Raw genomic sequence first — 144,179 nt, forward strand, 5'->3', positions numbered from 1 at the left:
TCACATTCAGTAGCTTAGCAGGGTGTGGTTGCCCGGGTTGGTAAATTAGTGTTCTATGTGTGCACAGTCCTATTAGGAAAAGAACCTGGCACTTCAGCAAAAGGTTTTGTGAAATCACTGATAAAACCCAAAAAGTAGTAATTAAGATTTCAAGCCAACTCATGTAATAAAACACACACTTGTTTCATGGTATTCCTCACAGAGTGTCTTGGTTATGTACAACCAATCTACAAACATACAAATAGTTCTTCCTTTCTATTATTCCTTTAGTCGGAAGACCACCCTTTTCACATCATTCTTGGTTAAGAGGAGAGGGTTATTACACACTTTGCATTCCATTTTCTTCTTTCTTCCCTCTTTTCCTGACCAATTTCCTCAGGAAAAAGAGTCCCTCATTCCTCTGTGCTTCAATCTTGAGGGGAAAAAAATTGATTCTCTTGTTAAAGAACAAGAAGCCACTCAAATATCTGTATCCAAGAAAAGGCAACATTTGAGCTTTGAAGTAAAATCGGATGTTAACAGAATCAGCATCCTCAATTTCAAATGCCAATTTCTTAATTTTCTGGAATATCTACAGAGGTCTCTACTCTCCCATCCTCTTCCAGAACCACACAGAGATAATAAACATTCTCAGTTAATGTCACTATTACATTTACACGCCCCAATAGTACTGTACCTTATTTCCATATTTCAAACGCAAAGCATTCCAGTTAACTACCAGGTTGGCCTGGAAACCTATTATAATATTGGTCCTATGAGAAAATATATACCAAGTTCAAAATGGCTGTACCCACTGATTAACTTAGAATTAAATGTTAGGAATAAATCTGGGCTGCAAGAATCATTATCACGGTCAACAATTACTGACCTCTTACTATGCATAAAGGTATTTACTGTGGGGGACACAGAGGGATGTCATAACATTTACCGTATCAGTACATGAATGCGGAGGTCAAAGTAGCAATGAATGTCAAGCGGGCAGAAAACACAGCAAGTGCAAAGAAAAGGTGCAGTTTGGAAGGGTTGGAAGGGTCTCATAATCTTGACCCTTGAAAGTTAAACTTAAGTAGAGAGATGAGAAATGAGATGGACAAAAGTACATTAATGGGAATGTGGAAAATATCTACACATTGAGGAAGGATCACAGGAATTCTCGTGTTTTCATATTACACAGTGTTTTTCAAAGTATCACACTTTAAAAAGATATTCGCTTGTAAGAACATGTAATAACTTCAAAATGCAACGGGTATTTAACGTTAAGGTATGCCTTTAACATTTATGTAGAATGTTTTTTGTACTCGTTCAATAGAAACTTACCTGGCCCCTGAGTAAAGTTAGCAATAAAACTACTGGTCCGCAATGTGTTAAGGGAAGTGACTAGGCCAGGTTAATACAAGAGTATTCTGTTGGAAAGTAACAAACCATCTAGAAGAGGGAGGTAAGGACAGACTACAGAACCTTACAGATTTCTGAGCAGCAGCGTGCGGACTCCCTTGGTGTTCTCTTTATTCTAGCTGCAGTGTGCCGAGGTGTAAGAGCCGGAGGCAGGGGACTAATTAGATCAGACTGTGAAAAGGCACTAAGTCTACTAGAACTGATGAGTGGGATTTAAAGTCTTTTTCTTTTTTTTTAATCTCTGGGAAGCACTTCCATGGTGAAGATGCTACAGTATTTGTCCACTGTGCTATGAGGATTACAAAGTTTCAGAATGCAGATCTGTAAGTTGTAATGGTTCTACTATGTAGTTGAGACCAGAGGAAGAATGTGTCCCTGCCCTCAGAAAAGGAGGAGGTAAAGATGATCTGTGAAGAAAGAAACTAGAATGAAGTGTACGTTGGGTCAATTTTAGGCTTAAAAGAAATATGCAGTTGTGCAAACATTGGAGTCCTTTGAAGAGTTTATTATCCCGGAGAAATAATTTGTTATGCTCCATAAAATGCACATTCTTTAGATAGCTGGACAAGTAACAGAAATACGAACACACTTGATCTTTAGGTCAGCATAATTTTATCTTTGCAAAGCAACCAAACTTTTGATAAAGCAAAGAATTCAACCACAGTGACTGAAATATTAAATTCCGAGCCCCCGATATATATCTAGAGCCCAGTGGTTCTCAACCTGTGGGTCGAGACCCCTTTGGCGGTCGAACGACCCTTTCACAGGTGTCGCCTAAGACCATCCTGCATATCAGATATTTACATTACAATTCATAACAGTAGCAACATTACAGTTATGAAGTAGCAACAAAAATAATTTTATGGTTGGGTCTCAACATGAGGAACTGTATTTAAAGGGCCATAAGGTTGAGAACCACTGCGTCTAGACCAGTGGTTCCCAAACTTATTTGGCCTACCGCCCCCTTTCCAGAAAAAATATTACTCAGTGCCCCCTGGAAATTAATTTTTAAAAAATTTTAATAGCAATTAAACAGAAAGATATATGCCCCCAAATGCACCTGTGGCCATCACCGACCCCCCTGGATCGCTGCAGCGCCCACCAGGGGGCGGTAGCGCCCACTTTGGGAATCACTAGACGATTCAGAGAAGTAGCAAACTTACCACTTGGTTCATTAACACTGTGGAGAAAAATGCCTTAAAACTCATTTGTACAAGAACATGGCCTATTACTTTAGGATAATCCAGTTCCTAGTGAGAGAAGGGATTGGTTCAGGAAGTTTCACATAAGTCCCCTAACATCTTCTGAGGTGGGTTTAACGTGAATATAAAAAACAAGGAAGTATCCCAAGGTTACGGAGTGGATCTGGGGAGATGGCACAGTTTAACTGTCTTGAATCTTGAGATCTGCGAGGTCGACCTGGGGAACAACCATGTGTCCGTGTTAAAATGCAGTTGCTTTCATAATTTTCCAAGCAACTAGGTAAATCAATAAATTATTATACTACACAGCAATTCTATTTTTGAACCAATATAGGGAATTCATAGTTACAAACATAATGCATTATCAAACATTTTTGGATGATCAACTACACTCCCTTAAAAAAGAAATCCAAACAGCTTGCTACATAGAGGGGAAAAACCCAACCCGAGAAATAAAAAGCTACAAAATTTTGTTTTCTTTAGAAAAAGTTCTTTCTTTTCTCTGTTGCCTGATTATATTTTCAGATGAAAGCAATAAAAATTAAAATGCAGCCCAGGGCGATTTTATCTCCAAGTAAAATGGATCTAATTGTAGCTTCTGAAAACTGAAGCCAGAAATGTGTTCACTTGTCATAGAGAAATAGAAGTATTTTGTAATACTATATGGAAAACTATGCTAACACCCAGCAGGCAGATATTAAATCTGGAATGTCCTTTGTTGTCACTACGGATTTATATTTTCTAAGGCAATGCAGCCAACTTTAATTACTCATGGACTGAATATTGTATCTTACACTATTCACTTCTATCATTGCTCACTAAAAACTTCCCATCAACATTAAATTGGGGCAGAGGAAACTTTGAAATGGAAGTTAACTTTGCTATTTATGAATGCTTTGATTAAAATATGTTTAAAGTTAACAGCTAAGCCCTGGCCAGAGCAGCTCCATTGGCTGGATCTTCGGTTTGATTCCTTGGTCAGGGCCCGCACTGGAGGCAGCCCATCAATGTTTTTTGATTTTTTTTTTCCTCTTTCCCTGCCTCTTTAAAATCAGTAAACATATCCTCTGGCGAGGATTAAAAAAAAAGTTAATAGCTAATATTGGACTATGGTTTTCTGCATAAGACAATAGATTGATCCAGGTTATTTTAAAAAATAAAAAATTTAACAGCAAAATAAATTTTTATTTTCCCCCATACAAATTTGTAATACAACACCCATCTCCATATAATGTATTTATGACAGTAGATACTGGTCAACATTTTGTTAATATAAAAGTCTTCCTGAGAAGTCCAGTTTACATGCACTGCTTGCTATCCACCTCCCCTTAAAATATAGAGAATGTCAGCACCCAGAGATAGTGACGAGAAACAGAAGTCCATCTTCCCATTTGAGGTTCTTAGTGCGATGAGTCCTGGAAGGTGGTCTCCAGACCTGGTAGAGAATATTTCTGTCCCACCAGGTTTAAAAGACCAATCAAGGCAAGGCAGAGTTTTCTATAGTTCACAAGGGGATCAGTAAGTGCTACTTTGCTCTTTTCAAGTTCAGAAAAACTGAGTCATAAGTTGTTGAAAACTCTTAATACAAAGGTGCTCTTCAAGAGAAACACCATTCTCAGCACCGACACATTATTCGAGAGCAAACATTAACTAAATGACTCCTCAGGCTAAATGACCCAAGAAATCACAGTTTCAACAATGGGGTAAACTTAAAAAAAAAACCCAAAAGAAAGGAAAGGAAAAGCTCTAACTATGAAAAAAGAAGCTATATTCATTTTTCTTGCTCAGCTGAAAAACCTGGTTTCTCTCATCAGTTAAAAAGCCTGGGGAAATTAGAGGTCGACCAAGATGGCGGCGTAGGTAAACACCGGAGACCGCTGCCGCAAACAACCATTTCAAAAATACAACTAAAAGACTGAACGGACATCACCCAGAACCACAGGAAGGCTGGCTGAAGAGAGACTCTACAACTAGAAGGAAAGAGAACAGCAAATCGAGGCTCAGAGGCGGCGCAGTGTGGAAAATACAAAGGTACCGAGGTGCGCGCGAAAGCGGGCTGGTGGCTGAGGGCGCGGTTGTCGTTTTCTGCCGGGAGTGAGTCTCAGACTCTGGGCTCCAGATCCGGGCGAGTCTCTAGGGACCCAGACTCAAACGGGAGAAGCGGGATTACCCGGCATCAGTTGGAACCTGAGGGCAGCTTTCTCTCCGAGGTTTGCAGCGGCTGCCGGGGTTCTGAGAAGCAGAGCCTCTGGGAACGGGACTGAGCGTGGCCATAACTGCTCCCTCCGCCCGCCCTGTTGAGCCCGCCCCGCCCAAAGCCTGCGCACAGCCATTTGCCGATCGCCTCAGGCAAAGGCTGGATTAGCGCCTCCCCAGAAGACAGACGTTTTCCGCACAGCTGATTCCTATAGCCAGTCGGCCTGAGGGTCAAATCCCCCTAGTGTTAACTACAACAATTAAGGCTTGGCTAGAACAAGACTGCGCACAGAGACCACAAGGGGGTGCACCAAGAAAGCATAAAAGATGCGGAGACAAAAAAACATGACAGAAATGGAGGATATGGAGCTAAGAATCGCAATTTTGAGGGCTTGCCATAAATTTGTGCAGAACCTCACGAAAACTAATGAGACCCTCGATGCTACGATAAAGAAATTAGAAAGTAAGCATACACGGACTGAAATAAAGAATATTATACCCAATAGCAGACCAGAGGAGTACAATAATCAAACCAAAGATTCGACAAAAAGCACCCAATTGGAAAAGCAAAATGAAAAAAGAATCCGAAAGTGTGAAGATAGTGTAAGGAGCCTCTGGGACAGCTTTAAGCGGTCTAATATCAGAGTCATTGGAGTGCCAGAAGATGAGAGACAGCAAGATATTGAAAACCTATTTCAAGAAATAATGGCAGAAAACTTCCCTCACCTGGTGAAAGAAATGGACTTACAGGTCCAAGAAGCGCAGAGAACCCCAAACAAAAGGAATCCAAAGAGGACCACACCAAGACACATCATCATTAAAATGCCAAGAGCAAAAGACAAAGAGAAAATCTTAAAAGCAGCAAGAGAAAGAGGCTCAATTACCTACAAGGGAATACCCATACGACTGTCAGCTGATTTCTCAACAGAAACTTTGCAGGCCAGAAGGGAATGGCAAGAAATTTTCAAAGTGCTGAATACCAAGAACCTACAACCAAGATTACTTTATCCAGCAAAGCTATCATTCAGAATTGAAGGTCAGATAAAGAGCTTCACAGATAAGGAAAAGCTAAAGGAGTTCATCACCACCAAACCAGTATTATATGAAATGCTGAAAGGTATCCTTTAAGAAGAGGAAGAAGAAGAAAAAGGTAAAGATACAAATTATGAACAACAAACATGCATCTATCAACAAATGAATCTAAGAATCAAGTGAATAAATAACCTGATGTACAGAATGAACTGGTGATTATAATAGAATCAGGGACATAGAAAGGGAATAGACTGACTATTCTTGGGGGAAAAAGGGGTGTGGGAGATGCGGGAAGTGACTGGACAAAAATCATGCACCTATGGATGAACACAGTGGGTGGGGAGTGAGGGTGGAGGGTGGGGTGGGAGCTGGAAGGAGGGGAGTTATGGGGGGAAAAAAGAGGAACAAATGTAATAATCTGAACAATAAAGATTTAATTTAAAAAAAAAAAAAAAAAAAAAGCCTGGGGAAATTAATAAAAATAATCCAAGAAATGTAGTTGAATGCCATGATGTCATGAGAAGACTCCAGACAATGAGTTTCTCTGGTTTCAATTAACTATAAATTATCTCCTGTCCCACAAACTTTAAAAACAAGTCACAAAATCCACATTAGAATATAAGTTTTTTAATTTTTATAAATAACTTATCTGTTACAAAGATAGTTTACCCAGCTAAATCACAAAACCATCAACTCAAGATATCCAAATTACATTTTATTAATAAAACAAGTAAAAACTGATTTATCAATCTTCACATAGAACTGCAGAGGAAGCTGAAAAACAAGGCCTATTTTTAAAGCAAAATGCATCAAATGTAAGGGCTGTGGGTCTACTGTCTAACTAGGATTGTCATATTTCTTCACATATACACAGTGCAAAACCTGGAATTCAAGGCTTTGACATTCATATAGATCACCTGTAATAATCCTGTTTATTTAAAAAATATCCATTTGCAAACATTTACAATGGGTGACAGTCTACATTATCTCCTATCTTTTGCTACATTTCAGCACTTCCATTAGCCCCATTCTAAGCACTGTTATATAATTTCATAATTCTTTTTAAATGCATACTGTTATTTCTTTTCTTGATTTTATTTAGTTATATACATTCCTGATCATCTGACTATTTATTTTCCTTATAAAAATATATCATGAAAATAAAGAGATGCTTGAGGTTGCTTCAGTGTTCAAGTTTGCTTTTCTTTTTTCCAGCTTTTCTTCAGTTGTCCTAAATATGACTAGCCTTGTTTTATAAATACACATGATACTGCCACCAAGTCAGGTTTAGAAACAAATTGCCCCAACAGTAAAGCATTTAAACTTCTCTTTCTCTCTCTCTCTCTAAAAAAAAAGAAAGGGGCTGCTGTAGGTACTGCTGCTGTTGCTGGTTTTGAAACTGTACTTTCCCAATAGTAATCTCTTGTGGAAGTTCTGTGGGACACCAGGCAGATGAAGCAAGTTTAACCTTGTTGCTCTTTCAGTGGGTTAAAAATATCTTGTTTTAAGCTTCCCTGTGGAAGACAAAACACTGTTGTTTCACCCACCACTAGTCCGTATATAATGTGACCTATAGACAAAGGTCTTGTAATATCTTTTGCAATTCATTGTGCAGCATCTGTATGTCTTCACAGAATATCGGCACTCATGAGGGTAAAAGCACAGAATAAGTAGAGGAAAGTTATTTTGTGCATAGTTTCATTTCATTAATGCTTTTTTATTTTAAGGCATTGCTTCTTTTGGGTAAGGCTTAAAAAGGGACATGATCGTGCTTAATCACTAAAAGGAAAAAAGAAAATTAGTTAACAAAAGACTATTACACTATACATATAGAAATATAAGGAAATAATAAAGGAGAAAAGAAATCACTTAAAGCAGACTTGAGAGATCTGTACAGTAGGAAAGCTTTGGGGTACTTCACTGCATGTTTGTACAGACAAAGCATGCTGCTTTCCTTTACATCTTTAGACCCTAGATGCTGGCTTCAGAGTGGAGACGTTTTCAGGGAAGACAAAGACAAGGCCAAGAGTACCACAGATTTGTGAAGTTCTTCCCCTATCCGTGGGCACTATGCGGCAGCAGTTTTTAAATAGTTAAACCTTGTTCTTTTTCTTCACGTTTGTAGTGTTTCACTGAAAGCTTAAAAAAAAAAGCCATCATTTTATTCCTTCCTCCTGTCAAAATTCAGTAGTGACATGAGGGGAAAAAGGTATTGGGAACACGCAGGCATCAACATATCGAGAATTATCCATAATGGGCTACTGGTAACACTGTACATGGTTAGGCAGCGGGCAACCAAGTCTTTCAGCAGATTACCTTTCATGTGATGAATTTCAACTGCCCATGATATTAGACTGAGGTATTATTAGCTCCGTGGGCTGACATTTAACATTAGCAAAACACCATCTTGTCACACCTTCAATTTGACAAAATCCTACGTAGCAGTGAAACTTTCCCCCTGATGACAGACTAGTTCTTGAACTTCAGATGTGGTTTTGGAGAAGAAGTAAGGCCTACTGGCTCAGAAATGCCTTGGCATCTCACACTGTTCACAGCGGATTAAGGCTGGATGGTTCAAAAAAGTACAGGCAGTGCAATTCCACTGAGCCCCCTCATCATCTTCTGTATCTTGAGTCTTTGGTGTTTTGATGGTGGACCTTTGATCTGTAAGGAAGCAAAATAATTATTTTAGAAGGGAAAATCACCAAGTCATAAACTACTGGCAATCTTAAGCACTATTTGTACCGCACAGCACGAAGCCAGTTGTTAACCAGATGAAGCATCTAAACTGACACACAAGCTTGGTCCTTACCAATCTCTATCAAGTTGTTACTTCTCCATTGGGGAATAGCTACATGGACATTATGTAGTCAGTCACCTCAATATCTTCTAAAAGGGGAAGCCAGCATCATTTTCCCCAATTTATAGCAGGAGAAAAGGGAAATCAAATCATATAGTGACTGATAGCAAAGATTCCCATAATGTCACCTAAGATTGTGGAAAGGTGTCCTACTATAACACAATACTTACAGTGAATTTATATTAAAGTTAGAGTTTCATTTCCCACTGAGCAGTATTTATATTTCTGTTTTCTACCAGGAATTAAGTTTTTGTTAAATGTTCTCTATCTGCTGAAAATGTAAGCTTTGAACACAAACAAAATATAAAGATAAAATAATTTCTATAATCTTATATAACTAATAAGAGGCCTGGAGAAGTTAACAGGGTAAAAATTTTTACCATTTTTCATTTTATTTTTAAATCAAATTTATTATGAAGCAGTAGAAAGAACACTAGATTGAAGGTTGTGAGAATGGAGTTCTACATCTGGCTTTGCTACTAATTCCTGATTTCTTTCCTCTGTGATCTTAGATAAATCATATATCCTTTAGGTCTAATCTTTCTTACTGATAGTATAAAGTCACTGCAGCTTTAAGAGGCCAATGTTCTAGAGTGTTTGAATGAATAGAGGTATCTTAAATATGAGAAATTATTATATTTCTCCAAAGTTGTGACTAAAATGAAACTATACTTAATGGATCTTTTTTAGGGGGATCCCATTATAAATTTGGAATAGTATTCCTTCAAATTATTTTGGGAAAGTTTAAAGTAAAAGTTATTAGAGCTCTCCTGTCAGGTTTTTAATTTAATGATTTAAACTATTAAATCAGTGTGTATTTAATGATTTAAACTATTAAAACAGTGTGTATTAATTTGCAAATTCTCCCTACTATCATTCAGTTACTGAGACAGTAACTGAATGATATATTTTCTATTTTAAAAGACAAACTATTGTATTATTAGATGAAAATATAGTAAGTTTTTATAATAATTTAAAAATAATTAAGTGGTGTTTAGTACTCCATGCCCCTTTAGCAGTACCTTATTTACTGATTAGTTTTCAGGAGCACTTTATTGCAAAACTCCCAACTTCAGGCATTGGTCACAATATTTAGGCACATGCATGAGCAACTTGAAAATACTTGAAAAATCCAGGATCTGACAATACTAGTTAGTATCCCCTAAAACACCTTAAAATAAATACAGTTGAAAAAGTTTGACTTTTTACCATCTAAATTTATTTCATATTCCATACTTGGGAAACATGTTATAGAATGATTATTTTAATCTGGGGATCCATCCTAGTTACTAGAATTTGTTTTACTCTGGTGTTAGAAAACATTCTTGGCACATTTTTGAAATTGTCTACCCTTTTTGTTTAACTACAAAGGATTTTTAGGTAGGAGGGGCCACTCAATCTATAATAACATTTCAATTTATTATTAAATACCAGCGTCTTCTTAATTAGTAATATCTAAGGTAATTAATAGAGGAGCTATACCTTTTTATTTTTATTTTATTTTATTTTTAAACATATTTTATTGATTTTTTAAAGAGAGGAAGGGAGAGAGATAGAGAGTTAGAAACATCGATGAGAGAGAAACATCGATCAGCTGCCTCCTGCACATCTCCCACTAGGGATGTGCCCGCAACCCAGGTACATGCCCTTGACCGGAATCGAACCTGGGACCTTTCAGTCCGCAGGCCGACGCTCTATCCACTGAGCCAAACCGGTTTCGGCAGGAGCTATACCTTTTTAAATGAACAATCTCTACTGCTTTTCTTACATCTGCATAATCTCACTTAGAACTTAGAATTACAAATCTTTTTATTAAAGGTACTTGGAAACTAAACCATCAGAATTGAAAAAAGAAGTTACTTTGCAAAAGATGACCTGCAATTTCAGCTATTTAAAGAACTGCATTGTGAAGCAGATCTAATATTAAGAATGAAATAAATCCGTGAAACTACTAACTTCTCATTTTAGCCTCAAGGCAAAAATGATTGATTTGTTATTTCTTAAAAAATAACCAGCTACAAGTTTCTATATTTTGTGAAAAAGCTTTTAAGTAATCAATTAAAAAAAAAATTTTACCATGCAAATTTTCAAACATATATACGAAAGTAGAGATAATAGTAAAACAAACCCTCATGCACTTATCCTGCTTCAATAATTGTCAAAACCAGTCTTATTTTATATATAGTCCACCTCTCTCCTACCCTCAACACACAAGTACTTTATGTTGAAGCAAAAGAGAAAATTTTTCTTAGAAAGATTCTGATTTTTGAAAGAGTAAAAAGATTAGAGGCAACTCATTCAGAATCTGAAATACCTACTTTGCTTTTTTTAAGGAAATAGGCTATGCCACCATTTTCTTTATTCCTTCCTTAACATCAAATAGCATCCAGTGTCTGAATACTTGTGTACTGTGCCAAATACCCTAATCTCACTTTTGCTCTGCTATAGTAACAGTTCATTACATTTCAGCTCAAAACATTTAAGTCACAAAATATCAAGATTAGGTAGGCCTAATTAAATTACACTTAAATTAATGCCTGGAGTAAAAATTCCACAAACATATTTTGACATTTCCTAGTTTGTAGAGCATATACTCTATGAATATCAATGATGTAAAATGACAGTAGGTCATAGTTTTCAAAAATCACTTATCTGAAATTCACAGTATTTGATTATACAAAATTATGCATAAATTTAATAAAACAGGCTACTAATGAAAAATAAACTTTCCTATTATATCTTCCTCATCATTTGTCAAAAATTATAAAGAATACAAATTTTTACACCTGATGATTTTTTTTTTTTGGCCAAGATTGATATTTTGGGAGTGTGTAATGAATCCTAAGGAAACCTACTACTTTTTAAGAGCTAAATACATTACACTTTTGCATCCTCTCCAACTCTGAGCACATAAATAAAAATCAACAAATATGTTCCTAATGAATCCATCCAAGAATGTCTAGGTTTGAAGCACTTCTAGAGAGGAAGGTTGCTAAAGTTTTCGGAAATCTTGCTTTCAATATGTAACAGTTTTCACACTTAATGGATACACTAACCTTTGGGTTTTGGAGGCACAGGACCTACAAATCCAATATTGTCATAAAAGTTATGAATAGCGCTGGGATTAAAATGTGGTCCTGAAATATATAAAAAGTAAATATTTCAATGTTTATAGCTCCAGATATTTTATTTTTTAAAAACCAAATATTTTATTTCTAAAAAATAGTCACAGAAATGCTTTTCATTTATTTTGTACCTCTAATCTCAAATTATATGTAAGGATTTCAAAACAGCTGAGCTAGGCATAGTACAGTACTTGTAAGAGAGGTTATAAGTGGTAAATTGGGGAAGAAGTCAAATTAATGCTAGTAATACAGTGACATAATTAGAACCAGACCCCTGTTCTATGGGACAAAATACCTAAAAATTTAACAATTTAAAATTTAATTTTAAGTGACCAAACATGGCCTTTAGCAACTAAACAGCGTGGCCTCCAATAAGTATAAAAACCTTGCACTGATGTAATATAATGGTTCAGATTTTAAACAAAAGGAACAAGTTCAGAATTATAGTTTCTAGACCAGCCCTTTCTTTTTCTCTCCAAAGTTATATTATGGCATTTGCTATGAATGTTTCAAGATAAACAGCTTACTAATGTTTTAAAAGAAAATAGAATGAATCATCTTTCAGTTTTAATGGATTCTGGCACACACTCAAAAGTATTATTAAGGACTTCTTTTTTTGTTGGCTTCCTTCCCTTTCCTATCTTTTCCATTTTACTAGTATATATTTCTATTATTTCCCAACCTCAGAATTAGGTTTAAGTTATAAAATTTCATTCTAATTGTCTATGAAAGTGAATTAAATTGTCAACTTTTTAAAACTACAATAAGCATCGATTACTTGTCAATAATAGTTCAAGCATAATAAACTATCATTGTTCTAAAAATGTACAAGCAATATTTTTATTCTCTTCTCTATTTGTCAATTAAGATAGTGTCATTAGGTGGGGATGCTTTAAATTATGTTTTGAAAAGCATAATTCTTGAAAGGTAAAAGGGCAAAGGGAAATACAAAAAAGGTGCCTGAGCACATACATTTTAATGTTAATAAATGTGATTGTAACACATTTCTCTAATACATAATAGCTAATAACACATTTCACTTAATACATAATGGCTAATACTTTTGACAATGCAGCCAGAGATACTAATCCTTGTCTTCCCTTAACACATGACTGAAGCAGATTTGAAGAATATAAATGTATCAAATTATTCCTCAATCAAATATATAATATTTTTTGGGGGTAGAGAAGAGAACATAAAAACCCAATAGTTCTTTAGCACTATCTGGATCCAAAGTCAAATCTGAAACAATAAGACTGTGATTGATAAATCTGTTTTCAGCCACAGGAAAAGAGTTGGTATATTTATACATTGAATTTCTGCTGAATATGCACTGAACTTTACCTCGGGCTTGAAAAAGATCAATTTCTTTGGTTAAGCAGTCAATGTCAATCTGGAGTTGTCTATTACAACTTCTCAACTGCTGCATTTCTTCCAGCTGAAAGATAATTCCATGTGAGAAGGATCTACATTGAATTCTCGTGTAATTAGTTAGAAAAAGTTGAGTTTGGCAGGGGAAGGTAAGAACAGAAGAACAAGTATGAATTAAGAGCTTTTAAAACTAGATCAAGCTTTTATACTTATGACAGATTGCCTATTCACACATTCAAGCACAGAGATCACAACAGTTATAGAAAGACTTACTGAAGGTATTTGGGATATGGAATTCGATCTTTTCAGGCGCCTTCGAGTTAGATTATTTTCCATTTCATTGACCTCAGATTTTAGTTTATCCAGCTTTTTCTTCTGAATCTCAAGTTCTCTTTGAAGTCGTTCCATTCTGGCCTTCTGGTGTACCAATAGAGCTGCAATACATATTAGTAAACATGAGAACTCACCCACTTTAGTCAATTAACCTTTCAGCAGCATTGGCAAAAAAAATAAATGAATATTTCTGTGACAAGAGTTTGCCAAGAGTGCCAAAGATACATTAAAACAAAATATTGTGAGTTTAAACATTTGAAATTTCAAAACTTCTTAACTTGAAAATTACCTTAATTATTTAAGTGGACAAATGTCACTCTTTAAAAAAAATTTTTTAAGGGTTTGGATAAACCCACTTTCTGGCCAAAGATAACATTTTTAGGCTATTACTTCTCTAAAGGCTCTAGTCTAGTCAATTAACCAACTTACTACTACTTAATCTATATCTGACCTCTTGAAAGCCCTTTTACTCCAAAAAGTCTGATATGTCTGAACTATGCAGAGGTATTCTAATAGAAACATTTTATAAATATTTTAGAAGGGGTGGATTAGGTTTAATTTATTTTGATGACTCAACAAATAAAATGGATTGATTTTAATCCACATAAATGTTAACATTAAGTTGTTGAAATTGCAGAGTAAAAACTATATATTGAGAGAAATCAAAAACATATTTTCTTATATTCCAATCACATTTTATAAAAATATTTTCCTAAGATATTTTTAAAAAGCACACAAGTAATTTTGTAGCATGAATGATGAACTGCTTGGGAAACCTATTAAGCCATAAAAATTGATATATGTTCTTGTGAGCCATCCCTGGACAATATGAGGCTCATGTTTTTTAGGATACTGGACTGAAAGTGAAGATACCTGAATCCACTTCTATAAAAAGGCAGCTTGGGATGATTCTACCATGAGAAAACAGGCAGATTTGGAAAAGCACAATAAATGACCTTTAAAAATGAAAAACAGTAATTAAAATAAAAAGACAAGCAGATTAAACAGATTAGATTAATGCTGAACAGTCATCTTCAACTAAACTCAAACTTCCATAAATCTAAAAAATAAGGGAAAGGCTATGGCATATTAACATACATTCAGGTCACTTAATCTAGTGTATTCTAGAACCAGAATTAGGGTGTGGATTGGGGAAGGCTGTTAGTCTCAAGTACTTCAAAATGAACTTTAAACAGTTGACAATTTTCCCCAACAAAAATATGACACTAATACAATCCACAGATGTTTCCCTCCGTAATTTTCCTTTCTTATTTACTGGAAGAAACAAATACAGGGCATTATGTTTCAGTTTTAAAAACCATGGTTAGTTCTGATAAGCACGAAAATCCTGGTATCTTCCCTGCCATTTTAATATACTAGTACATTGCGTAACACAGGGAGGTGTTTTTGAAGGTAAACATATTCCTGGTTGAAACCTGTCTATCCCAGCTTGTTTTGTCAAGCTTGTATTATTAATTTGATTTTATTTGAACTGCACAGTTTTATCCCTCTATTACCAAAATATAGGAATTCTGCATCAGGGTTTATTTATTGTCCTAAAAGACGAGGAGGACATGGATTTTAGTTTTTGAGTGGGCAACAAGAAAAGATGGAGGCAGGGAGTGGAATGTAGGGAAAGGCAAAGGCAAAGCAGAAGTAATATACTTTCCTTCATTTCTAAACTCCAGCCACCAACCAACATGTCTTAAGTGGCATCAATTAACAATTTGTTCAAATTAATAATTATTTAAAAGTAGCATTTCTTAAAATGCTGAAGATTTTCTCCCAAAAAGTTGTTATATTTTTTTCTAAATGTGTAAAAGAATAATGAAAGACATTTACTTAGTGGTTCTAATGACTAAATGATGGTTTGTTTATGCTGAAATTAGAAAATAAGATATGCATTTGTGATTTCATTCAATATTATCTATGGAGAGGGGGGATGAGAAAAGATTTAAAATTAAGATTCAGTTTATAACACACTTGAGTGGTCACAATTTAAACCACAGGGCAGACAGAGACTCCAGGGTTTGAAATTATTATAACCTTTAGCCCCAGGCTGGTGATTTTCTTGGGGTGCCTGGGAGAAGCAAATGCAAACTGCTCCAGCAACCCACTTCCACCACCAGGGAGCTACTACAATGGGATCCATAGAGGAAAAATACTCAATGAAGAGAAGGTCTCAATAGAAAAATTATGACCAAATATGAATATATCTATGCTTAAACTGAAGCCCTAAAATAATACTATGAACCCACTGTCTTAGAATTTAAGAGGTATTTCTTTCTTGTAAAAATAAAATCTTAGAATGACTATGTTACTTAGAAATGACAAACCTAGTTTGTAGGCTACTCAGGATCTCTTAAGTATGTCTATTAATTACAAACAAACTATAAATGCTCTGAAAACAATAGGAAAGAGATATGATCTCTATTTCTTAGCAATTCTTTCTTCTATGTGCCCAGATTTTTATGTGTCTAGTTCCCTTTTCATTTGTGGTCTGGGATTTTTACATAGAAATCTGAGAATAATAAATTACAAAGAAAAGTGTCAAGGTAAATTTCTAAAAGTTGCTATAAAAATTCAGCTAAAATGAAACTTTTTTCTAGTTGTAGTTTTTGCAATTTTAACCTGCATTGTATAAAATATTACAGTACATACCATTAAGAAACAATATCAGACTCATAATGAAGAAAAATATTTATTGTTTATTTATAGACATTTTCACTCTGATCAGCTTCCACTAAGTGAAAAAGGGTTGGGTGTTGATTGGGAAGAAAGAATCATGACAATTATATTTCTAGGGTCTAAAAAAAAGGGAAAAGCTTGGAAAGAGACTCAGGAAAGCTTACAAAAATGAGGGCTACAGTTATGGGAAAAGGCTAGAAAATTCTACCTCATCTATGGGAAATGATTGAATAGGGATTTAAGGAATCCCTTAGACTGGCTTTTTATGTTTTTCTTTCTCTTAGCATAATGAAATAACTGTTATCTAACAAAATTATACCAACCACACATACACATGAATTAATAAGCTCATGCACATCCAGTAACATGTACTTACATAGGAGGGGTGATTTGTTACAGACTGCAGTGGGTAAGCTGAAGGAAATCTCTCCATTTCTATTATTTACATACTAGAGGCCCAGTACACAAATTTGTGCATGGGTGGGGTCCGGCTGCCCCCCCACCCCACCATGGGTCAGGCCAGTGGAGCAGGGGGCGAGGAGGGGACACAGGAGGTCCCCTTTGCCTTTGCCTACATTCCACTCCCTGCCTCCATCTTTTCTTGTTGTCCACTCAAAAACTAATTGGAGTAGGGGGGCCTGATCGGGGGCAAGGCCAGCCAGGGGGAGGGGACACAGGAGGTTTGGGGGGCCAATTGGGGCCTACATCAGGCCAGTTGGCCATCACAGTGCATGTCATAGTGACTGGTTGTTCCGCCGTTCTGATCACTTGGCTTTTATATACTAGAGGCCTGGTGCACAAATTCGTGCAACTGCGGGGTCCCTTGGCCTGGCTGGTGATCATCAGGGCCGATTGGGACCAATGGGGGCCAGCTGGCCAGGGGGAGGGACTGCAGGAGGTTGGCTGACCGTGGGAGGTTTACTGTGGAAGGGCACTCCTGTGTTGAGCGTCTGCCCCTGGTGGTCAGGGCACGTCATAGTTATCGTCTGGTTGTAATAGTCGCTTAGGCTTTTATATAGATAGATAGATAGACCCGTGGTCGGCAAACCATGGCTCGCGAGCCACATGCGGCTCTTTGGCCCCTTGAGTGTGGCTCTTCCACAAAATACCACGTGGGGGCATGTACATACAGTGCAATTGAAACTTTGTGGCCCATGCGCAGAAGTTGGTATTTTGTGGAAGAGCCACACTCAAAGAGCCAAAGAGCTGCATGTGGCTCGCGAGCTGCGGTTTGCCAAGCCGCAGTTTGCCGACCACCGAGATAGACTAATATGGACTTAAAATGCCAAGCTATTAAGAATAAATTATATTAGTTAAGATTTTTGTTTAAGGATAATTTGAGCATTATATTTATATATATTCTACTGCCTCTTAAAACACCATGAAAATGATATGAATAAAACTGGTACAATCCAGTGGTACCACAGAAAGTAGGCAATTAATGGACAAGAGATTTCAGCCAGTTTCTGGAAGACTGAATGAGAGCAGATGAAATGGCATAGACTTATGACGGAGGGTGAAGAAAGCTACAGTCTCATAGATAAGGAGAGCACTTAACACAAAGAGGCAGAACTTGCCCTGCAGAAATCTAGAGTCTCTAGACTTTGGAGAATACAGGTAACAACAGGAGACAGAAGTAAGGAATGAGCCAGAAATCAGGAGCTTAATTGGATGTCTGTTTATAGAACAGTCAACCTCTCCCCACCCCACTGAAGGGTAAGTACCTGTAAGCTTATTTGTAAGGCTCCCAAACATATTTCTCAAGCTGGTCCACAAATGTAGAGAATGCTAGGTGGTGATGATGGAGTGTTCTCTTGTAGCAGCTGGCTCCTGACTTATTCAACACAAAGCAGTCTGCCAAGTAACTAATCTCACTTTTTACACAAGATTTTCAATTAGCCTTCATAGTCCTTTATTTTAAAAAAATATGAACCAATAGACAAGGACCACAACACATCTGAGGAACATTTGATAAGAAAAAGATCTAGATAAACAATGGGAAAGACTAAATCTAGGTTAAGTAGAGATAACTGAGGAGAGAGCTGAGAACTTAAATTCTAATAAATATCATTAACAGATTTGAGACAATAATGTACCCATAAAACACAAATCTGCTATGAAAAAGGAGCTAGAGAATTAGGTATTAGAAATTTAAAAACATCACTGCTGAAATGAAAATTTCATACATAGACTGGAACAAAAATTGTAGAATGGAAAGACAAGGTGGAATATATGAGGATATAACAATGCAAAATAAATAAAAAGTTGGTCCAGAATGTTAAATAGCTGAATAAGTGAAGTTCTATAAAGAAAACAACAGAGAAACTGGGAATCAGAATGGCTGAAGGGAGTTACCAGTTTTTAAACTGAGGGGGTCCACTGAAAGTGGGACAAGGGATTAAAAAAAAAAAAGACTTCACCCAGACGCATTGTGTCTATGTACAGAAGCAATGTATATAATGTGCATACAGAACATATATAAATGTATGCATACAAATATGTATAACTTGATAAAATGAAATATCCAATTATATACAAATATTTAAACCATAATGTCTCGGTAAAGACTATACTGCAGTTTCATTTGTGGTATTTGCATTGAACCACTATTTCAAGAGTTTATAGATCATTACACTGTATTTATAAATCATCATCACACAAAAAAATGGCAGCAGAGTAGGAGGATGCTGCACGGACATGCTCCTAGGAACAAGCTGGAATTACAACTGAAATACTGAAAGCCTTCCCAAATAATCAAAGAAAACTCACAGGAGAGAAACCTGATACCCAAGGCCCGAAAGGGCTGGCCAGGCACCCACAGATGGCAAATGAAGTCCCGGAGAGATATCTCAGCTGTATGGGTGCCACTGAGAACTCTGGGATCTAATCCCGAAGCTGGGCTCCCCATTAGATAGCACCAAGCTGAAGAGGGTACCCACATAATATCTAGCTGTGAAAAGCAGTGGGGTGCTGTCTGCCAGGGAGTGGCAGCTGAAAGTTCAGGCATCCTGTTAAAGGGCCAATGCACAAAAATTCCCTGTGGAGCCACCCACCTTGTGCTCTGGCAAAGAGAGGGTGAAATGGACTGGAGCTGTGAGAGCAGAACCCAGGACTGGGGACTCAGGGGATAGAGTTTAGAAGGCAGACGCCCCGTTTCCATCTGCCTTGCCTGGGGGGAAGACAGACAGTTGACACATCCTACTGGAAAACACCTTGCCCTGAGGCCACTTCAGAGAATAAAAGTAACAATTAGGCTCCAGGCAGAAGCAACTGCCCCACCCTGTTGAAAAAAAACTCTCGCCATACCTGGGGGCAATTCAAGTTGGAATCCTATTAGTCAGTAGACAGAGGCAGTCTCTGGAGGCTTTGTCTGATCCAATTAGTCAGAAACAGCCTTTAACACCGCCCTGCACTAGAGATTGAGAAGTATACAGGACCTACCTAAAACAGTCACAAACCCAGACAGACAACCAAAATGAGGAGACAAAGAACAACCCCAAATGAAAGAACTAGCGAATTCTCCAGAAGAGAAATGAAGCAGAGATAAGAAATTTATCTGAGACAGAGTTCAGAATAAAGTTCATTTCATTTCACATTTGGAAAAATTCAGCACTTTAGATTTTTCATTATCAAGTATATTTCTCAATTAAACTTCAAGTTCCTTGAGGATAAAAATTGAATTTTTATATTAAACCTTGAAAATTATAGTCACTTGATGGGTATCTATTATATGTAAAATAATGAAACAATTTGACTTTTAATGGATAATAGAGTAAAATTCTAATATTAAGTCCAAGAAATAGAAATATTAACAGAAAAGTTGAGAGTTATATTAAAGTCTCCTATATTTAGTCTTAATATTTTTCACTTAGTAAGACAATACATTTTTGAGATATGGCAAGACTTTTAGGTTGCTGACACTGCAGAACAGTGGCTTTTTATATGCTTGTTCTAACAAGGAAATAAGTGACCTATTTAACATCTATTATACATTGCCTTCTTTGGTTTTCTAAACTTACCTACCTATTTTGTCCTCTGAAATAGACCAAAAAAAAAGGAGAAATAACAGTAAAAAAATATTTAGTACCTTTTAGATCATCTTTCAGTCAAAACTAAAATTTAATAAAGATAATTTAAGCATGCAACTCCCTCTTGTGGTTGGTAAGTTAAAAAACTAGGGCTCTCAAAGAACTCCAATAAGTTTGCTAGATGTTTTATATAGCAATTTTAGAAAACTTAGCCTTTACTAAACTTTTGTCAGTTCCTGATGAGCAATGAAGATAAATTTTTATTTAACTTTATTTGTAATTAGAGAAACACACCTGAAGCTCTGAGTCTAGATGGTGTAAGCTTTACTAATTTTAGGCATTTAATAGTTTAAATAATGTCTAATTTCTCCAGAAGCTAAAAAAAGAAAATGAAATGTGCATATTAACAAAATACCTTTGCCACTGGAAAATGTACTAGCTATTTATGGATACAAAGACCTTAGGCCTTTTTTATTTTTATTGATTTCAGGAAGGGAGAAGGGAGAGAGAAACATCAATGATGAGAGAGAATCATGGATCAGCTGCCTCCTGCATGCCCCTTACTGGGGATTGAACCCACAACCTGGGCATGTGCCCCTGACCAGAATTGAACCACAGGCCAATGCTCTATGCACTGAGCAAAACTGGTTAGGGCTTAGACCTTTTTTTTTTTTTTTTTAAATTTGCCATTGGAAATGTAATAGGTACTTACTTCTTTTAGGTTTTTGCCAGTCATGGTAAGTTTTATATGCTTAAGTCAGGTACATGTCTAAGTCATTGTAGCTAAAGAGGTACAATGTCAGCTTCTAAAATAAACCAAGATTTTTCTAGAGTGTAACTGTTGACAGCAGGAATATCTGTTTTATACGCCACTAATTACAGTCACTTGGTGACTGAGTTGCAAAGAATGTAGAGATGGCAATTATTCTAAAATAAAGCATTATGATGTTTCATCTATTTTGCCATTTTTAAAAAAATATATTTTATTGATTTTTTTACAGAGAGGAAGGGAGAGAGATAGAGAGTTAGAAATACCGATGAGAGAGAAACATGGATCAGCCGCCTCCTGCATATCTCCTACTGGGGATGTGCCTGCAACCCAGGTACATGCCCTTGACCGGAATCGAACCCGGGACCCTTCAGTCCGCAGGCCGACGCTCTATCCACTGAGCCAAACCGATTTTGGCAATTTTGCCATTTTTAAGGTCAGTTTAAAAATCAGATCTTGTAACAGTTCTGCAAGTAGGCCCATAATTTGGGCAACAAACATAGAAGACTATGAGAAATGATGTTTAACCTCTATAATTATTTTTGAGAAATTTCAATTATTTGTACAGCATTATTAATAACAGGTGAACATAAGGCCTCTGATTGATAATACTTTGTTGGCATTCATTTGAATATCATTAAGAGCTGGAAGCAATCTTATAGCGTTAAGATACACTGTCCAAAACTTTTGTTTTAGAGAAAAAGAAAAATGGGGTCTAGACACACCAAAGCTCAGAGCCTCAAAGATGAACTGGATGGACCACTATAGGAACTGGGGATGTTTATAGTTTAGAAAGGTTTATACTTTAAAAGGGAATATAGTGGCTATTTCAAGTTTTTGAAGAGATGCCATATGAAAGAGAAAAAGGCCAGTTCAAGGTTTTAAAGAAGTATTATAATTAAAGAAAATATATACATAAGATTTTTGTTCTTTTTTTTTCACAATCTTGGAATGGAGAAGAGCTTTGTAAATAAGACATAAAACTAAACCCAGAAACCAGAAGAAAAAAAGGTTGATAAGCATAAATATATAAAAGTAAAAAAATTATAAAACAAAAAAATTTATTGACCAAGTTAAAATAACATTAGAAAAAATAGACTAGACATTCTACCAAAAAAAAAAAAAAAAAGGCAAGTTCACAAAATAAGAAATACAAATGGCCTAAAAAATTAATACTTGAAAAAAGATGCTCAATCTTAATCATATTTACATTTTTTGTAATCTGCACTGGAGAACATGCTTGTATTGAGACTTTAGAGAGAGGAAGGGAGAGGGAAAGAGAGAGAAAAACATCGATGTGAAAAGTGAAACATCAATTGGCCACCTCCTGCACACACCCAAACCAGGAATCAAACCTGGGTATATGTCCACTGGGAATCGAACTCTCGACCCTTTGGTGCATGGGATGATACTCCAACCAACTGACCTACACCAACCAGGGCTTACTCATATTTAAAGATGTAAATGAAAAATAACAAAACAGGACATTTTAACCTACAGAATGATAAAAATGTATTTTTTTTCAATCACTTACATAATATGGGTGGGAGAGGGATGAAAGAAAAGTACCTTCTTAAAAATGATGCCAAATGTTCCCCATTTATAAATATGGGAAAAATAAATATTGTACCAGTTCATACTCTAGTAGAAGAATCTCTTTAGAGAGTCTCAAAATTAAAATTGGCAACATGTTCTGTGGTAGTCATGCCCTTCACCAAATATTTTTGGGTCTCTGCCTTCTAGGTATAGTAATTCCCCCTAATATGCAGTTTCACTTTCAGTTATCCTTGGTCAACAATGGCCTGAAAATATTAAATCACAAATTCCAGAAGTGAACAATTCATAAGTTTTAAATTGCACACTGTTCTGAGTAGCATGATGAAATCTTGCGCCATACATGCCATGACCTCCCCACTCCCAACCTTGTGAATCACTTCTTGGTTATCAGATAAACTGTAGTATCTCAGTGCTTGTGTTCAAATAACCCTCATTTTACTTACTAATTCCCATAGCACAGGAGTGGTGATGCTGGCCATTCAGATACATTCATATGTTCCAAAGAGAAGCCATAATTGAAAAGGTGAGTACAGTAAATAAGATACTGAGAGAGAGAGGAAGAGAGACCAAGACCACATTCATATAATTTTCATTACAGTATGTTCCTAACATTTCTCATCTATAATAATAAAAGCATAATATGCTAATTAGATCAGACAGCTGAACGACCTCCCGGACGTAGCCGTGGCTGCGAGGGCCAAACCCCTTGCACGAATTTTGTGCATTGGGCCTCTAGTTTTATTGTAAATGTTGTTAATCACTTATTCTGCCTAACTTACAAGTTTAACTTTATTACAGATATGTATGTGTAAGTAAAACATATATATGGTTTGGTAATACCTGCAGTTTCAGGCATTCACTGGGGGTTTTAGAACATATTCTCCACGGAAAAGAGGGCACTACTGTATATAGAATTGAACCTCTCCATTCTGTCTGAATTAATGTGGCTATGTGACATGTCTTAGCTAAAGAGTAACATGTGTTTGGGCAGAAGCTTAAGGAGTCAGTGTAGATTTGCTGTATTTCCTTTGTCTTGGAAACCTAGAGACTGAGTTTCCCTCATACTAGGTCCCTGAGTGAGGATGATATAGAACAGAGCCCACCAGCTAATCTATAATGGCAAGTGAGCTAGAAATAAACCTTTGTTGTTTTGAAGACACAGTTTGTCAATGCAGCATAACCAAGCCTAAATGATACATCAAAATAAAAAATACATATATCCTGTGACATAGCAGTTCCACTATGAGTAATATCTTCTGCCAACATACTTGGACAAGGACACAAATATGTATATACGGAATTTTTACTGCAGTAGTTTGTAAAAGCAAGATTTTAAGGTCTATCAAGAAAGGACTGGTTAGAGATTATGTACAAAATACTATGTGGCCATTTTTAAAGAAAGCAGATCTACACTTGTTGACCTGGAATAGACAAAGAAAAAAAAAGATAAAGAAAAAGAGCAAAATACTATGTTCCATTTTTTAAAAGAGATGTTAATATACATATGCTTGATACATAATTTCAATTTCCAGCAGAACAGAAAATCAACTATTTGTGAATAGCTATTAGTTGTCTCTGGTGAGGGTAACTTTTCATTATAGAACCTTTTGTTCCTACATATACTTAATTAAAAATAAAAAAAGCCCACAAGTATATGTAGAAAAAAATATCTGAGTGTAATAAAATTAAAATTGATTAATTCTAAAATTTATATGGAATAGTCAGAGATCCCAAACAGCCAAAATAATTTTGAAAAGGAACAAAGCACGACTTACACATCCCAATTTCAAAACTTACAAAGTAAGTAACAATAATCAAGACAGTGTAGTACCGACATGGACATAAGAATAGACATATAGATCAAAAATGAAATGAAAAAGTATTAAAATATCATTAAAAATGTTTATATATTTATATACTAGTAAGTAATTAAAAAAAACATTGTAGTTTACCGTTAGATCAATACCACAGGTGGATTTCTGTACAGGTATTAGAGAATAAGAAAACAGTTTTGGCAGCAACGTCAGTTTTATAAGAGCCTCTGGATATTATAACGAAACACAGGAAGCAGGCCTTTCCACCCCCTCCAAGAAAACTGGTTTGAATGAGTTGCCAATATTACAAAAAGCATATTCTATGAATGGGAGAAAACACCAGAAAGTCTCAGAATACAGTGAATGATAAAGTATTTATTGGTACTTTCCAGAAATTAAGTAGAGACAGGTGGTATGAGTGAAACAGAAAAGTGTAGATAGGTATCTGGCCAGTATCCTTATTACTGGTGAGCAGTTTGCATTTCAATATTTGTTCTTAATAGGTAAAATAAGACTCTTCTTCATATCTATAGATTTTAAGCTAAAATTTCTCTGTAAATTTTTTTTTTTTTCCTATTCAGCACTCATTTTTGTCTCTGATTCCTGTAGTACTTTAAGGACTCCAAAGTAATTTTATTCCTTTGAGCTGGTGGTGGTAATGGAGGCAGACTTGGTGATGAGATGAGCAGGTTCCTGGTAAAAGTTTCATTAATTTACCTCTTTTTCTTCTGCTCATTCTATAGCAGAGCGCATATCAAACAATGTATTTCTTATGAAACATAAATTAATGTATATATTTAATTTAGTACTATGCCAATATCAACTAATCTATTTCAGAAAAGGATACTAAAGTGAGATAGATTTAAAACTAACATTCTTATTGACAATTCCAAATAACAGGAAAGGTTGCATTAACTTATTTTTTAAAGTGAGGCTGAAAGAGACAAATATTAAGAACAGAATTCAAATTTTTCTTTAAATTATTCTAGGACTCACAGCAATATAGACTTTGATATAAAATAAGATGAAGAACATGTATTAGAGAAATGAAGAGAATTCTGATCAAAGAAGACAGACTTACTATAGTCCACTAACTCTTATTAAAATGTTTTTATGAACTTTTATTTGCAGTAATTTTAAAGGGAAAGTAAGCATCACCATAGGTAAAACAGTAACTGAAAAAGTGTTATAAACATTAAAAAAATAAGAGTTGATTATTCTAAACATTTCACAACTCGATCATTCAAACTTCAAGTTATATACAATAACAAAATTGAAATTTAAAATTTATATGAATACTTGCAAAGGCTCTTAAAAGATGAAGTAAAAATGCTGATGCTCAATTTCTGCAGTGAAATCAAATGTACAGCACTAAGCCCGGAATGGAAAATGATCCCCCTTCAGTATTATTATTATTATTATTATAATTATTACCTTGTGTGTAGGCAGCATCATCAGATCCCATACTCAACTTCCGTGCTTCACTTATTCTATCCACATGTGCTAAAGTAGGGTCCGTGAGGTGTTGTATATTCTCTGTTTCTACATAATGATCTGGATGATTTAGAAGATTTGTAAGTTCAAAGGTAGGGGATACAACCCCTGGTGAAACTGCAGGGGGTTTATTGGGAGAAACTGTAATTTTGAAAGTATATTTTGTATTGGGCTGAGTGACCACCACTCGAGGAGAAGTTGCAGAGTTATTGCCTATTGCTCGACTTTTGGGAGGGTGGTGATGAATAAAGGCAGGACCCATGCTCACTTGCCCAGACATATTCCTGGAGGCGGCAGATGCTCCGGAGTTTGTGGATATGAAGAGGGTAGGCTGATTCCGGATGACCTGATCATCTCCTGTGGTGGCATTGGCTGAAATATAGACCTTAGGTTGACTACGGGACATCACCTCATCAGTATTTGGGGGACTGGCAGCTATGTAAACAGTGGGCTGATTTCTATTTAAGGTCTGACTGTTGACAGAAGAGGAACTGCTGGAAGTTCGAGGTCCAGAAGAACGCAATTTTGAAGAGCTGTTTCTTTGTGGAGGTTCAAGTTTGATTTCAATCTGGTTTTTTCGAGGTCCTGTTGAAATATTCTGAATGTTATATTGGCTATGGGCAGAAGACTGTGAGCTACCAGATGAATGAATTGTTGGTGGTTGTGGGGTGGTAGGTGAACTGATGGGCATGTAGACATGAGAGGTCTGGTGGCCTTGCTGATTTGGCTGCTGGGCTGAGGTATGTGACAAAGGATTAGATGCAGGATAAGTAGTCCAGGGACCAGGTTGTGAAGGTTGATAGACTTGTTGCGAGTTCATGGGATTAAACTGAGATACCCAGCCAGAATGCTGTGTCTGTCGAGTTGTACCACTAGGAGTTGTAATGTAAGGCCTAATATAGATAGAATTTCCCTGTGGACTGTTAAGTACAGGTGGAGGTACACCATGTATGTGCAAAGATGTAGGAGTATTACGACCAGTCTGGATATTTGGGGCTAAAGTTACCATGATGGGATTAAATCTGGTAGTTGGTTGAGAAAAGTTAGATGTTCCTTTGCTGCCTAAGTGAAATCCAAGATGTGGTGCTGAATTTGAAGCACCAGATGTATTGGATATTCCAAAAACGTTAAAGCCTTGAGGAACGTGAGCTGGTGCTGTCTGTGGCTCCTGCTGAAATAGTTCATTATTGGACTGACCACCTTGAAGTTGTCCATCACTAATGCTGTGCGTTAGAGTCCTACTTCCATTCATTCTATTTCCTTCTCTTCCATGGTGGTAAACATTCTGTGACTGCAAGTCCAAGTTGAGAGAAGTCATGTGATTGCGTAGACCAGAAATTCCAGAATCATCTGAAAAATTCAAGTCTCCTTCACCATAAAGATACCGTGTACTCTCCTGAGAGAGAACTGCACAGCAGGCATCCAGGTTATTATTATTCTATAAAATAAAATAAAAACAGCTTGATGTTAAGAACCATAAGCTAATGTTTATGCTCATTATTACTAAAATATTACATAATCAACAAATGTTAGTTAATAAAATTGTAAGATATATTTGAAACTAATTTGAGAAGAAATATTTTGATGCAAAGAGTTGAATTAAAAATCCTTATTACCAATATAATGGAAACGTTCTCTAACTAGCAATAGCTAAGTGAACCAAGTCATTATTTTATTTTGAAGCTATTTTATAGTAAAATGAACTCATGCAAATAAAACGACAACCTAATTAAAAATACAATTTGAGTGCTGATCATTCAACTTAAGCATATACTACTGTATGATTAAATATTTTACATCTTTAAGTGCTATAGAAATCCTTTTAAAATTACCTTTCAAAAAATTTGTAGTACTTAAATAAATAAAAAACAACCCCAAAACACATATATAAGTGAAATGTCAGCTCCAGATTGCCTCCAGAGTAACTGAGTTTATTATCTGTCTTTAGGTAGCACCATAGGAAAATACACTCCAGAGAAATAAGAAACAAAGCAAAACAAAAAACCAACCAGATTTTTTCTAAAGAATCCTCAGAAGAGACTAATCACTCTTCATAAATTATCCATAAATGTATTTATTAAACACCCACAATACGCACAGAACCCTGTCTGAGATTGCAGAAGATTCAATGACATATAAAACCCAACTTTTCCCTAGAAGAGTTTGCAACCAGATTAGAGAGACAAACCAAGCATGGGCTTTTGAAAAGGTAACATTAAAATGTTGAGTATTTGCCAAATAATAAGTGGTACTGAAATTCAACAGAGAGTAAAATTGTAGGCTACTGCAGAATATGTAGGCATGGTTAGAATGTAGGCATGGTTAGTTTTTGCACAAAAGAGGCAGGATAAATAAATAATTTCTCTGTACTGGTTTGTAGAGTAATGAATTAGTACCCTTGCAACCTCCAAAGGTGACTAAGATTTTTTTGTATCATTATAAACTCCTGTGTCTTTAACATTCTGATGTGTGTAACTGGTTGTTTTCATTATACCCTATTTCCAGGCTAGCAGGAATAACTTCAAATTGCTTCCCATGTACATTCACATGAACCCAGTAGTTTTCAAAGCTCCCTTGCTTTCCAACATGAAAAAAATGTTCAGCTCACCTTGTACATTCCATACCCTAGACCTGGAATCAACTATTTCTCAAGTAAGCCCTTACTACTTTTACTGGGAAACTGTAGAGGATTCCTTTTAAGTGTATCAAAACAGCTGGGATGAGTTTTTTAAAGGTTGAGCATCATTACTTTTTTGTATACATACAAATCTGCAATCTCTTCAAAGCTACGAAAGAACCGGAATTACAATTCCAGTTCCTCTTTCGTTCTTCCCCAAGCTTCTTGTACAGATATGGAGATTATAGATAGTAATCAAAGTATACATTATGATCATCCTTCTCAAACTCTTATTCATTCACTCTTTCAACCAGTATCTACTGAGCACCCATTAGGCAAGTAGAAAGGAATAGAATCACTACTCTTAAAGATCTCACAGTCCAGTGGAGGAGATTAATGTGTACACAAATATAATACAGAATGGTAGGTGTTTTAACAGAAATATGGATAAAGACTACAGGTGGAGGTCATTTAAGAAGGCATCAACTAAGGATACTAAGTTTTACAAAAAAAGAATGAACACCACTTAATGCATTACTTTGAAAAGAAATAGCAATTTTAAACTTACATATTCAATCATATTAAGAGAATAGTGAAAAATTCAGTTAAAAAAATCAAAGTACCAACTATGCTATATTTTCATACTATTCTAAGATTTATCACCAAACATCAATCAATTTCAAAGATATGAACTACACCTACTGATAATATAGCTATCTTAGAGACTCCAGAGCACAAGGAAGTGATGTGAGTAGTTCCAGAAACAGGGATCTGAGCAGTAAATAAAGTTCAGAAGAGAACAGAGGATAGAGCCCTATGTTCTCCTAAGAAGCATGATGTTTAAGAAGAAAAGTGCCAGTGGGGCATGATCCTGTAACTACTTATTTCTTATATTTTGTATACTATGTGTTTTTTTTTTTCCATCTAGAAAAGTTCTAAACCAGTACATTATAAAGAGGATCTCTCCAGAGAAAGGACAGATACCAACACAATTGAGAAAGGGAGAGCAGCTTCCAAAGAAAGGCTGTCACTAAATAGATGTATACTACATTTAGATGTAGCTTAATTTACCTTTACAATTTAAAATTATTTCTCCAAATTTGGGAAGACTTACACTCTAGTTGTATCCCCCGAGTTGCCCTCCCTGTTCCTTTCTTATTAAATTTCTTGTCCCATCAGCTAAACAGCACATTACTGGGATGCTCAGAATGATTAATAACTGAATATGAAAGAGTATATGGTCTGCCTCATGGGTATCTGGCAAGCAAAACAGAGTTCATGTTGTAGGAAGGTTTGATTTGTAAAATCAGATTAACACAGGGAAGGTGATATCTGACTCGTTTCCTCTTGCCCACTATCGGTAACAGTTTTTTTTATTAATTGTGTTTTTAACCCTACCAGCATTTCTTCATGCAAACATGGGCAAATATATAAACATGTATATATTTATTCCCCCTGCTCTCATCTATATATACTGATCTATTTTGTTTTCTTAGCTTAATACACCCTCCTGAAGATTATACTGTAAGAGTAATACAGTTCTTTATTTTTTGAAAATATTTTAAATAGAATGTCAACTGTAATTGAAAATTAAAAACAGAAAATATTTTAAATAATTTTACAAAAGGTTCTATGCTTTAGTCCCAGTTAAGGTACTTCAAAATCTCTATAGCTGTGCTATTGGGAAACTGTTCTAAACAGTCCTTTCAATATTAACTCTTACAAAATTTTACTGCAGATCCTATAGTATTTTTCTGTGACTCATGGAACATTCTCAGCATAGTCTTATTTTATCACAAAATTCTATTTGAAAAATTAGGAAGAGGTACCTGGGTTCTAGGGGAGACACGTTCCCCCACTATCTCTGCTCCTGCTTATACTTTCTTTGATCTCTGACTCCATTCTTAATACGCCCCCTACTAATTGCTTTACCTGTAGTATATTTAATACTCTGTGAAGTTTTTTTATTCCCATTGTACAGTTGAGAAAAATGAGAATCAGAGAAGTTAAATACTCCTAGTAACTGTCAAAACTTGAACTCAAACCTGTTTATCACCAAAACATATGCTATTTATTGTTTTTAAATTTTATTTTTACTTATTTCCTCACAGCTTTGCTGACGTATGATTAACAAATAAAAATTTTACATATTCAGGTTGTACAATATGATTTTTTAAAGATATACTATGCAATGATTTCATGTATTTACATATTGTGAAAGTACCACAATCAATTTAATTAACACATCCATCACTTCAGAGAGTCAACTTTTTTTGTGTGTGTGGTGAGATCTACTCTTTGGGCATTATAGTATTAAAACATTTTCAACACTATATTATTTAAAGAGCTAGGCATATTCAGAGAATTCCAACAGAGGATGACTACAGCATAGGATGTAAGGAGGAAAGACTGGGCTAGAGATCACGCTGCAGAAGGCGGCAAATTCCAGATCACAGACCTAGTTATTCCCCAGTCAAGATGTGAACTTTATTCTGAAGATACGAGGAACAATAACAAGGTTTAAGCAGGTAAATATGTGCTAAAATCAGCATTTAGAAAGACACTTTGGCAAAAGTGAGGAGGATGGATGGGAGATACCAAACAAGGTTAGAGTAAAGGCAGGCACACACCAATTACATGTACGAATAAAAGGTAATAAGGGTGGCCCGGCTGGTTGTGGCTCAGCAGTTGAGCATCGACCTATGAACCAGGAGGTCATAGTCAAATTCCTGGTCAGGGCACATGCCTGGGTTTCTGGTTCAATCCCCAATGTGGGGGGTGCAGGAGGTAGCTGATCAATGATTCTCTCTCATCATTGGTATTTCTCTCTCTCTACCTCTTCTCCCCCTCTTCCTCTCTGAAATCACTAAAAATATTAAAAAAGAAGGCAATAAGGGTGTGAACAAAATGAAGTCACTTAATATCAAATGGTCTTTAAAATTTTCATACAAATTCAAACTTTAAAAATAATTTGTCAAGAGTAAATATGTTTAAATCCAAATTACTCTTTTATCTCTATTTGAACTAAAAAATAGTTTTGACAGATTTCCAGTTTAATCAAATGAGAAGGCACAATATCACTAAATATTTAGAAGTATGGATTTCTGAAATTGTGCATACTAATAAAATATAAAAATTTATTAGCTGTTTAGTGATATTAATTGGAAAACTTACAGATTAATTTAAAAATATAAAGACAAACTTTTTTCTTTAGAATTGGGTTGTTAGAGTTTGTCAAGTCAATTCCTTCATTTTTATAGATAACAAAACTCAAGTACAAAGAAGGCATAGTACTTGCCAAATATGCTTGGGGTACCTAGTTAGAACCCAAGAGTGAGTCTCGACTCCTATTTAATGATTTTTCTCATTTTCACGTTTCGACCTGGTAAAATAGGAGGGGAAAGAGTAAAGCAAGCTCATAGTAAGTATAAGCCATGTATACCAATGCTTACTGGGATCTCATTTCATCCTCACAACTACTTTACAAGGTAGGTATTGTCCATTTTACAGATGGGATAGAGACTAAATAACTAGTTAAAGGCCACATAACTATAAGACACCAAAGCTCATCTCTTTTCATCATAGCACATTAATGCCAACAAGAAGATAAGAGTTTTCTTCCAATGTTTAACAAAATAGCAGGTTTGTATTAATAGATTCAGAAATCATTGAACACTGACCTGTAACATGCACCTGGATACAACAACTTCAGGTACTTCAGGGAATTTTTGTCGCAGGTCATGTAAAACCTGAAAATCAATTTGGTGGCTTCCTTGGGCCATTCGTATATTGCCCGATCAGGACTACTTATACAGTAGGCAGTTCTAGGCCTTAGTGGAAATAGTACTCATCTCTTCTGTCCAAGCATTTTCTGTGAAAGAAAGAAAGAAAAAATTTAATGAGAACTGATTATAGAATGAATATTGTTGTGGATTTAAAATTTCAATACAAAAGGGTATTGTGCTCTAGTACTTATTTAATATAAATTATAAAAATATTATTGAGTCCTACAATGCTTTCCACCTAAGTTATACTATCTTTTCAGTTTTTTAACTCCTAATGGCAAGCTGCTGTGCCCATAGGTATTTAAAAAAGAAATTATTGTCCAGGTAGTCTCCCTCATTCTTTTAAAAGGGGAAAGTGACTAACTTTACTTATTTTAAAAATATATATATTTTATTGATTTTTTACAGAGAGGAAGGGAGAGGGATAGAGAATTAGAAACATCGATGATGAGAGAGAAACATCGATCAGTTGCCTCCTGCACACCCTCTACTGGGGATGTGCTCGCAACCAAGGTACATGCCCTTGACTGGAATCGAACCTGGGACCCTTTAGTCCGCAGGCCGATGATGCTCTATCCACTGAGTCAAACCAGTTAGGGCTGATTTTTTTTCTTAATGATTAGAGGATGGCCTGAGGAGAGTAATTCTCATTTATTCTACATAAAATTAAGAACCTGAAAAACTTTGGTCCTACAAATAACTTTGCATGTTTTGTTTAAAAAAGTACCTATAACCCAATACATTTGACATTTTCTGTTAATTTTCAGATAGACTTAAGCCTCAAGTGTAATCAACTCATTCTCAGGTGCTTAGAAGCACTTTATTCTGTGTTTCCATTAAATCAGTATTTAAAAAATAGTAATGCTTGGCCTCAACTCCAGAGATTCTGATTTAATTGGTTGGGGAGGAGCCGTGCATGTAAGTTTTTTAAAGTTCCTCAAGTGATTCTAATGTGTGGCCAAAGTTGACAACTGTCTACCTTATTTTTATTCCTAATGTAAACCACGTTGATTCTTATTTAAGCCTCTCTGGGATATAAATAGTATATAAGTATATTAAACTAAAATAGCATAATAAAATATTTATAATTATGGCATTTGCTTAATAATTAAAATACATTTCATTTTAGGATAAATTTAACAGAAAGACAGTCTCTTTAAAACAAATTTCTTATATGTAGTATTTCTTTTAACCTCATTAACATAACCTTAAAAAATACAGGTCTGTAAACTCCACGAATATAGAAATTAGGTCTCTTTGATTCATTATTGTAAATCTAGCACTTTGTAGACAGTTTTCAGTGTTAACAGTTGATATTAAACTATTTTTTAGTAAATTTAGTTATGACAGAATTCCTGAGTATACAACAGAATAAGTCACTTAGAGAGCATGCACAGTACAGCCCTTTAGATTTCTATTATCATCTGATTAAATTTTACTTAATTCTATGTGACTAGCTTGGTTACATATTAGGTGAAAGCACTATCAAACCAAGTTACTTGCAATATAAATTTCCAAAATCTAGTTCTATGTAAGACACATACACACACAATTTCAGCACTGAAAGTGTTTCTACAAAAGGGCTGCAGGAGAAAAGCACTGAAAGTTAGTAAATGATATTTAAAAATAATTTAAGGGGTGCTGCTCATCTTGAGAAAGCTACCCTTGACTTTACTCTGCCCCTTCCCGCCTCTGGACTAAAACTCCTGGAAAGGGTTGTTTATACTTAATCATCTTCATTTCCTTCCTCCTAATCTCTTATAAATCTATCCCAATCAGGGTTTCATAGCCTTTCCTGCACTGAAACTATACTTATCAAAGCTGTCACAGACCTTCGGATTTTCAAACTAAAGGTCAGTCCTCAGTCTTCATCTTACAGACCTCTCCTCAGTCACTCCCTCATTCTTTAAACAATTTCTTTACTTGACTTCCAAGATTTATACTCTTCTGGTTTTCGTCCTACTCAATGGCAGCTCCTTCTCAGTTTTTTTCAGAGTCTCTTCCTTTTCTTGACATCTAAATGTTGGTGGGCTAGGGAGTTCAGGTATAGGGTTTCTTTTCAACTATACCTACACTCCTCCTCTTCAAGGTAACCTCATCCAAACACACTGCTTTAAACAGAGGCTTTGCAAATTTGTATCTCCAACTCCAAGGGAGCTCTCACCCTGGAGTCCCAGACTAATACGGCCTGCTGCCTGCCTGACATATCTCCTTCTGTATATCCAAAATTCTTAGTGTGCCCAAAATCAAATTCTTAATGTCCCCCATCTAAACCAATCCTTTCCCAGTCTTTTTCATCTAAGTAAATAGTACCATCATTCATACAGTTGCTCCTCCTCTAACATCCCATATCTAATCCATCATCAAATCATGTTAGACATATCTGCAAAAAAAATTCTGAATCTGAATTTCCCCATCTCTGTTACTGCTTTTGTCCAAGCCACCATCATAATTCACCTAGATCAGCGGTTCTCAACCTGTGGGTCGCAACCCCTTTCGGGGTCGAACAACCCTTTCACAGGGGTGGCCTAAGACCATCGGAAAACATATATATAATTACATATTGTTTTTGTGATTAATCACTATGCTTTAATTATGTTCAATTTGTAACAATGAAATTGGGGGTCACCACATGAGGAACTGTATTAAAGGGTCGTGGCATTAGGAAGGTTGAGAACCACTGACGTAGATTGAAAGCAAAGGTCTCCTAACTGCTATCTTCCCTGCTTCACTCTTTGTTCTACATGCATCCCCCACTCTACTGAGGGGTGTGATCTTTGTAAAAATTAAGTCAGTCATTCTCCCTGCTCAAAATCCTACAACACACAGCTCCTGGCTAACTACTTCATCTCCTACCATTCTCCGTGTTCCCTCAGTTCTGAACTGAGCCTTTGGTTCTTTGATTTCTCAAAGAAGCCAATCTCATTCCTCCCTTAGGCTTTTGGACTGGCTGTTCCTTGTGTCTGGGATACTTTCCCCTCGGATTGCTTGCATGGCTCCTTCTCTTACCTCATGAAGATCTCTAACCAAATGTCACTTTCTCAGAAACAGCTTCCCTGACCAATCTATCTAAAATAATGCCACACTTGTCTACCAACCCATCACATTCTTATACCATTTTTCTTCACAGCATTTATCGATACATGACATATACTTATTATCTATCTAGGTATCTCCAAAATGTTAGCTCCACAGGATTAAGAACTTTGAAGTTTACTGCTGTCTCCCCAGGATCTAGGTCAAAAAGCAACATTTCGATGAAATGAAGGTTTTACTGTTTGATTTCTTCAAATTCCTTTGTTTCACGACATTTCTAATGATCTAGATATTTGCTGCTCCCAGAAGCAAATATCTAGAGGGAGAAGCTTATCCAGAGGACGAAGCAAATACATTTTCAGTCTAATTCAGGAACACTTTATTATTTAAAAGAGGATAAATCATGAAAATAAATTTCAACTTATTTCATTATTAAAACATATACAGAAAGCTCTAAAATTCTTTAAAAAACTATCACACTTGCTTTTCTCATAAAGACTACCAAGTACACAAATGAAGAAACCGTTCAAATGTACAAATGTATTTGGGGGCTTTACTTTCTGTAATGGCTACGTAGCTCCTACTAGACCAACTCTCTCACCAAGAACAACTATAAACAATAGACAAAGTATAAAAAGCAACTACTTGAAGGCAGAAAGCAGAAACAGCAATGGGGTGGTGGTGGTGGTGCTACGGATGGGGAGAAGGGAGTCAGTACTTAGGAGAGAGTACAGCATAGGGTGACTTTCCATTTTTAAAAATAGCTTATAGCCAGAAAGCTGGCCCCAGTTGGTTTGGGTATATAAAACCTAGATAGAAAACCTGCAACCTTACTCGCTTACTGAAACAAAGGACAGACTTTGACATAACCACAACAGCTGAAACTAGTGAGTAAATCACAGAAAGAACAGAAGCACCAAATTCTACATATTCTATCTACACACATCTCTGATCCCCAAACTACACATATGTGAGTGATTCCAAGCAGCCAGGCTAAGGCTAAAATAACAAAACTGAGATTTCAGTCTATAGTTTGAGTTCAGCAAAGTTAACTAAAACAGACAAGCAAGCATACAAAACAACCAACCAAATATCAATACTAATTGGAGGAACACAATAGAATTCAGTCTTTACTATGTGTCATTCATAATGCCCTTGCTCTCCAGGCCACAGAAACCCATGGGTTAAATACATGTTCATATTTAGGTAACAATTTTAACTTGCCCACTATTTTATCTTTTGTCTGTCTCCTTCTGCTACCAGATCTGATGCCTGCCATCTCAGTTTATCTTGCTATCAGTCAATTTTTTCATCTTTTTCACATGATTCAAAAACAGAAATTAAAAGGTGGTATGGTACATTATGGAAAATTGTAGAGAATAGAGCAAGAAAAAGGTAGGGCCCAAATCATGAAGTGCTTTATAGGCCATTAAAATTTGGAGGTTTTACTTTCAGAGTAATGGGAAGCCACTTGAAGGATTTAAGCTCAGAAGTAGGGAAGGTGACATGATTGAGAAATAACGTATATTTGGAGAACGGCTGGCTATAACAGAGAAAAGGGCAAAAGAATATGTGAGAAGACCAGTTAGAAAACTGCTGTAGTCTAACCAGGAAATGTAACAGCTTGTAATTGCAGAGAAACCAATGGAGACCAAGTAGAAGGAAAAACTTAAAAGATATTTAGGAAGTATTTTGTTCTTTAGATTCCACATATGAGTAAGATCGTGTGATACTTGTCTTTCTCTGACTGGCTTATTTCACTTAGCATACTTTCCAGGTCCCTCCATGCTGTCTCAAAGGGTAAGAGATCCTTCTTTTTTACTGCTGCATAGTATTCCAGGGTGTAAATGTACCACTGTTGTTTTTTTTTAATCTACTCATCTACTGATGGGCACTTGGGATGTAAGCTCTGGAGATAATTTTTTTTTTCTGTGAATATAGGAATCTCGAGTTACACAGGATCTAGGTAATCTTGTAAAAGTATGTAATTTGAGAGGTTAGAGAAAAGCCTTGTTGCTCAGTAGACTCCTTGCTAGACTTCCTCTTTCACATATCTGTCCAATTTTACCTCTTAAAAACCAACTCTTGGCAACAAATTCTTTATAGTAACACTAGAGGCCTAATGCACAAAATCTGTGCAAGGGGCTCAGCCCTCGCAGCCCCTCACAGCCCCAGCTGGCCCTCTCAGCCTCGGTCGGCCCTTGCTGCCCTGGCTGTCTCGGTCGGCCCTCACAGCCCCGGCTTTGTTCGGAAGATTGTCTAGACAGTCATACTGCTGTTCAGTCTAATTAGCGTATTAGCTCTTTATTATATAGGAGTAGTTTCAAAGTGGAGAAAGTAACTTATTCACTGCTGTATCCTAAATATTTAGAAAGTGTATGGCAACTAGAAGATGCTTAGTAAATATCTGTTGCAAGGAATCTCTATGCATCAGAATACATATCTATTTTAAAGACTACTATAAAAAGTAGTAGTCTCTCCAAACTAAAGTGATTTCCTTACCCTCAGCTATAAGTCAGTGCTGCTATAATACCTTGCCTTGAAACTGCATATTTGTTCCAATATAATTGATATATTAGGGAACAATTTGAACATTAAGTAAATTTTGCTGTGATTTTGTCTGTGAGAAATACCAGATGAATACAGAAAATCATATTCACCTGAAACAAGTTAATGAATACACAAAATGTAAATATGAACACACCTCAAACATCTGCGAGCTCCCTCACTCACTGCATCTGTATGCAGTCAGTTGGTCACATCCATCCACATCTTGTGTTACAACTTTCCTTCTGATTTCAGAAAACCCTCCTTTGACCACTTCACAATAATAAGCTGCCACACTTACGTTCACTTCCATAAGCAAACTTCAGGCTTTTTCAAAGCAAAGAACAATATTTATTTGTATAAATGCTGTATAAATATTTATATATTTCTTAACCGCTTAACATTTATACATGCTTTTTTAAGGTTCCTATCTTTTTTTAATGTTCACTTAATGAAGTTTTTGAGTGTTGTACCCCAAATTCTATTTTTTTCCATAAACCCTGTTTGTTTGTTTTTTTGGTACAATTTGCAAAGCATGGTGATTTTTAGAAATAAATACCTATGTGAAATGTCAACAGAACGACTGCAAAGCCCCTCTGACCCCAACAACTATTAACACTAACTTCCCCAGGATGTCTACTGTGAAGGCAGAATGTTTCAACTTATCTTTGGTTGTCAATATGATGTTAGCAGTTTCTTATCACTAATTATAATGTGCCTTTTCTGTGGGTTGCCTGACATTACCACACTGCAGTTGAGTTATTCTTTAAAGAATAACTATGATAGAAAGAAGTAATGATATGCAATAAAAATAGCAGGATGATGCTATAATTTTTTAAATAAAAGTTAAAGCAAATTTTGAAACCTTTTGGAAGGTTTGTAAGATTTTAGGATTTAGCCAGAAAAATAATTCTATTACCTGCCTAGTTACATATACAATTTTAAGCACCTTTTACATTATTGATGTATTATGTACATATGTCATCAAGTGCCAGTTAGGTAATAACTGATGCACTTCACATTTTTTCCCCTTTTAATGTTTTATTACCTACCACATATAAATTACAACCACACAATATAATTCTCACTCAAGATGATGGTTTGAATCATAAAATTTCAAGTATGAAATGTATTGTTTATTTCAGAGGGAAAGTAAACAATACAACCAGTCTTCTTGTCTATTTTTGTGATTCAGTACTTTAAGAGATAAGCTTAAATTACATAGCACGTTCAGAGAATGCCTCATTCCCTGACGACGAGGGGGTCAATGAGGTGTTATAGTACATAAGAATTAAGATTCAAATTGCCTACAAGCCATGGACAGTTGTATTCCTCGTATGATGAGTGTGCACTTCACATTTTTTAACTTTAAAAGAATTCACAAATGTCATTAAACATGAAAAATTTCAAAATTATTTTTAACAGCAAATTAGTAGAATTATATTTCTTAGAACATGATGTTACAAATTTACGAGAGCAAAGCAAAATTCCCTCCCCCGCAAATCTATAATATCAAGCTATTTTTCTACAAGTTCAAGTATAATTATAGCTATGTAAAAAAAAAATCTAAAATTCAAATACTAACAACCATTCAAGATTAAAAACAAGATAATTATAATCTGTCTTTAGCATAAAACAGATGTCATGTTTAATAATTTTACATCGTTAACCAGTTATTTGCAAAAATAAAATAACAGCAACATACTAAATCAATCATATGAATGCTACTTAATTTAGGGTAACTATTATGTTTAGAGTTCTTTATAAGCTAAAAGGGAGCAATGAATCATGTTACCAAACTATAGATTTCTCAACTTTATAATCCTATACTAATTTACTTTCTAAAGAAAAATAATAAACATTAATAGATGAAGTAACATAATGATGTATACTACCTCTTCTTAAAAATAAAGCCTCCCAATTTTCTCTTTTAATACACTGCCTCAAGTCTATGAATGTTGACCATTTCTTATGGCTAAAAGGCTTACCAGTAATACGTTCTTCTAAAAGGAATGTGCAATTCAGCCACACTTGGCAATTTATGTACTGTGGTTTTGTGGTGAGTGCTACCATTTTCTAAGGATCAAAAAAAGTGCAATAAATCTAAGACAGAATGGTTATAATTCATCAAAACATATTATATAACGACCTTTTTGTGTATTTTCCAATTCACCTCATTATTTTCCAATACATTAGGGCTTTAAGATAAAAACAGAGTTACTGCCCTAGCCAGTTTGGCTCAGTGGCTAGAGCGTCAGCCTGTGGACTGAAGGGTCCCAGGTTCGATTCTGGTTAAGGGCACATGCTCAGGTTGCGGGCTCGATCCCCAATAGGGGGTGTGCAGGAGGCAGCCGATCGATGATTCTCTCTCATCATTGATGTTTCTCTCTCTCTCCCTTTCCCTTCCTCTCTGAAATCAATAAAAATATATATTAAACAAACAAACAAACAAAAAACCAGAGTTACTGTTTAGTGCCCCTCTTTTTACTTAATTTTTGGATAATCCATACTATGATTAAATATAATCTTTAAAAAAAGATGCTATAAATATGTGGTATGACAATAAGGTCCTATTTATGAGTAAAAAGGGGGGAAAAGGAGAAAGAAAATGAAAGCATTTGAAAGAACCAATTTCCATGTCACATTAACCATAAACATTTGTAATGAACCAGTTAACTTAATGATTTAATGTGGTAATTATAATAATTTGGTTAAAATATTAATCTAAAATGGCATCTTAGTATGAAGATTAAGAGAAAGTTATGAGAACTTTCACCAACTGATCCCCATGCAGTTTCAATCCTTTCTTGGCTCTGTTTTTCCTATTCTCATATCACTTTGCCCATCTTCTTTCTAACGTAATGGTTCTCGGTTGACTTTTCCCCAGAATGAACTGATACCCAGAAGCTAGATATGTGTTATGGCTCTGGGTTAACACTGGGAATGTGACTGGGAGTGTGACAACTAAGTTCACAAGTAAGACATAATGTAAATGGACAGTTATTATTGATGTCTTAAAACTTTTCATAACTAACCAAAAGTTAAATTGGCAAATTTTAAATTATACACATAAAACTGATTGGTAATCTGACAACTATGGTAAATTATGAGACCTCTAAGCCTGCTAACAAAGATAAAATCTATGTGCAAAGGAAAACATTTAAACAAGATTTCATCACTATAATAGTACTCAGATTCTTAAAAAGAAAGAGAATTCAACATGAGCAAAATTAAAACTAATAAAAAAATATTGAACTGAATCAAGTCTCTAAAATACAATTATGTACAATGCAATAATTTTCTTAAGTATGTGCCAGTCTTTCAAATCTAACACTTGATTGTATAGTTGGCTATTCATCTTATTATGGCTATGATAAAATGAATTTTTGTTAGATTTGTCAAGAATCATCTCAGAACTGTATAGAAACTCCTATCTCAGCAGATTTATTATATATAAATCTGTTTCATATTTTTCCAAATAATTATAGGTATCCTTAGAGAATACTCAATATTTTTAATTGTATAATTGAATAAAAAAGAATCAGAATCTCATCCTATAATATTTATCTGTAAGTATAGAAAGACTTCCCTACTGAAATATGAACTTTGAACTGTAAAATATATGCAAGTGATAATTTAATTAGCATCTTTATGAAATAACATTTTATAATGTGTTATTTTTCATATATTATATTTTTATATGTATCGTGTGTGTGCATAGCTTACTTAATAAACCTGTTGCATGCCTATAACTTAATACTATAATTGGTGCTAAAATATTAAAATTAATAAAAGCACAGCTGCCTATGTTTAACAAATTTTAGTAGGAAAAGACACACATCAAAGACATGTAATAACTGAGTAGTTACAGATAAAATGTGCAGTACACAAGGGAAAAGGAGGGATCAGTTAATTCTGATTTCAACGGATTCATTACAGAAAGTGACAGCTAAGCTGGACCTTGGAAGATGAAAATATGTTTACTAGGTGGATAGGTGAGAGGAATAGAATATTTCAGACATAAGTAGTTGCCTGAGGAAAGACTTCAAGGAGTAAAATAGCATGGAAAGTTTGGGAAACCATAAGTAGCTGGCTAATGTTGAAGTAAAGGGACTGAGACTAAGGAGAAAGTGGGATGAAAGATGAGGCTGAAGAAGAGGGTTAGGCAGGGTTACATTATAGAAGATCTAACTTCCCTTCTTTGCACCATGCATGCTACATCCCATAAGTCAGCAAAAACAGCATGCCTCTCACTTTCTTGATTCAGATAATTTATCTCTGAAGTTCCAGGACCTGCCTGGTTCTATGACATTCTACCAAGTCCCATAGGTAGGCATGCATTCATTCAGCAATATCCACTCTGTGCCATGAAGAGGTGTATAAGCTGCAATGAAGTCAAGAGAAGGAAATGCCTAAACTCAGGAATTAAAGACAGGCAGGAGAAACTTCACAAAGAATGCAGTACTTGAGCTTAACCACGAAAAATCTACATATATAAAAGCCTAAGTGACTGTTGCAACGGAAACAACCAAACGGACGATCTAACAGGCTGTGTGGGGCGACCAGGCCGGAAGGGGGGTTAGTGAGGGCCGACCAAACGACTGAGCAGCGGGCTGCGTGGGCGACCAGGCCAGCAGTAAGGGCAGTTGGGGGTGACCAGGCTGGCAGGGGGGTGGGCAGTAAGAGGTGACCAAGCCAGTGGGGGAGGGAGGGCAGTTAGGGGCGATCAGGTGATCAGGCGAGCAGGCGAGCCAGTGGTCCTGGATTGTGAGAGGGATGTCCGACTGCCAGTTTAGGCCTGATCTCCAGGCAGTCGGACAGCCCCCGAGGGGTCCCAGATTAGAGAGGGTGCAGGCTGGGCAGTCCCTGCCCCCCACCCCCACCCCCAAAATTTCATGCACTGGGCCTTTAGTAAATAATAAAAGTCTTGCAGGATATCACTGGTGACTGTATTGGGGGGAAAACCATGATAGAACATGATAAATTTGAGGAATTATGGCTGTAATGCAGCTGAGAAGTGAGATGAAGATGAAAAGGTGAGAAATTTTCAGTGAAAATATACAGTTTTCAGATAATGTAAAATATACATATAAGAAAATTCTACTAGTCTGGAACTTTCTCATAGATATGACCCACTTTTTAGTTCACCATTTCTGGGATCCATTCCACAAACATTGCCTACTATATGCTATGCAATGTGCTCTTATTATGCAAAAATGAATAAAATAGTCCATGCTTTTGAGAAGATTATAATCTAGATTTCAGATTTATACTGGACTTCTCACAGCACATCTGTTATATCATTTTATCCTCCCCACATATAGAGCAGAGAAGACAATTGTTATACCATAGCTTTTTAAACTGAAGAGAATCACGGAAAGACATATTAACAGATATATTTAGTTTCAACGGAGTCAGTAGCAGATCAACTGTGGTGTCACTACCCACTGTTACTACAATCAGTTGTGAGTTGAGTTGAATGAAATTAGTTGCTAGTAATAAAGTACCAGAGTTCTACCTCTCTATCTATATAAATTAAAGCATCTAATCTAGACAAACACAGGTATTCAAAGAGGAGCATACAAGGACGACCATCTCAGTGTGTATTAACAACCTGAATGTTCAATGAGGAATGAATAAGTAAATCATTGTATAGCAATACTAAGGAATACCATGCAACCGTTTTTAAAAAGTGGAGTAAGATATCCAGATAATTATATGGAAAGACTTGTAAGACATTACCAAATGAAAAAAAGATGCAAAACCCATGTATTATAGATTTGTGTGTTTTTTTTAAAAAGATACAAAAAAGAGAAATTTTAAACAGATATTTTATATGTATGTATAGGAAAGGTTCTGAAAGGATATCACTAATTATTTGGAAGAGAGAGCTGGGTAAAGGACTCATGATAGAAGATGGTCCAAGGAGGTTTAGTCATCTTTGCTATGTTTTCATTCTTCATAAGAATATATATGCATGTATTATTTGTATAATTAGTCATAAACAATTGAGATAATTAGAGAATATTTTCCTTATAAAATTATTTCCTATATATTTTCACATAACGTAACTTGTATTCTGATACATGGGTAGGAGACTAATAATGGAATGAGTTATTAGAAAGTACCTGTACTTAGCCAACTATATGTAATTTTAAATACTTAAAGGACTATGTTATCTATGTTGAAACTGTTACTGATATAGCTGTTAACAGCTGCAACAATTATCAATTTTTGGGATGCTTGACAGATGAGATCTACAGTTATGTTTTAATTAAATTAATGTAATTTATTCAAGACTACCTCTATGTTTAGTCTTGTACCTTATAATCAATCCACTGGTTAAAAAAAATAAAAAAGGCCTGGTTTATCTCTCTCTTTTTTTACCCTAAGGTTAACTCAACATGAACTAATATGCAGCCCTCAAACTAAGTAACAGGGGTGGGAAACATCCAGTTTTGCAAAATCATTTGGTCTGGCCCTGCCAAGACATTAGAGGTGAGTTAATTAAATGTTTGACCAAATATAAACGGCTAATTTTTAAGTAGACAATTTTATATAGCCTGCGAATGATGTTATAAATATCCACATGGCCCTCGGCAGAAAAAAGATCCCCCACCCTTAGTTTAAATGTTTAAAAGAAAGAGGTAAGGGGTAGTAGAAAAATAAGTTTATTGTTACTATCTTAAGAGTCTCCCAATAAACACAACTCTCATAGGATTTATCACACATAAATGTGGACAAGAACAATGTTCTGAGCTTATAATTACTAGTCCTGTGCTAAATGGTTAACACATATTATTCTTCACAATATTCCTGAAGTAAGATTAAATGAGAAACTGCACATAAAACTCTTCCACAATCCCTGACATATAATAATAAATGTTGCCCTTTATTAGGTATTACTACTGCCTAATCTTTAACTTTATCAAGCAACCCTTGCTCTGCCACATTCAGTTTTTCAAAAGAGTCATTGATTTAAATACACCAGGGCTAAAATATCTTGAATGGATTCCATTATCTACTGAATTAAATCAAACTCCTTCACTTGACTTTGGAAAGCATGTATAGCATAGCTCCATCTCCCATCATATCATCCTGTACCCCACTATTCTCTAGGCACAATGGATTGTTCACAATTTCTAGATCATAGTACTTACTTTCATTTCCATAAATTAGAAATACTCTTTCCACTCTCTCTGAAGAATTCTATCTATCCTTCAAGGCTCAGTAGAAACATTACCTTCCCTTTATAAAATATTGATTCTCTCTGGTACTTTCAAGTACATTGTTTATACCTCTATTATGATACTTAAAAAAAAATTACTCTCTATAAAATCAATGAAAGTAAGGTTTATTCATTTTGACATCTTTACTGTGTCTAGCACAGTGCTTTAAACACAACTTGCATTCAGTAATATAGATTTGTTTTACCATTACTGATAGCCCCAGTGATAACTAATAAGACTTGAAATTCAGATGCAATTCCCTCTACAATTTCTCCTTTAATTCATATAACAGTGGTAATGTTCCTATAATTCTAGTAGTAGCTCCCTTTCCAGTCTTAATTCAACACTCATATTAAATTTTTTTCGAAACAAATTTTACCAAACAAATAATATGGCACATAATCAGTGACCTAATGCTGACTAGATTGGCTAACATTAAATTAATTATACATTAACAACGTAGGAATATAAGGAAAGCACAAGCTAGAATATTAGTATCATCTCTTACGATAGCAATTGGAATATTCCTCTGTTCAATATTGGTAATCTCTAACCTATCTGAATTGACCTTTAAAATCAAAAGATATGTATGGTTATCTTTTTTTAGTAAATAAAATCACCTTTTATGGATTAATTCTGTTTCTAAATCTGTACAAATTGGTAAAAGCAATAAAGGTCCTTAAAAGCTAACTGACCTCAACCCTCAAAATATTCATAAATTTTCTCTTGGTTAAAATCTAAGGCAGCAGGAAACCTCAGTTTTAATTTTGTTGCTAAAATTCCAACTACTTTCTAGCCTGGTTTCTTTTGCACACTCAAGAAAAAAATATAGCAAATATTAGTTATATACTTACATTTAAAATAATTAACTTCTTCAGGTAATGGTTCTATAATACATTATTTGGTTGTATGTCCAGAAGTCTTACTTATGACTTCCAGTTACTGAAGAATATGTTTACTCTTTACCTAAAGATATTTTAGAAATGGTTGAGAAACGCAGGATGGAGAACTAGTTCATTTACTTAATTCCCTATATTACTTATACTATATGTGAACCCCTGAGAGGAAGACAGTTCTATTATGGTTAATGCTTACTCTTTAATGAAGACCAGATTACGTTCTGTACATTTATAGGGCTTAACTCAATAGTATTTCAAATTTATTTTTCTTAAATCATTTCTGGATTAGTTTGCTGCCACTAGCAAACAGTTCAATTAGGAATATTCAGGCAAAAGGTATGTTAAGGTCAATACTAGCTGCAAGTTACCTAGATGTTAGGGAGGCTACTATATTTTAAAGCAAGAAGACCACAAATTTTGAAAGTAAAGTTTTGGTTATTATAGATTTCATCGTAAGGCAGTTACATAGGCTAAGCTTGACTGGTGCCATTGACTTTAGCATACCTGGAAATAGAAAAATTCAAATTGTAGCTGTTCTTGGTTGGCTCACTGCCATTTTTGCAGCTTACAAATTTTTAATTAAGTAACTGCAGTGAGCTCATCTCTACTGGATACTTCTTTTCCAGGGCAGGTCCAGGAACGGGGTCTGGAGCCTTGAAAGCAGAAGAGAAACTAGAGTAAACTAGAGGTAGGCAGAACAAGAAACGTGACCAGATAACATTATGAGATCTAACAGCAGTGAGGTAGTTCCCAATGTCTCTCACATAAAATATTTCAAAGTGGAAAGAGGGTCTCTTAAATTACAAGTTATCAGAAGATGCTATTTACATTAGCTGTCATTATTTTTATCTACCCAATTCTATTCTGGACTCCCGATTCTAGAAATTGAAATAGTAGCTTTTATGAAATCTCTAGTGGCTTTCAGCAATAGACTGTCCAACATTAGACCACAGAGTATAACAGAAAGAGAAAAACAATAAACCCAATTTCAATGGTAAAACTTTCCAAAGTCCTCATTTTCAGGTCATTTTGTTTTTCTCTTTTGCTTGCTATCTTATTTACAATGGTCTTCTAACTGTTCCCCTAATTTCCTAAAATCAATTCTCAGAGGTTTCTTTAAAAAATGCTTTAGATACATCCAAGCAGTAAATTTAATTTCAAGTTCTAATAAAAAATAACAAACTTGGTAATTCTTAAAGAGGGAGGCAAAGAATAGCTTATAGTGACTCTGCATCATGTTGGAAATTCTTTTTTCCATAACCAAATTAGATTCAATTATTTTAAAAAGTTTTTGTTAGGTCCATATTAAAAAACAACAACCATACAACTACAAAGGTTACAGAAATGGTAGGATATGAAAAGTGGTAGATTGGTGTACTAATTAGATCACTAAGGCCTGCAAATAATGTCCTTATACTTGGCAGGCTAGCACCCTAAGGAGTTTTTCCAAGAAACCAATCCCACAGCAGTCAAAATAAATTGAATTCTCTGCTGCTGCCAAATGATGGCTGCTGGTGAGAATTGTAACAGGACCAAAAAAAAAAAAAAAAGTGAAGACAAGGATTCAAATAACTTTTTGCATTCTTGGTAACTAGCAATACAACAAAGCAAAATAGAGTAAAAGTAGTTTTTAAGAAAAATGCAAATTTTCCATCACTGTGATGGCATATTGTTGGTTAAAAAAAAAAAAAAAAAGTCTGGGAGGGATAGATCTAGCCTTGGACAAAAACTCTCTGCAGAAGATTCCTTTCTATGAAATGGGATACCACTGCCCACCTCACTGGATTGCCATGAGAATTCGCTAAAGTCTATAAAGCACCTAAAAACTTGGCATATATTAGGTATTCAATACATTTTTTGTTCTAAACATGGATATACTTAAGTGTTCATTTTCATAAATGCTAAAGCAACAGCTGTGTAACCAGCTTTAGTTTTAAATAAATCATCTGCATCACATCCTAAGAGATATAACTCATTTTTCATCATTGCTTGCAGAACTACAAGGTAAATTTGTGTGAGAGTTCAATTCTGAGAGTTAATGATGAATAAAAATATAAGAATTTACATCTAGGATATAAAGAGAATTAGTGGCAAACAAAAAGACATGCAATTCTTCTCCAAGTAAAGTAGAAAATACTTTTGTCAATACCCTTTTTAAGGTTACACAGTGCTTTTTAAAAAACAAAAGAATCAATAAATGATATAACTTAAGTCTTTAAGTCAGAAAATGCCTTAAGGGCGAAGAAAACCCTTACATTTGTGCAATAATTTTCCTCTTACTGACGGAACAGTGGTTTCCACACAAAATTATTATTTACCAAATATGGCTCAAAGATCAGATTACACCTTTCCTGGCATTACTAAGCAATAGAGCAAGTATCACAGCCACAGGAATAAAGAAAAACTTGAAAGTCCTTCTAAATGTATTTACTGCTGCAACTTTATTTCAAAATAGTTTTTCTTTATATATTTTAATTGATTTCAGAGAGGAAGGAAGAGGGAGAGAGAGAAACATCAATGTTGAGAGAGAATCATTGATTGGCTGCCTCTTGCACATCCCACACTGGCGATCGAGCTGCAACCCAGGCCTGTGCCCTGACCTCCAGCTAGGCTCAAAGTAGTTTGTAGAAGTTAACTTGAAAAGTGTCTTATTCAAAATAGACTGCAATTTACTTAGAGATAAGATTAAATAAGTCTGTGCATTCTCCAGAAGGCCAAAAAAAAAAAAAAGTATTTTAAGAACGAGAATCCCCATTAACCTATATGGATAGATGTTCACTTTAAAGGTCATAAAAGCAACAACAAAAAGAAACACACAAAAAACCCTCCCCTTTAGATTAATTAGGTTTCATACTGAAATCTCATTACAGTAATATTTCAGTTGATTCTTTTGGCTTTTCCACTCATATAATGTCACTTATAAATAATGAATTTGCCTCCTTCTTTTCAAATAATTACACCTATTTTGTTTTTTTTTGGTCTAATTACATTGGCCAGCGTTCCCAAGACAATGTTACATAATACTAATGCTGGCCACACCTTTTTTGATTCATGGCTTTTTAAAAGGAATTTTGTACTTCACTAAATAATAAAATAGGAATTCTAGTTTTTTACCATAAAAAATGCTGACTTCTGGTCTGAGATATATAAAATCTTAAGTACATTAATTTATTCTTGTTTCACTAAGGATTCCTATCAGAAGTAAACATTTATTTCTCCCTTTTTGGTTCCTTAGTCATCCCCCCCTCCTTCTCACCTAATAATATAATTTAATTTGATTTATTCTTATATTCCTAGGGTGAATCCGATTACAGTATTATTCTGCTAATGTAATGCTAAATTCCATTTGATAGTTTTATTAAGCATTTTTTTGCAACAACTTTTGTGAGATTGGTGTATAGTCTTTTGGGCTCATATTTTATAACTAGAGGCCTGGTGCACAAAAATCATGCACTCGGGGGGTGGGGGGAAGGATCCTCAGCCCGGACTGTGCCCTCTCACAGTCCGGGAGCCCACGTGGGGAGCGGGCCTAAGCTGTCAGTAGGACATCCTTAGTGCTGCCGCGGAGGCAGGAGAGGCTCCCACCACCACCGCTGCTGCGCTCACCAGCTGTGTACCCGACTTCTGGCTGAGTGGCACTCCCCCTGTGGGAGCACTCTTACCACCAGGGGTCAGCTCCTGTGTTGTGTGTCTGCCTCCTGGTGGCAAGTGTGCATCATAGCGACCTGTCGTTCTGCTGTTCGGTTGATTTGCATATTAGCCTTTTATTATAAAGGACTAGAGGCCCGGTGCACAAAAATTTGTGCACTCGGGGGCGGGGGTCCCCCCCAGCCCGGCCTGTGCCCTTTCGCAGTCTGGGACCCCTCAGGAGATAACGACCTGCTGGCTTAGGCCTGCTCCTGGGTGGCAGAGGGCACACCCAATCCCTAGGTGCAGCCCCTGGTCAGGCTCAGAGCAGGGCCGATTGGGGAGTTGGGGCGCCGCCCCGTCACACTCAAGGCAGGGTTGATGGGGAGGTTGCGGCGCCACCCCCTGTCACGCACAGGGCAGGGCCCATCAGGGGTGTTGGGGCTCTGTACCCTGTCACGCACAGAACAGGGCTGATCAGGGGGTTGAGGAGCTCCCCCTTGTCACACACAGAGCAGGGCAGATCAGGGGGTTGGGGCGCTGCACCCTGTCACACTCAGGGCAGGGCCAATGGAGAGGTTATGGCTCTACCCTGTCACACACAGAGCAAGGCCCGTGGAGGGGGGTTGGGGCGCCACCCTCTATCACCCACAGAGCAGGGCCGATCAGGGGGTTGGGGCGCTGCCACTGTCACACTCGGGGCAGGGCCGATGGAGAGGTTATGGCTCTACCTTGTCACACACAGAGCAGGGCCCATGGGGGGGGGGGAGGTTGGGGCGCCGCACCCTGTCAAACACAGAGCCGCAGGGCAATCAGGGGATTGGGGAGCTCCCCCCTATCAGGCACAGAGCAGGGCAGATAGGGAGGTTGTGGCCCCGCCCACTGTAACACACAGAGCTGCAGGGTGATCAGGGGGTTTGGGCGCTGCCCCGTCACGCTGATCCCGGTGCCGGGAGCCTCGCTGCTCCGCTGCTCCGGTGCCGGGAGGCATATTACCCTTTTACTATATAGAATAGAGGCATGGTGCATGGGTGGGGGCTGGCTGGTTTGCCCTGAAGGGTGTCCTGGATCAGGGTGGGGGTTCCCACTGGGGTGCCTGGCCAGTCTGGGTGAGGGGCTGAGGGCTGTTTTCCTGGTGGCGAGTGACTGAAGCTTCCAACCGCTCCTTCTTCTTTTTTTTTTTTTTTATTCTGGGCCAGCTTTAGCTCTGAGGCCTCGCCGCTGAAAACATGGATAAAATGTTGCTAAAGCCCGGCTGAATGAAAGCCGGTTTCTGGGGTTTTGTTTATCTTCTTATTTGCAACATAGTACATAGTTGCTTAGAGTTGTAGCTCAGAGGCCGGCAAGTGAGGCGGGGAACGTTGGAGTCCGCAGCAAGCAAGCCTCATGCTCGCTTCCAGCTGCCTGGCTGCCGGCCGCCATCTTGGCTGACAGTTAATTTGCATATACTCACTGATTAGCCAATGGAAAGGGTAGCGGTCGTACGCTAATTACCATGTTTCTCTTTTATTAGTGTAGATATATACAATATGTTAAAACTAAATATTTTGAATTCTAAAAAACAGCTGTCCTCTGGATTTTGGATATGGTATTGTGGATCTGTGCATTATTATTCCAACAATACTAATTTAGGCACCCTATTCCTTTCTGATAGTTTCCCTTACACTCCATGCATTTCAGCCCCACTATTTACCACCGAGTCCTGTAAGTCCTTCTTTCTAAACACCTCTTGGAATAGTCAAGTCTACTTCACCCCTACTGCTACCACCCTATCCCAGTCATCCAACATCTAAATGACCCGACCACAGCTTACCTCCCTGCCCGCAAGGACTTTCCACTTGACCTATCAAGTACTGTTTAGCAGAGTAAGAAATGCCCCTACATAACCGCTTTAAATATTTTACTCCTTTGAACAAGAAATTAATAAGCTGGAAGAGATACACAGTAAGAGGGTAACAAAAGTGATTGTGGGATTATAGACAATTTTTTTTTACCTTGAAATCTTAGCTTATCTATCGTTGTGAGCTAAAAAGAGGTCTTCCCTCTTTTTAAAAACTTAATAAAATTTAAAAATGTTCTAAATTAACATTTATTTCATAATTAAAACAAATGAAAAATTCACTAGGCTTCTCATCTGCTTAGCACTTCAACTAAAACTTACTGACATGTTTTCCTAACCATCCCCAGTTTGGTTCCATTAGATCTGGTGTCATGGACCCCTAAGCCAGTCTGGAGAAAGCTACATATTTCCACTCAGAATGATTTTAAATGCATAATATACAGAATATATGATTACAAAGAAAGATAATTTTAGTGAAATTCAGCAGAAGGTGGTGATATTGACCTTGGGAATATTGGAAAAGAGGCTAGGCAGGAAGAGAGTAGACATGCAGACCAAGAACTTACTAAAAAGGGGTCAGAAAGGTTAGATAAAACGCAGAAAAGAATGGGATCAAGAGAGACAAATGAAAAAAGGCTTAAAATAATTATTATATCCTTCAAAAAAATAAAAAGCTAGAACTGTCTTATGACCCAGCAATTCCACTTCTGGGCATTTATTTTTAAAATATATTTTTATTAATTTCAGAGAGGGAGAGAGAGAGAGAAATATCAATGATGAGCGAGATGCACTGATCAGCTGCCTCCTGCATACCCACACTGGGGATCAAGTCCGCAACCCGGGCATATGCCCTGACAGGGAATCAAATTGTGATCTCCTGGTTCATAGGTTGATGCTCAACCACTGAATCATGCCGGTCAGGCTCTGGGTATTTATCCAAAGAAACCTGAAACACTAATTCAAATGAGTATGTGTTCACTGCAGTGTTATTTACAATAGCCAAGATTTGGAAGCAGCCCAAGTGTCCATCAGTAGATGAGTGGATAAAACAGCTATGGTACATTTACATAATAAAATACTACTCGGCAGTAAAAGGAATAAAATTTTACCCTTTGTGACAGCATAGATCAGTGGTTCTCAACCTTGGCTGCACATTAGAATCACCTGGGAATCTTTTTAAAATCCTCATTTCTGGGCCTCATCCTCAGGAAATTCTGTTTCTTTGTTACTAATGTTGTGGCCCCACCCCACAACAAAGAAACAGAATGAAATCAGGATTTTAAAAAGATTCCCAGGTGATTCTAACGTGCAGCCAAGGTTGAGAACCACTGGCATAGATGGACCTGGGGAACGTTATGCTAAGTGAAATAAGCCAGTCAGAGAAAGACAAGTACCATATGATTTCACTCATATGTGGAATCTAATGAACAAAAGGAACTAACAAGCAAAATAGAAACAGACTCATAGACACAGAGAACAGATTCATAGTTTATTCCACAGGGAGCAGCCAGGATGAATCTTTAAAAAGAAAAGATACCATCAGTTAACAGTTTAAAGACGAAAAGCCATATGATCATCATATCAATTAAAGCAGAAAAGGCATTTGACAAAATTCAGTCCTCAGTCATGATATAAATTCTTAAGCTAGGAATAGCTTGTCAACCTAATAAAAAGAATCTGCAAAAAACCCTACAGCTAACATATATTTAATGGTGAAAGACTGAGTGCATTTCCTGTAAGATCAGGAACAAGACAAGCTCGTTTGATTTCACCACTCCTATGACACATAGTACTGGAAATACTAGCCAGAGAAGTAAGGCAAGAAAAGGAAATAAAAGGCACATAGAAGGGAAAACACTGTCTCTATTCACAGACACATTAGAAAATGTACGGAATCAATAAAAAAACCTCCTAGAATAGTTTAGTTTAGCAAGGTCTCAGGTTACAGGGTCAACTCACAGAAATCAACCATACTGCTATAAACTGGCAATGAATAACTGAAAAACAAAATTAAAAACACAGCAGTACTTACAATTGCTTCAAAAAAATGTTTCTAGGTGTAAATCTTAAAAGATCTCCTATATATAAGGAGAGATATACTGTGTTAATGGATTAAAAAACAAAATAAAAATGTTAATTTCCCAGGTGAACTATGGTTTTAGTGCAGTTCCTACCAAAACCCCAGCAGGATTATTTTGTAGATTCAAAACTTTACATGTTAAGGAGGTGGAACAGCTAAAACAATTCTGAATAAGGAGTATTAAGTTAGAGGAATTTCACTACCTGATTTTAAGACTTACTACACAGCTACAGTAAACAAGACAGTAATTCCTGATAGAAGGATAGCCTCAAAGATCAATGGAACAGAACAGAGAATTCAGAAATAGATTCTCACAAGTACAGTCATCTGATTTTTGACAAAGGTGCAAATGCAATTCAATGGAGGAAGGATAACTTTTTAAAACTGATTATTAGAGAGGAGAGGGAGAGGGAAAGAGGGAGAGGGGGAGAGAGAGAGAGGGAGAGAGAGACATTGATGTGAAAGCGAAACACTGAGTGGCTGCTTCCTGCATTCCGCCTACCAGGGATGGAGCCTGCAAGCTGGGCATGTGTCCTGACTGGGAAACAAACCAGCAACCTTTTGGTACACAGGACGATGGCCAATGAACTGTGCCACACTGGCCAGTACATGGAGAAAGAATATTTTTTTCAACAGATGGTGTAGAAACAACTGGACATCCATAGACAAAAAATAAACTTCAATCTAAACTTCACACTTTTATATAAAAACTAGAGGCCCGGTGCACAAAATCTGTGCACAGGTAGGGTCCCCAGGCTTGGCTGGTGATCAGGGCTGATCTGGGCCTTCCTTCCCCTGGCTGCCAGTCGGGGCCTTCCTTCATTCCGCACTGCACCCTGGTGGTCAGCCCACGTCATACTGAGCGGTAGAACTCCTGAGGAGACAATCTGCATATTAGCCTTTTATTATAAGGATTAAGTAAAAATGATTACAGAATTATGTATGCAAGATATAAAGCTTTTAGAAGAAAACAGAAGAAAGTTTTGGGATCTGAGGATAAGCAAAGAATTCACAGATTTGACAACAATGGAACAATCCATTAAAGAAAAAGTGGATAAATTAGACTTCATCAAAATTATTTTTTTTGTTTGCTCTGCAAAAGCCACTGTTAAGAGGAAGATAAGCTGCAGACCATGAGAAAATATTTACAAATCACATACTCAAAAAAGGATTTGTATCCAGAATATGTAAAGAACTCACTAATTTCAACAAGAAATCAATAATCCCATTAGAATATGAGCAAAAGACTTGAACAGACATTCACCAAAAAGGACATATAGATAGCAAAGTGCATGAATATATGCTCAACATCATTAGCCATTAGGGAAATGCAAATTAATGGTACAATGAGATGTCACTACATACCTATTAGAATCACTGAAATAAAAAATAAATACTAAATGCTGGCAAGGATGTGGAGAAACTGAATCTCACGTATATTGTTGGTGGGAATGTAAAATGATGCAGCTGCTCTGGAAAAGTGGTAGCTTCTTATAAAGTAAAACATATACTTATCACACAACCCATCAATTGCACTCCTGGGAACTTACTCTAGAGAGATAAAAATGTATTTTCACATAAAAACCTGTACAAAACTATTTACAGCAGTTTTATTTTTATCACTCCAAACTGGAAACAGAAAAGTCCTTCAGTCAGTCAATGGTTAAAAAAATTGTAGTACAGTCATACAATGGTATACTTCTTAGCATTAAAATGAAAGGAACTACTGAAACACACAACATATTGGATGGATTTTAAGGAAATAATGCTGAGTGAAATAAACCAATGATAACATAATGTATAATTCCATTTATATAACACTCTCCAAGTACTAAAATTAAAGTGATAGAGAACAGATCAGTGATTGCCAGAGGTTAAGGTTGTGGGAAAGGTCTGACTATATATAGATGGTCCCTGACTTACCATAGTTCAACTTAACCATGGTGCAAAAGCAATGCACATTCAGTAGAAATGAACTTCAAATTTTGAATTTTGATCTTTTCTCGTGCTAGTGATATTCAGTAGATTACTCTCTGTGATGCTGTTCAGTGGCAGCGAGCTGCAGCTCTCCATCAGCCCCAAGAACACCAGGGTAAGCAACCAATGTTCTACAGTGTTGTGTGTTGCCAGCATTTTGGACATTGTGTTTTGTTTTCACATACCATCATGTCTACAAAATGCCTGTATCTTTGACTCTTGCTTCTGATAAGAAGAGGAAGGCAATTACTCTTGAAATGAACCTCAAGAAAGTTGCCCAACTGTAGGTTAATGTAACGTGTTCTAAGCTCGTTTAGACCAAGCTTTGATGTTGGTAGCTTAGGCGTGATGGGTTGTGTGTACTACATTTTCGACTTAACGGTATTTTCAACTTATGATGGGTTTATTGGAACATAACCCGATCCTATGTCGAGGAACATCTATATAGAGATAACACAAAGAAATGTCTTTGTGGTGATGAGTATCTCTAGTTCTATATCCTGACTGTGATGGTTACGTAAACCTATACACATGATAAATGATATAGAACTATACATATACAATGACCAAAAAATAAATCATGTTATAAGTGAGGGCAAAAGGCTGAAAACTCTTCAGTGGCTTCCTATCTCATCCTGAATAAAATCTAAAGTCCTTACTACAATCTAAAGATGCTACATGAAAAGCACATACCCAAATGTCATCTTCCCTTCTCCCTCTGTCTTAGCTCCAACTACACAGGCCTTCTTGCTCTTCGAACATTTCAAGCATGCTCCCACCTACAGGCCTCTGCATTTGTTTTTGCCTCCATTTGGAAAACCTTCCCTTGATCACTTCAAGTATTTGCTCAAATCTTATCTAATCAGAAGTTTTCCCCATCTCACACCATAAAAAGTGATGTCTTCTTCCTCTCTCTCCCTCCAAAGAAACCTTAAAATCAGCAAACAGAACTCAAACATCTTCCTCACCTGTTACTGTCCCCTGGTATGTTCTTGTATTGGTGAATGGAAGTACTCAAGCTAGGGCATGTGCAATCCTTACCTTGTTTTACTTAATACTCAGTTTCGGCTTCTCAATTCATCAGCTACTCTTTTACTTAATCACAGACCTAATTCAGCTCCTTATCAACTCTCAAATATCTGTCTCTCTCCCACAAATGGCTCTTTTCTAAAACTAGAGGCCCAGTGCACGAATTCGTGCACCGGTGGGGTCCCTCGGCCTGACCTGTGCCCTCTTGCAATCCAGGACTCCTCGGGAGATGTCGGACCGCCAGTTTTGGCCCAATCCCCACAGGCCAGGCCGAGGGACCACACCGGTGTGTGAATCCATGCCCTGGGCCTCTAGTATGCATATAAGATCTTTGGTTAATCTCTTCCTGCCCTCCCTCCTCCCCCCTAAGATTCATCAGTCTGTTCCATGTTCCCGTGTCTGTGCTTTGAGCGTCTGCCCCCTGGTGGTCAGTGTGCATCATAAGTACTGGTCGAACGGTCGCTTAGGCTTATATATATATATAGATATTCTCTACAATGCAGCCAGAGAAATCTTTCTAGAATATGAATTTACACACTTGCCTTCCATCATTTACAGGATGAAGTCAAATCTACTTTATAAAGCATGTAAGTACCTTCATACTCTGCTTCCTTAATTTTTCACCTCACTTCCTATTAACCCAGTGCTAGTGCCTAATGCACTGTGGAACTACTCAGTTACTGGATACATGTGGACTTTCCTCTCTCTCCATCTTTTGTGCATGCTGTTCTCTCTGACTGAAATGGCTTTTCTTCTCCCAACTTGTACTTCTATTTGACACGCATTTAGATTAAGTGTCACTTTTCCTCTGAAGATTTCCTTCTCATATCCCTTTATCCCTCACTGAGCCAGACATCCTATAGATTCCTGAAGTGTTCTATGTTTAACCCTGTCACTGCATTTGTTACAGCAAAGCATACTATTTTGCATGTCTATTGAGGGCAAGAACTGTATTCATCTCTCCATCCTTATCACCTAGCAAAGTACCTGGCACAGAGCAGGAACTCAAAACCACTGGATTAGTGAATTAGATGGACTAATAAATGCAGAGATGAGATATAGTGAAAGAATGAGTCAGGCAAGATTTCTTGGGTTAGCCACCTATTTTGCATAGGTGTGTCAAAGAAGGCATATGAAACAAACTCTATGGAGTTTCTTGCTAGTCTTTTGATCATGTGATATCCTATAAAAGTTGAAGTACTAATCCTGTGGGTTGGCTTGGCTAAGATCACAAGTTCAATTTTCCCATGAACCAGTTACCTTCCCCCCAAAGTACTTATTGTTCCACTTGCAGAGCTTCAGAAACTGCTCTAAACAGTCATCCTGTAAATTCATGCCACTGTTCATGAGGGGAAAATCTCATGAAGAGAATGAGGATGTCTCATGCAGGCCAACCAATCACCTCAGCTAGAAAAATCTCAAAGAAAAAGCCTGAAAGAAAAAGCAAGGTCAACCAATACATGCCAATATATTTTTATATGTAAAAAAGCAGAATCATCTATGTGGAAACAGGAATTTTTTGAAACCCCCGTTTCCAAGTTTATCTTTCCATTTCTTTAGAAAATTATCATAAAGTGGCAAACAGTACTTAGTCAAGTACAGTTCAGGCACATGTTAGTCAAAAGGTAAACAGCAAGTTACACTCAATGCAATTAAATAACAAGCATCAGGAAATTTAGCACTATATCCCAATGAATGTAAACATGGACACAGAAAAGAGTATTGTTGACATAACAGAAAAAATATTAATTAGCAACTTAAAACAGAAAAAGTACAATGTTATTTTATACAGATAAAGTGGCACAAGTTTATAGTACGTTTAACTCATATTTGAAGTGTTTTCAAAATCTGATCCATGCCAATTTTCTAGTGCTTTTCATACAAAAGAATTATAGGTTGTAGACTACTTCCAAATTGAAAATGTGGGTTTTTTTTCACAGGAATGGATAAGAAAAATAAAAAGAATTAATAATAATTTGCATGTTTATTTTGTGATTAAAAAAATAACAGTGATGTTTTATTTATTTTATCCTTGGTCTAAAGAGTTCCAGCAAATTAAACAGTATAGAAATTATTTCTTTTTCATTCTATTTGTTGAGGAAAAATGAATTAAACAAGTATCCTGAAAAAAAACAACAACACTCCAATGAAATTACTTCCCATTATTTAAGTTACATATATCTAATGTAACTAGAACTAGAATTCACCTTGTCCTATTTGAAAGATTGGATTTCTAAAAATTAAGCTTTATTAAATAGAAGGTGCTCAAAAATGAAGCTAATATAAATTACAGTGAAGAAAAGCTGTAGCACAGGTTACCACAGGGTATATTTTTTACATTTTGACTAGTACTTATTGATGTCTACCTACTAGGTTCCAGATAGGTACTGTACTAGCTGACATAAGAAATACAGATAATGTAGTTAAAACTACCAGGCAGAGTAGGTGTTACTATACACATGTATTTTTTCTAAAGAAAAGTCCTAGGTTCAAAGAGTTTGAATGATTAACTTAAAACCTCATAGCTATAGTTCTCAATAGAATTCATTTGAACTTTGGTTCATCATACTTTAAAACCCAGATCTTAATTATTACACTTCACTGACTCCCAACATGGTAAAATTAAGGTATTTAAAGGGGTGGAGGTCGACAAGCTGACAGAGACCAACTCAAAAGCCAGTATTTTCCTTAGTTGCTAAGAAAATTAAAATCAGGTAGGTTCCCTTCTACTCCTATCTCTCCAGTTCATATCAGAATTATTGTTCTTGTTAATTTCTCTGACTAAACAAAACTTGCGTGTGAGAACCATGCTTTGCAAGGTCAAGATGCTGATTCCAAATTTTTTTTTTATATTGGCAAGTATTTTCTCTCGTAGGGAATGGAAAATCTTTCCATCAATTACTATTGGCTCTATACTGATGAAACAAGCAATATCCTTGGCCTGCCTGAATGGTAATTTGATAGGAAACAAACTTGTGATGTGCTTAATTCTGCTAATATTAAAAAGGTTAACATTAAGATATTAAAGGTCAAAAGAAATTTTCCTTAATATAAATGTTAGAGTAAAACTTTAAGGTAAAATTCAAAATAATAGTATTATTTAATAATTCAGATGAAAGTATAGTTAGTAAACCTGGGAATAAGTAGAATTTACTAATTGAATATTACTTTCACACACTTTGTTGTTGTTGCAATAATTCATTCTCCCAGAACCTATCTGTCTTCTGCGCCAAGCAGGCAAGTTAAATGGACAGAATTACCCCCCAGAAACTTTCAAGTTTTTAATGGTAGCACTAATTCCTGTAATATACCCAGAAATGTGGCATTGCTTTTGACCTACTGTTTTAGCAAGGTTGAGGGTGGGGGACTGGTTACAGGGATCACACATTTTCTTTTTTTTTTTTAATTGTCTGAAGTTTTACATATGTCTCCTTTTCCCCCAATTGACCACCCCCCCTCCCCAGCCATTCCCACCCCGGGCAAGCCCCCACCACACATTTTCTTTAATGTATTAGTTCTTTTGAATTATTTTACTAATAACAATCAGCATTTATGTATTTCCACCATAATCTCTGTTAAGTTCTACATATCTTATTACTCTTGCTTCTCCTGCCTCTCTCTACAGGACCTTTCCTAATTTATTATTTGGCTTCTGTGACTTGTACTAGGACTGTTATTGTTTTTCTTCTTTTTTAAAAATATATTTTATTGATTTTTTACAGAGAGAAAGGGAGAGGGACAGAGAGTTAGAAACATTGATGAGAGAGAAATATCAATTCAGCTGCCTCCTGCACACTCCCCACAGGGGATGTGCCCGCAACCAAGGTACATGCCCTTGACCGGAATCGAACCTGGGACCTTTCAGTCCACAGGCCGATGCTCTATCCACTGAGCCAAACCAGTCAGGGCTTGCTTTTCTTCTTAAGTAAAACAAGAATGCCATTTTCTTTAACAAAATACTACAAATTCTTAAAATGCCATCCGTTACCTATGCTGTACCTGTTTGTGGATAAATGAGACTTTCTTTCTGAAGCCACTCAAACTAATACTAAGCAGTAGTATCCTTTTCCAGTGGGAGGCTGTTACAGTTCAAAACAAGCAAACAACTCACAAGAGCATCAAAATACTTAATTGTATGTTTTTCTATCTCACTTGTAAAAGAGTATTGTGTCACATCAAATTTGAATAGAAAACAATTTGTCCTATACACGTTTGTGGCTACTTCTTTAAAGCCAGGGAGTATCCTATGTAAGAAAAGCCTAGCTACGAAGTGGTAGAACGACCAGAACGACCGGTTGACCAGTCACTATGACGTGCACTGACGACCAGGAAGCAGACGCTCAACCCAGGAGATGCCCCCTGGTGGTCAGTGCGCTCCCACAGTTGGAGCGCAGCTCGGCTGACTGGGATGAGCAGCTGCTCCCGCAGAGGGAGCAGCCACTCAGAGGGCAGGTCCACAGCTGCTCAACTGACCAGGATGAGCGGCGGCGCTCCCACAGCTGGCCGATCCCCGTAGGCCATGCCCCCCACCAGTGCACGAATCCCGTGCACCAGGCCTCTAGTCATTTGTATAAATGACTAAAGGTCTTACAGCTTAAGGGAAGTATTAAGTTTTAGGAAAGCTAAAATTATTATTCATTAGGCAGGGGATAACTTGCCACAGAACAGGAAAAGCTGACTGGTGCTAAGATTTAAACATCTAAAAAATGGGTTACTGTTAAAATAGGGTAAGGTGGGATGTTTTCCCTTTTCTGTGAAAACACATCATAATATAATAAAACTAGTGACCCAGTGCATGGATTTGTGAGCATTGAAAGGAAATTAATTAGAAGGTGACCGGTGGGGCAGGCTTGGTGAGAAAGGTCAGACATGCCCTGGAGCCAACCTCCCTTGGTCCCTCCCCTCTCCAGTGTCTATGGAGTGAGTGGGATCACTCCAGCAGGTGGGGTCCCTCAGCCTGGCCTGCAGGCATCAGGCTGAAACCGGCTCTCCTCCAACATCCCCCTAGAGGTCCCGGAGTGTGAGAGGGCATTCTGCAAAGTTGCTGTCATTCAGTTGCAAACGCAAATGTGCAGTAAACCAGACTCAGGGACGATAGTGCCCCAGCAACAACATAACCCAGGCTGAAGGTGGAATTGCGTGGCTCTGCGAGGAATCGGGCTCCCTCTGCTCTCGTTTCGGGGTGCATCACCTGAAAACCACTGCTGCCAAGTCACTGCAGCTAGGCAGCTCCTGCATTTAGTGTCTGCCCCCTGGTGGTCAGTGCGTGTCAAAGCGACCAGCTGGAGGGTGGGAGGGACACTTAGCATATTAGCCTTTTATATATATATATATATAAAAGAAGATGACTGAGCCCAGCTGGTGTGTCTCAGTGATTGAGTGTCCACCCATGAACCAGGGTTCGATTCCTGGTCAGGGGACATGCCCTGGTTTTGGGCTCCATCCCCCATGGGCGGTGTGGGAGACAGCCAAGCCAATGATTCTTTCTCATCATTGATGTTTCTCTCTCTCTGAAATCAAAAGTATATATGTATATGTATATGTATATGTGTGTGTGTGTGTGTGTGTGTGTATGTATATGTATATATATAAAAGTGACTGAGCTACTTAATTTATAAAGCCGGTATAAACCTAGTTTTATTGAAACTGCCTTGAAGAGATAGATAAAACTGTCTTTTAGCAACTAAGAGCATATAATTATGCATGATTTTTTCAACTCTCCTTTTAAAAACTGCTATTCACTTTAATTTCAACAACTCACAGAAAATAAATTAACAAATACTAATCTAGCTGCAAATAACTGATTTCTTCTTTTCAATTTCTAGGATATTTTTCAAATTTTTGGCTAGATTTAAAAAATGGCATTCAGAAGTCTTTGCATGACATCTTAGTCTGTGCTTAAAATTTGAGATTCAAAGACATGTTTAGACCACACACTTTTCAGACTCAGAAGGTGCTTACTACCAAAGAAAAACTATCAATAAGAACCATTTGACATTTAACACACAGCTTGACTATAGGCCAGGCACTGAAGATATGGTGAAGTCAAGATGAAAGGAAAATCAAACATGGTCTGTCCTGGAGAAATTCAATTTTGTGATTGCCTAATAAAAAAATGAAAAAACAATTGCAGTTTGATTGCCTATTCCACTCTTTCCTCAAGAAACTCATTCACATTATTTTATCTTTGTAAAAGTTGTAAATTCTTTGCATTACCTCTCTTCACACAATAAAGGAGTAATAAATATGACAATAGCAAACATTTATTGAATATTTACAATATGCCAGGCACTGTTTTACACCTTTTACAAGTTTTTCCATGAATTGGAATCTTACACAATATTTATATCTACTTGTCAAAATGCTGACACCTAGCTCATCAACCTATATAAGATGTATCACAATGTTTCTTCACCAGAAAAAGGAAGAGAGCAAGTTTACTCCTGATAACATGTTGACTAGCTAACATGTATATATAGACTCCCCAGAAAGTACTAGTGACTTTAAGTTACAGTTGCATTTTAGTTAACCTTATATACTATCAGGCAAGACTGCTTTAGTTGTTCAAATCAAATGTACATTAAACAATGTCCCACACAGTACTATGAGAATTTGGAAGAGTCACCAACTTCAACTATTTTTATAGAACTCCAGGTAGGCAGCATACAAAAAAGTTGCAATTTACTGAGCCCCTTCTATAACAGGTGATTTACATAAAATGTATAATTTATCTTCACAACAACCTTACAGATATTATAAGTCATTTTACAGAAAAGAAAACAAGCTCAGAGAAGCTAAGTAAGACATTATTATTTGTCCCAAATCACAAAACTAATAGGTGGCTATCAGGATAATAAATTCAAATTTTCTACTGAGTCAGAAAGCAGATTTCTGAAGTACTAACAATAGGAAATAGATATTAATTGAAACTGTAACTCTTAAGTAGAAACATAATTGTGTTCCCAAGTTATAAAGTGCATTTTTAGTCAAAGAAAACATTTATGTATAGGACAGTTTTTGAAAGCAAGGATATCCATTACATAGGAGATATATATATATATATAATTGATTTCAGAGAGGAAGGGAGAGAGAGACAGAAATATCAATGATGAAGAGAGAATCACTGATCAGCTGACTCCTATATGCCCCCACTGGGGACTGAGTCTGCAACCTAGGCATGTAGCCTGACTGGAAATCGAACCCTGACCTCCTGGTTCATTGGTCCATGCTCAACCACTGGGTATACCGGCTGGGCCATTACACAATTTTTAAAAGAACAAATAGGCTATATCCATTCCCCAAACCCTTTTTCTGTTTTATTTTTCTCCACAATACTTTTTTCTCCCAGACACACTATATTTTACTTATGTATGCCTTCCACTACTAAAATGTAAACTATATGAGGACAGAAATTTTGTCAATTAATATCCATTGCTGCATTTCTAGCATCTCAAAGGTCCTTGGCACATAGTAAGTGCTCAATAAATATTTGTGAAATAAATGAAAGCTGGCTACCCAATAGGCATTCAGTGGGCATTAGTTTCTCTTTCTTTTATTTTGTAGGAAACACTAAAAAGGTTAACATTAAGATACTAAAGGTTAAAAGAAATTTACCACTCCCTTAATACCAAATTTTGAACTGGAATAGATAATTAGGAATATAATAAAATTTCTTATTGAAGTTTTACATTAAGAATAATAGGCAAGTTAGAAATACACATTCAGCAAAGCCTCATTTAGCAAGCATTGTCAGGAAATAAGAGGGTCTACATAAATAATTTCAAATGAATGCATTTTAAGTGCCAAAACTTTAATCAATTTTCATAGGGAATATATATCCACGATTTCATTTTGTGGCAATTCTGACTTGGATATCTTTCTGAACCATCAACTTGTTAGCAGTGCTTTTAACAGTAGCTCACTCGTTTTCTGAGGATTAAAAAACTAGAAACTAAGCATATTCTGAAATGAGTCAAAAATCCAAATGAAAAGTCTAAGCGAAAAGCATAACTTTAATGTAGCTGGCTAGAAGTAGTAAGTACTTACTACTAAAAATATTATTTTAAGGGATAGAATACTTAGAAGACAAAGACAGCCATTCTTAATCTATCAAGATAATCAAGTGTAGTGGCTAACTAAAGAGAATGTAAAAAGTATATTCAATACATACTAGCCTAAGAGTAAACTTACTCAGGCTCTTCAGCTTTCTGATGAAGCAAGTATCCTTGATTTTTTAGGATCAGAATCATTGATGAAATATTAAAATACAGTAAGTATTTTGGAAATATGAGCCAGAGGTAAATAAGTATGAATATACATATATTCAAATTTCACTCAATGTATTGCCCCCAAATCCCTACCATCTTAATACAGAGAGTTTAAAATAAGATAACATATATATATTGTCAGAGTCTATCAAAAGATTAGAGCAAATCTCCTTAGTACAGTTCAGTACAGTATGATCACTTTCCTATGCTTGGCAGCCACCACTACCTACATCTCCAAATTCCTAGCTGCCTAAAACTGTTTATCTAATCCTCCACCATAACCCCTATCTTCTCCTTCTTACTCTTTTGCCCCAATTATCATATTTGCCTCTGTTATTACCTCATTATCCTTCTATTTTAGAGAGTCCCAATTTATTTAGAGGATCAAATAAAGATAATGTAAATGAAATAAGGAAAAAATGCTACTACTATACTTCTCTGGGTCATGGGGGCCTAGACAGTAGAGATATAATGGAATTGAAGCCATTCTGAATTATACTTTTACTTATGGACTTTACATATTATAAAGATTATCAAGGACTTTTTTCCAAAATATTTTAACAAGGCAAAAATTTCCCTTTCAACTTTAAAAAATAAACTTTTAGACTTGATCAGTTTATATAACTAAAAAACTGCTGTTTTAGAAAATTCAGACATTCTCACAGATTTTTTTTGGCATGAAACTCATAGTCTACATTACACCTATTTTTCAAAATGTAGTATGTTCACAGACATGTACATTTCACCCTAAACAGTATTTTAAGAATTTTCCTTACAGGAAAAACTACAGAAGTAAATAAACTTTTACTTCTATCAAGACACACAAGACCAATCATGTTAAGACATTTACTCAAGTATAATGTGTTGCTAACACTAAAGAAGCAATTCTCAATAATGACATAACTGGGGATCTGGGTAGTACCTACTTAACTCTGCAGAGTTTTAAAACCCCCTCCTCTCATTAGGTGTAATAACTGGTATGCAAGTTTTAAACAATATCCTTAGCTGAAGGCAAGCACTTCTTTCCACTAAAAAGAGGACCAAATATAAGTACTATTTCCATCAAATGAGATTGAGCCAGGTTAAAATTATTTTTCAGGAAATGTGTAATATATGAGAGTCTGACCATTTCCCACTTCTTAATGAGTTACAAAAGCACAGGTTCTACTAAGTGACAATTCACTAAAGAGGGTTGTGTCTGTCCTTTAATAACACTTTTAAACGTAGGAAAAGTTATTCCATGCACCCACGAGAAAACTGAAATAATGGAGTATACTCACTGGATGACTTACTTATCTAATTAACACATTACACTTTCAGTTGATCCTTTAAAGATTTAAATCTTAAGCACCTTCTATTAAAAACTGAGTAGATTTTAAGAGGGGAAAAACCCCAACAGAAGTTCTGAATCACTGGAATTTTTGTTCTATTTCCTGTTAACACACTGATAGTAACATCATTCAATATATTTGTCCCATACACATTTTTAAAAAACTATAGGATCCTTTTAAAACTAACTTGGCCCTCATTTAATTTGTAGCTCATTTAGCTGACAATTCCATTGTTTCTCATTTATGTGCTCAGCCAAGGCATACAATAAGATGAAAAGCATGCCTTCCTTTATTAGAGAATGCAAAATCTAAAGTCTCAAGCTGTCAACACTTAAAATCAATCATGACTTCATTGTTATAAAAAAGTTTAAAGGTATTTTTTTAAAAAAAGATGTCAATACCCTGCTACTGTCTGAAGAGCAGCAGTAGTATAAAAACTGAAAGCAAAAATTCTATTCCATGCCCACCGAAATTCCCGGCCAAATCTGAAAATTGCATAATGAGCAACATACTCTTTTGAGTGAACGAAAGCACCAATTAACTCCTTCTATAAAATATGAATCAACCTGACCCTGAATTTCGACACTTGACAAACTTACCTAAAACAGACAAAATGGATGCAAAATTCTACTGCCTCACTGCTGCCTCGAATACCACCTTAGTGTTCAAGAACTTTCCCATGAATAAGGGCAATGAAAACGGCCTGGCCCTGCCCTGGGGACCTGCACTGTGTGAATTCGAGACCCCTGAGAGGCTGCACCCCCTCCCCCCCAAACCCCTCTTATCAGAAACATTTCAAGAATTTCTCCACCACAATTAAGCTGACTTGAAGAATGGAAACCTAACGTCTCAAATATACTATATATGGAATGAAACGTGGCCAAACACACAAACACACGCTCACACGGGCTGACCCTTGGGGATCCAGCTCTGCCCGAGCCACACCGCAGCATCAGCAGCCGAAGGATACACCTGTCACCTGCCCGGCCGCAAGCGCAATGTCAGGGTTTGCCGCCGACCCACCAGAACGCTAGGGCTAGGGCTGCCCTGTGCAATCGAGGGGGCCCCCGCAGGACCACAGCGGGGCGTGCTCCCCACTTCCAGGCTGCAGACAACCACCACTGCAAAGGGGACGACCTTCTCCCCCAGACCTCCCCCCCCCACCACAGCCCTCTCGGTCTCTCCCCCCAACACCTCGCCTGTAGGTCATCTGTACCCGGATGGCTCCCCCAACTCACACTGGCCAGAGGGGTGGCCGGGGGCACCGGGGCGGCAGGGGCCCACCCCACCCCCGGCACCCTCCCCCACCCGGGCTCTCCCCGGCGACGACTCCGATGGATCCCCCCTCCCCCTCCGCACAGACAGCCGAGGGAGAGCCCAGGCCCGGCCGATGCTCCCCACCCCCACCCGGTCTAGGGACTGGGGGGGGGGGGGGCTCCCTCTCTGCCTCACCCCCGGGGGAAGGAAGGAGGCGGAGGGAGGCAGAGGGAGAGAGAGGAAGGAGCGGGCGCCCGCAGGGGCCTGGCGAGTCCGCGGCGCCCCGACCCGACCGAGGGCTTTGCAGGGAGCGGAGGGGAGGACTGAGAGGACCGGGAGCGGGGACCCCGCCGAGGCCCGGCAGCGCTGTCCGCTTACCCTTCGCCGCCGCTTCCCCCTCCTCCTCCTCGGCCGCCGCCGCCGCCTCTCCCGCTAGGGCAGCCGTCTCCACCGTCGCCGCCGCCGCCTCCACCACCACGGCCGCCGCCAGCGCCGCCGCCGCCTCCGATTCCGCCCGGCAGGGGGGACGCCTCAGCCCGCCCTCCCTGCCCGCTCAGCCGCTCCGATCGGCCGCCGCCGCCAACTCTCTCCGGCCGCCGCCGCCGCCGCCGCTCGTGGCTGAGGGGGAAGGGAGGGGGTCGGGCTGGGTCGCCCCGCCGGCGGCTGCTGCGGGTCAGGAACGGGGGCCGGGTGGCGTCGCCGCTCCCGGTGCCTCGGCTCGGGCTCGCTCGGCCTCCCTACCTCCCGCGGCCCCCACCCCCCGCGCGCTCGCTGCCCTCCCCCCACCCCCCCAGCTCTCGCTCGCTCTCGCCGCGGCTCGGCCAGCCCAGTGCAAATCAAAATACTGTCCCACAATATGGCGGCGGCAAACACCGCGAGATCTGCGGCCGCTGCTGAGGCGGCGGCTGTGACGAGGCCTCCCCCCGGCCGGGCGGCGGGGGCGCGGGGGCGCGGCGGGCGGCGGCGGCGCGGGGATGCTCCCTCCCCGCCCCGCACCCCTCCCCCGGCCTCGCAGGCTCCACGCCCGTCTCGCGGCGGCCGCAGGGAGGACGCGGGCCGCCGCCGGGGCCGCGCTCGAGGAGGGCCGGGACCCCGGCGCGCTCTTTCGCTTTTTTACTTTCTGGCCCGGGCCGCACAGACTGGGAGGAGGGCGGCGTGTGGGGAGGAGATGCAGGGTCTCCCCGGCGGCGCGGGCGGGAGGGAGAGGACCCGGAGCTCCCGTCCGCGCGGGCCGTGCGGAAGCGGCCGGCGGCGCCTCGCGCGCTGGGCGGGTGGGCGGTGCGACCCGAGGCCGGGGCCGCGGGCGGCGGCAGGTGGGCCCGCGGCGGGGCCGGTGTCCGGCGGCGGCGGGCGGGACACACCCCCTCGGAGCCCCGCGGCGGGCGCTGGGCGGTGACGGGCCCGGAGCCGCCCGGACGCCCGGGCTCCCCGCTGCTCCGGGGTTCGCGTGCGCCCGGGAGGAAACACACAGGATCGAAAAGCTGCGAGCGTGTGCGGTTTCCATTTTCTTCTCGTTGCACGTTCCTAGAAGTCCTGGAGGCAGAGCCAACGACACTTTAACTCGGGGGGAGCCGGGCAGGCTTCGTTCTATCTTCTTAAAGAAATATTTAGTTTCCTCCGGGCCAGACACCCACTCGGGCGTGCCTCCCAGGGTAAAACGTGTATGCAAACATTCTGGCGCTTTCATGGTGTCCGAAACGCGCCGGCCTCCTGCTGCCCCGTCCGAGATGCCTGGATCGCCCGTGTCTTCCCGGGCACAGCCCTCACTCCCCGGGGAAACCCTCCGGGACCGTCTTCCTTCTTCTGCTCCCGTGTGAGCGCTGCTCCGACTGCGAGAGCCTCCCCCGCCCCTGCAAGCTCATCTTCAGGACACGTTTCCCTAAGGGGATTTTCCCAGCTCTTTTCGCTCCTCTAAAAATACCCAAAATCTTGGGATATAGGACCAATTCAAAACCTCTTCCACTTCGAAAGTCAAAAGTGTTCATTAGTACTTATAAATCAGAATTGAAGTATCTTATCTACGTAGTCGATTTCATTAGATTTAAAAGTAAGTTATGATTTAAAAATGGAAAGGCTATAGTTTTAAATTTATTCCCTGGGAGTAGTAAGAAACCACTAAACTTTAATACTTTACAGTAGTCCTCTGAGGAATTATGTTCATACTCAATATTAAAATAATTGATGAAGTGAATTAGAGAAACGGAATCCCTTATTGAGTAAATTTCACTTGTCTTTGAAACCATTATAAGCACAGTTGCTTTTGAAATGGTAGAGTTATGTATTTTATACAAAAAAATGTATATACATATTTTAGTAGAAATAAAAGTCTTTATAAACTTAAGGATATTATAGGTGTGAATAGGTCAAGTCTAAGAACCAGTGGGTGGTAGAGAAAGTATGTATAACAATACATCCTTGCACCTGCACTAAGCTTTACCCTGGATTTCCTCATGAGGAACCATCAGACAAACTCAAATAAAGGAAAATTCTATAAAATAACTGGCCTGTTTTCTTAAAAAACTGAATGTCCTAAAAGACAAATAAAAACTGCAGATTAAAGAAAACTAAATGCAATATTTAACCCTGAACTGGATCCTTTACTAGAAGAAAAAAAATGCTATAAAGGACATGATTGGGATAACTGATGCACTACATGGACTATAGATAAAAGTACTGTATCAGTGTTAAATTTCTGAATATGTTATGCACAGGAATATCTTTATTCGTAAGAAAACACTGAAATACTAAGAGGTAAATAGGATTATGCATGCAATTTTCTCCCAAATGGTTCAGAAAAATCTTACACACACACACACACACACAGACACACACACACAATCTCACATCTTCCAGACACATATACAGGAAGAGATTAACAAAATCTAAAAATTGGCAAATCTAGGTTGTTATTGTTTTTACTGAAGAACCAATTTTATTTCCATTGAGGTTGGAATATGATGAAAAAGAGGATAATCATATAAAATTTAAAATCAGCTGTAAGGAAGAACTTCCAGAAAATGAGGTTTCCAAAATACAAGAACAGATTGATTCCTAGGAGAATAATTCACAGGACAAAAGAGAAGATATTTGCTTTTTTGGAGTCTATAATAAAATTATAGCTTTCCCCTCAAAGATGGCTTAACTGTTCTCATGCTTGAAGATGGTGGTATGTTTTTGTTTTGTTTTTTATTGCGGTGAAAAAAAAGTAACAGTAAATTTACCATCTTAACCATTTTTAAACGTTAAGTAGTGTTAATATATTTAAATTGTTGTGCAGCAGATCTCTAGAGCTTCTTCAGCTTGCCACACAGAAACTCTACACCCACTAAACACTAATTCTCTCTCCCCAGTCCTTGGCAACCACATGGTTTTTTTTTAAATTCCAAGAAATGTTTCAGTATTTTAAAAACTTGGTGAATATGGAAATTTCTGTACCATTCTTACACTTTTTCACTAAGTTTGAAATCATTGCAAAATTAAAAGTTTTTTTTTTAAAACAAAGAGCTTTGAACTGCAGAGTTTTCCTACTTGACTAAAGAGGAGGAGTGTTGTGAGATATACAGGTAGAGAGAGAGAGAAGTCCTTTTACAATGGAACTGGCCATCTGTTTCTCAGTAACAGATGGGAGTTTTGGTCATTCAGCTTTCCTTTTTTCCCTATTTAATCTGCTTAAATTTGGAACAAAAGTAGTGAGGAACCATTCTATATTTGGTAAATGTGATTTCCATATTTAATGAACCAATAAATATTCAGTGCCTATTATCTACAAGCTTTGTAGAGAAAATAAGGGGAAAAAGCAATCCGTGCTTTCAGGCTATCTCTGTAGTGATATCAGAAATAAAGTATAATCTCTGTACTACATTCAAGAATCTTTTATTTTTTAAATATATTTTATTGATTTTTTATAGAGAGGAAGGGAGAGTGATAGAGAGTTAGAAACATCAGATCAGTTGCCTCCTGCACACTCCCTACTGGGTATGTGCCCGCAACCAAGGTACATACATGCCCTTGACTGGAATCGAACCTGGTACCCTTCAGTCCGCAGGCCGATGAGCCAAACCGGTTAGGGCCAGGAAGCTTTTAGTCTAGTACTGTGGCCACTAGCTTCCTGTAGCTATTTACATTTTAAAGTAACTAAACAAAAAGAAAAATTCAGGCCCTCAGTTACACTAACCACATTTCAACTGCTCATTAACCATCTTCACAGAAAGTTCTACTGAACAGCACAGGTAGTAGAAGAGATTACACTATATACTCGTAAATAGCATTAGTACAAGGTATATGATAATAAACACTATAGAAGCTTAGGGGGAGGAGAGATTACTTTGTAGGATGTGGAAGTAGGGGAAACGTCATCGGGGATAGTTTCAAGAAGTCGAGTATGGACAGGAGGAAGTGGAACAAGATAATTCCAGGTAGAGAAAACTTGAACTAGGCAGAAAAGGAAGAGACATATTTGAGAGACACAATTCTATGTATCTGTAACATGAAGTATGTAAAGGAGGGTAGGGCTGTATGAAACCATAAATGCTAAGATGCTTAGAGTAGAGTATTCTCTAGGTAATAGGAAGTTACTAATGGTCTTTGAACAAGATAAAAGACATGACCTAATAGTTCTTTTTTTAAAATATTTTTTATTGATTTTTTTACAGAGAGGAAGGGAGAGGGATAGAGAGTTAGAAACATCGATCAGCTGCCTCCTGCACACTCCCTACTGGGGATGTGCCCACAACCAAGGTACATGGCCTTGACCAGAATCGAACCTGGGACCCTTGAGTCCGCAGGCTGACGCTCTATTCACTGAGCCAAACCAGTTAGGGCCTAATAGTTCTTTAAGAAAGAGAATCTGGGAATGCAGACCGGTGCAGCCACTATGGAAGACAGTATGGAGTTTCCTCAAAAAACAAAAAATGGAACTCCCATTTGACCCTGTGATCCCACTTCTAGGAATATATCCCAAGAAACCAGAAACACCAATCAGAAAGGATATATGCACCCCTATGTTCATAGCAGCACAATTCACCATAGCTAAGATCTGGAAACAGCCTAAGTGCCCATCAGTAGATGAATGGATTAGAAAACTGTGGTACATCTACACGATGGAATACTATGCTGCTGTAAAAAAGAAGGAACTCTTACCATTTGCAATGGCATGGATGGAACTGGAGAGCATTATGCTAAGTGAAATAAGCCAGTCAATGAAGGAAAAATACCACATGATCTCACTCGTTCATGGATAATAGAAACCATTATAAACTTTTGGACAATAATAGATACAGAGGCAGAGCTGCCTCAAACAGATTGTCAAACTGCAGCGGGAAGGCCGGGGAGGGTTGGGGGGGAGGAGAGTGGGGGGTAAGAGATCAACCAAAGGACTTGTATGCATGCATATGAGCATAACCAATGGACATAAGACACTGGGGGGTAGGGGAGGCCAGGGGATTGTCAAGGGCAGGGAAAAAAAAGGACACATATGTAATACCCTTTGTAATACTTTAAGCAATAGAAAAAAAAAGAAAAAAAAAGAAAGAGAATCTGGTAGCCTGTATATGAAATGGATTTGGTTTAAAGATATAAAGACCATGTAGCATTGCAAGAGCACAAATGAGAGATAATGAGTCTACCACTAAGGATGTTTTCAACAGCATTTAACAAATCCCAATTTAAAATGGCTTAAGCAGTAAGGAACTTTTAAATCTCACAAATTTGGAAATTACAATGTAGAGTAGTCTTCAGGTTTGAAAGATTAAGAACAGAGGTTTGATACTATCATCAAAGTACAGGTTCTTTCCATATCTGCTCTGATGTCTTGGGTGTTGGCATCATTTTCTGACTAATAACAAGATGGTAATGACAGTTCCAGGTATCATATCCTGAAGTCATAATATGCAGAGAAGAAGAGAAATCTTCTTAAGAAAGGGAAAATGTTTCCCAGAACCACTTCCCTTCCCTTTTGGCTGACTTCCCTTCCAGCTCCTACGCTGTGGTTGAATCACATGCCCATTCATGAAGCAGTCCCAGGTTTATATGCTGGCACAAGTGTTGGGGAGTCAAAGACAGAGAGGTGAGCATTTAAGATGACTCTAGGATTTAAGCCTAAATGACTATGGTACACAGGAAGAGAAGTTATGGAAGGAAATATGATTGTTGTGATAGTCCTAATTTGAGATGCTAAAGAAATAGCTAGGTGCAGATGATCAGCATGCAAAAATGTGGGACTAGAGTTCAGAAGGAAGAATCAAAGATGAGGATATACGTTGAACATCATCTGCAGAGAGAAAATAAATAAAGCCATGAGATTGCCAAAGGAGAGGAGGAGTGTCTACAATACAACCTTGGAGGATGAGGTGGAGGCAGAGAAAACATGGCCAGAGAAGTAGGTGAACCCAGGCCGTATATTGCACAGAAATCAAGAGGAATGGGTGGAATTTCAAGGCCAACAGTGTTAAATGCTATGGAGAAACTCAGAATGATTCTGTCTTAGAAGGATTGGGTTACCAACTAGAAGGTCATTGTGACCTTTAAGAGAGTTGCTTCATAGTAAGGTAGGAGCAGGTAGATTTCAGGTGTTATGGTAGGTAGAAGCATGAAATCATGAAATATGGACTATTCTTTTAAAAAGATTCTGAAACAATATGGAGAACTTTATAATATTTAATGAAGGAAAAAGAAAAAACTTTAAAAAACATTAAACACCTGAATTACAACACCAAGAAGTGTGTATAAGATTCTAGAAAAATATATAAAATGATTACAATTGTCTTGGAGTTGTTAGACATTGGGATATTTTCCTTCTATTTTTCCCAATTTTGTGTAATGTTTTTTCACTAAGTTTGAAATCATTGCAAAATTAAAAGTTTTTAAAAACAAAGCTTTGAACTGCAGAGGGATAGACTCATTATCTCTCATTTGGGCTCTTGCAATGCTTCATGGTCTTTATATCTTTAAACCAAATCCATGTCATACACATGCTACCAGATTACCTTTCTTAAAAACTATTAGGTCATGTCTTTTATCTTGTTCAAAGACTATTAGTAACTCCCTATTGTCTAGAGAATACTCCACCTGAAATTTTATAACTAAAATGTATATGCATATCTTTAAAAATATTAACTGGCAAAGACAGAGGATGGTAATGTGAGTGTACTGTAAGGTTGAAAACATTTGGTTTGGTTTTGATTTGGAAGGAAATAAGAGACATTTGGCCATGTTTATATGCTGAGGTGAAAATTCAAAGTAGTGTGAAAGACTGAAGATGCAAGAATGAGTTGATGGCTTTTGAGCATCCAAGACAAGCATAGGGGAATAACATTGAAGACACAAAAGGAGAGTTTAACTTCTTAGGGGAAGGGACACTTTCTGAGAAAAAAAAGAAAAAAGAAAATCCCAATATATTTGTGTATGTATGTGTGTTTGTGTGTGTGTATAAATTGAAAGTTGATTCTAAAATGTGGAAACATAAGAATCTAGAATAACTCAGACAATTTTGAAGAAGAATAAAGTTAAAAGACTTACTCTACCAAATTTAAAGATTTATTAAAAGGCTCAGTAATTAAGACAGTGTGGTATTGGCACAAGGATAGATGAATGCACCAAAGAAACATAATAGAGAATCCAGAAATAGAACTTGATTTATGACAAAGGCATTGCTGTAATTCAGTGAGGAAAGAATAATATTCCCAATAAATGGTGCTGAAGCAATTGGCTACTCATCACACCATACACAAAAAATTAATTCAAGATGGCTTATAGACCTAAATGAGGAGTTTAAAAAAACAAAGCTTCCATTAATCAAAAGACACAATCAGGAGAGTGGGTAGGGTAGAGATAATCTATTTCACTATATACATATCTGACAATGGACTCATTCAGAATATGTAAAAATCTTCTACAAATCAATAAGAAAAACTAAACAACCCAATTTTTAAAATAGGGAAAAACTCCAGAAGAGGTACTCTACAAAGATGATTTCCAAATGGCCAATAAGTTCATGGAAAAGTGTTCAACAAAATTTCATACCAGGGAAATGCAAATTACAAACACAATGACGTATCACTACCTACTCACCAGAATGGCAAAAATTAAAAAGTCTGACAGCTCCAAGTGTTAACAAAAAAAGATATAGAGCAACCCCAATGCTCATACACTGCAGATGAAGTGTAAATTGGTTCAACCACATTGGAAATCTCTTTGGCAGTATTCAAATAAGGTAAATATATATGTATTCTACGATCCAACTATGTTGGTTTATTTTATAATATTATATGTCAACTTGGCTGGGCCATGGGTGCCCAGACTATTGGTCAAACATTATCCAGGGTATTTCTGGGTGATATGTATATTTACATTTAACTTGGTGGACTTTCAGTAAAGCAGGTTGCCCTCCATGATGTGGGTGGGCCTCATCTAATCGTTGAAGGTTTGACTTGAACACAAGAACAACTTCCACCCTAGCCCGTTTGGCTCAGTGGATAGAGCATCAGCCTACAGACTTAGGGGTCCCAGGTTCGATTACGGTCAAGGGCACATGCCCAGGTTGCCGGCTTGATCCCCAGTGTGCAGGAGGCAGCCGATCGATGATTCTTTCTCATCATTGATGTTTCTATCTTTCTCTCCCTCTCCCTTCCTCTCTGAAATCAATACAAATATGGGTTGTTTTTTTTTTAAAAGAACACCTTCCCCCAAGTAGGAGGAATACTCCAGCAGATAGATGGCTTTATGACTTGTCCTGAAATACCAGTTCTTTCTGGTTCTCCACCCTGATGGTTTTTAGACTGAAACTGCGATATTGGCTCTCCTTGGGTCTCCAGCCTGCCAGCACTCATTCTGTAAATTATGAATTTGCTAGTCTCCATAATCACGAGTCAATTCCTTGTCTATCTATCATTTATCTGTCTACCTATCACCTATCTATCTTCTATCTATCTATCTATCTATCTATCTATCTATCTATCATCTCTCTTTCTATCTATCCTATTGATTCTGTTTCCCTGAAGAACTCTGACTAATACATCAGTGATTTTACTCCTGGGTATATGACAATCAAAAAAATGTACATGAACATTCATATCATATTTATTCATAATAGCTCCAAACTGAATGTTCATAGCAGCTTTATTCTTAATAGCCCCAAACTGGCAACAGCCCAAATGTCTATCAAGAGAAGGATGAATAAATTGTAGTAAATTTACACAATGGAATATTACTTAATAAAAAAGAGTGAATCTACCCATTTGTTTACGGTTAATTAATTTTCAGTGAGAGTGTCAAGACAATTCAAGAGAGAGAGAGAATAGCTATTTCAGCAAATGGTACTGGGACAATTGATAGCCATATGCAAAAGTGTGAAGTTGAAACTATTTCTCACCCCATGTGTATAAATTAACTCAAAATGAACCATAAATGCTAAAACTTTAAAAGCCTTAGGAGAAAAAGTAGGAGTAAATCTTCATGACCTTGTGTAGGACAGTGGTTTCTTAGATATATCAAAAGCATAAGCAACAAAAGAAAATATAGATAATTGGACTTCATCTAAATTAAAACTTAGGTAATAACCAAGAGAAATGAGAACATATGTCCACGCAAAAACTTGCACATAATATTTATAGCAGTATTATTCATTCTAGCTCATAAGTAGAAACACCCCAAATGCCCATCAACTGATAAATGGTAAGCAAAGGTGGTATGTCTATACAATGGAATATTATTCAGGAATAAAAAAGAAATGAAGTGCTAACATATACTACAACCTGGATGAACCTAGAGCACATTATATTAACTGAAATAAGCTAGTCACAATAGACCATATATGAACTGTCCTGGATAAACAAACCCATAGAGACAGAAAGTAGATCAGTGGTTGCCATGGTCTGGAGTGACTTTTATTTATTTATTTATTTTATATATTTTATTGATTTTTTACAGAGAGGAAGAGAGAGGGACAGAGAGCCAGAAACATCGATGAGAGAGAAGCATCGATCAGCTGCCTCTTGCACACTCCCCACTGGGGATGTGCTCACAACCAAGGTACATGCCCTTGACCAGAATCGAACCTGGGACCCTTGAGTCCGCAGGCCAATGCTCTATCCACTGAGCAAAACCGGTCAGGGCATGGAGTGACGTCATTGGTACATGGTTTCTTTTTGGGATAATTAAAATGCTCTAAAATTATATATTGGTGATGGTTTCATAACTCTATACTAAAAACCACTGAATTTTGCACTGTGAAAGTGAATTTTATGGCATGTGTATTATATTTTAATAAAGTTGTTACATATTCAAAAAGAATGAATTACTAATACATGTAACAAAATACATATTTTCTATATTTTGATCTGGGTGATGGTTGTTTGGATTTAAACATATGCAAAAACTCATTGAGATATATATACACAAAAGTTAGGTGCTATTTAGGCACTTTGCTGATTATACTTGTACTTCAATAAAAAGTAAAAAAAGGAGAATGATGAATGACAATGTAGGGAAATTTAATCTTAGAAAAAGAGGAACATTAGAGAGGTTGTGGGGGCCTCCTCCCTTTCATATATATGGAAAGCAAGACCTTTTGCTCAGCATAAGAGTGTTAAAAGGGGGTTAAAAACTTATTGAAAGGAGGCAGTGATATAAAGGAAGAGAAGCACTCATTCATTCTTGTCTTATTTCTCTATAGGATAGACAAGGTCTTTTACTCAAATTCTCTCGAGTGTACAAAAGATGGTATGTATGTGTTTTGAGGGTAGAGGTACCAGAAGTTGTTATGAATAATTTAAAAACTTATTTTAGGAGAATAATAATAGCAGATTGAGCCATGAGAAATAAATAGTCCTCTTCACCTATTCAACTACTCTACCTCAGGACTAGACTTAAAAAAATCAGAATTACTAATCTTCTCATCTTTGTCTCTGTCTTTCATCATCTATCATAGACTCTTTAATTAACATACATTTCATTCAGAATGTTTTTTGCCCGCATCATTTGCAATTTTTTTACAAGCTATAACAATGTCACCTATCTTTAAGCTGGACTTGCTCTTCCTCACTAGGGCTCTTCCTCACTTTTTTTGGTTTTGTTTTTTTAAAATATATTTTTATTGATTTCAGAGAGGAAGGGAGAGGGAGAGAGAGATAGAAACATCAATGATGAGAGAGAATCATTGATCGGCTGCCTCCTGCACACTCCGAGCCCGCAACCCAGGCATGTGCCTCTGACCGGAATTGAACCTGGGACCCTTCAGTCTGCAGGCCGCTGCTCTATCCACTGAACCAAACCAGCTAGGGCTCTTCTTCACTTTTTAGTGACTATAAAACCATTGTTTTAAAAATCTGTTATTTTCCAGTAATGATGATTTTCATTTTTGAGACTAGATTACGGTGCCAAAACTTATCAGAAAATATTGTTACCATCTGATATAGAATATGGCACATCAATACATTGGTGTGATGCTCAAATGTGTAGGAACTCAGGGCATACAAAATTTACCAATTATTAACCAATATTTATATATAGTGATTTGCAAGTTGCAGAGTTTTTTCACATACATTGTCTACTTTGTTCTTCACAGTTTCCTTTGTTATATACATTATTACTACCACCGCCAATTCATAAGTAAAGATCTTAAGGTTCAAGAGGTTAAATGACTCACCCAATCTAAAACAATTAGTAAGTGAACAGTGGGCTTTTGAACAGATCCTCTGATCCCATGTCCCAGGTCCTTTTCACCACCATGCAAGACTTATTCTCTTTGCTCAAACAATTTACAATGGTGGTAATAATAAGGCAGGCAGTTTAAGTATACCCTGGGAGTTCAGAGGAGGAGGAGATCACAGGAAAGATTTCTTGGTGATCATATTTCAGATGAGCCTTGAAGAAGGAGTGGGATTGCAAGAAACCAAAAATTATAAATAAACTAAAATAAGTAAATAAAAAGGAAGACATCCCAGGTGCATGTGATGGCAGAAGCAAAGGGATAGAGTCAGAAAAGCGTAGAGCTTATTTTGGGAACATTAAGTTTGGTTTTGCTGAACCGTAGGGAGAGTTAGGATAGTGGTGAGAGACAGAAAAGCAATGTGAACTAAATTTGGTAGGCAGTGGTGTATCATTCAAATTTTATGAGCAATAACGTATAATTGCATTTGCACTTCATTTGTCCTCTGTTTAGGGAGAGAAGGAAGAGAGGTGGGGAGATCATAAAGCCAACTCTTACTAGGCAAAGGTGTGAGAACCTGAACAAAGCTGTGGCAATAAAAAGAAAGAGAACAAGAGAAATTTTGATGGTAGATATTTTAAAATCGCTTTAGGCAAATGAAATAAAGTGGAGGGTAAAGGAGAAAACAGTTATCAAAGAAGACACTGTGATTTTTTGAGCCTGAATGATGTAGAATTGTTATCCTATTAACAGAAACAAAGGAGTAAGGTGAAGAAATGGCTTTTGGTAGGAGTGATGAATTAGATTTTTAAAGCGTTAAAAATGATTTTAGTTGTTCTGCAACCTTCTCAAACTTTTCCTGTCATTCAGATGTTTAGGATAAGAAGATGAACTTACAGAGAATATACATGGCCAATAAGTGCATCAAAATGAGTTACCTTGTTAGTAATAATGTAAATGCAAGTTAAAAAAATACAAAATAGTTATTTTTTCCAGCCTATTAGATAAAGACTGACCAGACCAATTATTCAGAAATAAATTTAAGAAATATATAGGATTTATAAGAAGAAACCTAAAAAGCCCTAGTGAAGGACATGAAAACTAGAAAAATAGAAATAATATCTTCTTGAGTGAAAAGACAATGTTTAAGATGAAAATTGTTCCCAACTCAATCATAATCAAAAGTTGATAAAGTGATTTTAAGAACATTGGATATTTTATTAAGTGAATCAAATAAGCAGGTTATACAACCGTGTGTATAAGCATGCTACAATTAGTGTAAAAAGGGGAGGGAATCACACACACAGGAGGAAGATGGGGGGCAGCTGAATTGAAGGCGAGAGATTGGGATATCTCTTTTTATTCTCCTGATTTAGAAAATGTGAATGCATTACATATTTAAATTAATGAAATTAATTAATTAAGAGGAATGGCTAGAATAGTTTTTAAAAGCAGAAATAATTGTGTGTGTGTTGGGGGGAATTATATCAATATACTCTACAAGACAGAAGACTTGTTGTAAGATTAAATGAATGGATATATGTTGTGTTGGCAACAGTTCTTGGCACATGCAGTAAACATGTAAATGTTATTATTTTATAATCTTGCTATGGGAACTATATGACTCAAATGTCACCTATCATAAAGGAATATATTAATCGATGATTACTACATGACATTTAAATCTTTTGGATGGGTGATAATAAATAAAAAAGATCAATAAAAACATAAACTCAAAAAATATACTTACCACATATATGATGAACAAGGTCAATCAAACCACAAATATTTTTTGAGTATTCATACTGGATCAGACATTACATGAGAGCAATGATTTTCAAGTCGTGTGCCACAAGAATTTTTTAAAACATGCAATACCTGACTATTCAGTCAGAGGCACTGACCTCTTTTCCCTTACCTTGTCAAATTAAAAAATGGCAGCAGCCAACACAACAATAGCTGTCTGGTGTGAATGAATCAAAATCATACCTATTTTTTTTTTTTTGTCAGATCGGCAAAAAATATATTTTTTGGTGTGCTGCAAAATTTCAGTGATTAGTTTATGTGTGCCAGGACATGAAAAAGGTTGAAAATCACCGCACTTGAGGCTGGCTATGTTATGATGAAGAAGATGGTTTCAGTCCTTAGTGGAGTTTATAATCCATATAGACTCATATTACTACCCCTTATATACAGAGGGTTATTAAAAATTATAAGGTTAAAATCCCACAGGCTAACAGGAAATTGACAAAGGGCATAAATAGGTTTTCAAGAGTATTGTTACTAGTCAATAAATGTAGGAAAAGAAATTCATTCTTAATAGCCAATTTCACTCAAAAACAATGAATTTAATTTTTAAATGTATTTAATGGTAAAAATGAAAATAAAGCAAAGGACCAATGTTGGCACTGCGGAGGCAGAGGCATTCTTATATCCTGGCATGGGAGTAGAATTAGTGTAAGCTTCCCACAGGCTATTTAACAACATGTATTGGAATTTTAAATATGCAAACTGTCTGACCTAGTCATTCCACTCCTAGGAAAGAATAATTGGACATTTATTTGCAGGAGTATGTTCAAGGATGTTTTCTTCAATCTTCAGTGTAATAGAAATAAAATAGAAAAACAAAACAAAACAGAAAACAACCTGAATATAAGCAACAAGCTAAATTATGGTGCATTGATACAATGCAATATGAGGCAGTGATTTAAAAGGATCATGAAGATGTATATACATCGACATGAAAAGATGCCACAATATTATAGTAAGTAAAGAAGGTAGATAGATTGTGTAACAGATTATAAAAAATATTTGTATCACATTTAAAACAGAGGGGGAGCGGGTGTCTGAATGTGGGAATATATAGAAAGAAAGTTTGGAAAGATAGACTCCAAAACATGACATTTGGTAGTGACATTAGGTGCAACACCTTTGTTTTATTCTTTATACTTTTTGGGGTGGCATTTTGAATTTATAACAATGAATATGCTACTTATACCTCAACAAACAAATAAAACTCTCCAGTAAAAGGAAACAAAGTAAAACTATGTTTCTTAAATATTTTCCTTCAAAAGTCCTTTAGGAATAATCTTTGTCTAATTAACTAAAGCCATGACAATTGACATTTTTTTTCCAATAAGGACCCCTAGGTTTTGCTCATTCACATGTTTTCCCCCTATCCTAACTCAGTAGGGAAATCTTTTGTAAATAATAAACTATTTCAAGAATCTGGAACAAAATGACAATCAGAGTGCTGACCTCATTTCCACGATGGTTAAAAGAACTAAAAAAAATAAAATAAAAAAATAAACCTTGACAGGCCAGCAGATAAAAATATCCGAGCAGCTTTGGCCTTTGGTTTGCAGTGGGCTCTTTGGCAGGGATGGGGACGTGACAGGATGGACGAGAGATGGGGAGTTTGCCTTTTTCTTGGTTCGTCATCCTATTTAAAACTTTTCCCCGAGCCGTGGAAATTTCCACGTATATAAATAAGGCTTTAGGGCGCAAGAGAACTCTCCCCTTGTCCCTGTCGGTGTTCTCGTCCTTATTGAACCTGATCTTATTTGCACGGTTATCTGGAGAGTAAGTACTTTGGGCTCTGCACCCATTATTGCGCTAAGGTGGTTTAAAATCCTTAATTCAACCCACTCTTTTGTGGGGTTCAAGGTCCTAACGTTTATCACATTTGTAACAGAATAGTTCTGTGACTCACAACTCTACCCATCTTTGAACAGAAAAGAACAGCGTCTCATTCTCAGATCCTGGAGTGGGAGGATGGGCTGACCCTAGGACTAGGGGTTATTATAAGGAGTCAGTGATTTCATATAGGTCTCAAGCTTGGCCTCAAAACTAAAAAAACAAAAACAAAAGTACAATTGCTGTTGTGTAGAGAGTCACATTTTAAGACACTTAGATTTTAATAAAGTTATTATTCTCAAAAATTATACAAACTGCAAAATTAATAAACTTTGTATGGTCTTTGGGCCTTTCTATCTCTGTATATGCAGAGTCCCCTGTCCCCTCCCTAGTTTCCTGCTGGGTTCACCCAGCAGGAGCACAATGCCCAGCACACAGCAAGTTTTCAGTAAGACTGCTGAGTACAAACTTTATAGACCGGGTGTAATAGCACCCCCTCTTCTCTCCCTTCCTCTTGTCTCTCTAAGAGCAAAACTCCTATACAAAGAAAAAGAAAAAGAAAACTAACTTTGATTGTTTGGAGGCGGGGGTGAGGAGAGGCACTGGGTAATCTTCGTGTTCCTAGGCCTAATTATTGGTTTACTTACTAGAAAAATTTACAAAACTTTCTAAACGTTTTTTCCCCCAAAATAAATGTTGCAATCCTTGCTATTATAAAATGGAAAATCTTAAGAATTCTGAAGAACTTTATAATAATAAGTCTATGTATCTTAATTGGAGGAAAAAATGACATGTTAAGGAAATGCTTGTAGACTCCAGTTTCAGCTACTATAGCATTTCTTTAAATAAAATTGAAAAGTATGTTACCTCAGATTTATGAATAACGGCTCTGTCTATGTTACACTCAAAGTTAGCATTTCACTGAAGAACTTGGTGTTCTTTTGTTTTTCCTTTGAACTACTTTTCTTTCCACATGATAATGTCAAAGTTTTTAGATTCCAACAGCTCATCTATTAGCAGCAAAGAACAGGCAGTACGTTTGAGGTACAGAAATGATTAGAAGGTGCTTTCATATGTGCAATGGTTCCTGAGTCAGACCAGTCTTGTGAGAGTTGGAGAGGGCCTTACGAAAAGGAAATGCACTCAAAGCAGCAAGCGATGGCAGTATTTGGATTTCAAGTAACATTGTGGGCTCCTGTAACAGAATTTGATGTTAGATTATGTTAATAATGTATACTTCTGCCCCAAGTCTACCCCACGTATACTATTCACCAACATTTCAGAAAGCTATTTGAATGGGAAGAAAGATGTTCTATTCATGGTAAAATAATTTTCAACATTATTCAAGTGATGTTTCCAAATTTGGAAAGACCGCAGTACTAATAAATGAGTCTAGTCCTTTAGGTGAAAGGATGGAAGATCGTGTGAGATCCTGGCCATGGTACAACTGTTACTAATTTGTAAAGTTAACTGCTTTGTGAGCTGAAGGTAGAGTGCTGGGACCTAGCCTTTTGCTATTGCACCTGCAATTTTTTCCGTCTTTACCTATCAAATGGGACCTGTTCTATCACATGTCTGTCTCTGATGACTCAGGATAGGCCCAACTTCCGAAGTGCCAAAAAGAGAATTGATCCGACTAAAATAAACACTTGAAGATCAGAGGATCCCCAGACTCCTGTTCCTGTAGGAATAGGAGGAGCCAGCAGGGCAGTAGACTGTCTGGCAAAATCCACTGTACCCGTCAGTCCAAATGGGGATGTGCTTGCTATAAAGAGTTAAAGCACCTTTAAAGTTAGTGAGATCTCCTTTAAGCTGAGATAAATACGGGAGGAAACCATACCAAGTGGCCAGAAAACCAAGTGTACAGTAACCTTAGATCACGGCCTGCCGGAAGCCGGTCCATCCTTGCTGCTTGACACAGTCGCTGCAGGGAAGAAACATTTGACCAGCATATGTTTCAAGGGACCTGGCGTATATAGCATACTGTTCTTAATATGTTTGCTCCCCTTAGTGCCATGTGTTTTAACCAAGGTCACCTCTCTGAGAAAGGTTGTTTCCCCAGGTAGGGATTTTCCCCTGAAGTTAAGGAGGGGATAAAACCCTTAACTAAGTGCCAGGGGCGTAGTTAATCACTTTAACTACAAACAATCACACTTAAGCTACATAATCTTTACTCCCTGGAATGGAGATAAGAAACGCCCTAACTTTTGCAATAGAAATTGACAGGATTAAAATCAACTGGTATAAATACAGATGTAACAAGACAGTAAATACCAGAACTTCGCTGGAGATCCTGACCAGAACTTGGCTGGAGATCGTGGCTAGAGATCCTGGCTAGGCTGCTGATCAACTGAACGCTGTCTCCGTGTCACTCTTTCTTTGCCGACTCTGTCCACACCTTTGGGGACACTGGACCTGCTGGGGTTGGACCCCAACATCCAAGTACCCACCAGTAGACCCCGAACCCTGAACCACACGGAACGTGGAGGGAAAATACATCAACAACAATAGGGGAATTTTTCCGTCTTTGAATAAGGACAACTTCAGAATATTACTCACAATGTCATCGAACAGGAGTCAGAATCCCCATGGACTGAAGCAGATTGGCCTTGACCAGATCTGGGATGACCTCAGAGCCGGAATCCAGCAGGTGTACACCAGACAGAGTATGGCAAAATCCAGATACATGGAGCTCTACACTCATGTTTATAGCTACTGCACGAGTGTTCAGCAGTCAAACCAAACGGGAGGGGCTGGCGTCCCTCCTTCTGAATCGAAAAAGGGGCAAACGCCTGGGGGAGTGCAATTTGTTGGCTTGGAATTATACCAACGACTTAAAGAATTTTTGAAGGATTACTTGACAAATCTTCTTAAGGATGGAGAAGACTTGATGGATGAGAGTGTACTGAAGTTCTACACCCAGCAGTGGGAAGATTACCAGTTTTCCAGCAAAGTTCTGAATGGAGTTTGTGCCTACCTCAATAGACGTTGGGCTCGCCGTGAATGTGATGAAGGGCGAAAAGGAATTTATGAAATTTATTCTCTCGCATTGGTGACTTGGAGAGATTGTCTATTCAGGCCCTTGAACAAACAGGTAACCAATACTGTTTTAAAACTGATTGAAAAGGAAAGAAATGGTGAAACCATCAATACAAGACTGATTAGTGGAGTTGTACAGTCTTATGTGGAATTGGGGCTGAATGAAGAAGATGCATTTGGGAAGGGTCCTACGTTAACAGTGTATAAAGAATCCTTTGAGTCTCAGTTTTTGGCTGATACAGAGAGATTTTATACCAGAGAGAGTACTGAATTCCTGCAGCAGAGCCCAGTTACTGAATACATGAAAAAGGCAGAGGCCTGTCTGCTCGAGGAGCAACGGAGAGTGCAGGTCTACCTCCACGAAAGCACTCAGGACGAGCTAGCGAGGAAGTGCGAGCAGGTGCTCATCGAGAAGCACCTGGAGATTTTTCACACAGTTTCAGAACTTGCTGGATGCTGATAAAAACGAAGATTTGGGTCGCATGTATAATCTTGTATCTCAAATCCAGGACGGCCTAGGAGAACTGAAAAAACTTTTGGAGACACATATTCATAATCAGGGTCTTGCAGCAATTGAAAAGTGTGGCGAAGCTGCTTTAAATGATCCCAAAATGTACGTGCAGACAGTGCTGGATGTTCATAAAAAGTACAACGCCCTGGTCATGTCAGCATTCAATAACAATGTGGGCTTCGTGGCTGCCCTGGACAAGGCTTGTGGGCGCTTCATAAACAGCAATGCTGTCACCAAGATGGCTCAGTCGTCCAGTAAGTCCCCCGAATTGCTGGCTCGATACTGTGACTCCTTGTTGAAGAAGAGTTCCAAGAACCCAGAAGAAGCAGAACTAGAAGATACACTCAATCAAGCGATGGTTGTCTTCAAGTACATAGAGGACAAGGATGTGTTCCAGAAGTTCTATGCGAAGACGCTGGCCAAAAGACTCGTGCACCAGAACAGTGCGAGTGATGATGCCGAAGCAAGCATGATCTCCAAATTAAAGCAAGCATGTGGGTACGAGTATACCTCCAAACTTCAGCGGATGTTTCAGGACATTGGCGTGAGCAAAGATTTAAACGAACAGTTCAAAAAGCACCTGACAAGTTCAGAGCCACTGGACTTGGACTTCAGTGTCCAGGTGCCGAGCTCCGGCTCGTGGCCCTTCCAGCAGTCCTGCACGTTCGCCTTGCCGTCAGAACTGGAACGTAGCTACCAGCGATTCACTGCTTTCTACGCTAGTCTTCATAGCGGCAGGAAGCTGATGTGGTTGTACCAACTCTCCAAAGGAGAGCTGGTCACAAACTGCTTCAAGAACAGATACACTTTGCAGGCATCTACATTCCAGATGGCAATCCTGCTTCAATACAACACGGAAGATGTTTACTCGGTGCAGCAGCTGACGGACAGCACTCAAATCAAAATGGACATTTTGGCACAAGTCCTACAGATTCTATTGAAGTCGAAGTTATTGGTCTTGGAAAATGAAAATGCAAATGTTGATGAGGTGGAATTGAAGCCAGATACCTTGATAAAATTGTATCTTGGTTATAAAAATAAGAAATTAAGGGTTAACATCAATGTGCCAATGAAAACCGAACAGAAGCAGGAACAAGAAACTACACACAAAAATATTGAAGAGGACCGGAAACTGCTGATCCAGGCTGGGATTGTGAGGATCATGAAGATGCGGAAGGTCCTGAAGCACCAGCAGCTGCTTGGGGAGGTGCTCACTCAAGCTGTCCTTACGGTTCAAGCCACGGGTCCCGGTCATCAAGAAATGCATTGATATTCTGATCGAGAAAGAATATTTGGAGCGAGTTGGTGGTGAAAAGGACACCTACAGTTACTTGGCTTAACCCTTGTAGAGGGTCTGACTGTGCCACCGCGGCCAATGTTCCTGGTGGGCAGGATGACGACCAGTTCCTAGCAGCTGCCTGCACCACTGGCCTCCCTTTTTAAACTGAGACCAAGACTCCCAGCAGCCGGTCTCAGATGTACATCAGAACTGCTCAGGATCGATACATTTCAAGTCTGTAAATATGGACACCGACGCCATTTAACCTAATTTAAGAACAGAGGAGAATGAACTGTCATGCTGAGGGCTGCATGCTACTGCATCTAGATCAATACATCGGCTACGTGCTAACAGCTGCCTCCGTCTCCTCCATTCAGAGGAATCTGAATGGATCCGCGTGTAATCTGCTCTGAAAACCATTTGTATAGTGTGTTTCATTTTTTAATGTGTGAAATAAAGAAAATTAAAGGATTTCTGTAAAAAATAAATAAAATCAACTGGTATAGACCTAGCCGGTTTGACTCAGTGGATAGAGCATCAGCCTGCAGACTGAAGGGTCCCAGTCAAGGGCATATACCTTGGTTGTGGGTATATCCCCAGTAGGGGGTGTGCAGGAGGCAGCTGATCGATGTTTCTCTCCCATCAATGTTTCTAATTCTCTCTCCCTCTCCCTTCTTCTCTGTAAAAAATCAATAAAATATTTTTTAAAAAAATCAGCTGGTATAAATACAGATAACAAGACAATAAAGACAGAACTTGGCTGGAGATGGCTAGAGATCCTGGCTAGGCTGCTGATCAACTGAACGCTGTCTCCGTGTCATTCCTTCTTCGCCGACTCCGTCCACACCTTTGGGGACCCCTGGACCTGCTGGGGTTGGACCCCAACATCTGGTGCCCGTACAGGGACCCCTAGGTAAGTGCCCCGCACTCGGGACGGATAGGACTCCACCGTAGGAAGAGGGTGGATAGTCTTTGCCGACTCCGTCCACACCTTTGGGAACCCCTGGAACAGGATTCCCCTAGGTAAGCCCCCACCAATTGAGAACTCCCACACTCCGGACGGATAGGACTCCACCAGGGTGTTGCAGACCCCCCTATAGAGGATAAGTAGGGTAAGAAGGTGGATAGTACAGAACTTAGATTGAGAAGATGTGCCATACTGAGTCCAAAGAAAGAAGACTCTGTATAGATCTTTAGATTGATAAGATGTGCCATACTGAGTCTAAAGAAAAGACTCCGTATTGATCTTTTAACACATATGCTTACTAGCAGAGGAGTTAAGGTTACGCCCAGTTAGACGGAACGTTTTATACAAGAAGTATGTCCATGCTTTTCTGAGGAAGGAAAGGTAAATGTAGAAATTGACAGGATTAAAGTCAACTGGTATAAATACAGATGTAACAAGACAGTAATCACCAGAACTTCGCTGGAGATCCTGACCAGAACTTGGCTGGAGATCCTGGCTAGAGATCCTGGCTAGGCTGCTGATCAACTGAACGCTGTCTCCGTGTCATTCCTTCTTCGCCGACACTGTCCACACCTTTGGGAACCCCTGGGCCTGCTGGGGTTGGACCCCAACAACGGCCGCACGATGCAGGTGCAGGACTGGGCTGGCAAGTGGACTCTTACTAGGAGAAAGTTGGTGGATGGGACCCACGTGGCACAAGTGAGAGAGTATGAACAGACTCAGCTTCCAACTCTGAAGCACCCTCACACTGTGACCCAAACTGCGGAGGCTGTTTCAGTACATTTCCAAAGCGAAAAACAGAAAGTTACCTGTTCCTTCAGGGTCTGCTAAAATGCCACCTCTGCACCAGTTTTCCCTGATCCTTCAGACAGGCGTCTTTCCATCTTCCGGAGCTTCCCAGCACCTGCTTTGTGCCTCTCTCGGGGCACTGCGTTTAGACTCCTGCTTCCTGATTCACTGATTCATCTTTGTCTTCACATCGGCCATGCCCCAGCACAGGGCTTGCACATAACAGGCAATGTGTCCACGAAGAAATGAATGAACAGATCTATTCTTTATCGAATCTGGTAAAGTGTAAAATTAGATTAGATTGAAGTAAATTAGTAACATGTAAAAGTTTACTTTTTTTCATTACACAGTAATACATACTTCTAGTAGAAATTTAAGAAAATATAGGCCAGCCAAAAATTACCTATACTTTTTCTATACAAAGAAAGCCGCTCATTCATGCTATTTTTCTATTTGTAATCATGCATAGATATATGTGTATATCCATAATGTAAATACACACATGTGGGTGCACACACACGAACGCATATATATTTTTTTTCTAACCAAAATATCATAATGTGCCATACTGCTTTGCCTGAATTAACAGTGTTATTTCAGGTTCGCTGAGAAGCAGACACCAAGATAGAATTAAATGTACATGAATTTCATAGGAAAACACCTGTGAGAGAAAATGGAGAGGGAGTTAGGAGAGACTGGGAGAGGCATCAGACCATGACCTAAGTCTGACCACAAGAGAGGGATGGGAGGTTGGGTGGTGGCATTCTGCACAGCCTCTAGTCTAGAAAAATTTCTGCAAGGCCCTGGGAAGGTCCTCAAGTAAAATGGGCCATCAGAGGAGTCCATATCACCCAGGGAGGGGCCTGCCTTAGCAACCTTCTCGGGTTCTTATGGAGTGAGAGCAGAGTTAGGGTGCCTGGCCTGATGGACTTCAAAGCCCAGCAGCTGAGGCCCTTGGTCAATTGTACCTTCTGAAGTTGGAAGTCTGCTGCCAAATAGGAACCTTTTATTATGAACATCTTTCTCAGCCATAAACTATTCATCTGTAGTGTTTTAATAGACAATTTTATTTTGCAAGTAATACATGGCCATTTTAGGGAAACTGGAAAAAAAACTGAAAGCACATAAAACTTATTAACAATTCTAAGCCTAACTTTACCCACTGTTAATATTTTGGTATATGCCTTTTCACATTAAAAAAATATGAAAACAAAGGCACTACCATAAAAATATATTTTATATAACATATGATCATATACTTGTATATACAGTATAATGAATATATATATATACATAACACACACAAAATATGCATACATGTATACATATATCCTATATAATAAAAGCCTAATATGCAAATTGTCCCCTCGACTGGAGTTTGACTAGGAATTCGACTGGAGGTGGGGCTGGCCTGCCAACCGCCCATGGCCCTTCCCCCCAGCCAGCCTCTCGCCCCTGATCGACCCCCCCACACCGATCAGTGGTGGGGCTGGCCAACCTCCCGAATCCTCTTCCCCTGGCCAGCCTGGCCCCGATCAGCCCAGATTGGGGCTAGCTGGCTGGACCCCACCCATGCACGAATTTGTGCACTGAGCCTCTAGTGTGATAATAATTTTCTAACATTTGTGAGACTGATGGTACCTGCTCCTGAGCCTGTTAGGTGTGTGTGTGTGTGTGTGTGTGTGTACATGTGTGTGTGTGCATACACATGTATGTATTTACATTGACTAAATAAAACAGTGCAAGCTGTAAGTTCATAGAAGCTGATTGAAGGTTTTCAACATATACAATTTTAAGACTTATATATACCAAAATAATTTTCTTCTTAGATTAAAAATAGTTTAATTTTATAACTCTTAGGTCAAAACTTTCATAAATGGCATGTATAATTTTGTATTAAATAATATTAGAATGTAATGGAAAAATATGCCTAATCCTTCAAAGTTTCCTTCTGTTTTCCAAAATGGTGGCTTAGCTTTATAGAAGTGGCTTATTTTGAAATAATAAAAATAAGATTTTAAAGAATGTTAATATTTTTAGTACAGTGTATGCTGACAAGTATTCCTTGAATACAAAACATTCTTCATAGTCAAAATGTATGTGAGTGAAGATGAAACAACTTTCACAAGGATAAAACAAATAAACAATAAGAGATTTGAAAATGTGAACTGACATTCATTGAGTTAGGATTTATAAACATGGGTTCTTGTTTCTCCTGACCATGTTTTCTTGCTGAATGTTGTTATTGTAACATTTCACCCTCTTATTAGCTTCCTGTTGGCCTTCACTTTAACACATTTAATATTGAAAGCATAATGTATACAGTGTAGACATCAACAAAGTCAATCTATATATATAAAAGCCTAAGTGACCGAACGACTGAATGACCTGTCGACCGGTCACCATGACGTGCACTGAGGGGGCAGGCGCTCAAGGCAGAAGCTGCCCCCTGGTGGTCAGTGCGCTCCCACAGCCAACCTCCCATGGCCATGGCGTGCATTGGGATATGTGGATATGGGAGTAGTGGGAGAGATGGGTTCAGACTTATGACTGACAAAAGTTCTATTGCATAACACTAAACTATTCTCAAGTACTAATATTAAGTCAAGAAAATGTAAAAAAAAAAAAAAATAGAATTATCCTAAGAGTCACTTTCAGTCTTACTGAAATTTAAAAATAATTTGCAACATTGTAGAGTTTTATAGCTGGAAGGAAGGGATTTTAAAAAACCATTTCATTGTACTTCCTCATTTCACCTGCACGGAAACTAAGCAATTTGCTCAAGGTCAGAGTTATTGGTAGAACTAGTTCTAGAATCAAGATTATCTGTCTCTAGTCCATCTTGTACCCATGATTCAGTAAACATGTCTAATTGATCAAAGCTATTCTGTCTGATTTTCCTTTTATGTGCGAGAAACAGGACATTGTGGGTTTCTCAAGTCAAGCATACAAATAAGGGCTTACAATTTAATCAGAGTAACTATTAACAAAGATAGACATTGTAGGATGCAATCCTTTACCTGAATTCACTCACAAGTTATTATGATTACAGGGTCTATCCTCAGTTTATCATCTTCCTAGTCCTATACAAAATACTCTTCCTATATTGTTAATACTTAGAGACCAAAATTCTCTAATAAAAGTGAGAAAAAAATCTTCTGTTCTCATCCAGAAGCTTCATCTTTACCTAGCAAAAATGTTATCTAGTTTATCTAACTTAATTTTTATCTAGCAAAAGTCTGAGTATAGAAAAAATAAATTTCCCCTAGTTTGCACTGCACTGTCTGGCTTATTAACATTCTTATTGATGTGAATTATAATGGCAGCTGACAATAGACACTAATGTAATTATTATAGTCTCTTGACCAGAATTAAGTATTTCAAACCAATACTATATCTGCAGATGAAAATTTCCACTAAAATCAAATGGATTCTTAACATAGTTTTTCTCTTCCACTGTAATACTTTTCATTTTCTGTTATGTATGAAATATGTAAAAGTGTTCATAGTTAGCTGTCTGGTCAAGGAAAAAAATAAATCCCCATATTTACCTATCATGAAAAAGATTCTTTAAGAAAATCCCCAATGAGAAGTTATGATTGATAGTAATAATGAAGCTAGGCATGTTTTTTTAAAATTCAAAAACAACATAAGCAGAAGGAATTATCTTCAAAATTCTCAAACAGGTTCTGTTAGGTGGGAAAATATAATATCACTGTGTGGGATTTGCTCCTGAAATAAGAAAAATTACTGTTTCTCTCTGTGTTTGTGTATGTTCTAGACTTTGTACAATGTCTTCCATATTTTAATTTTTCCTTAGAATAATCTTAAAGAGTACATACTATAATCTCCAATTTATAAATGAAAAAACCCAAATTCAAAGAGCTTAAATGACAGATTGGAGGTTACACATGTAGATAGTAGTAGAGTTGTGATTTAAAATGTCTTCTGATTTTAAAACTACACATCTTCCCTCAAAGAAAATGCATTTCCAAGGAATAACATGCATATTTTCAGAGATATCTAGAACAGTAGCCAGTTTAGTATAACATTTTAGAGTAGCTATGAACATAATCTAAAATCTCCTAGAGTTGTTTAATTTTTTTCCTTCAACTAAATTGTGATATAGTTCCAATGGTTTCTTTGTGTATTTTAAGTTGATGGCCCTATTTTTTAGGCAAAACAGAGTAAATTAATCATCATATTGTAAAAGATAAAATGATTATTTTTAGAATTTCCACAATTAATGTGTTGTCACATAAAACCATGCATTTTTAAATAAATGGGGAACCTGCAGTATAGTAAGAAAAATACTATACTATTTTTTACATATAAAAAATAAGCAGAGCCTGGCTGATGTGGCTCAGTGGTTGAGCAATGACCTAAGATATTTTTTTTTTCCAGAGAAAATAACTTTGTTATTGAGTGTTTGACACTCTCTAGTCCAATGGTTCTCAACCTGTGGTTTGCGACCCCTTTGGGGGTCGAACGACCCTATCACAGGGGTCGCCTAAGACCATTGGAAAACACATATATAATTACATATTGTTTTTGTGATTAATCACTATGCTTTCATTATGTTCAATTTGTAACAATGAAAATAAATCCTGCATATCAGATATTTACATTATGATTCATAACAGTAGCAAAATTACAGTTATGAAGTAGCAACAAAAATAATTTTATGGTTGGGGGTCACCACAGCATGAGGAACTGTATTAAAGGGTCCCGGCTTTAGGAAGGTTGAGAACCACTGCTCTAGTCTTGCCTTTTTACCATTGAAACAATAGTTTTTATAATACTGTATTGGACTAATTAAGGTTTTTAGTAATTAAAGTATCATTATAGCAGAATAAACACTTTTATGAGCTTCTATGTTATCAGATGGTATAACTGAAGTCATATTGTCTGTGAAGTGATTTGATAGCATTTTGAAAGCTATAAATTTATCTTTAACAGAACATGTCAAGCTTATATTTACAGCATAAAATTTTGCAGAGTTGACATCTATACGACTGATATATTAACTATTTCAAAAGGTATTGGGGCCCTGTCATATATGCCCTTTTCAACCCAGGCTGCATGTACCTGGAACATCTGGTTTTTCATTCATTAAATTCAACATTCCAGTGGAAAATGCTATTGGAATGTGCAAAGATTCAAACAACAAGCCAGGACAGCTGCATCAGAGACCAGTTTTATTTTGAGACTAGAAAACCCATGCAAATAAACAATAGCAACACATATTAAGAAGTGAATTAATGACAGCTTACTGGAAATCACTCAAAAAGAAGAAAATTTCAATTGTAGTTTCCAGATTTCTCTGTAGGATTAAAAGTGAGATATTGATCATCTTGAATGAGATGGCAGATTTCTATAAAACAAATTTACACTGTTATTTACATATAAGAAAATATTTCAGACAGCATGAATAGACCTTGAGGGCATTAAGCTAAGTGAAATAAATCAGACAGAGAAAGACAAAAATGGAATGATCTCACTTATATGTGGAATCTGAAAAAACTGAACTCATAGAAACAGAAGTGAGACTGGTAGTTGGGGAGGTGGGGAAAGAGATGGGTGAAGTTGGTCAAAAGGTACAAACTTCCAGTTATATGATAATGAAGTTCAGAGGATGTACAGCATGGTGACTAGTGCTAATAATGCTGTATTGCTACTCTCTTAGCAAGAATATGCTTCAGTGCAGGCCTTATTTGATAATTTATCACAAAATCTAAAATAATGGGATTGAAATTTAAAAGCTTTTCTTCTTTCTGAGATTTTGTTCTGTTTTGTTAAAACAAACACAATCCCTGAGTTCCTGCTCTATGCAGAATACCACATAGGAAACTCCTGCTTATTCAGAATGATTGGGGCTCACAGGCTCTGTGAACAGAAAGTGACTGAGAACATTTTCATTCAGGGATTGTCAACTATCAAAACATTAGAGAAGAGCAGGAAGCTCAGTTTAAACTTTCTTTGATTATCCAGAAACCTGCTTCAGAATTTTACAGTGACTGGATGTGATCATTAGCAATATTACTTGAGTTTTCTAGGTGACTGAGTGCTAATCTCAATGATGTTACTTGTCATATGAGCAACAGAAGACCATGTCTATCTTCAAGGGTTTAGTCTAGCTATGAGGACAGATCATAAGAACTATATCATTCAAAAACAAGTTATGAAGCAACATACCAGTGAATGTTCATTAAATTATACAAATTAAGAGAATAAAAATTAACATAATTTACATAATAATTATACACATTAACATAACCGCAAACATAAATGGGTAGGTAATTTTAGTGGCCTTCCAGGAGGAAGTAATTAACTACCAGATTTTGCAGAATTTAAGAGTGAAATGGCAAGTGGATTGATTCACGAGACAGAAGTATTGTGCTGCTGATGAGTACAAAGCTTCCTAAAGAGTGAGTGGTTTAGTAAACTTTTTTTTTTTTAAATATATTTTATTGATTTTTTACAGAGAGGAAGGGAGAGAGATAGAGAGCTAGAAACATCGATGAGAGAGAAACATCGACCAGCTGCCTCCTGCACATCTCCCACTGGGGATGTGCCCGCAACCCAGGTACATGCCCTTGACCGGAATCGAACCCGGGACCCTTCAGTCCGCAGGCCGACGCTCTATCCACCGAGCCAAACCGGCTTTGGCTAGTAAACTTTTGACATCAAAACCTGACTAACCTCATTTCCCAGTGCCTTGGACCATAGATTGAACTCTATCAGTGTTGGCATCAGAAAACTGTTTCATAATCAGGAGTCCATGAGAACTGAACAAGTCAAGATAAAAAGCACAATTTCAGAATGATTGATGCAATTAAAGTCATTAGTAAAGGCTTGGCTCTAAAGTAGCAAGTTTAAACAATGAGCCTATGCCACGTAGCATTTTAGAATTTTTGTTTACTTTAAGAAAGAGCATAAAATAAACTAAATAGATTTTTTTTTTAAATAGAGGAAGGACCAAATTATTAAATTTATTTTTGAAAGAACACTATGTTATTGACAGTGCTCCAATAGGTAATTAAGAAGCATAAAAGTTACATATTAAAATATCCACCATATTTCCCATTTGGAACAAAAGCACCTCTGAAGTTTCTATAAATCAATATATCTTAATTAAGCAACAATGAGCTTATTCAAAAGTTAAAGTTATTTCATAGCTAATCATATGACCTATTTCCTCAACATTCTTAATCTTAATTAAATTCCTTTGTTTTCCTTTCATAAAAATATCATATAACCCAAAGCTCATTACAAACCTTTTTATTGTTCCTCAGGATATGAGGATTGAGTTAAAATTTTTTGACTAGATGAGTAAATTAATTTCTCTAGGCACTGTCTTCATTAGTATCCCTGATTGAAAAGTTGGCAAGTTGGAAGTTTCCAAATGAGTTGTGCTTCTCAATATAAACAACCATGTGAGCTCCAGAAATTGCCTTCTCAAGTCAGGCATCATGAATGCAAGCCTCTAGTTAGGGGGCTTAATAACGACAATACAATAATTAGAAGAATTTTGAACTGTCTTTCTTCCTCTTAGTTTAGCATTGGAGGCAGAGGGGTTGGGGGAAGGAGAAATTGTTGGTGAAGCATAAATGGAACTGCTTCATTAAAAATCATTGAGCATAAGATATTCTGAAGTATGTTTACAAGTAGTATAGTGTAAATTTAATCCTAAATGTTTATGCAGCTTATAACATACATAATTCTAAATGTGATAACATTGAAACAAAAAATAACATAAAAAATCTTACAATAAAAAAATCCTAAATGAACATAATTCTAAACACGTATGTACCTCATAATAAAGCTTAAAAATATATGAAGCAAAAACTGAGAGAACTGTGGGGAGAAATAGACAATCCATAACTATAGCTGAAGCATTCAATAACCCCTCTCAATAACTGGTGGAACAAATAGAAAATCAATAAGAATATACAAGACTCAACATATCCACCCGTTTGACCTAACTGACAGTTATAAAAGAACACAAAATAGACATTCTTTTCTGGAACATTTACCAACTTAGATTATAATCCGAGCCATAAAACAAATCTCAAAAACTTAAGGGCTCAAGTCATACAAAATATATTCTCTGACTATGATGGAATTAAATTAGAAATTAGGGAAATGGGGTGAAAAATAATTGTGATTATCAAAAATATGATTAAAAACATTACTCGCTGCATTTTTAGACCATATTTTAGGACAATAATCAGAACAAACACAAATTCAGCAGGAATTGACTCCCTCAACCCAACAAAACCCGAGACTATGACTGAGTCACGTGAATTAGTCACACACGGAAGGAACTCTGCTTGCTACCACTCTCAGGGAAAGCAGCTTTTGCCATGTACAGACAAAAAAATTTCTTCCCACCCACCCAAGGCCATAATACATCCCAGAAAAGCATTTTTGATTGTTGGTTCATAATACATTGCAACCGACTGAGATAGCTAGGGGACCTGTGGTGGTGGTGGTGTGTGTGTGTGTGTGTGGGGGGGGGGGGGGGGCGGGGATAAAGAAAAAAAGAGCCTTTTGTGAAGATTTTATTTCCTACCTTAATAAACAAAAGGTTGACAAGCCATCTAATAGTTATTTAATAAATCAAACATTTTTCCAATTAGGCTTGGGTGGTTCTATTGTGGAGCTTCCTGTCCCACTGAGCTGTGTTTGCACCCCTTGATTGATGCGAAGTGGGTAGAGATAGTAGAAGTCATGAATTTTAGTTCATGAGCTATGTAAATGGACTGGTAACCAAGAGAGGAATGAAAAAGTGATGTAAGTATAATAGGACTATGGGAGGAGGGGAGCGGGTATATTATATCTTTGTATAATGTGATTGGAAGGCCAGAATAATTAAGTTACAAAGTGGGGCAGAAGAATATCATTTGGGAATGCAGAAGTAACTACAAGAAGAAACAAAGAAGTGATAGTTTTGTACAACAGGACGAGAGTTGGATGGAGGAGAGGAGAGGACTGTGGGTTATAACTGTATGTGTGTGTTGATTTAAAGAGCATTTTGAAAGTATAATAAAAATCATTACAATTAATGAGGTGAATAGTTCAATATTTCAGAACTGAAATAATGACAAGCTTGTAGGGGTATTGTCACTAGGATCTAACCACCAATGAGAAACTGCAACATCTCTTGCATTTCTCCAACCTAACGCTCATTTGCCAGGTCATACACCTAAAATGCAAACTGACCTATGTCATTTCTCTTCTGAGAGTTTTAAGAGCCTCCCATGGACTACAGCAGAAAGACAAGGCTCCTAAACACAGTGTTTAAGAACTTCATGCCTCTCCTGTGGATTCCCTCACCTCTCGCTGCAGCTGCACCTCCACTAGCTTCAAGATATTTCAAAATGCTTCATCTCCCCACATCCCCACCTGAGTGCCTCCAGGCCTGCTGTCCACTCCTCCTTGTATCCCTTCTTCAAGAATAAGCAAGGCAGTACTTCCCCCAAGCTTAATTGGGTGCCTCCCTTCTTTCCCATAATTCTTTGTGAACATTTCCGTCACTGTTCTAACAGTGAGGTTATAGTTACATAGTGTTACAACTGTAGTCCTCCCACCCAGTATGCCCCAGATTGCTCTTGAAGTCAGTCTTTGTATCTCAATGCCTATGGCTGAGTACATAGTAAATGCTCAATAAGTGTTGTTGTTTTTTTAAAGTTTGCTCCGAGAATGCTAATCTCCCTAAGACTAATAGGAGGAAATATCTAGCAAAGAAATTAGATCTAATTTTCAATCTGGGTTGAAAATGATCCCTTTACACACAGACTCCAAAGCATATAAACAATCTGTCCTTACTCATGGGCAGGATAGGCAGTTGCCTGAATTCCAAAAGTTTCTGGAAAGTTCCCCTTAACCCACTCTCAAAGACCTTATTCATTAGCTGCTATACTGCTTAAGATGTAAAGAACTGCCTTCTCAAGCCTCCCTTTTAGACACAAATAGTCATGGAAGAGGTTGCCCTTGAGTCATGCTCACTCTCCTTGTGGAGGGATTGCCCCATCCCCACCACACCTGCGGAGCCAGCAGCATCTAAGATCACAATCAGAGGGAGTGGAAGTTGGCTCCAGGGAGGAGCAATGACCTTCTCCGAAATGAGGGACACTGGAACAGAGTAAGAACATAGCCTCTGGAATCAGGTAAGTCTGGTTTGACTGGCCCCTGACTCATATCTGTGTGACATCGGACGGGTCATTTTCCCTCTCTGAGTCTTAGGTGTTTGTAAGAGGCCACATTCTCCTGGCGTAGTTGCCAAGACGAAATGCTGCAGTGCCCAGTGAGCTCTTCAAGAGGGTGCATGTTAGATAGGCTCAGAAAAACGTACCTATCACCCACGTTACCGTAATGGGTAGACAGAAGGCACACCATCCCAGGAGAGAAAACCAGGGGGCTCTGAAGAGATTTCACAATTGTGCTTGGATCCTGTCTCGTACATTTCCCAGAATCTCTTCTCGGGGAAGTAGCCTCCCACATCTCCTAGGCCAGTCTGAAAGTAATCTACCTCCTTCTCTTAACTGTTTCTGCATTTCCACCTGTTCGCGCTAGAAACCCTATGAAGTCTGGGAGCCACAAAGAATCCTGTCTTGTTATAAAGTCAGAAATAGGGAGAAGGCTCTAAAACGTGTATTTTAAGAGACCTATCCATCTTCTTTAGCACATACAGTCGTGTACTGAGCACACCGAGCGACTTCTCCCCGCACTGTAGATGAGCAAAGCTGGTGAGGCAGAGGGGGCCTTGGAGACACAGCCTTAGGCAGCGGCGTTGGGGTAGGGGGGCAAACTGATTTGCTTTTAAACTCTAAATCAGTTTTTCTCAAACTTGGGGATGCATGAGGATCACCTGGAGAGCTTGTTAAAACACATTGCTGGGAACTACCCTCACATTTCCCAATGAATTAGGTCTTGGAGCCCGAGAATTTGTGTTTCTAGCAAGTTCCCAGGTGATGCTCCTGCTGTTGGGGATTATACTTTGAGAACCACCGCTTTAAATAATATGGTGCACAATTCACAACCACTAAGCCTTAGCTTTGCTTTCAGGGAAAGAAAGGCACCAAAATATATTTTATAAACTCTTTTAATATTCTCTTAAAAGAATTCATTCATTTTTTAAAAAAAGGTATATATTACCCCCAAATATCTTTTTAATAGTCAAATAGTTCCAGTCATATTTCTCAAACTTAATCACACACTGCTATTGAATTTTTCACAATGCCTGATCTTAAATCTTTGATTTTGGAAAGATTGAAGTTACTATCAATGGACTTAAAAAGATCTGACATATGCACAGACCATGAAAAATATTTTTCCCAATATTATTACATGGTGCATATATCTTGTGAATGATTTCTGTATACCCAAGACAACAATTTGCTTTCTATGGGTATTTTCAGTTTTTCCTAGGTTATTACTAATGTTTGATGTTACTCTACTTTGTTTTTTCAAAACAGGATGTGAATATCATTTTAAAAATTCATCTAAAAAGTTTTTTTCTATTAAAAAGGGTGCCAGCAAGCCCATCATGCTTTGAAGTCTCACGAAAGGCAACTGGTTCAATCTTTCTGGAAAGAACTTTGCCAGTACATATCACAACCCTAGAAGTTTTTGCACATTTTGACATTAATTCCTTTTTCAGAACCCAATCTTGAAGAAATAAGCTGACAAAAGCTTTATGAACAAAAATGTTTACCACTGCATTATTTATTTTAGCAAAAATCTGAGACTCAACTATCGCAGTAGGGGACTAGCTGAGTATACTATGATGCATTCATGTGTTGGACTATTTGGCACCCTTAAAAATGAAGAATTTTGCTTTTGCTATGATGTTAAGGGGACAAAGCAGGTCTAAAAATTGTATGTATTGTTTAACTTCAATTGTGTAACCATAAAATAATATATTTAAAAAAAGACTGAAAACAAAACAAAATGTTAACATGGGTTATCTCCGGGTGAATAGGTGATTTTTTCTTCTTCATTATGTTGAAGATGTATTATTTTATAGATAGAAAAACAATAAACATTGTTTTAAAAACAAGTAAATAAAGCAGGAGAGGACCTGAAACATGTGAATTTATGCCCCAAACTGGAAATACTCCCAGAAATATTAAATGGGGAGAGCTAATAAGCCTCCTCTACACATAGAGTGACGGGGAACTGTAACAAGCAAACTTTGTTTTCTGGGTTTGTTTTTTAAAAGAGTAGTAGGAAATTATGACTTTTTCAGATGGAAAATGAAATCTGCTTTTGAAAAGCTGATGGAAAGGCATTTCTTTTGATGCAAACTGCTGAGGTATACATTAACTTCCCGGCCAGCCCACAAAGTGCAGGGCCACTCTCGGTCAGCCTGTTACTGAACCGTTTTCAACGCCGTACTGTGCCTGGTTTTATTTTTTATATGTGTTAAAATAAAGACATTGTGCTTGCTCTAACTGCCACATAACACTATTCCCTGCAGAGAGTTCAGGAAAAGGCAGGTTAGTTCTGAACACTTTCTAAAGTGGATTAATAAATAAAAGACCCGAGAACTTATGCATTGGGTGTATTACTTATAAGAAGGTTGTAGCATTAATTTCAGTTTAACAAAGTGCCACAAAATAGTTTCCCACTAGATAATATTTGGAGCCTTGATATTTGCATAAAGATGTGTAACATTTTAATTCAGTCATCAAATTATTGTTAAGCCAAAGAATAAAATTGTGGTTATGATGAATGTTAAAATTAGTTAACATTTTAAACCAGCGGTTCTCAACCTGTGGGTCGCGACCCCTTTGGGGGTCGAATGACCCTTTCACAGGGGTCGCCTAAGACCATCAGAAAACACATATATAATTACATATTGTTTTTGTGATTAATCACTATGCTTTAATTATGTTCAATTTGTAACAATGAAAATACATCCTGCATATCAGATATTTACATTACGATTCATAACAGTAGCAAAATTACAGTTATGAAGTAGCAACGAAAATAATTTTATGGTTGGGGGTCACCACAACATGAGGAACTGTATTAAAGGGTTGCGGCATTAGGAAGGTTGAGAACCACTGTTTTAAACACATAAGCAACAAGCACTTTGCACAATAGCAGTAAATATTTTTAAGTCCTTAGTATGTGCGAGGCACTGTGCAAAGTATCTTATGTGGACAATCTCACTCATCTTCAAATCATTTTGTAAGGTGGGCACTGTTCTCTCCAAATGAGGAACCCGAGGCTCAGAGATGCTAAGAAAGTGGTCCCTGTGTTGTTTCTGTCTCACACCACAGGCTGCTCAGTAGAGTGGTTGTTTTTCTGGTTCCCTGCGCCTTTCCTCTCCCCTCTCTGCAAAACAACAGAGAATAGACAGTGACAAACGCACAGAGACTACTAGGCTCTGTGTACCTCAGGGCTACACCCAAAGGAAACACAAGCTTCCTTCGTGGCCCCATTACTGCACTACCAGCAACTTCTCCTCTGGTCCTGCTCATCTTCAGAGCCCCTGAGACGTGAGTGACAAGGACGCCAGTAGAGAAAGAAAAGGGCCTTTTCCTCCTTGCCCAGCAAAACCTCTCACACCCAAAACGTTGCAGAAATAGTTAACTGAACTAATGAAAAGCTTGATTTCCAGAACACTTTTAAAATGATGCAATTGTAGTATACATAAAGGAGCTTGTAATAAACTTTATTAGTACTAAACAATATTGGATAGTGGAACTTACATGATGTTCTGATGAGAGTATGCTGAACTCACCTTGGTTCTTTGTAAGATTGTACACAATAGCTTTTCTCAAGTCAATGGTTTGCCCTGCCTCTGCCCTTACACCTCAACACAGGAACCAAAGTGATTCTTTTTATCTTTTTTTTTTTAATATTTCTTAAATTTCCAATTACAGTTCACTTATAATATTGTATTACTTTCATGTTTATAGCATAGTGATTAGATATTTATGTACTTTAGGAAGTGGTAAGTTTAGTTTCCATCTGACACCATAGTTATTACAATACTAGAGGCCTGGTGCCCAGATTCGTGCACTGGTGGGGTCCCTCGGCCTGGCCTGTGGGGATCAGGCTGAAACTGGCTCTCTGACATCCCCTGAGGGGTCCCAGATTGTGAGAGGGTACAGGCCAGGCTGAGGGACCCCACCAGTGCAAGAATCCATGAACCGGGCCTCTAGTATGCATATAAGATCTTTAGTTAATCTCTTCTTGCCCTCCCCCTTCTCCCCCTTCCCTCTGAGATTCATCAGTCTGTTTCATGCCTGTGGTTTCCACTCCTGTGTTGAGTGTCTGCCCCCTGGTGGTCAGTGCGCATCATAGCTACCGGTCAGCTGGTCGCTTAGGCATATGTATATTATTGATTATATTCCCTATACTGCACTTTACATCCCTGTGACTGTTTTTATAACTGCCATTTTTTGCTTCTTAATCCTTTCACCTTTTTCACCCATCCCCCCAAACCCCTCCTACCTGGAGATCTCAGTTTGTTCTCTGTGTCTATGAGTTTGTTTTTGTTTTGTTTGTTCATTTATGATTTTTAGATTCTACATATAAGTAAAATCATATGATACCAAAGTGTTGTTTTTAAAACAGAGATCACATCTTTCCTCTTCTCAGAAACATTAATGGCCCCTGTTCTCTCAAAAGAAAAGCCAAAGACAGAAACAACCTAATGTCCATTAAGAGGACACTTTTGTTGTGCAAAAGCCACCACTTCTCTTTTTCTTTCTTCTTGTAGTTACTCCTGCACTTCCAAATGATATTCTTCTGTCTGTTTTTGTGATTTATTAATTCTAGATATTATCGATAGACTTCTGATAATATTACACAAAGATATAACATACCCTCTCCCCTCCTCCCGTAGTCCCATTATAATTACATCACGTTTTCATTCCTCTCTTGGTTATCAGTCCATTGACATAGGTCACGAACTGAAATCCATGGCTTCTACTATCTCCACCCACTTAGCATCAACCAAGTGGTACAAACAGAGCTCAGTGGGATAGAAGTGGAAAGCTCTCACAATAGAACCACCCAAGCCTACTAACTGGAGAATTGTTTGATTTATTAAATAATTGTTAGATTACTCTCTCTAGGTGGTCACTTGTCAACCTTTTGTTGATTAAGGTAGGAAATAAAATCTTCACAAAAGACTTTTCTCTTTATTGCCCCCCCTCCACAGATCTCCTAAATGGCCAGTCAGTTGCAATATATTAAGAACCAGCAGTCAAAAATGCTTTTCTGGGATGTATTATGGCCTTGGGTGGGTGGGAAGAGATTTTTTTTTTAAAATGCAGGCAATAATTTTTTTTGTTTTGTTTGTACATGGCAAGAGCTGCTTTCCCTGAGAGCGGTGGCAAGCTGAACTTCAGTGTGTGACTAATCCATGTGACTCAGTCGTAGTCTTGGGTTTTGTTGAGTTGAGAGTGTCAATTCCTGTTACATTTGTATTTGTTCTGATTATTGCCCTAAAATATGGTCTGAAAAATGCAGTGAGTAACATTTTTAATCACACATTTAATAACATAGTTATTTCTCGCCACATTGTCTTAATTGCTAATTTAATTCCATTGTAGTTGGAGAATATATTTTGTATGATTTGAACTCTAGATTTTTTTGAGATTTGTTTTATGGCTCAGATTATAATCTAAGATGGTAAGTGTTCTAAAAAGGAGTATTTTGTGTTGTTCTATAAATGTCAGCGAGGTCAAATTGGTGGATATATTTGAGTCTTCTATATTCTTACTGATTTTCTATTTGTTCTACCAGTTATTGAGAGGGGTTATTGAATGCTTCAGCTATGATTATGGATTTGTCTATTTCTCCTTACAGTTCTATCAGCAATTGCTTTGTATATTTTGACATTTTGTTATAAGGTGCATACGCATTTATTATGTTCTCCTAATGAATGGACACCTTTACATTACAAAATTACTTTTTTTAATCTTTGGTAATTTTTTTGTGTTTTGCAGTCTACTTTGTCAGCTATTAGTATAGCTACTCCAGTCTTCTTTTGATTAGTGTTAACATGGTGTATTTTTCCCATCCTTTTACTTTTAATCCTTTTTTGTCTTTTTATATAAGTGTATTTCTTTTAGAAAATATATAGTAGAGTTTCACTTTTTTATTCATTATGAACAATCTTTGCCTTTTAATTGGTATGTGTAGGCGCCATTAACATTAATATGATTACTGATAAGGTTATTTATTTTGATTGTCCCAGCTGTTCTTTATTCCCTTTTTTCTTTTCTTTCCTTCTTTTGAATTAATAACTATTTTTATGATTTCATTTTATCTCCTTTGCTGACTTATTAGTTCTAACTCTTTTCTTTGTTATTTCAGTGGTAGCTTTAGGGTTTTGGTAAACATCTTTAGTTTATCATAGTTTACCGTGAAGTCCATTTTACCATTTCACATAGAATCTTAGAACCTTACAATAGTTACTTTTGTTTCCAACCCTCCCTCTCTTTGTACTTTTATATTTTTACATGGCTTTTCATATACTTTTAAATTTCATTGTTATTGTTTTTCCTTAAACAGTAAATCAATTTTCTTTTAAGGAAATTTAAATAATAATAGAAAAAATCTTATATATTTACCCAAGCAGTTACCATTTCCAATGCTCATTATTGCTCTGTGTAGCTCTATAGTTCTATCTGGTATCATTTAACTTACGTATCCTTTAACTTAAGATGCACTTGAGAGTGTTGTAATGTATTACAAATCATGTCTCTAAAACTACCTTTAGGCTCTTCGGAGGTAAAAGCTGCAGCAAATACTAATATCCTGACTTTAATCCTGATGTTTCTGTTCTGACTCATTTAAAGGAAATAGGAAGTGTAATAATTAACTTGTATACTATATGGTACGTGCATTTCGACTCTCTTATCTGAGTAAGAATTATGTGTCATAGATAGCAATCTTCTATGTCTTACAAGGTAGAGTTTTAAAACTTACTTGATTTTTTTTGAATAGGTAATATATTTATGTAGTTTTAACATCAAAAGTTATAAAAAGGTATTCAGCAAAAATCTCCTACATTTGTCTTCTATTTGCCCAGTTTAGATAGGCAGAGAGAAAATCATCAATTTCATCACTGAGAGTGCCATTCATGACTTTTGTAGGTAACTCTAATCGAGTTTTTCAACCTTTTTGACATTTTGGGCTGAAGAATTCTTTGTTGGGAAGGACTGCCCTGTGCATTGTGGGATGTTTAGCAGCACCCTTTGCCTCTATCCTCTAGATGACAGTGTGACAAGTAGAAACATCCCCAAATATTGCCAAATGTCTCCTGGTGACCAATTTTCCTGAAAGCCCCATGACCTGTTATGGTACACAGAATACTGTCAATCCCAAAGTGGTCTACATACAAATTCCACAAACCTATGAGTGTGTTATCTCACGTGGCAAAAGGGACTTTGCAGATAAAGTCCCTTAGTGAAGTGTCTTGAGATGGGAAGATTATCTGTAATAATGAAGGGCCTTATAAGAAAGAAGCAGGAGTGCCAGAGCCAGAGAAGGAGACGTGACTACAAGAACAGAGATCAGAGTGATGCAATTGATGGCTTTGAAGATGGAAGGGTGCCACGAACCAAGGAATGCAGTCAGCCTCCAGAAGTTGGAAAAAGCAAGGAATGGATTCCCCCTGGGAGCCTCCAGAAGGAACACAATGCTATCAATACCTTGATTTTAGTGTCGAAAGACTATGGACCTCCAGAACTGTACGATGATAAATTTTCATAGCTTAAGCCACCAAGTTTATGCTTATTTGTTATAGCAGCAATAGGATACTACGATATCTAGAAACTCCTCAATTCCAACTCACACCAGGATTATTGGTCATCTTATCTGGGCGGGGAGAAATTTCCCCTGGATAAGAAATTTTTAGGAGTGATTTTCGTGAGCCTTGCTCACTTAGCTTTGAGAAGGGACACATTCTTTTCCCTTCTCCCTAGGATGAGGGAGAAATGATCTCTTACCACAGAAAATTACATTCCCACAGGGCAATTACTCAACAACTTCCTCTAACCTCTGCACTAACTCAGCCTTTGGGAGGTTGGGGGCAGGGCTGGAGGTGTGTGGTATTGGTTTCATGGGAGAGTCTGACACAATTGATGCTTGGCTCCCTTTTTGTCCTCAGTTTTTGCCGACTCCTTTTGTGAATTCCGAGGCAGAGGAAAATCACATTCCACTTTATATTTACCTTAAAAGTAGCTCTGGGCAAAGCCTTTTTTAGCTTTTAAAAAGGAACTGCTTTCTGGTTGTCTATGATTATGAGTAAGAAAATCTGATTTGAGGTACAATAGCTCCATTTCTTATCTCTGGTGAACTGTGCTTGTCCTCCAATATATACTCTTCCATAGTAATCGAATTAAGGAGAGCACTTCACTGCCCAGATCATGAATATACTATCAAGCCTTCCTAGCAGCTAGCTGGGGATCAGTGACTAAGGTCTGGTAACTTCCGGGTTATGTCCTGAAAAGGAAGTAGTTGCCCTCCACTTCCTCTTTTCTCTAGGGTAGGAATGCAATTAAAGGATGGTGAATTAGTGTCAGTCAAATAGATGAATACAGTATGCCAGAAGATGATGGAGCCACAAGATAGATAAAACTTGGGTCCTTGAATGATCCCATGGAGTAGAGCTGCCTATCCATCTTAAAGTAAGGTTATGTGTACACTAGCTCACTAACAAAATTATTCACATTCTTGTGCATTATTTTCTGTGTTCCACACAGTAGGGACCTAAACACTGTCATGCCAATGATGTTTTTGACAATATTTTCAACTGTTCAAGTTAAAATAAAAAAAGGAGGAATAATGCAGCAGTTAAAAAATGAAAAGAAAAACCACAGACTGGCAGATGACATTTGCAAAGCATATATCTGATAAAAGAATTATTCTCAGACTGCATAAAGAACTCTCAAAAATCAAGAATAGGAAAACCAAACAAACCAATTAAAAAATGGGCAAAAGAATTCAATTGACATTTCATCATAGAAGATACATAGATGGCAAATGAGCACATAAAAAGATGTTTAACACCACTAATCATTAGGGAAATGCAAAAAACCACAAATACTATAAAATATTTATTAGAATAGCTAACATAAACAAAAAACAGACATTATCAAGCATTGGATAGGATAGGAGCAATTATAACTCTCATCTATTGCTGGTGTGATACAAAATAGAACTGACACATTGGAAAAACAGTTTGGCAGTTTCTTGTAAAGTTAAATATACACCCAAGTTACATGTAAACCTATGTTCACACAAAAACCTGTATGTGAATGTTTATAGTGGCTTTATGCATAATCACCCCAAACCAGAAACAAAGCAAATGTCTGTCTCCCAACTGAGTAACAGATAAAATGTAGTGCATTCATGTAATGGAATATTACATAGTAATAAAAAGTGAATTACTGATGCACATGACAGCATCAGTAATGGCTAAGTCTCAGGTACATTACAATAAGTGAAAGCAGTCAGACACAAAGTCTACACATATCATTACACTTATATACTAACTAGAGGCCCAGTGCACAAAATTTGTGCACAGGGGTTGGGGGGGAGGGGGGGGAATTCCTCAGCCCGGCCTGAACCCTCTTACAATCTGGGACCTCTGGGATTGGGCCTAAACCGGCAGTCAGACATCCTTCTCGCAATCCAGGATGGCTGGCTCCTAACCGCTTGCCTGCCTGCCTGCCTGATCACCCCTAACCACTCTGCCTGCCTGACTGTTCACCCCTAACCACTCTGTCTGCCTGCCTGATCGCCCCTAACTGCTTGCCTGCCTTCCTGATTGCCCTTAACTGCTTGCCTGATAACCCTAACCAGCTCTGCCTTGGCCCCACCACAGCGGCTTCATCCGGAAAGATGTCCAGAAGGACGTCTGGAAGGTCGTTTGGCTGTCCAGTCTAATTAACATATTATGCTTTTATTGTTATAGATCTTCCAATGCAAAACTATAATGATGGAAAACAGATCAATGGTTTCTAGGAGGCGAGTGTGGTGATAGGGGTGGATTGTAAAAGGGAGCATACAAATTTTTTAGGATAATGGAACGATTCTATTTAACTGTTCCATTGTGGTGGGATTATATCGCTCTATGCATTTTTCAAAACTTGAAGAACTGTACACTTAAAAGGGTGACATTTACTATGTGCAAACTGTACTTTAATAAAAAATGGAAAAAAGAACAATGCAGTGAGCTTTAAATAAAACTATTCAAGTTTAAAATGTTATATGTTACACATACATTATAATTTATAGCACTGTGTTGATGATAGTACAATGTAACATTTCTTATTTCTTATTTGGCAGAATAAGAAGTTGGCAACTCTCTAGTAGTTCCCGGATTTTGGTGGACTTTTTCCTGGTGTATGCAATTTTAGCCTAGGATTCACTGCCATAAAAGGCAAGGCTCTATAAATTTAATCAGGGGTTGTTGGTGCAATAAAATAGAACCTGCTCAAATCATACTGGGAAAAGAGTTTACTGGGGATTATAGAGGACTCTCATGGACCCAACAAGAGCTCTTCCTGGTCTGTGGAAACCACCCAGCCTCAGGCAGCTTTCTCTTCCCCACCCCCTTTTCCTCTCTCCTTGGTTTCTAGGTCTCTCCACTCTACATGCTTCCCTGCCCTGGCTGCGCCTCAGGCTCTTCTGCTTATCCATGGCCCAATATGGCAGCCACCCCAAATTCTAAGTGATTCCTGACTCCATTTCAGTCCACAGGAGACTGAATCTGACCGACTCAGTTCCTCATGGGCCTGCTCTTCACTTCAGTGCAGTCCGCTGTGGTTGGAGAGAGCTTGTGTAATGAAGAACAGAGACGCCAGGGCTATCTATGGGCATATGTTAGATTATTTAAGAAGAGACATGCGGGAGGCTACCTGTACCACCAGTGAGTTGTGTTCATAGACTGCTTTTAGTAAATACTTGGCAGATGAGTAAAGTACACAGCAATGTTTCCAATCTTCTTTCTCCATGGCAACTAAAGCAGGTTTTGAATTGTGAGGCTTTGGCCTACTGAAACTCTTGATCTTTACAGTATACTCAAAGGATGCACCATTTTTCACAGCACAGAGCTGATAAAAGCAGCTTTTATTTAGGTGTTATGCCTCTGACTCAATTCTCAACTTATTCTAAGTAACAAAGTTGTAGTGCCTTAATAGGTATAATAAACACTAACCAATTGGACTTTTCAATGTCCTGGAGTATCCTTACTTATTGCACAAGAAACCCAAGATTCAGAGAGGTCAAAAGAATTGCAAGTCCTACCCAGCAAGGGACTCTCGGTGCTTTGACAAGAACTTGGAAGTTTCCAGCTCCCAGACTCATGCTCCTTCTACTAGGTCACTCTCCGAAAGAAAAAAAAAAGACATTAAAAAGATTGACTCATTCTGTAACCATGAAAATTGGAAACAACTACTGTACTGTGCTTTTTGAAAAAGTTTTTATTACATAAGAAATACATATTCATTATAAGGAAATTAGAAATGATGGCTAACCAGATACAAGCAATTGCAGATGCATATCATTTATATTAAATGCAGAAGGAAGATTTGTTTTTATAATCACGGTGGCAAAGTAACCTGACTACATTCAGAATAGCACCAGCAAATTCTTCTCCGGAAATGAAGAGGTTTTGGCCCTTCAGAAAGGGAGAATCACTCCTCAGCTAGTAGCAGCCAATGTGCTTCCGGTCTTGGAGCTTTCCAGTGAAGTCCAGAGGAAGCCTGGGGCAAGTACCATGAAAAATGTACTTTGTCCTTGGGAAAAAATAACAAACCCAGCACATGTATTCAAGGTTCAATACCCTATATGCTAGGAAATACTAATAACTGCCTTACTCTAGGCCATTATCATTTTGTTTCTTTCTGGTAATTAAAGCCAACCTAATCCTAACTAATGCATTGATTATGAGGTACTTTGGAGAGCCTATGTCACTACAGTCTTTGATTTTTACCCTTTTTTTGGGGGTGATGCTACAAATTCACTTAATTATTTGACATGTATTTATTGAATTCTTGCTATTTGTCAGAGACTATTCTAGATGTTGGTGGCATAACAGTGAACAAAATAAAATCTCTACCCTGTGGAGCTCACTTTGGACTGGAGGAGAGAGATGATGACGAATATCTATAAATACAATATGGTGTTAGTTATTAAGCTATTGCCTTAGTTTCAAACCATCCTTCTTCCTCTGCTTTACTATAATGGAGCTGGGACTCAGCAAACCACTTTTCTGCTTTGCCTGTTGGATCCTTGCTAAATTCTACCAATAGGGGGCACCACAGAGAACTTGGATTGCAGGTGGAGGAAGAAGGGTATGCACGCTCTTTCCTGCTTGCCTGCTTTCTCTCAGAAACGCCAATACCAGCAGCACATGCCTCCTTCTTAGTTTTCTGAGTTCCAGTTTTGCAGGAATCCCCTCCTCTCTACTTGTGTTAGTTTTCTAATTAAGTACTGAATGCGACTGGGTGGCTGAGACAACAGAAACTTATTTTCTCATGGTTCTGCAGGCTACAAGTCCAAAAATAAGGTGTAGGTATTGTTGGCTCCTTCCGAGACCTCTCTCCTGAGCGTGTAGATGTTGATCTTCTCTTTTGTCTTCACCTGGTCTTCCCTCTATGCCCATCTGTGTCCAAATCTCCTCCTCTTATAAGGACACCAATCAGATTGGACTAGGGCCCACCATAATGGCCTCATTTTAACTTAGTTACCTCTTTACCTCATCTCCAAATATGGTTACCTTCTAAGGTGCTGGGAGTTAGGACTTCAACATATGATTTTTTGGGGCGTGGGAGGGGACACAATTTAGCCCATAACATTACTCTAACTTTCTAGATTGTAATAATCCAAACTTCTTTCTTTTGTTCCCCCAACCCCTAGGGGTGGACACTACTTTCTGCACTGGTTACACCCATGAAAACTTGGTGTTCCTTTTTTGCATTTTTGGTCACTACCTAGTGCCCAATTCTTTATATTAAGTCTCTCTGTTAAGGTAACTGGTGTGGGTTTCCCCTCTTCTCCAGGCCCTGACAGGTCAAGGGGAGATTGTGTGGCGGGTATAGGGACAGTGGGGTGAGGCTGCAGGGATCAGGCTGGCCTCCCACACAGGGCTTTCTGAAAGCCTTGCCTTCAAGAGTTACCACATTTGTGCTCTGGCTTTTCGCTTGTGAGGCTCACAGACTTGATGTGGTTGGTGTGCCTCAAGTTGGCTAGGTTCTCAGCGATGGGTGCCTGTGAAACAAACTCACAGAAGTTGAAGGTGCGAAGTACAAAACCAATGACATATGTTTGGGGATATTCATGCTCTCCAATTAGCCTTTTTCTTCTGTAAGAAAACCTACATGGGAATATAAATGTGACCAAAGGTTCCTGGGTGAGCATGAAATCTGAGCAAAAGTAAGGAGTGGGGCCCTACCTGGTTTGGCTCAATGGATAGAGCATAGGCCTGCGGACTGAAGGATCCCAGGATCAATTTCAGTCAAGGGCACATGCTCGGGTTGCAGGCTCGATCCCCAGTGTGGGGCGTGCAGGAGGCAGTCGATCAATGATTCTCTTTCATCATTGATGTTTTTATCTCTCTCTCCCTTCCTCTCTGAAATCAATAATTTTTTTTTAAAGTAAGGAGTGGGGGCGGTTTCAGCAGTGAGGTGACCAGATTATGAGATTTCAGCATATTCCTCCCTGCTAAGGGGCAGTCTGCCAGGTAATGATTTGTTGGGTTTCCTTTTTCTGGATTTCACGCAGGCCGGTCCTTCTTTTGTTGACACATCCTTTTTGCACTAAGATTTGACTACTGCTTCCTTTTATATTCCATTAACATCAGATGCTATTTTCGGTTCCTTTTATTTTTTTGACTTAAAGATTTTTCTAAGGTGACTTCACCGAAAGCTAATATCACCTAATATACTCTGCGTTTAACGGACGGTGTCACCTTATTTCAGCAGCTGAGTGTGTGACCCATTGTGGGCAGGTTCTAGATCAGTAAGACCTCGGCGGGGAAGGATGTGGCTGGAGTCTGGAGTCGTGGGCAAGTGGAGCCCTGAGCACAGCGCAGAGATCGGGGATGAGCATTGCTCAGGGGCGACTTCCCAGCTGGCAGGAGAAGAGAATTCATGTGGGTACTGTGGCAGCACACTGGTGCAGGTCAATGTCAGATTGGGGAAAACACTGAATTCCAGGCGAAGGAGCTTGTACCTTTTATAGACATTAGGGAATCTTGCAGACTCAGTGTGGAGCTTGGGGGTTAGCATGAAACCTTGGCCTTCTGGCTTCAAGTTCAGTGCTCCTCAGATGTCAGCCTCTAGGCATTAGCCCTCATTATATTCCTTTTATCTTACTCTTCATAAAACGTTGCTTTCAGTAAAGATGCTTGAAGCAGAGCTTGAAGGGGTAAGTGGTGGCGGAGGAGGGGTGCTGCGGAGGCTCAAGAAAGCAGGAGAAAAACACAAACAGAAACCGCAGAAGAGGAAAGTGAGCTATTGGTTATTATTTCCATTCCTGTGGATCTGAAATACTATCCCAATTGTGGGAAGCTGAGAAAGGCCACAGTAAAATATAAGAGAAGCAGTCGCAGTAACAGTGATGTTCAGATGTTGGAAAACAGCTAAGGTGTAGACTTACGTGATGGAAATATCCTTAACCTCAACCAAATTCCAAGAACATTCTAAAAGAGAATGCTGGCAAAGCTGGGTTTGCTTTGTAGGGTCTTCGCCATTAGAGACCCACAAAATTGTAAACCTTGGAAACTGCTGTGTTTTAAAACAGGGCTCTGAACCCTTGTCATTTAAAATGCATTTTTTCCAGCGTTATTTCAAATGAGTCAAAACTCTTCTTCCCCCACCCCCCCCTTTTTTTTTAAAGCTCCAAGCTATTAACTTTGTCTAAATCAGATTTAGAAATGATACAATGCTAAAGACAGGTATATCCTAAATTCCCAAACTACTCCAGCTTGCACTGGAGCAAAATATTTGGGTAAAAACAAGAAAATATCAACCCTATTAACCCACAGGGCTAACTCTTCCTCTACCAAGGAAATCAAGGGAAACGTAGCCACATCATGGCTTTCCCGCCATGGCTCACACTTTCTCTTTGGTCATGAAGTTCTTCTCTGAGGCCAATGCCGCACATACCTGGTCCACTCTTTTTCGCCTCTGCAGTTTTCTGCTGTGGCTCGCCACGCTATGTCATGGGCATGTGGCTGCCATGCAAACATTGTTCTTGTCCCCATCTCTGCAGGCGCACTGATGTTCCCGTTCCTTACTTGCCTGCTCTGCTTCCCAGTTCCCTGCGTCTTCAGCAGTTACTGCACTGGATGGAATAAGAACTCCGTCCGGCAGTGTTGCAGGCCCCTGATGTAGATAGAAGGCTTTGCTCCTGTCAGTCACAAATAACTAACATACCAATCCTCAGCATTAATGTCAGAACGCTCATTTGACGTAGTCTCTGTTTTCATAAAGTCCCTCTGTGGGGACACACTCCCTCTGAGAATGGGCAGATGTTGCCTCTTTACAGTAGAAGTTCTTTCTTGTCCATGGTCACCTACAGTCCCTGCACCAAGCACATCCATTCCCACCTCACTGTGAGGCCAGGGGATTCCTTGGCCTCCAGACCCTACCAAAGAAGCTACAGGGTAGCCTTCGTTCCTCTCCTTTGATTAACCGACTCAGACGGGACTGGGTGCCATTTGCTCATTCCACTGGGTACTTGGGCCAACACAACCCACAGCAGTCGCCTACACATCTCTGAACTCGTGTGATGGTTTTGCAGAATAGGTCCCTCTTCAGTGCACACTGCAAAGCATTCACTTGACCCTCCCTGGAAGCTGGCAAGAGGCAGGCTGGGACTATGCCATGGAAAGAAAAGGTGAACCCTGCCAGATTCTTTAGTGTCCAAAGTCAAGGAGAGATCTGGTTGGTGCCCCAGAACTGACTGCCCACCTAACAGCCTGCAGAGATGGGTCCGCGTGAGAGGCGTGTCCACTCGGAACTCGGGGAGCTCCTTGTATGAACAACACTGCCCGCCCCATAGGAACTTTAGTAATTCCTTTTAAGGACATTGTATGCCAGGGCTTGTACAAGTGAAGCTATTAAGTTACTCTGCATTTTCAGGGCCGTGGAGGGACTGTTTTCCACCATGTAGAGGAAACTTTGTTCATGACATTCATTTGGAAAATTCTGTCAATCTTCGTATGTTGATATCCTACCAGTCCTTTGGTTTGGCTAAAATGGCAGTTCTTCCCGCCCAACTTACCGCCTGCACGCAGCTTTCATGCTGCAAATTTCTGGAGGGTGGAGACGGGTAAAAGTCTTGGCTTTCACTCAGCATCAACATCATGTTTTGTGCACGGTAGGTGGCCAAATTAAATTCAGGTTTCTGTGCCTGGATAGTCATAGGAATTTGTTAAATTTAGGTAAAAAAAAGTTTTGATAGAGAAACTACCCATTTATTTCTAATTAAAAACACCTTTATCTTTTCCTGTAACAATGATAGCATGACTCCTTTCTCCTAATGAGTAACAACATTTTAACAGCTCTGAGAACTAGACATCATTATCAAAACTTCTCAATGTTTGTGCTTTGTCTAAAACCAGGAGAAAAGCACTAATTAAACTTTGATCGGTTGACTATTTCTTTCACAAAAGAATGTTGAACTCTTAAAAAGAGTTAAGAGGATATTGCCTTAAATATTAAATTCAGTTTTTTTTTTTCTCTTGGGTTGAATTTTTACAAACGGGACCAATTCACAGTGGGATCGACCGGTTGATGCTGAAATGATGGGTAGTGATGTGGGTTTGCTTCTTCTTGATATCCTGTTGTTTCCTCAAATGGCAGGGATCTTTATTCAGCCAAGGAACACAGTCCTCTCAAGTTCCCTCCATTAGCTCCAAATATATTTTGCCAGGTGACAAGTCTAGCATTTGTAATCGTTACCTAGAAAAGCAGACCTTATAATGTCTGACTTTGATGCTTGGCATATGAATGCGGCCATCAGTTAGCCTAATAATCTTCTTTGCTTATGCAAATATTAAGTTTCTCTATTAAAAGTGTAGACACCCTTAAACACTCACACCCTTCCACCAGACCCAGTCTACTTAGCTCACAATTTCCTGATAAATATTACATTTCTAAGGAACAGGGATTTCGCTGAGCTTCAACTGACACTCAATACCACATTTAAATTGCCTTTGACAAGCAAAGTTCCACCTGCTTAGAGACAAGAGTCCTGACCTGAACTGGTGTCTCTGGAATTTGGATCCAGACCTACTGTTGGGGTGCTAAATTTATTCCCCACGGGCTGATAAAGTAGCCTGGGTTGTGCATGCAAGGGAGGGCCAGGCTTGATCCATGTACCTACTTGATTAGAATAGAAGTTATTTTACCCTGGAAGCTGCTGTGTCTCAGCTGGATCAGTTTAACTTAGCTGTTCTCTGGAGGAGACGTGAGCCCTCATTTCTCTTTTTTCCTTTTTTCGTCAACAGTCAGACATCCATGGGCTCTCATACCCCCAGACATCAGTTAGCTATCATTAAATATAATTTGGAGCTTTAACAATGCTGTCAATATGCCGTGGTATTTTGTCATCACTTTACTATTGGTTACCATCCCTTTCACTTATGGAGACTTCTCCCCCTTCCATCTTTGTGGTTGCCAGACTTGTAATTTGTTTTTCTGTTTAATAGAAACCTTAGAATCATTGGTATAAAGTATGCTATGAAAAACACATGCTTTTTAAAATAGCTCTTTTCGTCTTTAAAAATTAAAATACTGTTTTCATCTGTTCCAATACCAGTAAATGCATATTTTATAACATCGCCTCTAAACTCTTCAACAAGATGATTAAAAAATTTTTGTATACCACAGTCACCTCTCTGAAACGACTTTTATATGCCTCTTCATTTCCTTTTTTATAAAAAGAGATTTAGGACATAAAATTTATGCAGCAAAGAGGACACAGTGAACAATCTCAAATGTTGGCAAACGCTTTGGCTTTCTACAGATAAACCCAAATGTGGTAACTCTTTTAAAATGTCTAATTCTTGCCTTGCCTTTCCTCAAACAAAAAAGGACCCTTTGGAGACAGTGGATGCTGTGGGGCCTCTCCACTGATCTTTCTAATTAGAAAGAAAATTTAAGTTGAGAACGGCAATTTAACATGACTTAAATGAAATACTTTTATACCTAACAAGAGTTTACGTAGCTTCTATGTTTCTAATTTTAAGGATATCAGAGAGCTCTAAAAGTAGAAATGCACTTTCATTTACAGAACTATTTGAAAATTAGCATTTCATGTGGCAAACAGGATTTTGTGTTAGAGTTCCCAATCCTTACCCAGAGGTCAATAAATATCTTTCATATATATATATATATATATATAGATATATAGATATAGATATAGATATACAGATATACATATATATCTATATCTATCTATATATGTATATCTGTGTGACTACCACTTAAATCAAAACACAGCATATTTTAAGCACCGAATGCTCCCTTTAGGCTCTTCTTCTTAGCATCATTCCACTCTCTCAACTCTCCTTGTAACCACTCTTCTGACGTCATTCCCCATAGATTAGTTTTGCCTGTTCTTGATCTTCATATACATGGAGACAGAACTGTACATGCTTTTTGTGTCTGGCATCTTTCTGTCAACATAGGTCTGTAGGATGCTTTGTTTATGTTGTGTATAGCAGTAGTTCATTCTTTTCTTTTCTGTTGTCCTCCTTGGCCCTCCTAAAGATGGCTTTCTGCAATGCCTCTCCTCTTGAGAGGTGAAGGGAGCCATATGTACAAGGAGCCATACCAAACAAAAATCATGTTACTTTACTATTCATTGAACAAGTGCCCAGTAAGACCTCTTACCTCACATCTCCACTCCAAAGCAGAGCTCTGATAAGTCTGAGCTGGAGCTCACGGCAGGTCAGGCCTCTAGCTCTCCTTTCCCCTCCCATCCCCAACCCATATCTTGGATGTACCATTATCCAACCAGCATGTGGTACCAAGACTGGAATGCTCAGGAAAAGGAGAATGATGCCAGAACCTGTCCCAAGGAGGTGGATTCTGGGCTAGTTACCTCTCTGTCATGTGGAAATGAAAACATGATAGAAGGTAATGTGCCTGACACTTTAAAATCCAGTGATCCTTCCCCAGAACAAACGTGGCCCAGTCAATATTTGCATTCAAAAGCCATCTTAGTGTTTCTTCTTCTTGAGAAAGATTGAGAAAGAGGGTAGGAAAGGAGGCCAAAGTAAGGGGATAAGGGACGAGGAGCCCTTTCCTATCTTTTGTAATCTTATATACTTTCTACTTATGTTTTCAAAACCATCAATAGCTGTCCTTTGACTCCCGAGGGTAAAATGAAGCTCTATGTCTTTGTCTTTCACAGAATCCAAGTCATGAGTTATCGTGGAGAAACCAAGGGCTGAGAGCAGGGTTCAGGCTCTGAGTCTTGGTTCTGATGCCAGAGAACTCAAAGGGTGGCTTTGAGCCACTTGTTTCATCTCTCTTAGACCTCACTTGCAATTTGTGACAGTTTGACCAATGGGTCTCTTAGCACTTAGAGAAAATGTAAAGGCAACAAATTAGAGATTTCTGCACTACAGGCAAATGTGATCAGCATTTCCAGGGCCATTTATGGCTTTCTAGTTATATATTATTCTTGCGTTAGTTTGCCTCTTTCCTGAAAAGCAGGCTGTATTAGTTTCCTATTGCTACTGTCAAAAATGACCACAAACCTAGTGGCTGAACACAACACAGATTTATTTTCTTGAGTAATAAATTCTGGAAGTCAGAAGTCCAACATGGGTCTCACTGGGCTGAAATCTAGGTGTCAGCAACATATATTTCTCTCTCAAGGCTCCAGGGGAGATCCATTGTCTTGCCTTTCCCAGCTTCTAGAGGAGGCCCATGTATGCTGCTCGGCTCATGGCTACTTCCTCCACCTTCAAAACCAGCAATGGCCTTCAGTCTTTCTTACATCCCATCACCCTGACCCTGACTCTTCTGCCTCCTGCTTCCACATTTAAGGGTTTTGGTGATAACACTGGGCCCATCTAGATAATCCAGGACAATCTACCTTAAAGTTAGATCATTAGCAAACTCAATTCCATCTTCCACCGTAATGCCCCTTTGCCATGTAATTTAGCCTAGTCACAGGTTTTAGGGATTAGGATGTGGACATTTTTGGTGTGGGGGTCCTTATTCTGCTACCACACAGACACATGGTAATTTCTTTATTTGATTCAAATAGATAGGTTAACTGTGGTGAATGTTTTCTGGATTCAGACTTTTTATTTAATTAGAGGAAAAAAAATCACCTTTTGTATAGAAATGGATACCTTCTTAAATGCATTATTAGCAAAGAATAGTTATATGTTCAATTATAGGACAGGATGGACACTTCTTTCAGATATAGGAATGTGAGAAGGACAAAATGTTGTAAAAGTGGTGACTCTCTTTATGTGAGAAATGTGTGGTATATGTGTGTGTGGTATGTGTGCTGGCTCACATTGGCTTATGAGAACCATTATGTAACTATATTCCTAAGTGTACATTCATTAACATCATGGTAAATGGCTTGAAATTAGCCATGGTGGGAGAATTTAGACCATGGAAATGGACAAATGCTGTAAGTCAGGGTTTTATTCTCCCCAGAGAGCCCGTTGTTAAGCGTTAATCAGCACACCATTGCGGGTAGAACCTCACTGTTTTCAGTTTATGCACACAGCAACACTGTGTGGCCATACAGGCGTGGTGCTAGAGAAGGGGCAGCTCCCACAATGCATCAGGACCAGCTGGTGGCTCTGTCAATACTGTCTGGACCTGATTAGTTGCTATCATAGGTGTGGGCTAGATGGGGAGCTCAGCTTACTCTCCTGTGGGCAAAAGGTTATTTCTTTGTTACTCACTACTATTTGAACCTCTCTCTGTCTAGCATTTGCTTAGGTGTTTTGCCTGGCCAGTACAATCCCCTACGATCATTCCCTTGTTTATACTCCACCCTCGCTGGGCCCGAGCTCCTTTTTCTGAATTGCATTAGCTTACCTTTGCTTGGGTTGATCTTACTCCTTCAGTAGCTAGGACCATGGTCGGGAAACTGCGGCTCACGAGCCACACGCAGCTCTTTGGCCCCTTGAGTGTGGCTCTTCCTAAGCCTTAGGAGTACCCTAATTAAGTTAATAACAATGTACCTACCTATATAGTTTAAGTTTAAGAAATTGGGCTCTCAAAAGAAATTTCAATTGTTGTACTGTTGATATTTGGCTCGGTTGACTAATGAGTTTGCCGACCACTGATAGGAGATTGGTGGCACTCAAAATTCATGGTAATCATCCAGGGAGCTTGTTAAACATGCATATTCCAAGGCTCTTCCCCAAGAGCTTCTGGTTCAGAAGGTCTGGGTGAGGCCCAAGGATCTGCATTATCAACAAGCACCAGGTGATTCGGAGGCAGGAGGTTCATGGCCACACCGACTGCCCAGCGTGGAAGTGCCTGGAAGCCTTTGGTTGCATTCTTTCTGTCTGCACACCGTGGGTTCTCAGTGGGAAACAAACAGAGTCATTTTAAAGAAGCATAGACCCTAGGCTCTAGGAAGTGATTTCCCATCTGACAGCAAAGTTTATGATTCTTATGCAGGCAGGTGGGTGCAGAACACCACATTCCCAGGTCCCCAGAGAGGAGGACACTTTCTTCGAGAACTTTATCAGATGGAAACGTGAATAATTCACACATTTGTCATGGGCCCAACTATTCTGATTTTTGAAACCATCTGAATGGTTTATTAAACTTTTCAATAAACACATCCATGGTGTGTTTACTGTTTGTCGTGCAGACACAGACAATGTTGATTGTATGAGAGGAGGATTCGGTCTTCACCAAACCCAACCCAACTTGTTTCTTAGCAGCAAACCATTCTGACTGTGGCAGTTTTCTTAGCAGAACTTATTTCAGAGGGTTGTGTGGTTCCTATGTTTACTCTTTTTCATTTTACACATGAGCTATTCGAGATCAGATTGGTTTTCTTTAAAAGTATGATTCAAATTAATTTCTACTGAGTTGATTAAAAAAAGGAGAGGGAGAAATTGCTACCTTAGGAGACTTTGGCCTCAAGTCCTTTGATATTTGAGACAATTTTTTTTTTTTTTTTATCCCCCGGGATGCAATCTTTCAGTAGCATGTAGGCGATTTTCAAGTAGAGAAAGAAGTAATGAAAAAATCTGATAGAAAGGCTATAATTTTCTAAAGAGGTCTGTTCCTTATTAAGATCAAGTGCATGTCAGTCATCTTATATTTTTGGAATAGCCACTGAAAGTGGGGACTGTACTGGGTGCTTCCATGTGTGGAAAATTTTTACCCAGTGTGATCAATTTTTTTAGTTCAATATACATGTTAAAAAGAGGGAAATTAAGTATTTTTTAATATCTAATTAGCAGAACAAATATATTTGCGTTATTTAGCAGAAAAGACCCTGGACCATATAAGACTTGGGCTTGAATCCTAGCCCTGTCTCTATGGTTCTCATTTATGGGAAATAAAGACTAGGGAGGAGAATATTTGTCTTAAGTCCTCCTTAGGGAGGCTGTGAGAATCAAATATAATAACATCTGTGAAAGAGTTTTAAAAATCAGTCAGAATAAGATAATGTGTTTGTAATCATATAATTTTAAATGTAGCTTATGAATACTCAATTCTATAAGCAAGTAAAGCATTCCAGACTTATCAGTTTCAATTTATTTTCCTTTATTCCAATTCCTTCTAGTAGTACAATAGAAGTATTATCATTTGAGATAAAGATACTATAGTATATTTTAGGATAACTTATTGTATTATCATTTTGAAATCAAATCATAAAAAGGTTTCATCTTCCTTTCTACTTCCCTTTCTTTTAAAAATGGTCTTTCCCTTAAATAGTAAGCAGGCTGGCCCTGGAAGTGTTTCAGCACAATGTGGGTTTTCCTCTCCCTGGTCCGTCAGAGGGTGAAAGGTATGTCAGCTGCCTCCTGCTAAGTGGGATGGGAGGAGTTAGTTGCACTGTCTCTGTAGCCCCCAGATTGCTGAGTCTCATGACACCCTCTCTATTTCTCCTTTTTCCTGCCACTAGAAGGGTACGCAGGCTTTTGGGGAGGTCAGAGCAGAAAACGTAGTCTGCAGCCTCTGCCTGGATCTTCTTCCCTTTTCCAAATTTCAAATCTAACATGAAAAGAGAGACAATTATAAAACTAAATACGACTCTTTGATTACTCAAAAATATTTCTTTCCTTTGTTCTGTCTCTAGTTTCAACACACAGCAACCTTGTGTAAGTATCTATTAAACATCAAGGCTCATTGAAAAAAGAAAGAAATTTTAGTGAGTCTATATAATAAACACTTCAAGATTTATTAAAAACGTAGCATAATCTTTTTGGGGTACTTTTTCTTTTTACAGAAGTAATAGAAGTTAATCATAAAAATATGATAAGTAAATATGGAAAAGCACAAAGAAGAAATAAACTGTCCATGAATCCACTATTCAGAGATACTCCTTATTTTATTTTTAGAATATCTTTCCAGTCTTACTTTCTTTGTAGGTCTGTGTACATATGTGTACACACTCCTTTTTCACATGCAGTATTTAAGCTCATGCTATAAGTATTATAGTCTATACTTAACATTCCCCATATTGTCAAGTATTCTTCCATAGTACAGTTCCTAGAACAGAGTAGGTGTTGAGTAAATATTTGATGCGTTAATTATTTTTAATGCATGCAAAATATTTTATCATATGAAAATATTATAATTGGTTTAATAAGTTCCCTCTCTTTTCCATTTTAAAGTAGAAATGGCATGGGGAATGATGAGAAATTATTTGTATAATTATGGCCACATCGAGGCAGGAGAGACATGCTCTGCAATGAAGGCAGGTAAGCCATGTAAAGCTCTCTATGGAGGAAGGCCTGAGGGAAGGAGCGTGGAACTTTCAATAATTTATGGAGTTTAGGTCAGACCACTCAGAAGCTGCATTTATTAAGCCTGGATTGATATGAAGAGAGGGTCCTATGGTGAGTCCAGTAGCCGTATGATCTAAATTCCCTAGGAAGAATGCGTTCAGCTGCAAGAAACATAAGCCCAACTCAAACTGGCTTAAATAATAAAGACATGTACTGAATCACATGAGTGAAAATCCAGAGGTAGGTCAGACTTCCGGTGTGGTTTGATCAGGCTTTTTGCTTTATTTTTCCTGTTATTGTCAGAGCTCTGTATTCCTCTATTGCCTGATTTTGTTTTCAGGCTAGTTCCACTGGAGGTCTTTGGATGGCTGCTATTGGCCATCAGAGCTACAATGCTTTCTAATCCACAAAGAAGTAAGGAAGAGAATAAAAGAGAGGACTTGATATGTCTCATAAAAGAAAGGAGTAATTTCCCCTGAAGGCTCCAGAAATTTCTCCTATATTTTGTTGTTTGTAATGAGCCTAGACATCTCCATTCTGAAGCCAATTACTGACAAAGGTTAATAGGACTAACTCACACTAAACAGCCAAGGTGAAATAATTATTATGTGTACTACATTTCGGTGTAACAAACAATCACAAAGGCTTAAAAATGAACATTTATTTAGCTCATAGGTCTGTGCGTTGCCTGGAGGTTGTCTGGTATAGGATGGGCCCAACTGATGGGACTTGGCTGGGTTGCCTCTGCTCACATATCTCTCCTTCGCTGCTTCTCCTCCCAGGACCATAGGCAAGTTTTTCTCATGGTGATGGTAGAAGTGAGAGAAGGCAAGCGGAAGCATGCAAGGCCCCTTAGGGCTTAGGTTTTGAAGTGACACACCATCGCTTCTGTCTCATTTTATTGGTCACAGCATGTCATCCAGCTGACCTTAAATAGGAGAAGAAATATACTGTGCCTGGTAGGTGGAGGAACTTCAAAATCACATGGCCTAGACTGTGGGCAGTGCAAAGAAGAGGGTGAGGCAGTGAGTAAGCACTTGTTTTCAATGAAATGTTTAATGTTGTGCCAAGATATTTAATCAAGATAAATGGTATCTTAATAAAATGCATCTACACTAATAAAAGAGAAACATGGTAATTAGCATACGACCGCTACCCTTTTCATTGGCTAATCAGTGAGTATATGCAAATTAACTGTCAGCCAAGATGGCGGCTGGCAGCCAGGCACTGAAGCGAGCTTGAGGCTTGCTTGCTGCGGACTCAAACGTTCCCCGCCTCACTTGCCGGCCTCTCAGCTGCAAGTCTAAGCAACTATGTGCTATGTTGCAAATAAGAAGCTAAACAAAACCCCAGAAATCAGCCGGACTGAAAGCCAGGCGGACCAAAACATTGTATCGATGTTTTCAGCAGCTGAAGCCTCAGAGCTAAAGCTGGCCCAGAATAAAAAAAAAAAAAAAAAAAGAAAACAAGGAGCGGTTGGAAGCTTTAGTCACTTGCCAGCCGGAAAACAGCCCTCAGCCCCTCACCCAGACTGGCCAGGCACCTCAGTGGGGACCTCCACCCTGATCCAGGACACCCTTCAGGGCAAACCAGCCAGCCCCTACCCATGCACCAGGCCTCTATCCTATATAGTAAAAGGGTAATATGCCTTCCGGCACCGGGATCAGCATGACAGGGGGCAGCGCCCAAACTCCCTGATCGCCCTGAGGCTCTGTGTATGACAGGAGGCGGGGCCACAACCTCCCTATCCGCCCTGCTCTGTTCGTGACAGGGGAAGGCACCCCAACCCCCTGATCAGCCCTGCTCTGTGCCTGATAGGGGGGAGCTCCCCAACCCCCTGATTGCCCTGCGGCTCAGGGGGTGGCGCCGCAACCTCCCCATCGACCCTGCCTTGAGTGTGACAGGGGGTGGTGCCCCAACCCCCCAATCGGCCCTACCCTGAGTGTGAGTGAGGGTGGCATCGAAACCTCCCGATCCACCCTGCTCTGTGCATGACGGGGCAGCGCCCCAACTCCCCAATCGGCCCTGCTCTGAGCCTGACCAGGGGCTGCACTTAGGGATTGGGCATGCCCTCTGCCACCCGGGAGCAGGCCTAAGCTAGCAGGTCGTTATCTCCCGAGGGGTCCCAGACTTTGAGAGGGCACAGGTCGGCCTGGGGAACCCCCCTCCCCCTACCCCCCGAGTGCACAAATTTTTGTGCACCGGGCCTCTAGTTTTAAAATAAAAAAACAATGCAAAAAAAAAATCCATTATGAGCAAAATACCAAAATTTAAAAGACAGGATCAGTATAGAGAAGGGTAAAGAATCAGAGCCAACAGCTTACTTTACCATAGCCCACCAATCACAATGTTCCCTTTATAGGGCTCTCAGGCCTCAGCTTAGGAGGCATAAAAATAACTCTGCCCTCTTGAGGTTTGTCTGCTTGTTTCCTTCTAGGTCTGCAGCTCAAGTACCCAGTTATCCTAGAAATCTGCAAGAAGTTTAACAGGAAAAATATCCAGAAGGGATCCTGATGAATAAAATAGTTCTTTAGATTTCTTTTTTTTTTTTGGTTAAAATAGAAAAGAAATAAGAAACAAAAATGAAGTTCCATTCAATGGTTCTTGTACATGCATCCATTTCTCTTTTGCTAGTCTGACAGTTGGTACATGTTCCAGAAAAATTAAAAGTAATGGGGTAGCACAGGGAGTGTCTAGAGACCAAGTCTGATAATGTTTTTAGATTTTATTTGCAGTACTTGTCTTGACAAAGTGCAGGGAAAGTCTTTTTGGATCCATCACAAGTTATGCCATGGGTGCTTAGCTTTTTATAAATGAGGTCGGCTTAGGAATTCAAGACCGTATGTTGGTGCAGGGAAACCTTTCTCCTGTCTTGTGTGCTGAGTGATGTGCTGATCCGAGCACTGAGGATGCCAGCGGGAAGGGAAGACGTCCCAAGTTCATAGCGCTCATTGTGTGTGGAACTGCTATGGGCCCGTGGGCTGCCACAGGATTATGCGGGAAATACTTTTCAGAGAAACCAGAAGGGAAAAAATATTGGATCCAAAATTCTAGGATTGTTTTATTTAAAAAGCAAATCTCTTCTCTAGCTTGAAATGCTAGAGCTATAATTTATTTCTTCTTAAATGTATCCCAGTGGGTATCATATGCTGGGTCATATGGCGGTGACAATCACCTTGCCACCTCATCTGACACTACCTCCCCCCAAATCCAGTTGCACCCCAAAACTTACGGAAAGGAGGCATTGGGTGGGCGCTGGCACCAGACCAAGGAGAAATAAGAATTTTGTTATGTGGTGAGAACTGACCAATTGCTAAGTGAACTGTTAGCCTCCAAACATTTCCCACGATGGCCTGATATAGGGCCTAAAATATTCACCCTTATAGTTTTTTATGTAAGTACTTAAGGCATTGCATCTCCCAGAGGTTTGTCAAAAGGCCAACATGCTAACAGTTAACTCAGAGAGGGACAGATTTGTAGTGACAGAGCAGCCAATGGGATTGAAAATGGAGACAAAGAGTGAGTGTAAATCCTTGAAAGCTGGATGTTATGGAGGAAAGCAAGTATCATTAGAAATAAGTGTGAACATGAGTGAGATTTTTAGAGAAAATGATTGGGAGGGGCAGAAACAAAGTTGGTTCCAGGTAACTGTATGGTGACAGACCTAAGCATCAATGTTAAGAGACTAACACAGGGTGGTAAATATGATTTCCCAAGAATAACCAAGATTTGGAATAAATAAAGCAAAGGAAGGAATAAACTTTATACAAATCAATGTAGTTGTTAAAAATAGTTTGCTAGCATAATGCTTTACTCCTGACCCCCCTAAATTCTCCCTTAGAAATCTATTTTATACACAGACTTGAGTTACCCCTTTCTAAAACCCCAGATGCCATTTCCTTGATTAAAACAAGTTTGGTACATTCTCAGTGACTATAAACTAAAATTTAGACTTCCCTGCATCACATAAAATATTATTTAAAATTCTGCTTTATTCTACTTCATCCAAACTCCAAAATAAATACTTACTGAGGGCCCACTGTGTGCTCTTCCAGGATCTCCGTGACATTGGTGAACAAAGCATTGCCCACACATGCTTCCCACACTGTAGCACACAGGCCCTTGCTTATTCCCATATTGAGCCTTACCATGACCTTTGTCTCAGAACTCCTACTCATCCTTTAAAACCCAACTCACATGTAGCTTTTCTCTGCAGTCTTCCCTCACAGGCCAGGCAGGAATAGTTGCCCCCTTCTCTGTTGTCAAATAGATGATAGTTTGTATTTCAAGTATAGGACTTAGAATTTATTATCATTGCTTATCTAATCTTTAATTGGTTTGTAAAATTGGTTTGTAAAATCATTGATGAGGAGGGGCTAGAAACAGAATAGGCAGCTACTAATGGAGGTAAATGAGCAAAGAAATGAATAAAGGAGACACATCGGCGTGGAAAAACACAAATCTGAAAAGTGAGGGCACAGGGTGAATGGGATTGATGAATGAAGGAGAGAGATAGAGAGAGAGAGAGAGAGAGAGAGAGAGAGAGAGATCCAAACAGTGCTAGCTCTGGGTAGGGTGTTTTGGAGACCCAGTGCCGAAGAGGAGAATATGGAAGATAAGATAAGCTAGGAGGTGATTTGAACCCCTCAGGAGCAGAGTTCTATCTGCTTAGGACATCAGCCATGCCCTAGGCACCATGCTAAACTCTCAGATGTGACTGGCATTGTGTCTAGTAGGATAAGTGCTTGTGTGTGTGTGTGTGAATGTGAGTGTGTGTAAGGGGCAGGGAACAGGAAGAAGAGGCTGTAGCACAGCCAAGTTTGAAACTAGATGAGCAAAGAGAAAATTAAAGAAAATACAGGGTGGGATCTGGCAAATGTGTCTGTGTCCATTTGGCATTCCTCTTCTGTGTGATTCGACGTGTGTGTGTGTGTGTGTGTGTGTGTGTGTGTGTGTATTGGGAAGATGGGGTAAGGAACAGTATAGGGTTGCCACATGTCCTTAAAGAGGCAGAACTATGGTAGAAAGTGAGTAGAAGTGATAGTGACTGGGGGGGTGGGGACAAGACAGAGAAAATGGCAGACACTCCCAGGCACAGGTCAAGAAAAGCAGTGATGGTAGTCTCCTCTGGATATCTCATTCCTTTTAGAGCAGAGCCCCAGAAAAATTCCTGACTTAGCTTGTTGATAATTTCATTTCCCAGGGGATGCAGAAGGGCCTAGGGAAACAGTTCCCTTCAATAAACTTTAATGAACAAGGCAACACTTGAATTCACACAGTGCTACTTATGGGCACCTTGGGAGAAAGCATGGCATAGCTGGCGAGGGAAACTCAGCTGTGTATGGTGTTAATGCACTCTAAATTTTCGGAGTGCTGATTTTTTAAAATTCAGGGGAAAGATGGACAGAATCCCTGGCCCAGGATTTGGAAGAGAGGGAGGCTCAAGAAAGCCTGATGACCTCACAACTGGGACTCGTATTGTGTAATTACAACTGGTATAATTGAACATCCTAGGGAGCCCATACTCCCATGCCACACCTAACAGAATGAATGCACGAGGAGCTCTCCAATCAGCTTTAGATCTCAAGGGACAGGTACAAACGCTGGAGTGAAAAACATATAATCAAGATCAAAACCAATAAGGAGCATGGTCAGCATAAGACTAGTGTCAGAAATCTCCAAACTCCAAATGAGCCAGCGTAGGGGGAATAGGGCAGAGGGAAGGCTGACCCGAGGAAGAGCTACTTAGACTGGGACTGGAAGAAGAGGGTAGAGAGGGCAGAGAGCAGCAGGAGGTGGAAGCCTGCCCAGTTAAGGAACCGAAAGTTGGCCATGACCTTGGGACATGGAAAGCTAAGCAAGTGCCTTAGAGGAAGCAGAACTCTTGAACTTTCTGTTTTGTTTTAGTCTTGTTGGTCAATAAGAATAAATTTGATGTTGAAATATTGGAAAGGGGTGTCAAAAGAACACCTAACTCTTCAGAATGAGAGCAAGGCCTTCCTCTTGAGCCATTGGCTCCTAACTTCTTCACTTTGGGGGATCCCATGCCAAAGGGTTCAGGGTTAATGGCCCTCTCAGGAGCACCTCCTGCCAACTTGTGACCTGTTTGACCTTTCAACTTTCATGTTAAAAAGCACTGGTCTAGCAGAAAACAACATAAGAACTTCCAATGAGGGCTTTTATAAAAAGTTTTGTTTCAATGGTGCAAATCAAGTAGATTGAAAAAAATCTGAGACTTCATTTACTGGAAATTGTTTGATGAAACCTGCTGGGGAAACAGTGTCCTAGAAGAACTACACTATTAATGATCACAATTGAATTTTTGGGCCTGGACAGGCTATTTGTTTTTAGGAGCAAATTCTAGGCAGCCATTTTCCTCTGAGGTAGGAGTACATCTTAGGTCAAAAGTCCACTTAACACTGTTATGATTTTTAAAGCCTAATGGGTAGAAGAAGGGATGGATATACAGAAATATTTATTTTAGCATTGTTTGGAGAGACACAAAAATAGAAAGCAGCAACCAGTGGGGGAACAGAGGAACGTTGGTGGTGTGGAATACTGTGTGACCAGCAAAAGAAGCAACTAGAGGATTGTCCCTGATGCATACTGAGTGAGCCAAGTAAGCAGTGGAATAAAGTGTGCACTACTTTCATATTTGTAAAAAGAAACAACAAACACCCTAATTTTGTGCATATGTATTATATCTAATTGTGTAAGCATGGATAGGGATATTACCTCAGGAAAGGAAAATGGAGGGAGGTTAGGAAGAGAAATAATGTTTAATTTCATCATGGATTGTTTTATTTAGTTAAATAAGTCTGAATTACTTTTGAAACTTGAAATTTGATTTCGAAGTACGGTAAAGAAACAATTTGAACCAGATCTCAAAAGGAAGAAGAAACAAGGAAAAATGTCATGGTGATTTTACATCCTATTCTAGAATATAAAACTGCATTTTAAAGTGATCTGATGTGAGAAATAAAGGATTCACGCTCTCCACTCATGAATCTTTGGGAGAACTTAACAATAAGCCATGTTCATCCAATGGCCATGAGTGAAGACTAAATTGATGTTGAAGAAATGCAAGGAACAAAGGATGGATAAATCCATCCCTGAGATCCTTCCTTATTTAGGTCGTTCCCAAATACTCCCGAAAGCCTCAGTATTCGTGTTTGCATTTGGTAGCACCTGTGAGTGCTTACATCTTACTGGTGTGCATTGTCTAATGTATCTTTCTTTATATCAGTCATATTCCAACTTAAATTATGTGCTACTGGATTCATAGTGTGTATTTGCTTTCTTTTTAAAAAATTATATCTTTATTGGTCTCAGAGATGAAGGGAGAGAGCTAGAGATAGAAACATCAATGATGAGAAAGAATCATCGATCAGCTGCCTCCTGCACGCCCCACACTGGGGATCAAGCCTGCAACCTGGCCATGTGCCCATGGGAATTGAACCGTGAACCATGACCTCCTGGTTCATAGGCTCATGCTCAACCATTGAGCCACAGCGGGCCCAATTATTTGCTTTCTTTAGTGTCTTTTTCGGTTGCCCACTACAAAAGTCTAAGCCTGACAGTTTTTTTGCCAAATGAGATGGGAGAATCTAGGAAGAAGGAAGTGTGGAGGTGGATCCTGTTGGGCTGACCAAATTTCAAGGGGTATTTTCAGATTCTACAATATAAGAGAAAAGAAACCACTCTCTTAAATGAAGAGCCTTCAGCACCCCTCGCCAAGTCCCAGTTTCAATTTCATTTGTTTTCATTCTCTCCTCCCATTTGCTGGTTTACTAAAGTGAGACAATTAGGGAAGGTAGGATACTTCAAAGGGACCCGTTAAAGGGACCATGTTATGAAAAGGTCCATTTTAAAGAACAGCCTTCCTCTAACAGGGAATGTTTTCAGTCAAGCAAAAAAGCCTGGGATAAGTCAATAGGTGAAAATATAGGCCATTGATAACCCTGTGTAAAGATAAAATATTACATTATATAATAAAAGGATTCCGATGAGGTACCTCCTGTCTTTTAGCTTATGGGGGCTGGGAAAGGTTTGTACAAACTTATTTCCGTTTCCTAGTACACAGAAACTAGATATAATATCAATCTGTTATAAATAAACATGCCATCTCTTCCAACATTCGTCATTGCTTCTGACTAGCCTACTTGATCTATGAAAATGAGATTACTTGAAAACCTGTCCTGGATTTTAAAGCTGAGCAAGATATATTGATTATACAAATATTTTTATGTCGCTATATATCTTAATACAATAACATTCATGTCTGGAGCACACGTCAGTCTGGAAAACCTGCCCAAAGCCAGATCTATTTATTTAAATCGGGAAAGGCAAAGGGCCAAGCTGGCAGCCAGTCAGCTTGTCATGCTGTCATGGTTGAACACAGATAACAATAATTTGGGGTGCACACAAGCAGATTTCTGAATGGGGGAAATTAACCCCTGTGTCTACATTATGAATCAGCAGGGAACTATTTTAGATGCTGAGACCAACAGCAGGCCTAGCTGATTTCTTCTCTCTTTTTAGATTTCAAGAACATGGAAATTTAGATTCGGGTTCTAATTTCTGGAAATCCCAGTTTATTACAAAGTGATGAAAGGGTTGGGTTCCCAGGGTTAGCATTTATGAAGCACTTTCTGGCGTGACACGTTGGTAATTAATTCCCTGGTGAGCAGAGACTTGCACAGGCTGCCATTGTAGGATGGTGTGTCCAGGGGTCAAGCTCCCCGGGGGATTTGATGGTGTTTGGGGATGAGTCTAACAGCCCCATGAAGAGCAGACAGGCCATCCTATGTCACACCCTTTCTCCATGGCAAGACGTCCCGGAACCAGAGTGGCCTTGGGGTCATGGGGGAATTGCCAAAAATGAAGAGTTACATGCTCCTCAAGAAGAGTGTTGTTTCACGTTGGAAATTCTCTTAAACCATACGTTGGGCACACTCCTCCCATTTTGTTGGCAGTTCAACCCCGAGGACATGTCTCCTTCTGGACATTGTGAGTCAGTGATTAAGTCTTAAATTTCCATCCACTGGGAGGAATTATTTCTTATTCTATGTGCCTAGTAATAACACATACTAACTGCGTTGGACTAAATGTGTCCTGTATGAATTCATATGTTGAAGCCCTAACCCCAAAGTAACGGTATTTGGAGGTAGGATCTTTGGGAAGTAATGAGGTTTAGATGGAGTAATGAGGGTAGAGATTATATGATGGGATTAGTATCTTTATAAGAGGAGCAAGACACTCTCTCTCTTCTCTCCATCCACTATGCAAAGACACAACAAGAAGGTTGCCATCAGCAAGCCAGGAAGTGGGTCTCATCAGACCTGAATCTCGGACTTCCCAGCCTCCAGAACTGTGAGAAATAAATATTTGTTGTTTAAACCACCTAGTCTGTGGTAGTTTGTTATAGCAGCCTGTGCTGACAAGATACTAACAATAAATAGAAAGAGACTAGGTTCATTTAGATTTGAAAGTACTAATAGGTTTTGATTTATAGCTAAAAATTACTCTTTATTGATAATTGTATCAATGGGTCTAAGGGTGATATTGAATTATCTCGAACCTTAGGAGACTCTTGTGATATGATATTCCTTGGAGAAAATCATTAATCAACTTGATAGGTATCAAAGCCAATACAACCGGAGACCAAAGACTAGAATTGGCATCATCAAAATGATTGCATAAGTTTAAGCATGGTCTCTGTAAGAGCATTGTTTAAATATAGATATGTTTAATTGGCAGGAAGGAGTGATAATAAGCAGTGACTTCCCCATTGTAGAGAGATTAGTTTATCAGTTTCCGAACAGAAAACTAGCCTGAGGGCACAAGGCAGATAAGGTTTGATGGGGAGAGGGGTGGAGAAGGGGTGGAGAGGGGTGGAGAAGGGGTGGGGAAGGGGAAGACCTCCAGGCCTCCAGGAGGCTGCTTGCTGGGCAGCAAGGCAGGGTCAGCTTCAGTTCAAGTTTGCTTTTCCCCAATGCTTCCTCCTTTTCACTTGTATGTATGTGCTCAGGGAAACCATTCTGAAGCCTGATTCAGTGGCTACGCATAGATGCTATCAGTCTAATTCTTTAGCTTAAGCTAAAATATAAATCATAATTTGGTTTGTAAATCGCTCCAGATAGCATAGTGTGGAATTAATTTCTGGTAATATTTACTTACATATCTCATATGTTCTCCTGAAGATTGCAGCCAGTGGCCTTCCTCTTTGACTTAACCTCATTTGCATTGTATTTCATTATCCACAGTGTTGAAACAGTGGCTTATGAAAGAAATTAATTTGCAAGCAGATTTTTAAAAAGTGCATGTTCAGACTAAAACACCTTTGCATATATTTAACCCTTTCAAACATTTATTAAACAGGTGTCTGACAGAACAAATACAGTGACTATGTTATAATTAACTTGTAAGGACAATTTAAAAACATTAACATGATTTACTGTACACAGGATCAACATTCTATTGGAGAAAAGAGTTTAGGCAAAAAGTCACCACTTGAAAAAAAAAAAGGAAAAACTGTTATGTACAGGGATTGGCAAAAGTAGGTTTACAACTGTGAGTATGAGAAACACAGAGTTTATTCTTGTATTATTATTTATTACTTATTATATTTTCTTCTTATTTTTCCTCTTCTCCTTCTTCTTGTTATTATTTCATATCCTTTTTAATGATTTATCTTTTAGGTAATATTGGCTGGTAATTTAACTTACTTTTGCCCACCGCCATATATTATTTATTACTAGAATTTCAGTACAATATATATAAAAGTGCTTTGTTATAAGTGGCCTACATATATTATCAAGTGTAAGTATTAAATGTGGCAAAAAAATTGATTGTTTTAATCGGCTCTGGCTTGTAGGTGGCTGCCACCTCACTGTGTACTCACCTGACCTCTCATTTGTGGTGTGAGGAGAGAGCTCCTGTGTCTTTTCCTCTTCTTAAAAGGGCAAAAGCCCAATTAGGACCTCATCCTTATGACCTCATTTACCCTTTATTAGCTTCTCATAAATATTATCTCCAAATGTAGTCACAGTGAGAGTTAGGGTTTTGACATTTGAGTGGGGGTGGAGGTGAGGGGGGTAAGGGTAGTGGCACAAAAATTCAGTCCATAACATGTGTCATAATTAGCAATGTATAGTTCTAAATATTTACATTAGTTAAAACATAACTAGTTGGCTTTGTATTATGTGTTAAAATATAACTATTTGACTTTATGTTACTGAAAAAGAAATAAATAAAACAACAGGTATTGCACTTAGAATATGTTCATTATATTCTTTCAATAAAGAAAGAATAAAAAGATAATGGAAAGAGTAGAAAAATAAAGGTAATGGTTTGGGATTTGAATCTCTGTACTCAGCAAGCCTAACTAACAATTATAGTAACAGTAATCATAATATCCAATTGTTTTATAGCATTTTACAGTTTATGAAACATTTTGATCCACCTGACTTTGTTTGCACTGGAATTCCAGAAGCTCTCTCCAATGCCTATGTCCTAGAATGATGGTAGGGTTTCAACAGAGAGGGGAGGTCTCCCTGTGGATCCAGGGAGTGTCTCCACTGCTTCACAGCCTGGAGGAATCCAGTCATCACCGCAGGAGGTTACAAGCTAGATGACTTTTCTAGCAAAAGGGACAGTAAGACTGAACTCTCAGATTTCTCTTCCCCTCCTCTTTTCATTTTTTTTTTTTCATCCCTTCCTCTTAAGCCAAGCAGGAAGATTTTTGCAACAGAGATAAGGGAGATCCCTGCCACAACCAGGTCACATGGTTGAGGCCCTTAGCCAAAGGCGTAGGCCTAGAGAACCTTCAATAGAATGTAGTAAATAGAATTACTTGGCAGGACCATGGGCAGGGTCAGCCTGGCCATTCCAGGCCTGAAACTCCTGCTACTTCCCACCACTTTCAACTCAGGGGTGTCTATACTAGTAGCTGAGCTACTAGAGGGCAGGTGAGGGTCACAGGTGCCCCTCTTTTCATTTTAAGGCTACTACTGGCCCGTAGCTGAGGATTGGAATAGTTTGGCTTTGCCTCTGTGTGGATGATAAACCTGACAGTAGGCTGAGTTTACTTGTAGGGCACGCTGTCCATGAGACTGTCACCCCTGACTGGACAGGAGATACCTCTGCCATGCTCAGCATTGTATTCCTGGTGACTAGCTCAGGGTCTGGCACATAATATAAGCTCAGTGAGTATTTGTTGAGCAAGGACTCTCCCTTTGTAATTCTGAGCCTTGAGGAGGCAACCAACTGCCAAGTTCAGGAGAAACCTCACCCCTTGTTAACATTACTGAAAACAAACAAACAAGAGAACAAACTAAAGAAGCCTGTGGAAGCAGCATGAATAAAAGGCAGACTGAGTTTTCTTGCCTTCACTAAATTTAAGTGAAACGTCCCAACACCATGTCAAAACATTTACACATGCTTTTCTAATTGAAAGCCTAGGATCTCGGCAAGGCCTTAGCATGCTTAGAGTACCTTTTGATCATCACAAATTCTAGGTTTGTTCATGACATTGTTTTGACGGTGATGTTGTGGCTGGAGCCTTCGCCTGCCCATCAGATGGCTAGGCCTCTGCTTCCTGGCTCAGTTACTGGCTCAGGTGACCTCACCAAGTAATCCCAGGAAGCTCTGGTCACGTCAGTTCTGGGAGAGGTTTAAAGTCATGGCGACGAAGAGGCTAGGCCTAGTGTTAGCTTGGGCTTGTCTATCAAGTGATCATATGACGTTTGTGTTGATAGCAGTCAGACATGCCAGGCTCGCTGGAAACACAAATGCCCTACGTGTGTGATATCTGCCATGATCCCTTTCTAAGAGTCACTTGAGTTTTAGACAGAGAAATGCGTTCCTAGCTGCGTATCAGTTGGTGAGGCACTGACATTCCACAGCCCGTTGAGTTAATCCCTTGTAGAGGTCCCAGAGATATTTCCACTGCTGCTGTCTTCTCTTCTAAACTGGTCCTCTGAATGTGATAAATGTGAGTTTTACTGCTGAGATTAGATATTCCCTCAGCCCTAGCTCTGTAAAGTGGGGTGGTTTTGACCATGAGCATTAAAGAAGTGAAAGGAGGGCAAGTCTTGGCTGTGCCATCTAAGATGTGCTAGTCTCTGTGGGTAAGTAAAGAAGCTTCCTTTAGCAGGAAACCTGGCTGTGTTAGGTAGCAAAGGCAAACCTGTCTGTTAAGAGGAAATGATAGTGTGTCCTTGGAAGCCTCAGGCAGCTCCTGGGCTCTGCAGGTTTGTATCTTTCAGGTCCTCTTCTCATGGGAAGAATTACTCTGACAGGGTTGGGTGAACTGTTGTAGCATAATGGACACTATATTGCCCTTGAACGCAATGGGGAGCCAAGATGGCATGCCACCCTGGAATGCCAGGGCCCAGAGCGATGGGCATTTGTCTGGCTAGTGCCCTCACTCGGCACTGGGTCACTGGGCTGGGCCATGTAGGGTCAGTGCTAATTGCTATCAGTTTGAACCCAGCTAATGAGCTGTGCCTTGTACACATGCACCTACATTAGGAATCCTGGAGGAGCACAGGTCAGAAACCAAACAGATCTTGTAATGCCCTTTTTGGGTGGAGAAAAGGGGTACATAAAGACCAGGTGCCCTCTAGAACAAGAGAAAGGAAACATGGACTTTTTTGGACATAAGGGGCTCTTGTAAATTTTAAAGTTCCAATATGAAGTTTCATGGTTGTTCAGTTATGTTCCTGTTAGGACACGAACTGTGTGTGGTCTGTATTAGGCACCATCTTGAGTGTTGGGGATACTGCAGTGATGAGGAAATCCCTACCCACAGGAGCTCACTAGTTAGTGAAGGAGGTAGATTAGCAAATGTGAGTAAATACTAGCAGAAGCCTAGCTAAGTACTGCAGAAATCAAGAGGGAAAAGAAGAACCACATGCTATGAGTACATTGAGTGCATGGGATACGGACTGCTGTGGGTGGGGAGTGTTTAGGACAACTTCACAGGGAAGAGATGTTTGAGCCAAATTCAGAAGAAATGAACGTTGGTTAGGCAACTGGGTTTGGTAGGGGGGGTACTGGAGGCAGAAGGACAGCACCAGCCCCTAGGAATGGGGGTGGGCGCTCACCTCTGAGCCCACCAGGGCCTAGCACACAGTAGGGCACCTGCAGTGCCAGGGGTCTGGCTGTCCCCGGGGGGACCCTAAGATGTTCCCTGAGAGAAGAGGGTGAGTTCTAAGAAAGAGTCCCTGCCAGAAGCTGATTTGGGCCACATTCTGGTAGTTATGGCTAAGGGGTTTTGGTTTTATAGTGTAGGTCTTGGAAAAGCCACTGAAGGCTGCATACATAAGAGAGACCTGGATTTCGACCCGAGTTTTAGGAAGCTCAGCGTAGGCCGTGGAGTAGAATGGGTGGGAGGAGGTTGCAGTACATAGCCCAAGGGAGGGCAGGACTGAGCACAGAATTTGGCCCAGATGTGGCACCTTTGTAGCTTCATTGCATCAAGGGTGTGGGTAGTGGTCCCACGGGGTGTTGCCTGAGGGCCTCTGAGTTCCTGGATAAGCAATAGGAATGCTAGGCAGATGAGGGCCTGTTGGTAGAAGGCGGCCCAGAGCTGGAGAAGAGGAAACAGCAAGGAAACTGCATAGCATCTTTGGGGACTGAGCACATGTGAGTCCCCTGAGGCCTCCAGGAAGACATTATAAGACTTTGCAAAGAGTTCAGTGGTACAAGTAGCAAGTAGGGTTGAGTAAAAAGGAGTGAGAAAAAAAATAATTTTTGTATAAATTTCCTTTCAACGAAACAAAAAGAAGATCATGCATTATATATGGTTTTGTATCTTACTCTGTTCACTTAGCTTTAATTCAAGAGCATTTGCTTATGCCCTTAAATATATTGTTATTTTTAAAGCTAAATTCCAAAGAATACTTTAAGCTCAGGAATAATGCTTCATAGCACCTAACACAGTCCACAAAAAGAATCTCCATGCAAGTAAATTAAAATATTTTCCTTAGGTCAGTTTAAAAAAAAGTAGAATTGGAAAGATAAATTATTTGGCTCTGCAGTGGCATGTCGGACTAAGTTTAATAGAGCAAAATATCAGTCTTTACAAAAAAGTCAAAGGAAAAGATTATGCTCAAAATTGCTCCTGGCTGACTGGCCTCCTGGTTATTAATTCAAATGTCCCCCCTATTGGTGCTGTTAATGGCTTCAAATAGATCTTGTCTCCTTTTATGCAAGGGGAAAATTGGACCCACTCCAAGCAAAATAGCAGTAGCAGGAGAAAGCCAACATTTGCAGCATTGTGAGATAACTCCAACTATTAATTTTCTTCAACCAAGTCCCTTTTCATTTTTCACAGATATTTCTTACACTGCTTCAATCTACAAGTTAGACATTTGTAACACTTAAAAAGATTTTTAAGTGAAAACAGAATTTTCCCATTTAATTAGCATCCTGTCTCTCATCCCAGACTATTTCACCTATGGAAAGTACTGACAGCAGTAGAAACTTCTGAGGTGGTTTGGTTTTAGGTTCTAAAATAGAGACGGGGGATGAGGGGTGAAAAGGGGCCATTAGAATCTTCAGAGAAAGGGAGGAGAGCTAGGCAGAAATAATTAGAAAAAACTCTTTTTATGATTCTGATATGTCCCCAATTTGAAAGCTACTTAGAGTTGTCGAATCTTAGAATTTAAGGGATCTCTCAGTTCAGCCAACCATACCTCCTGCCTCACGTGAGAATCTCCTCTGTTTGATCCTGTGATCTATGCTTGAATACCTTGAATGAGAATGACCTCACTGGACCCTTGCATTTTAGACACTTTGATATTTAGAAACGACTTCTCCATCTGGAGCTCTATACAGTAGTCATTTTTCTTTTTATGGTTGCCTTAAATTCATTCTCCCTTCCTAAGAGCACCATGATTTTCTTTTGGGGCACAATTTGCCTTCCCTTGGAGAAGCCTAGGTTGGAAAATAAATCTAGATGTCCTCCAGCTATGAAAGTCAAAGGGATCTCTGTGAGTTCCTTCTGCCAGACTCCCTGTCCCTCCTCTGGGACAGGCAATGAGCAGGCACGTGACCCAACCGGGATCTAATAAAATCATGCTTCTGGGAGTTAAACAGAGTGGCACAAAGACCAAGTTAAGGGTTAGAATTCTTTTAGTCTAGAGGGGGTGCCAGGCAAGATGATGGTCAAGAAGGTCCTGATACCAAACTTTTCTGGTGCCACCTCTTTCTGGTTGGTCTCAACTCGTTTCTTGGCCTTTCTAGTAACTGGTGACCTCCCCTATCCAAGTCAGGTGGTTTCTATTGCTCATAACCAAAGAATGCTAACTGACTTAATCTGCTACCTCTAACTTTACCCTATTGGTTCCGCTCTCTGCTGTTAGATAAAGTATATCTGACCCCTCGTCAATATGACCTCTGAAATGTTAAAAGATATTTATCAAGTCCCTCCTAAGATTTCTCTTTCTCAAGTAAACATGCCCATTTCCTCAAATACTTCCTTACCTGTTATGGTTCATAGAGCCTTCACCATTCTGTTTTCCTTGGCATACAGCCCAGTTTTTTTTTTTATCAAGGTTCCTCTTACAGTGTGTCGTCCAGAATTAAAACCATAATCTTCATTTGGTACTTTGAACAGCTCAGATTATGGTCACATTTTCCCCTTCTTTAACTTAGATGCTTATTTCTATGATTGCAAATACAACTTGCAGTAGATTTTATTAATTTTATGTTACCCTTTTAATTCAGATGGAATAACACATAGTGGAGATTTAAAAAGCTGGAGTTATTCTTAATAATAAATCTCTGGCCGAAACCGGTTTGGCTCAGTGGATAGAGCGTCAGCCTGCAGACTGAAGGGTCCCAGGTTCGATTCCGGTCAAGGGCATGTACCTGGGTTGTGGGCACATCCCCAGTGGGAGATGTGCAGGAGGTAGCTGGTCGATGTTTCTCTCTCATCGATGTTTCTAACTCTCTATCTCTCTCCCTTCCTCTCTGTAAAAAAATCAATAAAATATATTTTAAAAAAAAGTTATAAAAAAAAATAATAATAAATCTCTGGCTTTTTCATAAGAAGTGTTGAAGTCAAGTCCCCTATCTTGTATTTTTGCAATTGATTTTAAAAATCTAAAAGTGGGACTTAGCATTTATTCTTGTTAAATGCTCTGCCTTTTGTGTTTGGTCTATTTTTAGGCCAATGTCATTAAAACATTTTTTGGTACTTTATAATCTTAATCGTTTCTCGCATCTTTTTATCATCTATTCATTTGGTAAACATGCCTTTGACATTTCCTTTACGTCATTGGGGAAAGTGCTGCTCAGTTCAATGGTTTGGCTACAGTGACTTTCCTCTAGGTAGAAATTAATCCATTATCATCTTAGCACAGTGTATTGATTGCTGAGAGTCCAACTTAACTACACTCTATTTTTTCACAGACTATGATGCCGAAAGTGCCATATACACTGTGTGCACGTGGGAGGTGGGCATCTGAAACGAGGAGGTTGTTTTCCATCTTTTTTCCAGACTTGCACCAGGTACCCCTAAACAAAGCCTTGGGCAAAACCTCCAGACACAGAAGATGACAGCAGGTTAGCTCGGGGTTAAGTGGGGATGGGTGGGTAGTGGGTGGCCCCAGTATCCTTTAGACAAGCCCTCACCATTTCCCCACCCTCTTCCATCTCTTCAGAAAGGAATGACCCCTAAGGGCTATGGTTTTAACTTTCCGATTTAAAACGCCATGATTGGCAATAGTTCCCTTTATTATTTCCTCTGCCGTTGAGTCATCAGAGAAAGATTTTATCAGACAGTCTGCTTTTAGTGTGTTTCTATTTATGTTAAAAATGTTATTGAAAACTTCCTAGTGAACAGCTTTGTGCCGGAGGCTGTTGGTGAGTCATGGGGGTCCTGTTCAATGCATTTATTAAAGAGGACAAAAGTGTGAGCAATTATCCAAAAGCAAAATCTTTGTAAGCTGAAGTGATGGACTGTTAGAAATTTTATAAGAATAAATGTAAGAATGCCACATTTAGGTTTTAAAATGTTAAAAAATGAATTATGCAAGGCTAGGGTTGAGAGCCAATGGCATTTTGCCTTTTGAGGGGAAAGTTCCAGACCAGAGTGGTGAAAAATTATGCTACCACTTATATAAAGGATCAGGCATTTGATATAGGTCAAGGTTGAGAAGTTGATAATCTAATAAACAACCATGTTCTGGTAGTTCACAGGAAAGCAGGACTGATCAATCAGGAAAGCTCCCTGAGGGGATCTGGAGAATAAGTAAGATCCACAGGTCATTCAATAAACAACCCTGAAATTAGTGCTTGCTTGTGTTAGGGCACATTCCTTGATGGTGATTCAGGGATAAAAACCAGTTCTGGCCTTTCAGAGGATCACAGTATAATGGAGGAGACAGACAAGTGACTCAACCATGACATTTACACGTGCCAAATCTGACATAGAGATAAGAGCAGGTTGCTGGACTTTGGGCAACTCTAGGTCAAGGTAGGAAGAAAGGCTAGTTAGCTTCTCCCTGGGGGCGGAGCTCCCAGGATTGGCGTCCTTGGTGTACAGAAAGGGTCTCTTGATGGAGAAGCAGAGTAGGGACAGTGAAACGAACAAGACTACCAAGGACACCGGGGTGGCTGAGATTCTGTCACTGCACTAAGTGGCCCAATTATAATTTATGCAGGAAAAGTCCTGTTTTGGTCTCTCCTGACTGGGTAGTCACTATAGCATTCATTACTTTATTGGTTATTTTCTCTCCCTATTTATCCTCACCCACAAATTCTCTTGTCCACCTCTACCTTCGAGTTAATGGCTTTCCGTACAGGACACCCCTCTCCTAATCTAGGGTTGCCTCAGGATAAACAGGGCTTGTTGTAGAGCTACTTTACTCTGGACTGGCAGGGAAGTGGGTACTTCCTGCGGGATCTCAGCTGTGGCTCCCATCCAGCTTCAGCTCCAGCCCAGGTCATGGTAGGAGATGCACAGTACAAGGGGCTGGTGGGTAGGAAGGACATGCTGAGTACTTGTTCTCAGTACTTACAGAAGCTTTCTCAGAAGGCATTCAGTGTAGTGGCTAAAATCAAGGGCTCTGCTTCCCATGCTAATCAACTGAGTGATCCTGGGCTACAACACTTCCCCATGCCTCAGTTTCTTCATCTGTAAAATGGACCCCTACTTCGCTGGATTAAAATGAATAATTAATAGAAGGCAATGAGCACAATGCTTGAAACACAGTGAGAGCTAAATACATTTAATTCTTTTTAAATTCACTATAGTGATATCCTTTCACTGCTTCTATTGCTTGAACAGGGCATGTCCTCTCCCAACCATATTCCTGCCGCAGACTAGTTCCATCTCTTTGAGACCCTTGTGAGGTTGGAATTCCACATTGTGTTACAATGTCAAGCTCCCTTGGCTTCTGGGTCTGGCTGTCAGCTCATATTCTACCTTCTTCTCGCCGTTTCGCTACTGAAATTAATGGGAACCTCCTCACCCACTCTTCTCTCACCAGCACACTTCTTGTCCTCTGTCCTTTAAAGTTCCCAGTTGTATGTGGATAGTTTTCTTCCTTCTCCTCACATTTCTGTTTCTGGTCCTCCTGATGGGATGAGCGAGTTTCCTGCCAAACACATTCTTTCCAGAGTTTGTGGATGGGCTCAGTGTCCTTTGTCAATATCGCTCTGCTCTGTGTGGTGAGCCCCGGTCCAGAAAACCAAATCCTGCTCCTTAACACCATGTGAAAATGGGCTGTTCACTTGCCATTTCTTCTTTTCTTTTCCAAAGCTGTGAAACTTCAACCGAAAGAAAAGACGTAAATACCTCCTAGTCTCCCAGATGTTAGAGCATCCTATCAAGGTCTAGAGATACATCTAGATTTCTCGCCAGTTGTCAACTTTCAAAAGGGAATTGTATAGTCATTTAAAAATGCTTTGATTAATTAAAAAAAAATGTTTATCCTCACCTGAGGATATTTTTTCCATTGATTTTTTTTTTTTTTTCAGAAAGAGAGGAGGGGAGGAAGGGAGTGGGGAGAGAGAGATCCATGTGAGAGAGACACACATCAATTGATTGCCTCCCACACACATGCCCTACCTGGGACTGGGGATTGAGTCCAAAACTGAGGTACATGCTCTTGACCAGGAATGGAACCCTTGACCCTTCCATCTGTGGGCCCAATGCTGTAACCACTGAGCAAAAATGGCCAGGGCAATTTTAATTGTTTTAATGCAGGAGTTCTAAGTAAGCTAATTTAAATTTTTTCTTTCAAGAGAAATTAAACTCATTTATGTATTATCATATGTAGTAATTGTTTTAAGTACTGTTCTCAGCTATCAATATTATATAGAAAAAGTATTTTTAAGGCATATTAAACTTCCTTTGAATATAATCACCAAATCACATTGGCAATTTAATTTGTAGGAACATGAAAACACTACAAACAGTTGTTAAACTCTAACTACCTACATGCAATGTATAGAAGGCAATTAAGCATTAATTGCATGAGTATGTAACCACACATGCACGGCTGCTTCTTACTACTTCTTCCAGCTTTTTCTGTGGAACAGAAAATAGTCTTGATATTAATGTGGTGACTGTTCAAGTTCACAAAGCCTGTGGTAGTGCATCATTGGCTCCATTGCCCTTTCTGAATAATAATAAAAGGGAATCATTGTCCACATTTCGTCTCCCCTTCCGAATGCTCCCCAAATACTAGTGTAAAAGTTCAGAAGCACAAGAACTGAATTGTGACCTCAAGGCTCTGAGGGTAGCGTGGCAGCTTGGGTTAGAGTGGAGGTGACCTGAAGGTAGAGGCTGGCCTTCGGTTTCTCACAGAGAGCGGTCCTTCTGTGCGTGCCCACTTGGAAGTGGGCCCGCATGCCCAGTCGGTGGGCTTGCCTCATTTCTATTCCATAGCACTTCTCTCTCTTGCAGCAAAACCACAAGCAGTGAATATACAAAAAGCTCCAGGGAGCTGAGTGGTCTGTTTTCAGT

General features: G+C 38.7%; 1 protein-coding gene and 1 pseudogene across 5 annotated transcripts; one reads left to right on the forward strand and one right to left on the reverse strand.

Moving 5' to 3' along the window:
• Positions 1 to 6,519: 6,519 nt before the first annotated feature.
• On the reverse strand, positions 6,520 to 68,181 carry TAB2 (TGF-beta activated kinase 1 (MAP3K7) binding protein 2). 5 transcript variants are annotated; one of them, XM_070417493.1, is made up of 9 exons: positions 67,764 to 68,178; positions 46,482 to 46,630; positions 39,838 to 39,925; positions 32,162 to 32,352; positions 25,805 to 27,302; positions 13,455 to 13,615; positions 13,155 to 13,248; positions 11,742 to 11,822; positions 6,520 to 8,489 (listed from the first exon to the last, which is right to left on the reverse strand). In XM_070417493.1, exons 4-9 carry the CDS (start codon positions 32,261 to 32,263, stop codon positions 8,347 to 8,349), a joined length of 2,079 nt encoding a protein of 692 aa, XP_070273594.1. In that variant the 5' UTR covers positions 32,264 to 32,352; positions 39,838 to 39,925; positions 46,482 to 46,630; positions 67,764 to 68,178; the 3' UTR covers positions 6,520 to 8,346. The 5 variants fall into 5 exon arrangements, with proteins under 5 accessions (XP_070273594.1, XP_070273593.1, XP_070273596.1 ...); XM_070417492.1 differs by lacking the exon at positions 39,838 to 39,925; XM_070417495.1 differs by lacking the exons at positions 11,742 to 11,822; positions 39,838 to 39,925 and having other exon boundaries at positions 67,764 to 68,180.
• A 17,025-nt stretch (positions 68,182 to 85,206) lies between these two features.
• Positions 85,207 to 87,809, forward strand: LOC139013017 (cullin-1 pseudogene; annotated as a pseudogene).
• The last annotated feature ends 56,370 nt before the right edge of the window (positions 87,810 to 144,179 follow it).

Source organism: Myotis yumanensis, unplaced genomic scaffold (assembly GCF_028538775.1).
Source record: "Myotis yumanensis isolate MYYU_CA2020_CCGP unplaced genomic scaffold, mMyoYum1.0.hap1 SCAF_6, whole genome shotgun sequence".
In the NCBI taxonomy this organism is placed as follows: domain Eukaryota; kingdom Metazoa; phylum Chordata; class Mammalia; order Chiroptera; family Vespertilionidae; genus Myotis; species Myotis yumanensis.

Bases quoted from the DNA above. Each gene is read 5' to 3' on its own strand.
- TAB2 (XM_070417494.1), bottom strand. From the start codon at position 32,263: ATGGCCCAAGGAAGCCACCAAATTGATTTTCAGGTTTTACATGACCTG. The intron at 13,249-13,454 runs GTAAGTCTTTCT...ATTATCTTTCAG, and splicing joins CCATATCCCAAATACCTTCA to CTGGAAGAAATGCAGCAGTT. The intron at 8,490-11,741 runs GTTAGTGTATCC...GCTTCCTTACAG, and splicing joins TGTGCCTCCAAAACCCAAAG to ATCAAAGGTCCACCATCAAA.